The 144,179-nt window shown below is 36.8% G+C and overlaps 1 protein-coding gene across 1 annotated transcript; it reads right to left on the minus strand.

The window, feature by feature from the left end:
* Positions 1 to 14,736: 14,736 nt before the first annotated feature.
* On the minus strand, positions 14,737 to 110,941 carry slc6a15 (solute carrier family 6 member 15). Its single transcript, XM_028817239.2, has 12 exons — positions 110,793 to 110,941; positions 99,373 to 99,844; positions 77,819 to 77,976; positions 74,218 to 74,344; positions 58,811 to 58,992; positions 39,931 to 40,041; positions 32,898 to 33,139; positions 32,307 to 32,499; positions 24,803 to 24,995; positions 22,533 to 22,692; positions 22,255 to 22,417; positions 14,737 to 15,914 (listed from the first exon to the last, which is right to left on the minus strand). Exons 2-12 carry the CDS (start codon positions 99,662 to 99,664, stop codon positions 15,537 to 15,539), a joined length of 2,199 nt encoding a protein of 732 aa, XP_028673072.2. The 5' UTR covers positions 99,665 to 99,844; positions 110,793 to 110,941; the 3' UTR covers positions 14,737 to 15,536.
* Between the last annotated feature and the right edge of the window lie 33,238 nt (positions 110,942 to 144,179).

The following is a 144,179-nucleotide window of genomic DNA, read 5'->3' on the forward strand; positions in this document are numbered from 1 at the left end:
ATATAATAAGCCATCAAGAGATAAAATGCTTTATTTATTATGATCAAAATTTTATTAGTATGCTTTCTGATCAATGAAATAATTTGAGATTGTTTCAACAGATTGTAACAATGATTGTACTGTGGAATAGAAACCTGCTATAGTCCACTGGCAGCACCGTAAACCTGCTAATAGTGCAGTGACAGTGCCACCCCTGCCAGTAACACACATTCTACATTAGCTTGGCAGACGCAAAGGTCAAACTCAATCTTGGTTACATTGTCAAAGAAGGAGAAAGGCAAATTGTACATAAATCTCAATAACACAATTAGAGTGATGGGAATTGAAGTACAGGGAAGAGTAAGTGAGGTGGATGGATAAAATAAAAGAAGATCTGAAGGAAAAGGGTCTGACTGCCAAGTAGGTGCAGGACTGAGCTGTTTGGAGAAGCTTCATCAAGCACATCGACCCCACATAGAAGTGGGAAAAAGATGAAGAGGAAGAAGAAGAAAAAAAGTGTACAGAAATCAACAGCGGCTTTTATAGCAATAGGAGGTCTTGGGATACTGTGAAGGCTTTTATTGTTTATGAAAATGGAGAAAGATGCTACTTGGAAATCCCAGAAAAGAGCAGATCACATTGTTCATGTAGGACTAAACTTTAAAGTCCAAGAATAAAGCTTCTCTTCAATACAATCTTAAAAATACCAACAAAAGACAAAGATGATGGAAAATGTGTAACAATGCAATAAGCAATAATTAAATATCAGTATAATTTTAATCAAGGGAAAAATGTTACAAAAAGTAAATAATTTTAAAAATGGGCAAAGTAATTCTGTATTAGTGGAAATATCATCAGCTCTTTACTGTTTGAGAGTCTGGTAACCTTCAATGACTTCTTAAATGGTGATACTTTATCCAACATCCCTGAGAAATGGTTGTCTTGAAGTTCCAAACTTGCAACAATTAAGGGCATTTGTGGTTTACCTTAATCTTTCCCTGACCATCTATCACAGTTCTAGTTGATGTGCATACTGTATGTTCAAGTGACCATTTTTTATTATCCAAAACAAAAGGTTTTAATTTCTCAGTCTGCACCACAATCTATAATGTGTGATCAAGAGTGCCCCTGTAATTTTATTGACAGTATATGGTACAGTTGTAATAAAGCATGAATGTAATCACCTATATAGTATGTAAAACGTCAGTAAGTGTTAACATTTCCTTTTTGCATTTTACCATGAAGATCAATGGAGCCTGCAATAAATAAACATGGTTTATCCAATACAGCACTTTTAGTATTGTGAACTTCAGTTATACTTTGTCTTCACTTCAACAAGCATAGAAAAACTTACCTGGTAAATGGTCACAGCTCATTGATCATGAGCAAAATCTTTGTAAGTTGGCCATGTTATCCGTATATAGTGCTGAGACTATCATGCATGTAGTGCATTTCTTCTGTCTATCTAGTTGGGAACATCTGCATTAATGATGTGTGGAATGACACATGAAAAGTACAGCAAACAGATTAGTCATTTGCAATACTTTGCTGCCATCTGCTGTTTATATAAAAGAGTTAAAACCAAAGTAAATTGTCCGTACTGTGTGTTGCAATTTTTCTTTATTATTTCTTTCTCCCTTTTTCTGCTTACAGTGCTATTTTTTTCATTCTAGAATACAAATTAAATTAGGTCAGTGCTGCTGTAAAGAAGGATTGATATGTTGTTAAACATTCAGTCTTGAACATACTCAGATTCAATTTTCTGTTCCTATTACAGTTTTTCTCAGGTGCTTTACCACAGTGGTGGAAACAGTAACCATATTCTCATAAACAGTTAGCAAAACCTGTAACCCTAACCCTAATCCAGTCAAAACAAGAATCCATGCTGTGAAAACTGTATAATCCAGTCAGACAGTAACATGTAGCATTACAACAGTAACACATCCAAGCATTCATGGAGGTAGAGCAAAAAACAGGGTAGGCTTTATAGCACAATTTTTATTTCATACATTTATTGTAAATCCACCATAAACATCACTGACTAAAACACATTCATATACACAGATGGCCCAACAAAGTGAAATGGAAAAAAGAGAAGTCGCATATTCACTGAAATGAAATAATACTGCATTGGGCCTTATATAGGTACAGTCAAACACAAACATGATCAGAAGCAAGAAACCAAAACATGTTTAACTGTATATATGATACAGTTTAGGGTGCAATATAAATAAAAAGGTTTGCCCTTTGCTTTAGAATTGGAATCAAAATCATCTCTCGACCCTGTCCTGGATATTGGGCCACATGTTTTCATCAGTGTCACATAAAATATTTTTCTTGGTAGTGCAATGTGGGAAATACCTCTTGGCACTCCAGTTTCAGCCCTGGCAGTCAAATGCTGTCATTGTCCTACAAGCCTTAGTCATACCAATCAACAGCGGCATTATGTTGTAGGGATGGTGGTCATCAACCACCCATCTCCCGAAAGAAAAATACTCCTCAATAGGATTGAGGAACAGCGAATATGAAGGAAGGAATTCAGTTGACATGTATGGGTGAGCCCTAAACCACTCCATCACTGTGGACGAATAATAGAATGGGGTATTGACTACACAATGTGGGCCAATGACCCCAGAACACTATCTCCCTTCAGCAACCAGTAGAAGTCTATAAAGCTCATCAAGGAAAGAACAGAGTTATATGAACCAATTGTTGGGATATGTGCTACAGGACCTTTGTGTGATATTACTGAACAAGCAGTAATAGTACCGTTTTTCTCAGGTGCTTAACTCCCATTGGTCAAAATTATAACCACATGATTTAACCAACCAATACAGCCTGTGTAACATTAAAAAATCTGGTGAAACTCCTCATTTTCTCTGCAAAACTCTCTACGTCAATCAAACAATAAATATATGCTACAAAATGATATAACTCACTCAAACAAAAATATACATCAGTTCAACATTAAATACTTACAAGCAATCCAGGAACAGTGAAAAGCAAAATACTCACTGCAGTAAAAATCATCTGTACACACACAGAGGGACCAACAAAGTGACACATGACTTAGAAAACATATCTTCACTTGTGGGCAGCACGGTGGCGCAGTGGTAGCGCTGCTGCCTCGCAGTAAGGAGACCTGAGTTCGCTTCCCGGGTCCTCCCTGCGTGGAGTTTGCATGTTCTCCCTGTGTCTGCGTGGGTTTCCTCCGGGTGCTCCGGTGTTCTCCCTACAGTCCAAAGACATGCAGGTTAAGTGCATTGGCGATCCTAAATTGTCCCGTGGTTGTGTGTGTGTGTGTGTTTGTGTGTGTGTGTGTGTGTGCGTGTGCGTGCGTATGCCTTGCGGTGGGCTGGCGCCTTGCCCAGGGATTTGTTCCTGCCTTGCGCCCTGTACTGGCTAGGACTGGCTCCAGCAGATCCCCATGACTCTGTGGTAGGATATAACGGGTTGGACAATGAATATCTGACTGACCTTCACTTGTAGGTACAGTAGTTTTATTGGGCTTCATACAGTATAATGAAATACTGTAATACAGCATGTGTATGCAAAAACAAATAACTCATACCAAAAATACTGTAATGTGATACAAAAAAAAGCAAGTATAGCATTTGCTTTTATGAGACTTCTGAAAACTTTAACACCCTCCCCAACAAGACAATACACAGAAACACACAGAAATGCGATTACCTCTTTTAAGACCCTCTGTAACAGGACAACATGCAGATGTGTGACTGCCGCGTTTTTTGAGGGTTACTTGTCTGTTGACGAGATAACCGCAGACTCGCAGCACCACAGAAACAACTACAAGCTGACTGCTGCCATATGCAAAACACCAGTCACCCGATGAGTGATGCAGGGAACATTATAACTTGGCCACTGACCTGGCCCCGACCCTTCCTGTTTGCTGTGTCTGTGTATAGTAGTAGAATGGTAGATAATGGTACGCTACAATAAATAATAAAATAATAAATAAATTCATCACATTTATATAGCACTAATCTTGCTGTTCCCATTTTAAGTTGAATAAAGCTGGTTTTGCTAAAGTAATGAGACTCAGCATCGTCTTTACGGGGGGGGGGGGGGGGGGGGGCCCCAAACTCACGCATCACAATACAGTATGATGAAATACTGTAATACAGATGTGTATGCAAGCACAAATATTGAGAGACCAAAATACTGTAATGTGAAACCAATAAAACACATGTGTTCTTCAACATAGCAAAACAATACTTTACCTGGCAATGCAATGTGGAGAAAATCTCCGAGCATGTCAGATCCAGCCCTGGCAGTGTGATGCTGTGATTGCCCTACATGCCTCTGTCATGGCGTCTAAAAGTGGAATTTCCTTATAGGGATGGTGATCATACACTTTCCAACTACAGGCAGAAACAAATTCCTCAATAGGACTGAGGAATATGGAGGTTGAAATTCCATTGACATATTTGGATGAGCCCTAAACCATTCCCTCATTGTGGCGTTGTGATGGAATGGAACATTGTTCCATATGATTGCATAATATTGGACAGTGACTCTAGCATCCACTCTCCCACCAGTAGCACTCTGTGAAGCTCATCAAGGAAAACAATAAGTCTTGAAGAGTTTTATGGCCCTACTGCTGGGATGTATACTACAGGACCAGTTTCTGATACAGCTGCACACATAGTTATTTTTGCACCTCTCTGCTCAAGTATCTGTACTGTTGCTCTGTTTCCAATGGCATTCCTCCCATGCCTATTACTTTTGGCCAGATTGAAGTCAGCTTCATCCACATAATGGACTGTAGGTGGTTCAGCACTAGACTTCAACTCCAGGTTTCTCTGAAATCACAACCATCCCAAAAGGAAACACATGAAAGCACATGAAGCAAAACAGGTCCTGTATAGAGTTACAGTAAACATATATTGGATGTACAACTCTGGCTCATTACTTGTACATACTGATATCTCAGCTCCTTTACCCGATCACTGTTCCTTTCAAATGGCACTCTGTAGATTTGTTTCATGCTTAGGTTGTGACATTTCAAGACCCTATCAATAGTTGCTATACTGACCGAATGAATGTTGTGGAATGTTGAGTGGTCTGCAATTACAGTAGCCTGTATTTCCTGTAAACAAACTGCATTGTTCCTCCGCACCATCTGAACAATTTCTGCTTCTTCCTCTGCAGTGAACATCTTGCCTCGCCTACCAGCTGTAGGTCTTCTTTGTGAATGCAAATATGCAATTTAGGAAACAAAAGACAATGTTCATTTTTACTTTAGTAAATATAAACCTGAATGTACTGCAGCCTATGTATTCAAATGCAGCAAGTGAATGTTTTTGCGCATACTGATTTTCAGATATGTTCAAATGTTCAAATAATCTAAACCACACATGACCGTGAAATGTTTGGCTGCACCCTTAGGCCAGCCTCATGCATACAGAAACCATGTTTAATGGCATGGTCTACAATACTGCTTGTAATTTTATAGCTGACCTCTGTTCTTTGTCATCTTTGTCCTCGTCTGCCTCTTCCTCTTTGTCTGGCACATCCTCTCTGGCCTTGTTCCTGTCTGTGTCTTGTTCCGTTTTGTGTTTAAAATTAAACAACCTAACAACCACAGCCTTTTACATTGTGTTAGCATCTTTTGAGTAATTTAGTGTTAGATCTGCAGGAGGTGGTTACCCAATTGCAAGTCTGGCCCAAATTCAGGAAGTGTTTTGTGATTGGGACTTAGCAGCCGCTGCCATTTTGCAGTGAATAGCTTGACCAGAGTTTTGCAAAAAGTCCTTAAGCAATGAAAAGTGACGTGCAAGCATTGTTAAGGCCTTTGCTGTTGTGCAAGAATGTTTGCTGTTTTGCTCATATATATTTGGATTTGACAACATGCACTATTATTGGCTTAGTCACTCTAGTTAAGCACCTAAGAAAAACTGCAATAATAATTCTTTACATTTATATAGTGTTTTTCTCACTACTCAAAGCACTTTTCATAGTGAGTGGGGAGCCACTTCAACCACCACTAATGTGTAGCATCCACCTGGATCAGGGGTAGACAAAGTCGGTCCTGGAGGGCCACAGTGGCTTCAGGTTTTTGTTCCAACCCAGTTTCTTAACGAGAGGTCAATTATTGCTGATGAAACCCTTATTGCCCTAGTGACAGACTTAAACAGCTTCATTAATTATTTTTAATGTCTCGTTATTAACAAAAAGCTGCAAATGACAAATTAGCCAGCAGTTCTCCCTCTATGTTGGAATGAAAACCAGCAGCCACTGTGACCCTCCAGGACTGACACTGGTGGTCTAAAATCCTTGCAAATCTCAGACTTATTGATTTTTATGGTTTGTTAGTCTACAATGTTAGGTTCTTATTTTGTAGATTTGTTTCCTTTCCAAGGATATCATCCAAATGATTTGTCACATTTTTCTTTTAAGTGTTTTATTAAATCAAATAGTGCATGATGAACACACATAGATGCAAATGGAAATAAGCTAGATGGAGAACTGCCGGCTGCTTTGTCATTTACATCTTATTGCTAATAAGGAGCCATTAGAACAGTGAATGCAAATGTTTAAGATTGAAATAAGCAATTAAGTGTGGGGAACCCTAACAAGTGAGACCACTAAAGTGAAGCATCAAAAAATCATTTCAGCAATAAGTGTTTCATCAGCAATAATTGACTTCTCATTAAGAAACCGGGTTGGAACAAAAACCTGCAGTCACTGAGGCTCTCCAGGACCAACATTGCCCACCTCTGACCTAGATGATACAACGGCAGTGATTGCACCAGTACGCTCCCCACACACGAGCTATTAGGTGGTGAAGTGGTGAGGGAGAGACAGAGGATGATTAGGGGGCCAGAATGACTAGGCCATGGAGGGCAATTTAGCCTAAACATCGGAATACACCCTGCTGTTTATGAAGGCTGTCCAGGGATCTTCTATGACCACAGAGTTAGGACCTCAGTATAACATTTCATCCAAAGAATGGCATCATTTTTACATTACATTATCCCTCTCACTGTAAAGTGAATGCATAACAATGCTACATTATCTGCACATGCTGTTGTCTTCACTGTTCACTGGGATCCACATTCAGACCACAGGATAAGCATCCCTTGCTGGCCTCACCAACACCTCTTCAGGCAGCAACCCAATCTTTTCCTAGATGGTCTCCTATCCAAGTACTAGGCGGGCCCAAACATGCTTAGCTTCAGGTGGGGAGGTGACATCTTCTGAAGGGCATGTAGTATGTGAACTTCTTTGCCCTGGTATCTGTACTGTTGCTCTGTGGTTTATTACATTCCTCCCATGAGTCCTGGGGCCTCATGTATAACGCCGTGCGTAGAACTCACACTATAACATGGCGTAAGCACAAAAGCGGGATTGTGCGTACGCACAGAAAAATCCGGATGCAGGAATCTGTGCGTACGCATACTTTCACGTTCTTCCACTACATAAATCCCGATTTGCGTGAAAAGTAACGCACGTGCACGTGCCTTCTGTCCCGCCCCAACTCCTCCCAGAATTACGCCTCTTTGAATATGCAAATCAATATAAATAGCCTTCTGTGAAAAGACAATGGGAAAAGCACGGGAGAAAATATAAGAATTTCAGCGAATACCAAGTGGAGGCAAAGGAAAAACGTACTATTTGTTGGTTTAAACAGTGGTGTAATCAACAAAAGGAAGCTGATCGAGTGACAGAGTGTCGGAGAAACTCGAAGGCTCAACTTCACAAAGTCGCACAGTGCCCGAAATAAAAAAGAAATCACATATCAAAGTCGCCGTGAAAAAGCGAGTCGTAGCCCACCGTCTGAGTGTCATATGAAAGCTTATTAGGGTACAGACAAAAAAAAGGCACACAGTGGGGAAAAAAGCACGAAATGTCAACTTTAATCTCGAAATTTCCACTTTAATCACGTAGTTTATTTTACCATTAAAGTAGAACATCATGAACTTCATCTTAAAATCGTTTAATTTACTAGTTTCTCAAATCCCATTGTAACTAAAGTGGCATGTTAAATGCTTTGTTCTGTATTTGATCTTCTATGTGCTCTATGTGTATGAATCACTACCTGCTTTTTAAACGGGCTTTCTCTTTCACCGACAGGACACATAATCCATTACATTCGTGATATTACAGCTCTCTGAATAATTAAAATACTGAGATGTATACGTGATATCTTTTTCATGATGATAGGAATGAAAGCATGTTATTAAACATGGGAACACGGTGGCGCAGTGCTTGTTCATGTCTCACGCAAGAGGCTTGCTGCGCCATGCGCAACCTTCAATAAAATAATTTATCACAGCAGTACTGTCTCTTTCAAACATACTAACCTCCAATTCCTGTCCTTACTTTTCTTTCTCCAAAAACTCAATCGCCACACAATAAGCTATGTAATAGACGTGAAGCCATCTGTAAGCTTAGAACTTCGATTCTTCAAAACTTTTAAGGAACATTGAAATATCTTAGTAGTACGTGTTTAATTATTATATCCGTCTATCTTTCCAGTGTCGCGTCAGCACCAGCAATAATACAGCGCAAGGCAGGAACAATTACTGAACTAGCTAGCGCTGCGGCACCGTGTCCTCACATGTTTAATTATTAACAATACAGATTATTTAAATGAAGTTAAAGTTTTATCTGTATAATATAATCAACATGTTTTGCTGCATTTCGTCTTAGAAATGAATACCGTCATCACATGTAAATACGCGCTTTATAAAGTGGCGCAGGTTGTGCAATATTATAACTGTAGTGCAAGTTTACAGTGGGGTAATTGTACTTATAAGTCCAAACATTTCTACAGGGACCACTTGATGGACTGATTTAGTGCGTTTAGAGTTCTTGGGATTAAACTGTTTCTAAACCGCGAAGTCCGTACAGGGACTAAAGCGTTTGCTGTGGCTCAGGCAGCATCTGCTTCATGCTGTGTACCGATAATTCTCTTTCCAATCAGCTGCTGCTGTGATTTCCCACTCAGATACAGTGATATAAATACTCCGAGTGGTGCAGTGAGAGTAATGTGGAAAAAGATGATCTGCTGTGGCAACCCTTAACGGGATCAGCTGAAAGAAGATGCAGTGAGAGTTACAACGCTAAAGCAGTTATGGTATTTGGAATACTATGGCTATTTCCTGGACCATTATATTGGTACAGGTTAATTACAATCAGATGCATTACACTAATAAACAATATGCAGTTAATTTCAGTGTATTTATAAAGCCGCGCCAGGAATGTGGGTCTAAGAAAGAAAGGGTGATCACACAGGAACAGTAGCACTGCTTTGACACTGGGTGCCGCCAGTCTGCAAAACCGGGCGGATAAATTGCGTACGCCAAGGAATGAGTTACCGTGTAAATGTGCGTGGCTTTACGCCAAGTTTAGGTTTTATACATCGCGATTTGAGCGTGGAAAGGTTCGTACGCAACATTTCTGTGCGTACGCACCGTTTATACATGAGGCCCCTGGTGTTGGCCAGAATGAAACCAGCTTCATTCACATAAAGCAATTTCTATGGTAGAGCGCTTCACTCCTGTTCCATGATCCTTTGTAATCATAACAGACGGGATTAAGTGAAACACATGAGAGAACCAATGAAATGGTGCACCAGACTTCTATTTGGAGTGCAACATGCTGTGAATGTATAACTGCCACATAATCTGCACATGCTGATGTCTTCACCTGATCACTGTTCCTGTTAAAGGGCTGTCAGTAGACTTGTTTCATGCTGATTTTCATGCGGTTTGAAGTCCCAATCAATGGTGGATATACTGACAGTACCAATGTTGCTGAAAGTTGTATGCTTTGCAGTTATAGCCATCTGTATTTCCCTTAAATGTGTGTCATTGTTCCTCAGCACCATCTGAACAATTTCTGCCACTTGTGCAACAGTAAAGATTTAGCCTCGTCCACCAGAAGCAGGTCTCCTTTCATTTCTGTGAAGGCAGTATATTTCCACTCAGATCTACTTACAGTATCGAACTCAGTTACTCTAGGCATTGTGGAGATAGTGTAACATGCATGTGCACATGTGCAAATACAGTACATGTATGTTTGGGTGCCTTACTGATTCTCTCTCACCAGAACACCCCAACAATTTCTGCCAAGCATGAGCGCGGACATTTGGCAGCACCCTCAAATAAGTCTCATGCAAAGAAAGGCCAATCTTTAATACATGGACTACAATAGTTGTTCTGATTTAATCAGAGACAACTGTTCTGTGTTGCACTCTTAGGCCATCCCTTTCAGCAGGTACTCCTCTTCCTCTTTGTCCTCCCCATTCTATTTATCATATTGGTCGTGGTTTTCCATCTTGTTCCATTTTACATTAACAAACAAACTACACTGTCTACCCCTTTTATGTGCTGTAGCTTATGTTGATTGGTTTAGAAGACAGATTGGCGAGAATTGTATCATCAATTGCAAGAATAGGCCAATTTAAGTCAGTTTGTTGGGAAAGAGCCTTAGCTTCTGAAGCCATTTAATTTAATTTGCTTAACCTTAGCCTTTCCGGTGATTTTGGTAATATCAAATGATCACAGTGTGTAGTGTTTTGCAAAAAGGCCATTAGCACTGGGGGTGAAAATACATACATTGAGAAACAGTTCACTGTTGGGCAAAAACATTTGTTCTGTCGCTCAAATGCCTTATAATTGACAACATAACTGGTGGCTTGAAAAAAGCTTATAAGCAACTGAGAAAAACCGTAAGCTTATGGTAGGTACAGTAGCAGTGATATCCTCTGCACCACCACGCCACAAAAGAGATTTTACATAGGTTAATAGGGTCATTTTTGTCACGTGTGTGGCATACAGTAAAATTCCTACAAGCCTGTGTTAACCAACACACAGGAGGTTGCCACTCTGTGTCACTCTATGTCATTAGTGAGTGTAACTATCTCACTTCAAAACTCTGTCATTCTTGCTTGAAATAGATACTGCATGTCTTGATCATGAGACATTTTATGTGCACCTTTTGTGCTTACATTTTATGTTTTTCTAGGCCAAATGTTCATCCATCCATCCATTTTCCAACCCGCTGAATCCGAACACAGGGTCACGGGGGTCTGCTGGAGCCAATCCCAGCCAACACAGGGCACGAGGCAGAAACCAATCCCGGGCAGGGTGCCAACCCACCGCAGGCCAAATGTTTATGCTATATGGATTTCTATATTTTACAGTTACAGCACAGAAAGTCAAAAAAGGAGATAAGGGAGCTAATCTAGGCCTCTACCGTACACCTCCCGGAACACTTTCATCAAATGATCCTGTCAAAAACTTAATTGAACAACCTAGACAAAAATGACTCAATAAGACTGATACAGATGTAGAAACAGCTTTATTTTAATTCTTTTTATTTACATTTGGTAAAAGAAACAGCCCCTTAAAGCAACCAAAAGAAAAATAAAAGTGTACAAGAATTCTGAGCCTCTTAACAATTTTACATTGACACCACATCAGTTAATATTAAAAGGACAAAGGGACCTATATCAAAACAATATGCACCAGTGTAGAAAAAAAGGATAACTACATTATCCAGTACATTAAATTAGTAACAGTTTTGTAAAGTTACACATATAGTGTTAGCTGACAAAATTAGATGATATATGCACTTACTGTACATATTATATACATACAGTTCTACAGCAAGAGATTTACAGAATTTTGTAATTGTTGCATTGTTAATATCTATGGAATTAGTAAACATTTTACAGTTTAGTGTGGGATTAAACAAGTTGTGCACATAAAGTACTGACGCATGATGTTTATAAAAAGTTTAAACTGGTGTTATTTATGGTTATTTATTTTTACAATCATTTATATCATTACTATTACTATCAAAGAAACAGGTGTCAAGAAGTTTATACACTCATTTATCAACTAACAGCCGTAACAGTAACAGATTCTATACATTCAGCACAATATGAGAATTTGTGTTATGTTTTGATGGCTTACTTAATTTTAATAGCACCTGACAGAAGAGAGTTTGTGTAAGAGTTGCTGAAATTAAATTGTGAGATAGCTTTCTCAAAGAATGAATTTTTTTTTTATTAGTTTTTTTGCCATACAGCATAACAAGCTATGCATTTTTCTTGGCTTTCATTCCTTTATTAGAAAAATAACTGGCTTAGCTTTGTTTTGTTTTTTAATTTTATGAAGGTATTGCTAAAATACAAAGGATAAGAGGGTACGAACACAGCCAAGCTGAGGATACGGTTTGAATAGCCTAATAAGCCAAATGAAGCTTTCAGAACGTGTAATAGCGTCTGAGCTTCCGTGAAGACCAACGTGCAATGCACGCACATTTTGTCTCACTCTGTCATACACATAAAAATCGAATAAATGATAAAAGTATTAGTTGATACAGCAGTACATATCCAAACAGCAGCTTTGAATATACAGACTTTATATCGTGCAGTTTTTTCTTTTTTTGCTTATGTAGTACTTTCTATATGTGCAACACCGTCTTGAATACACTTCTTAACACTTAAAGTGTATCTGCATTATAAATACGAAGTAATAAAAGTATACAGTGTGTAATATGCACATTATATGTCATAGATCACATTACATAACAATAATGATCATGTTTTTATAACTCTGACTGGACTTATGAAGTACACCCTGGCCAAGTATCCTCCTGCGCTTGAAAGTACGATTTTAGTGATTCCAGTTGACAAAAGTGATGACATGAAAGTTATGATAAAATATCCAACACTCGGCAATCTGATAAATAGGACTCTTGTCTATAATAGAACTCCTAGGCTGCAAAACTCTAAAATGGAATACTGCAGATTACCTTTGTTTTTGTTTATACCACAAAAACATGATTTCACCACTAAAGGGGAGTTTTCTGTTCAATGGTGTCAACAGAACAGGTCTTCAGGGTCAACATTTAATTCTATACTGAAAATCAGATTTCCCTATAATATTCAGAAATATCTGTTATTTTCACTTTTTAATCTGTGATATTTAATTTTCTGGCTCAAGCTTTTCTTCACCAGATTTATGTCTGTGGCATATATGAGCGACAACCAAAAATGATTTGATACCGAATCTGGTGGTGTATTCTACAGTGATGATTTTGTCTTTGGCCAAAGATTAGCACCAGTGTACTAAAACATGTGAATTACAAGTTTCTAGCTTTGTGCCTTTAAATGTGTGTTTCTTGTATAAAAACCAAATCACTTTCGATGTTGAAAAATGCAAAAAATCAGCAATGCTCCCATTGGCTTTCTAACTCTAGATAACATTAGGCCTTTAGAGTTTTATTCTCACTTAGACAATGTGTACCAAGACCAGTCCTTTTCATATGCCATAATCAAGAAATGGGCTGCTGTAGAATTATGTCATGGAAAGATGTATTTTGAAGTAACCCAAAGTCTGGCAGGGACAAGAGTATGAAATTGTTGTTAGTAATGAGCAAATCATGATGGAGAATCAGAGAGTGAGAGTACATGAGAGACTATGGAAAAATAAGAGCTGTTCGCATTGCGTGTCCAGAATATTCATTCCTGATATCTTGCATTAAGTGTTGCAAGCAGAATCTCTAATTAGTGGATTTATAATAATAGAAATTAAGAAGCATTTCTTGACCGCAGATAAAACCTGGATATGTCACTATAACCAAGCGGCCAAACAAAAATCTAAATAATGGAAGCATGGTGATCCTCCAACACCAAAGATATTAGAGGCCCAGTGAGATCATGACGGTGTAGCCTTTGACATAACCTGTCGAGTTATGCTGACTTGCTTAGCTATTTGCAGCATTCAAGCAGGGAAAACTGATGACGGAAGCTGTCCACCTTCTAGCTAATTCTTTGCTACAAAGCCTCTGTTCACATTGTATGAGTTGTAAAGAATGATCTGAGAAACTGTGGATTCGAAAAGACGCCACAGCCACTCGATTGATTAAACTTGGCTCCATGTGATAACCTCCATGAAATGCGCTATGCCAATGAAGAGTCAAGTCAGCTACAGAAGAGCGACAAAACGTTCGATCTGAGTGGCATTCAAGGGGGATTATGTGTAAAGTAACCTTGTTTAGTTTCACTGTTTTTTTCTCTTTATAGGTCATGTTGCAACCTTTTTGATTACCCCTCATGTGGTATAATAAATTATTTTATTTGTTTTGCAGCAACCTTTTCAATTAGTTAAGCAGTATTTGTTAGCCACTAGGAAAGGCACTATATTAAATTACAACAGACATTCATATTTTTAGCCACTGGGCTCACATTAAATTAACTCACTGTAGCCGATTTCTAATGGATTTTATTGTTTTCCAAAAACAACTTTTTAGTGATACTGAATAAGTGGCTTAGTCATTGGATGGTTGACTCTGTGGTGTTTATCAGTGATTGCAATGTAGTGTCCACCATTATGTATCCACCTTTAGACTGTTGTGCAGCACCAAGCTGCATGTTTTCTTTAATATTACTCTCTGCCTATTTTATAAATTGTTTAGATTGCACATAACCTGTAATGGTCTGTGTGTCTGCAGTGGTTAAACCTATACATCCATTTACTGAAACTGCTTACTCAAAATATAGGGTCATGGAGGACCAAAGCTTATACGAGTAGTACTGGTGCAAAGCAGGGACTACTCCTGAACAGGGCACCACTTCGTCATAGGCCACTTTCATACACACATTCACACTCATTCCATACCAGGCTAATCCAGAGTCACCAATTTGCAGACAGTGACTGGGCCTTAATGTAAATTCAGACTTCATCAACTGTGAGGCATTGGAACACACCAATGCAGCATCATGTCACAATATTAAAATAACCATTTATTTTCTAAGCCTGTTTATCTCAGATAAAAATGCAGCTTTAACTTTACTTACTAGTAACAGATGTAAGGCAGGGGTAGCTTAGACAACAGATAGCTTATATAACAGACCATCACCTTCTGTGTTCTGTCACATACATTTAAACACATTTTTGTACACTGGAGCATACTTTTGAGTATGAAGCCCCAAAAGCTTAAAGTCTGAGCATCTAAGCAAAAAAAGTCATTTTTGATTTAAACAATTCAGATAAATATATATGTATATATTATATATATTTACAGAACAAAGTATAAATGATCAAACCCCGTTTAACATTCTATACGCAAGAAACATCAGAAGTTGTTAGGCACATAATTTGTTGGGTTGAAAGATGAATCAGCTTCCTTCACATATTTGTATTGCAAATTCACAAGAACTGGCTAAACTTGAGACAACTCTCAAGCATGAGCAGAAAAAATTTTGAAAGGAAAAAAAAAAAACAAAAACAAACTGCGTACAGTCTAAAGTGGCTCATGTTTTTCTGGCTTCCAGATTAACTGCTGGCAAAACAGCTACTTTTTATACAGCCATTCTTTAGCAAACTGGTTGCTGCTTTTTGCCTCTCACTTTTTCTCTGTGAGCAAGATACAGTGTACAGTACATGTCAAGTGCTAACATTTATCTACAAGATATACAGTTAATATTGTTTACAGATTTCATTTTCTTGATGAACTAAGTGCACGTATATATACATAAAATGTATTAGGGACAGTATACTAGACAGTTCAATTAATTATAAGTCAGATTCGGGCATGTCTGGCATATCTGCCATGAGATATCCAATTCCATATCGACCATTGGGTGCAGTTACCATATCCATTGTCGGAGAGCCACTGTGCTTTCGGTAAATACTTTTTCCGGGCATTGGTGATGGTACTTCACTTGGTGACTTGCCATGGATCAGACTTGTATCATCATCTTCTGGACTTAAATTATCTTTTATAATTCTCCCCTTCTTGTAGGTTACAGCTGAAAGGCTGCTGGAGCTTTCATCAACCAGATTGAAGTAGCGTGCAATGAAGACAACAGGTACCGGTAAAATTGCCACTGCCACTAAGGACACGCAGACCACTAGACCCCATACAGGGTAACCTAGAGTTTTTTCTGTAGCCTAGAAATATAAAACACAGTTTAATTTTAACAACACTGAAATATTTTCAGCTATTCTTACACATACAGTATTAAAGCAGATTATTCCTAAACATAATTGTTAGTTTAACACTATAAAAAAACTGCAAATAATGGTGGAATAATCAAATACATGTACGTATATACAAAGCTGTAAGAAAGTAAGCAATCACCATTGAAATTTGTAAAATACAGCCAGGTCTTAATTTCGGAGCTACCAGTACATTGAGCAAAAACACAGAAATGCAATGCCCTGAATTAGAAAAAGGGTAGGAGCACTGCAGGGATGGGCTGTGGTCCCTGCAACCCTGAACTGGATTAAGTAAATTCAGAAATGGAAGGATGAAAAACTACTGCCCCCTTTATCTTCACTTTCACATTGATGCTATATACGTGCATAAGTATAAGCTGAGACATGAACCACTGTAACAAATGATCGACTGCGCTGGCTGCATTTTCATGACTCTGCTCAACCAACAGTCAGCTCTTCCTCCCAGTCAGCTTTATTTATTAATTGCTCCCGCTAAGTACTTCAAATTGAAATGTACCTCATGCCATCTGAAGGTAGTTACCCAATACTAAAAAAGGACCAGTTAAAAAAAGGGCTCACTAATTTATTATTAATATTTTTAGATAAAAAGTTTTAATAGCCTATGTTTTAAGTTCAGCTACCATACAAATGGTTGTGGTTTACTATTATCACATTATAGACATAAATTAGTGTAAAAGTTTTAAACCAGTACTTGATGAATAGCAATACAAAGTAACAATAAATGAAACTATAATAAATAACTTCTTAAATATAATACACAATCCTTCTGTTTGTAACAGGAAGACAGACTTGAATATACGTATATAGATACAGTATAGCCCACCTGAGGTTTGCACTAGAGCTATAACAACTAATCAACATTATCAATAAAAATAGATTATTAAAAACGTTGTGTGGACAAAGCTGAGGTGGGAGATGTGAAGTTTGTAAACTCTTTTGGAACTCCCCCCAATGGGACGACACGGCGAAGAGTGTTCCAAAGAATAATCGCCACGTCTGTGGAAGGAAATCCGAGACGATCGTGATCGCACTATACACGCCTGTCACCGATGGGTGATGCAAGGAACATTAGAAATGCAGGGAACAGTATTACTTGGCCACTAACCTGGCAGATTGCTGTGTCTGTGTATAGGAGAGTGGTAGATCTCGCTACAATAAATAACTTTGCTGTTCCTGTATCAAGCTGAATAAAGCTGGTTTTGCTAAAGTACTAAGACTCAGCCTTGTGTTTTGGGGTGCAAGACAGGGACTCACGCATCACAATAGATAGATAGATAGATAGAAACATTTGATGCGGAATATACTTCAGTCAAAGTTAACAGGAAATGTCTGCAAATTATTCTGTGGTTAATTTGACAGATGCTACTTGCTATTGCAATGATGTACAACAATCTGCTTCCTAGCTTGGTCCTAATTAGCCATCAAAGTACTATTGCTGTTATTGCGGGTTTTAATCAAATTTCTTGTGGTGGAGAAGGAATCAGTAACGAACATTCATAGGAAGTTAAAAAAAGTGTATTTCTATTTCTTTGGAGCACACAAAGGTCCTGTTTTGGAAGTGATAAAACAGGAGCTTGCTCTTTTTTATGAAGGGAAGGCTGCAGAAGTTGACATAGATGTAAAAAAATGAGGCATGTACCAAATAAATCTAGTTATCCTAGGAATATATTCAAGCAATTCTTGGGCAAATTGCAAGCTGTAAAATATTGTGTTGCATCACTTTTTATATATTACAATACCATGAAAAGTCTCCAAATAAGATAGAATAGCACATTGGCAGGGACAGAACACCTTGGCAATTTAGAGGAGGTAGTGGCTTCTATGGAACGATATGCACCATCATGCAATGTGACATGGAAGAGAAATCTTTAGGCCAGTTTTTTTTTGCTTGCTTTCTTTTATATCCATCTTTGTTTCTATTGCCTTTCATTATTACTTTATTTATATCATGATCAGGAACACATTAGCGTTTCACTACTATGTTTTCTAACATCTTTATTTTGTAGTGATGTATTATTGATTTTTATTTCTTTTGTATATTTTATATCGTTTGTGAAGGGCCAATACCTTTTTCTGACCACAGAACCTGTAAGCTGCTGGGAGATGTGGTTCAGAACTATGCCGGCATGACATCACTATAAGACAGCACACACAATGAAGAGTCTGAACTTTGACTAAACAAAAGATTTTGTCAGAGACAATCTGGTTTTGGTTTGTGTTTCTTTTCATTACTTTGACTTCAGTTTATTCCTAATAAGGTGAAGAAAAACATATAATGAACTGTATGTATGGAATGTGCTCATGTCTCCGACTGTTCTCCTGTTTGTTTTTATAATAAGAGTAAGTTTGATCCCAGGGCTTTCCAACTTATTCGACTAAATTTGTTACCATCAGAGTAAGAGAAAGGAGATGGTAACATTAAGAGTTGGTGAAAGATTGAGGTAATGAAGGTTGCCAGGAGGCATCCAATCATCCTCAACAAAAGGTGTTCACTCAGGTTCTTCAGCAATGAAAGTTTGGAACAGTTTTGCCATTTCATGCATGTTGACACTATGGGGGAACTCCATGTCTGAAGCAACATTATTTGCAAAAGACGAGAACTATGTTTTGATGGCACTGTTATTCATAATAAATAACTGGTACACTACAGAGGAAACAAAATCCCCAGTGTGCTATGTGAGAGAGATAGAGACAGAGAGAAAGATTGGTTACTATTAGGTAAAGAATCCAAGATGGGAAGGAGTAAAAAGTTGTAAACACTGAAACATTGTAGATTTTCTTTTTTTGTAATACATAAATGTGCATAATACTTTTGAGTTTGTGCAGTGGGAACACCACCCACAGATCCCACACTAGGTGTAAGGCAGATGTCTTCCATGCACAGAAAGTCTACAATTAACATCTAATACATATTATAGGGATGCTCGAGTGAACTGGAACATGATGCACAAAGCCCAAAGCTCATGTGAGGAGAGATACTCTGCAAAGACAGAGAATGGGTAGGAAATCAAAGAACATTTCTGGAAGGGTGAAGAAGCTATACTAACCACTATTTCACTGTGCGGCATGAGAACACACTTTCTTGTTATTCACATAGACTAGGGGGCTTTAACTGCTTGCCAACCCCCATGCCTGCGCTATGCACTAGCCTCTTTGCGGTTCTGTTGCTCGCATATGGGGATGCGGTTGTACAATTTAAACAAACTGGACGGTGTTAATGGTTGTAGTTATTCTTCGGGATATTGTAAGTTGATGTTTTCATCTTCAGCGCGATCACCACCAACTGTTTCAGCATAGTCTACTGATACGCATTTAACCAATTTGCCATGTAACCGATCTACATTTTTGGTGTTAATTTGTTTGACTTCATCATTTCTTGCTGCCAGGATTGCCTGTGTACTCATTTTTTCTGTTGATAACCCCTCGTGATTAAATTCTTCAATAGGATTTGGACATAATATGTCTTCTCTAATTGGGAACTTAAAGTGAGGAAAACATTAAAATTTATAACAGCTGAGAGAGCAGAAATTGTGTCTGTCAAAAGCATTCACATGAATGAGAGGTGAGATTACCGTGTGTGTGGTTGAAAATGATTGAGAGGAGGGTGTGACTTGAAAAAATCTCATGGCCAAGGTTTCAACTCGCGGGACTTGAAAAAATCTTCCAAAAAGTCTCGTCTTGTCGCAGAATTATTTTATTACAGTGGAACCTTGGATTGCGAGCATAATTCGTTCCGGAAATGTGCTTGTAATCCAAAGCACTGGTATATCAAAGCGAATTTCCCCATAAGAAATAATAGAAACTCAGATGATTCATTCCACAATCCAAAACTATTCATATAAAAATGATTAATACAAAATATAAAGTAAAAATACATAAAACAAATTAACCTGCACTACACCTTTGAAAAGAATCATGGCTGGTGTGAGTGAGTTTCTAAACTCTTTTGGGATTCCACCCAATGGAACGACATGCAGAAGAGCGTCCTAAAGCAATCGCAGTCTCCCAGAGCTGTAGCAGTTCGCTGTAAAAGTTCGCGGACATGCTATAAGCGTCTGCCGTTGATGGGTGATACAAGGAAAATTATAAATGTAGGGCACAGTATTACTTGGCCACTAACCTGGCCCCGACCCTGCCTGACTGCTGTGTCTGTGTATAGGTGAGTGGCAGATCCCGCTACAATAAATAACCTTGCTGTTCCTGTTTCAAGCTGAATAAAGCTGTTGTTGCTAAAGTACTGAGACTCAGCTTCGTGTTTTGGGGTGCAAGACAGGGACTCACACATTACAACACACACACGGTCACAATGCTGTAGTAAACAGTATACGCTCGTATGGATGTTGACTATATGAGTGAGGCACGCTGACTAAGAATAGGAGACGATTACCCACAATCCTGCAGCTCAGTTGTGATTATGTGACGCTCGGCAGACAAAGCGTATATGGACTACTCGTATTGAGAGACCTCGCTCGTTTATCAAGTGAAAATTTATTAAAAATTTTAGCTCATCTTGCAAAACACGCAGACCAAGTTACTCGCAACCCAAGGTTCCACTGTATAATAGAGAGACTTGCTTCCATTTATTTGTGTCTTATGTAACATGGTCTCATATTAGCAGTGGGGAAAGCAATGTTAGTCCAAATCTGAGATGATACTTCATACTTGTCAGGTCTGAGTAGGTACTGATTGTTAGTTTTAAGACCAAATAACATCACAATAAATTTGTTCACATCCTCAAATCAGATAATGACGTTACAAGACAAATACTGTAAGTGCCTTCATTGGTCAGCTAGTTAAACTTCAAGGACTCAGTTCATATATAAAATCTTTTATCAAAATGAAATGTATATTAATCAAAATTGTATTCGTATTTCCATCCATCCATCCATTTTCCAACCCGCTGAATCCGAACACAGGGTCACGGGGTCTGCTGGAGCCAATCCCAGCCAACACAGGGCACAAGGCAGGGAACCAATCCTGGGCAGGGTGCCAACCCACCGCAGGACACACACAAACACACCCACACACCAAGCACACACTAGGGCCAATTTAGAATCGCCAATCCACCTAACCTGCATGTCTTTGGACTGTGGGAGGAAACCGGAGCGCCCGGAGGAAACCCACGCAGACACGGGGAGAACATGCAAACTCCACGCAGGGCAGACCCGGGAAGCGAACCCAGGTCCCCAGATCTCCCAACTGCGAGGCAGTAGCGCTACCCACTGCGCCACCGTGCCGCCATTCGTATTTCCTTCAAGCATAATTTTTTTTCTCTTAAACAGAAATGACACAAAACAGTTTTAATATACACTTTCACTGAAAAGCTTTGTTATGCATATGCTTAACCTTTTGTTACTAGCTGTCACCAGATGGCCACAGCATATACAGTATGTGTATGATGTTACTGAAGCCAGCAGCCATTGTCTTTGCAATAAAAGACATCCTCTGTGTGAGAAAGAAACTCACTTAAGAAAAGTTTAATTTCTTTCTGCTGGGAAGTAAAGGTTTCCCTTGGTGTCCACCTGAATATAATTTATATGTGAATTGCAAGTTTTCTACTTTCAAAATAAAGATCAATGAAATGGAACGCATCTGAATTTTCTCAGGTGCACATGAAAGGGTGCAGCATAATGTCTGCAGCTGTGTGCTGTAGAATTCTTGAAGAGGGTGGACAGCATTGAGGCCGTCTCTCCTCAAAGGGTCCTTGAGAAGATATGTGTCATCCGTCACCTGTCCACTTCCTGTCCACTGCCGCTAGATTAAAAGCGGCAAGAAGGGCTTTATAGAAGTGCTCCAGCTCAGGATTACAAAGGGAAAATTGACAGGAGAGGGGAGGGAAGTTACAGGAGTCAGAAGATTTTCCTGGGAGCACACTGCCAAAGTCTTGTGAGCATGTGAGCACACGCAGATGAGAGTTTAGTTCACTTCTATAAAGAAATGTGTGCATGTGTGACAGAGGAATGGGTGATTAGGTCTCTTATCATCTGACTGTGGGGCAAGGATATACAACCATTGTGAGAGTTTAGTAAAGGATCAGTCATAGGTAAGAAAAGAAAAGCAGATGCAGTTCAGGTAGTCAGTGATGTAATTATGGATGTGAGAATGCTTTGTTGGACAAGGTGGGCTGGAATTCTTTTGTAGCCGTTATTAAAATTAATGCATTTAGTTGTGTTGAAAATTTTAATCACAGAAATTTTTAACAAGCTAATTGCACTAATTAATAGTAATTAATCATTAATTATGAACATTTCATACAATTGTAAATGCTTACCAACTCTCCAATCCAGGCACTGTAGCTAGGGGGATTTAATGACATCTGTATTGCACTTGCCACAAGTAAAGCAAGTAGTACAAGGGGAGAGATGTACTTCCACATATAATAGTAGTATCTGAATGGTGAAAACCCGAGCATGTCTTTGAGATCATCGAAAAATCTAAAAAGGAAAACCAAAATATCATATAATTACATTCACTGGTTACAAACAGTTTTCTTTAGTATTCATTACAAATTAAACAAGACAGACTGAGTGAAAGACAGAGAAAGCATACTTGTCAGTTCCATATATCCAAGCAACTGCAATGTTTTCCAGAATAACCACTATTAACAGTGGTAGTGTGGCAGAGTAATCGTCAAACATGGCCACAAAATAATTTCCTGAACGTTGCACAAAGATAAGGCCAAGTGAGAAAGCCAGCAGACAGCACCCAACTGTAAAAAAGACATAAAATAAATAATGGTAATGTAAATAAGATCATGAGTGAATCATTATTATATTAACCATAAATCTTCTGGAAATCAAGGCAATAGTCCTCAAAGCTAAATGAAAATAATTTCTAACACAGTGAATCCTACACAGACATGGGGAGAATGTGTACACTTCACACAGACCAGTGCCTGTATTTATCAAGCATTTCTGAACAGGAAACCAGTCCTAATTGGATCAAAATTTCAGAGTTATGCAAATTTGTCCCTACTCTTAGGAGTAGGAATAAAAGAATTTTATCAGTTTCCCTAAGTGAGGAAATTACTCCTAAATTCACCGGATCGAGGAGAACTTATGAGCTGTCCTAACTCTGTAGAAGCTGCCACAAGATTTTAAACTGGCAGAGATCAGCACACACATCATGGGAAAGGTGGAATGTTTCAGAAACACTGGACAACAATGGAATTGTAAAAATATATCGATGTGACAGTAATTGAATAATATTCTTAAGTTTATAATATTCTTGAATGCTACATGATCGATCCACCTTTGCGAAGAAGCCATGTGCTATCAGATGAAATTAAAATTTTGGTAACATTACATTTTTTGGCCACAGGAAAAAGGCACATTTGCAGTAGCAATGATTTTGGTATGTCACAACCAAGAATGTCTCAAATTTTCAACCAAACTTTGAACTTCCTTACAATGCATGAGGTAGCACACAGATTTGTACATTTCCCCACAATTTCATGTAAGTTAATGGCAGAGCAAGCTGCATTCATGTTAATTGGAATTAACCTAAAGATCATTGCTCCAAGTGTGGATGAGCATGCATATGTAGATTACAAGCAATATCACAGTACCATCATACAGGTGAACATGAATGGAAACCATCTTGTAGTAGCCAGCATATTACCCTGACGATAAGTGGAACTGGAGAAGTGATTGACAGTGAAATATCAAAATTGTACACTGAACTCCACATTCCACAGAGCCCTGGAACATTTGCTTTACACCTTACAAGCCAGGAATGTTCAAGAAGGCAGGTGCAGACTCCCATGGCAACAGATAAATAGAGCCTTGCAGACGTTTAGGGGAGTCACAGAGAGAGACACAGCACATGACACAGGAAGACAATCAGGAACAATGTTGAAATAGCTGTGGCTAGTTTCATTATAACTGCTACTTTCGAGACATTTCCCTTAGCCATAACAGAGGAAAGGTGATTTTTCTGAATGTAGTTGTGGTTCATTCATTCTAAAATAAATGTGTCTGTGTTTAGGCTTAACTCTAATTCGGTGTATGTGTCTCAATCTTTCCAACTTAGTGCTCATTACAGTAAATTGGCAACAATTACATGCAGCTTAGTGCAATATCGTACCTAATTATGTTTTCCTTCATCTTCTTCTTCTAATAATTTAAATATTATTATCTTTGTGGTGAAGCCTCAGTGTTAGTATCAGAAAACTACAAAACGTCAACCTTTGTGTAAATTTGCAGCAAGTGGTGCATTAAATCGTGATGTCTTTCATTCTCAGACGTGGCCTCTACTCCTAACTGGGACTGGGAACTAGAATACTTTGTAACTTCTTCCCAGGTCCTTCTCTGAGGTAAGACAAATTCATATCCTAGCCAGACTTTCAGTGCAATTCTGACTATAGGTGTAAGTCTGAGACACATGACAAAAGTGGGCCAGAAAGTAGAATTCAAACTTCACATATTGTTGAGTCACTATGCTGCTAACAAAACACAGTTTTTCTTAATATAAGAAATATATCCAGAAACTGTACTTGAAGACCAAACTCAAATACTTCAAAATCAAAGTATAATTGTGATTATTACATAATATATTAGTACATGTCTTTGTAATTGTTTATTCTGCTTTTACACTCCAGAAGCTACAAAGTAACCATTGATAAGATAAATATTTGTGGAGCAAATTTAAGGGTTCACAGATTACATCTAAATATTACAATACAAGCTTACTAAAAATAATACAATGTAACTGATGCAAGAATCTGAACATACTGTGATTTTATTGATACATCACCTTTCCACAACAATGCACCACATAAAGAATAGTTTGTAGTATCTTATTATCATCTATAAACTTACGAGTCAAAAATTCTTTCCGCACTTTGAAGGTATCCACGATTGGTGTGATAATCCCTTCAATTGTCCCAAACATGCTTCCAAGACCAAGGTTCACCAGCATGAGGAAGAACATTACAGACCAAAAGGGAGATGCAGGAAAATGAGTCATGGCTTCTGTAAATGCTATGAAGGCCAAACCAGTGCCTTGGACTGCCTGTACGAAAATAAGTATTCAAGGCTTAAAAACCATATTGAAGACATAACTGTGCAAAAAAATCCACCAACTTTTAAAAACAAACTTTTAAAAAGATATTACTTCCTAATGTACATGTACAATGCATGTTTCTAGTAATGTTTATAACTTAAGAAATGATAAACATACAGTAAGTGAAAATTTGTATGTGGAATATGTAAGTACATCCCTACATTTTTCATACCTGAAATACTTAAAAGTAGAATCATGTGCAAATGATTAGAACATCATTAGAAATGGTTTTGGAGGAGACTGTCTTATTTAAAGCTCATATATAACTATGTCTGCATCGAAAGAGGTATCTGAGGTCTTCAGAATGAAGGTCAAAAATGCCTATCTGTGAAGGGATTTAAAAAGATCTCAAAACAATTCAAAATCAGTTATTCCATTGTCAGAAAGATTTCAAACAACTGCTAACTTGTACAGACCATGCTGTACCAACAAATTCAGCATGAGGCAGAACACAAGGTTCTGAAAAAAATTCTGAGAACCCCGAAATTTAATCACAGGACCTACAAGTAGCACCTACCACTGTTGATATCAAAGTGCATGAGAATACCTTTAGAACAAGGCTGCACAGATTAGATCTGAATGAGCGGAGTGCTAGGAGGAAACCTTTCTTATCCACAAAGAAAATAAGGGCAAGACTAAAGTTTACCATTGGACACCAAAGCAAAAACTTGGACTTTTGGAACAATGTGCTCTGAATATATGAAGCAACAATACCTGAAGACATGTTTGGTGAAAACCAAAAAATAGTATTTTGAGTAGAAGAAATGTATACCAACTACAAAGATCAGTAGGGTTTTGCCAAATTGTGAATGGCCTGACTCACAGTCATAACCACACTTTAGATCTGTTTATTACTTACAGAGTTAAGGTTCAAAATTTAAATGTTATTCCATTAAATTATTTCTGATAACTAGATAATTATGTTTGATTTATTTTTCCCTTACCAATACACTCACAGATTAAAACAAGAACAGTTTGAAATCTAGAATGTAACTCTTCATTTTGGAAAAACTCAAGTATAATTGTGGAAAACAATGTATATAAGCTAATATCAAAGTAAATGTGACTCAGAAAGAGTCTCTGGGTAGTAGTTTCCCTTAAAACAAAGGTGAACAAAGCACATACAAACTCACCCTGGTTTAATGAGAGCACTCAAACTCTTAAATTAGAGTGTCAAAAACTGGGACATAGATAGAGAGCAACAAAGCTGCAGGAATTTCGGATTGCATGGACAGACAGCAATTAAAAGTATAAAAAGCTCTCTTTATAATTGGCTCGGACTACAATTTAATATTAATAGATAACAACAACAATAATCCTCACAGACTGTATAGAACAGTGGTGATCATTTAAAGAGCTGGACTAAAAGGCTAGGAAATCACCGTGGTTTGGCTGAGCCTGTGGATGGGAGATGCATGGAGAAGGAACTTTATGGAGTGGCGGCATTGTGAGATGGGCAAGAGGCCCTAGGAGCAATGAAGAAGCCACTGGCAGCAGTAGTTTGGACCCAAGGGATAGATCCAAGATGTGAATGGCTTGGAATGTGAATGTGAATGGATTGAAACCCAGGGCAGTGGCACTGGACGGCAGATCAGGAATGCAATGGGCTGTAACTTTAAAGTCTCCCTAATGTCCTGACAAGGATAAGAAGGGATTATGAAGGAAGTTATCTCTCTACTTTTAGAATTTAAATTTATTTATTTATGGAATTATTTATTGAACACTCAGTGACACTAACCATGGTGTTATAGCACAAATTTTAACGGATTCTTTATTTATGGACAGAAAAGTCTTGGTTAGCCTGACTTGCCATTGATTTGTCTTGGTCATGAATACTAAGGTGCTTGGATACAGGAAGGTGACATTTCCTGTGGATCCAGGGCATCACAAACATATCTTTTTATTAATACAGCATGTACTGTGTTATTAGAAATGTGATTACTGAGATGGGCAAAAGCATACTTTATTGTGGAATATGCAAATACTAAATGTTTGTTATTCGTTTGTTTTTGAAGACAAACTAATGTTCATGGGTATAATCAGTAAAGCGTGATGAACATATTAACAGCATATACTGTACGAGGGAGCACTCAGAAATAACCAGAATCTGTACCTGGCATGCAATCTAGACTAAGCTGCGTATTATGCCGCTAGGTGTAGCATACTTACAGTATTCTGTGGCAGTCTGCCAAGTGGTGTTGCTCTGTATTGTTTGTACAGCATTCTGTGTTGGTTCTTCTTAATGCTTATTAAACATGTTCTGTGATTTTTGTGATGGGTGATCATAAAGAACAGCGAGTCTGCATTAAATTTTGTTTTCTCTTAGGGAAAACAGCTGTTGAAACTGTGGTGGTGCTTGTAACTGCTTTTAAAGATGGAGCTTTAAGTAAAACACAGGTCTACAAGTGGTTTTCGCATTTCAAACGTGGGGAAATGTCACTTGAAGACCAACCAAGATCTGGCTGACCTTCCACAATTAGGAATGATGTAAATCTTGAAAAAGTTTGCAATGCAATTTACGAAGATCATCATTAGACTACTGAAGAGATTTCTGAATTGACTTGTGTGTCTTGGAGTACTTGCCGCCTCCCCTACTCGCCTGATCTTGGTCCGTGCAACTTTTTCTTGTTCCCACATATGAAAAAAGACCTCAAAGGAAAGCGTTTTTGTGCCATGGAGGAAGTCAAAGAAAAATCGTTGCATCCATTGTACAATGTTCCTCTTCAGCAATTCCAAAAATGTTTCCACCGGTGGGAAAACCGTTAGAACAAGAGCATTCATTGACATGGAGAGTACTTTGAAGGAGACTAAAGTTTCAGTAAAAATTATTAAAACTTTTTTTTTCAATTCCAGTTATTTTTGGGTACCTCCTCATATGTCATATATTTGAATTGAATTAACTGGCTACAGGTAACATCAGTCTAGATAATTTTGTAATTCCGGGGCAATAACACAGTCTCATCTCTCTTGTAATATAATCTGAAAACACCACAGCAAAACTTGTTTTACAAGAGTTCTAAAATAATGGATTCATGCAAATCTCAGTCATCAGTCATTTTCCAACCCGCTATATCCTAACACAGGGTCACGGGGGTCTGCTGGAGCCAATCCCAGCCAGCACAGGGCGCAAGGCAGGAACAAAACCCTGGACAGGGGAAGGTTAAAACTAATAAGGTTAATTTTACAAAGAATGCCTTACATTTTGTACAAATTTAAAAACAGAGTTATATATTTGGACAATTAAAGCAACAGGAGTTTGTGTCATTCAGAATTTTATAACACTTTAGATTAGGTACTGCAAAAATACACCTATTTACTATTATGTAACAAGACCTTAACAAACACTTCTTTATGTCTTCATAACACAAAGCATCAGTAAAGTACTGATGTTTTATAAGTGTTGGGAAGACCCAAAGACACTTTTGTTAAGGTCTTGTCGCATTAGTGTAAATGAGTAATTGATATATTTTTGTGGTACTTAAAGTGTTAATGAAATTTTGATTAATTTGACTCATCCATTAAATATGATTTTTAGTAAGTTTTTTAACCAGCTAACGATGCAAATTTAAATCTTACAATTGCAAATGTTACAAACCTAACACAGCAACCCTCAGACAAACCAGATTTTTAAAGCATGTTATTAGAAGAACAGCTTAAAAAAAGTTTGTTTAAATGAAAATATTCTTAATTATCTGTAATTCACTAATTCAACAGTATAGATATTGTTTGAATTTTAATTTTTAGCATTGATTTTAAGCAGTATTTTCAGGTACTGCAGAGAAAATGTCAAAGAATGAATTTACAATGTGCACATCAGGTAGTTCATAATGATATTTTTCTTTATACCCCTGCCCTCATGTCTATCACAAATTAAATTCAAGCCCTGCATTGTATTTGGATATTTATTTATTTTATGAATGTCAATACTAGGTATTCCACTATTTTAAAGCTGTTGCTAATGTTAGTATATATATATTTTATATTCAATTACTGAAAAAAGGTACAATATTATTCATTTGAATATTGGCAGTATTCTAAATAAAAAGCAGTAAATGGGATTTCTGTTTTTGCTGTGGTATTGAGTTTCATAAAATTTTATTGGTATTGGTATTGAATACAAAATCCCTGTTATTGTGACATCCCTACTTATAGCATGACATTGGCACTAAACCAAGGGGTCTAGGATTGATAAGTCAAAGCCCAGATCTGAATCTTACTGAAATGCTGTGGGGGGCATTTGGAACAAGCTGTGCATGCAAGACACCTATCACACATGGCACAGCTAAAATAAAACTACATGAAGGAGTGGGAAAAACTTTCTACCAGTTAATATCAAAGACTTCTAGACAGAATGCCTACTTGAGGTTGTTTCTGACAAAGACAACAATAAAAGCTGTTATAGCCTAGCAGTATATTTACAATTTCCAAAGATGAAAATGGAATATGTGTTCATTTATCATGGAATAAATTATTGCCAAGTCAGATTTTCATTGTTTTTTTTTTCTAATTACATATTTAAATGAAGATCAAATCTTAATATGTCCACATAATGCATATTAAAAAGAATTTGGGGTGTACTTACTTTAACACATGACTGTATATATGCTTAATAAAAATATTTTAGTGGCATAATAATAAAATGCATGGAATTAATTTAGTGTAGCTGAAACAAATAAAAACTGAAAGCAAGTTATTCAATGGAAGGACAAGTGTAATTATTGTTCCTAACCAATTTGCTGAACACAAACTCACTTAAACATACTCATGAGCTCATATAGAACACTCTTCTGTACAAGATGTTAACGACATCTTACAGCATGGGCCTACATACAGTTATGAAATTTGGTCATCATGGTCTTGACAGACCTAAGCTGAGGAAGATGGGCAGGAAATTAATATGATTTTAATTGCTTTATGTTTCCTTCTGCAAAAGTAGAGTGAATCTTTAGTGACAACTATTGATTTTGGAAGCAGTGCACACTACTCTTCCCCAACTCTCTCTCAGTACTTCCAAACCAAGTTAGGATGGAGAAACTCAAAACTTTCACTAACTGACCTAGAAAAAATGGTCTTTATTTCTGTGACACTTCAAACTTCCTTAACTGACTCACAACAATCTATGTGCATTGTGGAAAAAGTGGTGACCTGAAACTTGAAATTCTTCACTCTACAGCCTGACTGACTATTGATACATAAACCTAAGAATGATACTTTATCTGGCATAAAGTACACCATCAGTGCTTTTGTGTTCTTGCTATACAGTATACAGTATGCAAGTCTGGATTATGACCTCCACAGGCCCCTGGGTAACTTATTCAATAACAGAGGGTTGATCATACTTTTAATAGCACAGTGCATGGACACCTTATTGTTTCATGCAGTGTGGAAATTCCCACTCTTAATTTTAGTATGGGGCGTTGGGGGTAAAATGAAAATGTATCTTGCTTTTTAGGTCCCCTGGGTGCACACTCAGAAAGTCCTGATGGTATATCCGCTACTGACAGCATGTGTTTAAGGATCTCCATTGAAGATTTCTGATAAGAACACATTTTTAAGCTTATTTTCAATCACGTGATGTTTTAATAAATAGTCATCTTTAGCACAGAGAAACATTTTTATTTCCTGCAAGTGGTTAAAAATTAAAAGAATTATGAAACTACATAAGATTCATTGTGAGACAGTTTAAAGCCAGACATGTTTACAGAGTTTTGTGTGGGTGTCCACACCTGCTGGACTAAAATATACTTTCCTCTGTAGAATGAATCATAGCTCTCAGTTCTAAATGAGACAAGGAATGAGTAAGCATGTTGGTCTGGAAAAGAGAGACCTCTGTTCAGATCATTTTTATGGGACAGACTTCTGCTTCTAGCTGTATAGCTTATGTGTGTGGTATGGAGTACTGCTGGACCGGTATTGCATAGTGCTGAATCTGTCATTGGCAATTAAAGCAAAGAGAAATAAGACAGTTAATGCTCAAATCTTGAACCTGGTAATATATTTAATTCAGTGGTGTGGGCAGGAGGAATATAATGATAAGTTTTGTGTAAATATTTTCTTGCTTTATAGTTATTCTGGTGTGTGTTCAGACCAACATGTGCATGTATATTTATTTATTTAATTAGTTATTTATTTATGTATTTTTTTGTTTTTGTTTAAAGAGCTTCTGTAAAAAGCCAAATTTTCCTTTGACGACAAATGAAGATCTATCTATCTATCTATCTATCTATCTATCTATCTATCTATCTATCTATCTATCTATCTATCTATCTATCTATCTATCTATCTATCTATCTATCTATCTATCTATCTATCTATCTATCTATCTATCTATCTAATAAACAAATTGGAAGACTGATGCTTGAGACCACATAAAGAAATGTGTTAGGAACTCCATAACCAAATTTATTCCCATGAAAATCTATAGATGTACAGTAGATTATCTTTTAAAAGCACATAACTGAATTATTGACATTGATTTCAATGGTTAAATGGGTTGGTTCAGTTAAATTTAAAAGTTTAGCAGTTAAATGCACAATGTATTTTGAAAAATGCAAAGTACAGATAAATCACAAATTCTCCTACATATTTATTTCCTTAACCACCATTTCTGATTCAATAGTTTTAGAGGATCTAAACCCTATGCTAGCAAGTTTAGGCACAATACAGCACTATATATTAATTGAACACCGGTGTGCAATGGAGCACACCATTACACACTGCAACACTCATTCACCATTATACTGTAACATGTGTGTTTTTGAGATGTGGGAGCAAATTGGAGATTCTAAACATAATTTACATTATCATGGAAAATGGTTGCTGATCACATGTTTAGAAACATTTTAAAGCACACCAGGCATCTGTTTCTAAAGCCATGCTACACTCAAAATGTCTATAATTTAATGCAAATGAAAAACAGTTTTGATCCACCACTGTTAGAAAACAATCATTCAGGTGGACAGCATTCGTTCTCTAAATTCATCTTACGAGATCCAACTTTAAATCTCAGATTTACTATTTTTTCATAGCACATTCTGAATTGCTACTTTGATTTCTTTATAAACAACATTCAGATACACGTCACAATAAAAGTTACAACAGAAATATATACATATTCCTATTTTCCAGAAGAAATGAGGTGAGAATAGCAGATTATGTCATCTGAGTAAATGATTGAGAACATGTTTCTGAAACTTATCTACAAAAATTTCACGTTACATGAAATAATATTGTAAAATATGTAATTAAATATTATCTCACCTTATTTAATTCATCTTCAATATTGCATAAATCTAAGCCAAGAGAAGAGAATTCAGTTTCTTTAACTCCTTTGATAATGTCAATCATCTGCTGATAGTCTGTTGCAGTAACACTGGAGAAGTTGATGTGGTGGGGAATAAGATCATGACTGATTACACCAGTGTTCAGGAATTCAACAATTTTTGCACTATTTCTGAAATGATTCAAAGAAGAAGAAAATGTCTGAGCTTCATCCAATGTAAGTGGCACATTTATTGCGTAATAATGTGAAAATATTCAAAAGTAAATACAGATCAAGATTATAATTGAACATTTTTTTTGTGAATTTTGCACTCAGTCTAGGATACTTTTTTATGCTATAGAGTTTTGAGGTAGTAGATCAGACAGCCAAGGAGAGCTTGAACTATTTTCTCTCTGAAATAGAAGGGTTCTATCATAAATTTTATACATATCATTATAATTAGGACAATATGTGGTTAAAAAAAAACTTTTCATTCTGCTTCAGTGCATAATACTGCATTTAACCACATGCCTGGAAAAATACATCATATCTTATGTAAATGAAAAGAAGAGTACACATAAGCAACTTACAAATTTACACATTTTTCATTCATGATGTTTGCTTTGAATCCAAGGACTGCAAATACCACCAGTGTTGCCAGGACTGACGTGAAAAAGTTGATGAAGGAAACTAGTACAGCATCAAAGTGACAGTTGTTATCCCGCTTATTGTAGCTAGAGAAAGCAATAACACCTCCAAATCCAAGTCCAAGAGCAAAGAATACTTGAGTTGCTGCTTCCCTCCAAACTTTGGGCTCTAACATTATCTCAATCTGTATTGAAAGAACACAACATAATAATATGAGCAAAATGCCCATAGCTTTTTCATTGAAGATAAATAAGAATTAAACTTTTATTTGTGTAAGTAAGAATTAATGCCAAATGTTAAAGTAAATATTATCAAAAACTGGAATATGTAAAATTAGCTTCCCACCACATTTTTCTTTACTGCGGTTATTATTTAAAATCAATATACTAAAATGCTGAGAGCTTTGCCTGCTTATACTCAATAACAGTTTGTGATACTATGTTATTTCCTTATTGTCTGCAGAAATGTATCATAATTTCAATTGCATTCAAATTAAGTTAATTAATAAAACAAAAATATGAACAAATAGGACTCTTTAGACAGCCATGCTCCATCTGCTGGTGTTTCTGAAAATTTAAATATGAACCATGAAGCAAGTATTACACCAGGACAAATTTAGCAGGAGGGCAATGGATTTCATGGGTGGAGTGGGGGTTTGACGATGTTTAATTGCAATACTAATAAAGCACACATTCATTTAGTTTCATAATAAATTAGACTAAGAGTCTATAAGCAACAGGTCATGACAAAAAATACCTTCATCCTGGACATTGCAATATCACAGAATTGCACTTTAATAAGTCAAATGAATGGCAAATGTATGGTGGCACCCATAGGTTTTGCTTTTCATTTTCTTTCATTTTCTTTTTCAATGTATGAGTTACTTTGGAATTGTATAACTGCTGTTGAATAAATTCCTAACTGGCACAACTAGTACCAATTACTTTCCTGGTATACTTTGAGATACCTTCTCTGGCCATATTTTTGACATTGTTGGGTAAAATTCACCTGCAGATATTGTTATACTGACAAAATTGTTCCAGTGAGAAATGCCTGCTGGTACAGTAAATTCAAATACTGTAAATTGTATGTTTATACACCATACTGAAGATGACTAATACTTTTTCATGGCAGAATAAAGACCCATGTACAGTATAATTCCTAAGATAGGCTGAAGTCAAAACTCTCTGGAGTGCAAAAGAACCCACCCCTTATTCACTGGTCAAGAATCCTGCCTTCATTTCAAAAGCTAGTTCCCAGGTGAACACACTTTACCTTCATATAGGTACCTGATTTTCCAGAGGTACTAATTTCACTTTATTTGAGCAAAAACTGTATGTATTTTTTCTATTGTGAGCATATGACTTGATGTGTCAAAATGTTTATGGATGTTTTTGATATTGTTTGTTGTCTTTTACTGTTTCATCCATTCAATCAAAAAGGTGGTTATCACCATTCTCAATGAATACATAAGATTATAACTTTTTTCAGACATCATTACAAGCTACATAAGGCAAGTAACTATATAAAAATAACATTTCTGATGGAGTATCCCTTTAACAAATTCCTTTTATGGATATCTATTTACCATTTAATAGAGCATTAAGATATGTGTGCCTGGTCCTTTTTAAGCAACCTGATAGGTCAGTTTAGCTTTGGTGTGATTGGTCAGTTTGGCTTTGGTGACATGACAAATGGGGAAGTACGAGTAAGAGGTGCATGAGGAGGAGTATGAGGCATGCTGACAGTTACTTTAAAAGACAGCAACTATAGAACCAGACAGGGGGTGACAAAGGTGCCTTGAAAATAATGAGTCTGAGAAATAGGCTTTACGGAAACGTTCTCGAGATAGGCAGCGCTGTCATTCACACATGCATACAGATGAAAGGTGCTGAAGACACATGTAAAGCAAGAGCTAGATTTTTTTTTAAATATTCTATTACCTGTCTTCGACATGTACTGTGGCTAAAAAACAAAAAAATTTAGATTTCCCTATATTTTGCCATCTTATAAATATCCAAATCTATAGACTACTGGATTTTTGAAAGTATGTCACACCAAAGACACAAATATGTATGCAAAGATCAGAGTAAATGGTCATGATCTATAAAACATAACATTATTTATTCTTTATAACCAGTTTATGAATTTAAGAAGATCTTTATAATTATACAGATTAATTAAAAAAATTATTACAAATGTAAAAGGTATTCATCAGTAATCAGAACAAGTTTAAATATAATCATACCCTTTACTACACTATTTCAATTATGTCATTGTTTCTAATACAGCAAAAATTTACTGAATTTGATTAACACATATAAAAGAGCTAAATCGTATCATGCCGTTTTTACTGTCCCATTAAAAAGTCTAATAAAATGGGATAACACACTATAAAAAAAAAAAAAAACTTTGATAGTACAGGTTGCATCACAATGACTGAGTTAATCAGACACATGATGCTATTTCAAATTAAGAGACCCCCTTCACTACCTATGAGGTGGTGTGGTGGCTCTGAGGCTAGGGATCTGCACTGGCAATCGGAAGGTTGCTGGTTCAAATCCCATAAATGTCAGAAGTGATTCCTTAAACAAGGCCCCTAACCTACAATTTGCATCCAGCCCTGCAAGTAGGCCCTCCAACCTGCAGGAAAAATATGGGGATTGGTGGCAAGATTGGCACTCCAGCCACTATAAAAAACTTCACACTGTTCTATTCCTTCTGAACTAGTATAATGCTGAGGTGTCACCCGTTGCATGGCTGCAATTGGGTCCTAATTTGGGATTCTGAGGTGGGTTGTCATGTGGTGGGTGCAGCAACACGTTGTATCAGTGCAAACTCCCAACCTCAAACCCCACCCCCCCTCTCTCTCTTCACTACCTGTCTAGGGAGAAAAGAAAGACAATTTAATACACGTATAAGGTAATCACTTGCATATACATATTTTATTGATTTTTATTCAATGAATATATGAAAAAATCAGTAAGACATGTTACACTAACTCTTACTCATATCAGATTATTACCCCCTTTCAAACCTATTAGAAGAGCAGGGAAATTGAAAAGATTTAATATGAAGTTGATGTTCAAAGATACTGAATTATTTTAAAGATAAACTGTGGCTCAGCATACTGAATTATTTGTGAACAATGTTGATAAATTCTGTTTTGAACCATTATTTGTAACATAATTTCATTTTTTTTTAACTAAGTAGTAAATTTAACTAACTATTGTGTTAAAGTAGAGAGGTTAGGAGTTCAACTGTTGATCAAGAAATAGCTACCACTGTAGCATATGAGTCAGTCTGTAGCCTCTTAATAGTTTCATTTTTCAGAAATCATTAATATTGTGAAAAAATCAGCAAATTTTCTTCACTAATTGGCAGTGGCTACAGCGTTTCGATATCTATCATGTTGGATCAACCAATTTACTTTAAAAAAAGTTCAGAAAATGTATGAGTTGATGGATATTAAAGAAAAAATCAAGAAAGTATACAGTATAATGATTCAGAATGATATCATTATAATACATTACCTATATACTTTATAAATTGTCAGGTGGCCTCAGATTGTCACAATACCACATTGCCTTTATTGAGACTCATCTTGGAAGAATGCTGATCCACCTCTTATAGGTCAATGGGAAAATTATGTCTTATATTACCGTAAATTGAAAAAAATGAAATTCTCTGTCAGAGGAATGGATGACCTTTGCTGATGTTGTTAATATATACATATATGAAACAATATTGAGTTTTGTCACTTTGCTGTCTGATGTGGTACAGAAAGAAAGTTGTGTGAATGCCTTTTTTTAGCCTGGGTAATGTTATTTTGTTCTCTAAACTAATAAAAAAAATTGCCAGGGATTATGGTCTACAATTTTGCTGTCTTTTCCTTCATATGTGCATGTGGGAACTCTGTGAGTGCATGAAAGGAAATCATTTATTTTTCATAGATAGATAGATAGATAGATAGATACTTTATTAATCCCAATGGGAAATTCACAATTTCACCCATTATGTATTATTCCTCCTTCTTTATGTAAGATCACTGAAGAAATGGTATGGACAGAAAAAAACAGCATTGTGAAGGAGACTATTAACTGTTAAACACTTTCTAGTTAGCACTAATAAGTATTAAGTAATATAGAATAATTTCTGTTCAACTATCTATCCATTACTGAACCCATGCAACCTAGTTTAGAGACACAAGGGCTTGTGCAGAACATGAAACATCTGGATTCAAGTATATGCTATGAATTGTTTAAGGTTCTCACTATTAGTTATTTATATTGATAATAATAACCATAACTGTTTTAAATGCAGCTTATAATTTTTGAAAAGGGTCTTTATAAGACAAAATGAAATACATCACTTTCTTTATCCTTTGTCACACATGTGTGTTTAGGAGACAACTAAAGGGCTTAAATACATGTGATTCCACACCAGACCAGGGGGTGGCGAAGTGCACTAATTTTCCCTCTCGATCTTTTGCAGACCATTTTAGGGAAATCCCGCTTGGCTCTGGGGCAGCCAATGACATCACTTCGGGTTACGGTATTGATGACATCACTTCCTTTACTGGCCTTTAAAGCCGTCATCTTGTAGCCAGAGAATCAGTTCTGTTTTGGACTCAGTTGAATGAACATGTCTCTGTTTTTGAATCAGTTTTGCAGCCTTCTCAATGTCTTATGGTCGTTTTTCTGATACCTTGTTCATATGAATTTCTTCAAAGACATTCAGTAAGCCTTTATTAGCAATCCCAAACTGTCCCTTATTAGTGTGAGTGTGGATGTGTGTGTGAGTGGTCCTTAGGAAATACTGGTGAAATGTCCAGAGTGGTTTCTAGTTCCTGCAGCTCTGAACTGGATTAATCAGGTTTGTGAATGCTATATAGATATTATATTAATTATTATATTAATAATGAAGTTCTAATTTGGCAAAATTATTTAAGCATTTTACATTATATTAGAAAATAATATTACTCCAATCAATGCCCATCAGTTCTTGCAGATATACGTACAGTATATTTATTAAATCTGGGCCATTCATAGAAATGCACACAGAATTATTTGTATATATTATGCAGTACATTTAAAGACTGAACATGCATGCAGTTATAAAACATGGAAAAGAGAATAGCTAAAAAATAAATATACTATACACTGCCATCATTAAGGCAGCATGTTCAAAATGTTTAAAAGTAAAAATTTCTCAGAAAAGAATGAGCAGTTTGCTTCCAAGATTAACTTCTAATCCCTTTAGACAGCAGCCTTCTTCCCAAACATCCAAGGCACATTAAATAAAAAAGACAAAAATAAATAAAATATGCTTTCAAAATTGAATAAAGGAATTAAAAAATAAAATTTCTTTCAATAGTGAACATCAACCTATGATACTTTAAAGTACACATGTATAGCTAGTTTCACATGCATGTTTCACTTCCTTGAAGCACAAGTAATAAAATGACTTGCTTAGAGTCACAGGGTGATCCTGCAGATACTGAAACTGCAAGCTTGTGGTTTCCTGTCTAGCACCTTAGCTATTAGGTCACACTGGCCTTAATACATGGCTACTGGAAAAAAAATGGAACATAGGGTAGAGAGGTATTTTAAACTAACACTAACAACAACATTTCAAAGTCTGTTAAACTTTACTGGAAATTAGTAGTAATGTGATGACTAGGCCTGCTACTTGTCAAAATGTGTATGTTAGTGTTCTGGTAAGAAAAGCAGTGTGCTTCTGTGATGGTGTGGGTCGGCCCTTCTGGGGAGCCTCTTGAACCTGCCACTATCTGTAATGTAATCAGAATGAGCTAGGCAGATGAGCACAACACACACACACACATTGCAAGGGGTAGGCACAAAGTGCCTTGGTGCATGTATTAAAACAATCCATCAAAAAAAAAAAAATCAAGTGTTCAAAAGCAGTGCTCCATCAGTCAATAAATAAATAAATAATCCTTAAAACAAAGTAAAAGTGGAGGTTAAAAACAAACAAATAATCCATTAAAATGAGGTTAAAATCTCACAGGCAGGAGTCTTTCCTTAAAAATCAAGTCCCCAGGGTTTCCCTTTTAAAAAGGACGTTTCTCTGGCTTACCCAGCTTGGGTCTTGCAGCCCGAGGAGATGTCAAACCAACAGGAGCAGCTGACCTTCTTCCATGGGTCCTGGTCCCTGCTCTTCCATGGCTCCCAGCAGGGCTCCCCGATCCAAACCCATGTTAAGGTCCCTACTGTCCATGGCTCTAGTAAGATTCCCCATGTGAGCCTTGCCAACTCCTTCTGCCTTCCCAAACTTATGCGGCGAGTCACACCATCCAACACTGCATCACTCTGGCTCACCAACAGCTCACTCAGAGTGATTCAACAGCATCTACCACATGCTCCCCTGAGAGATCTCCTCCTGGCTGCCTGCCTTCTCCCTCTTGCACCAGCGCTCTCCCGTCTTCCTGCCTGCTCTGTTCTTCTTTCTTTAACCTCCTTTCTTTCCTGTCTTTTTCTGTTCTTCCCTTTCCTTGTCCCAGCTCCTCTTTATATGCCTCCGTGATTGTACAGAAATTTGTAAAATGTTAAAACACGTTTCAGAAAATGATTGCTGCATTTTCCATGTGTATCTATTTGCACGGCTTTGTATAAAGCAATCTCCAGCTAGCTAAAGTATATATATTATGAAATGATATACTGCAATTTAATAATACTCTAAAACAGAAGCTGAGAGTCTCTCTCAGGAAATATGACTTCTATTTCCTTGACTTTCCTTTAAGAGTCAGAAGCAAATTTTTGCTGTTTACTGTTATCAGCTGAGTAGACCTTTTTACTGTCGTAGGACTGCATCCCTCTGCAACAGTTAATAAAATTCAAACATATTTATAGTGCATATATTTACTTTCTCTACAGTTTGTATGCATTTTTATATGCAAATTCACAATTTTGGTCTGTTTGGGGCTTAATAAAAATTCAGACCTGGATACTGTACCTTGGGTGTGAACATGTGCTGGATACCATCCACAGATCCTCGAAGAAGGAGGGCTCTGACCAGGAAACAGAGTAGCACCACATACGGAAACAGAGAACTGAAGTACATCACCTATTTAGACAAATAATCAAAGAAACAAATCATTAAAGCTAAATGTAAGAATTCAGTAAATGTTTAAAACTATCTTCTAACAGTATAGTAACATTAATATTTATATTGTAGAATTCTATGGTAGCATTAAGGTGTTAAATGCCTGTCATGGTCTAAAATGTGGGATCCTGTGGCAAACCCTTAGACTCAGAATAAATGCTAAACAATGCAAACATGTTGGGTTTATTGCTAAAAACACAAAGAGAGATGAAAAAAGGAAAACAACAATCCTAAAGTGTCTTTTGGCTTACCTTTACAGTGCTTAAATTCCTGCCTACTTGCTGGTGTGGCTAGCCAACTTGCTCACAACCAACAAAGCACTCTCTCCACTTTCAGTCCCTTTCTCCTCAACACTCTTTTTCCCTATTCTAGACTCTCTTCTTTCTACTCTTTCTCCAGCTTTCCTTTCAACACTAGACTCAATGGGCTCATTTTAGTGACGGTACTTTAAACCCCATTCCAAGCCTGGAATCACTTCTAGGTTTGGGCGAATGTTTATAAAGTATTAGAGAATTGGTGTTCCCCTGAGTCAAACTGCAGTCCTAAGCCTTATACTGCCCTTAAAGAGCCAGTTTTTAGACTGATGTATGTTAAAGTCACGTTTGGCCCCACTCTTTCCACTCATGGCAGCATGTACTGTATATTCATATGCTATATGGTAATGACTGTCCTCCTGACAGTATACCTGGTCCTCTCTTTTTAAATAGACGGAGTGGTGGCTCTGAGGCTAGAGCTCTGCACTGGCAATCGAAAGGTTGCCAGTTCGAATCCCATAAATGCCAAAAGGGACTCTGCTCTGTTGGGCCCTTGAGCAAGGCCCTTAACCAGCAATTGCTGACCGCTTTAAGTAGTGAGAAAAGCACTATATAAATGCAAAGAATTATTATTATTATAGGCATTATGGTCTCATTTCTGAGTTGGAGAAATATTCTACATTCTATTGCCCAGCAGGTATGCCAAGACTTTGTGGTTTCATCCCCTCTCTACTTTACAAGTGAGGCATTCTTAGCACATGCCAGGATTTGTGGTCTTCACCATCCTAGGGAAATTAACATTTTAGCCAGCCACCATACTAAAACCCAATATTACTCTCTCTCACGCTCCTTCAGTGATGACATCCAATACATCCACAAGGCTTTTCAGTGTCAGTAGTACCGTTCATTCTGCCCTGTCATAATAATGTACATAGCCACAAGCAGTGCAGCTGTGTGTTTCAATCTTAAGCTGAGTAATACATCTCTTCTAAAATAGTTGGAAAATGCTTTGTACATGTGCTGGATGACCCTTGTAACTTGTAAAACCCCAGCACAAATTCCTTCATTCATTGGTCAAAAGTCCTGTCTTCATTATCAAAACCTTGTTCCCATTTGAAAGTGTTTCCTCTGCATGCACTGCTCTGATTTTCTAGAAGTATTTATTGAACATTATTTTAAGAAACAATGCATGCATTTTGCCCATTGTGAGCCCGAATCACATGACACAAGTAACATGAACTTTCTTTTCACTGACATTTTTATATTGTTTCCTATGGGTCCCAAATAGGTTTCCTTACATTTACATTCTATCAGAATGTTGTTATCTCTGTTCTCCATGAAAACCTTGAATTAATTTTTATCTCAGCCATAACTACAAAAACAACATAGGGTAAATAACATATACAAATACTTTTGGGTTGAGTATTTCTTTAGGGTCTGGAATGTATCACCAATCAGAACATTAATGCTGAACATGTTCTAGGTTTACTCTCAATATACCTGGGTGTGCCATTTTCTTAGTGCTTTTCCATTTTGTTCTAAAACTGATGTATAACTGATGATGTGTTTTCCTACTTCCAAAGTTTCTCAAGACTATTATACTGTAACTTCAAAATACTGACTAATATAAATTATGAAATATAGTTCAAGATTAAAAACTGCAGCTAACAGGTAGTAAGTAGTGTTAACTACAGTGCCATTTTGTTACACATTTAATGAAAATTTAACATCTATTCATTTTCTATGCCTGCTTTTCCATTATAAAATTCTAGATGACTGGAATCTATTTTGTCAGCAATAGATGCAATGTGGGAACTAATGCTGTAGGGCACGGTACACTAAGACACTGACCCTGCCAAGCACTTAGTCGTTAATTATAGCTGGTATTCCACCGTGCCATCTGTATTTTTAACAACATTATTGAATTTATTTCAACAACTGCAATAATTGTCAATTTATAATGCACAAGCACAATGTGCTGTAATTCTCATTAGTGGGGAGATACAGTACTTCTCTAATAATCAGGCAAAATCAGCATTTCTTTAAATGTAAAAAAAAAAACCAAAACAATTAAATTACAAAAGTGAACCAAAGTGGCAATCTCCAAGGGGAAACCCAAACTGAAATGATGAACACAGGCTGAGAAATATAATGATTTCTGTACTTCAGGATACTGTGTATGTTTTACTGGGAATGAAGTTTATGGTATTTGAGACATATAATTAAGTTACTTGCTCGCAGAAAGGAAGCACAAGAGTTGTGTAATACTTTGTCTACTTTTTTATTGCCAATCACATCTGGCTGCAAGTCTTTCCACAGCATGATAGTTACTTTAAGATTCTATCATTTTGTGGGAAAATCGTTTCAGGCAAGTCCTTCACTTTATTTAATGTGGTACCATACAATGTCTAACACTCAAAACTCAAACTCAAACATCTCCAAATGGCATTACAAATATTTTTAACATCTATAAAAAAGCTGTAAATTACAGTTCACATTATTTGAAGGGAAATCCGGAGAGCAGCTTTATGTAATGGTAAGCCATTACGTATGTGAGGAAAGAGTCCCTGAGGTTTACATGTGCGGTAGTGTTTGATAAAACAGTGGAATGGATAAAGTAGACGTAATGAAAGTGTTTAGTGTTGCTCAGGAATTTCAGTGAGATGGCTAAAACGTTTTCCCAATTGGGAATCATTTTATTTATATATGCACACCATGTCACATAAAATACCCTAAACAAGAACAGATGAGTGTGTTAAACTAAAATATTAGGCAGTTAATTTCAGATCTGAAATATACAGTATATACTGTATGTTCACAGCAAAAATCTATTCTCCTCTGTTCAGGGCTTCCAGCACTTTGCCTAATTTTCTGTCAAAATTTCAAAAATTCCAGATGACAATCTTTGAAACCTCCCTCCTTCATGCCTCTTACTCATTGTCTTTTCTATGTAATCATTGCCTTATCATATATCAGTATCTAGCTGCCTATATTTCTCTGTCACGCTAACCTCCTTTAGTTATCTTTTACAACATGCAAGACGCGATTAGGTGTTGTACATAGGAGAAACAGACTAAGGTTGTTTGAGCATTTGGGATGAAAGAGAAATGATGAAGATGAAGAGAAAAACTGGTTGAAGAGGTGTGCCAAGATGGAATGGGATAAGGCCCAGAGGAAGACAGAAGAATACATGGTTAGGATGTGGTGTCACCTTTTTAAGCAGTTAGCCTGGAGAAAGTTGTATTTCAAACCAAGAGAACATGTTGCTGCCAAGAGGCTCCCATGTCAGGGAAGTTATCACTAAAGTAAGTGGACTAATGTCTGTGGACTTTGTGATGAGAGAGGGGACACAAGGAAACAGGCAAAAGACTGTGAGAGTTCTCCTAAGGATCTGGGTGGTAGCAGAGTGCTCCATTATGAAACAGGAGCCATTTGTCCACATTTTAGAAGGCTGACAGTACAAGATTCATAAAGATTAACTGGTCTTTTAACTGTGTCAACGCGCTCAGGAATGAAGAAATACTTAGGGCAGTGGCTTTAAGACTCATTGAAACTCAACTAGCAGACAGTTGTGCATATTGGACTGATGGTCAGTTCTAAACTGGCTCAGTTAACTGTAGACATATGCATGAATGGTTCTTGTGTAACAGGAGATGGTGCTATTATACTGAACCTCGTCACTCAGAATAACATCAAAGCCCCAAGATAAAGACAAATGGCACCTTTGCTAACAAAATACTCAACAGAAGGATGACTATAGGGACAACTCAAAATATTAATTAAAACAGAACTGAAACAAAGTGTGTCTGCCACTATTATCTTGATTACAATGGTTTTGATGCCTTTTCTAGTATGATGGTTGACATGACTACTTGCTCACTTGAAAGAACAACGTTAAGCACTTCTTCCTTCACCTCCTGTCTTGCTCTCTTCTTCTTATTTAGTTTTTGACTCTTTTTCTTTTCTTTTACTTTCAGTTTCAATCCTGGTATTATGTCCCCACGTTAAGCTCAGTTATACCCGAGTCTCATCAGGCTAAAACCAATGTTAGGGTCAGTGGGGGCCATATTTTTGTTCCAGGAGCACCTAGCTTGAAACATTCTCTAGCACTACCAATGTCAACAGCACCCATTAAAGGTACAGTTTGATACATTTCTTAATGGGACTGTGTACCCTCTAGCAGCTAGGAAGTCATGCATCATCTCACCTTCCCTAATTGGCTTCACCTACTCTCCAAGATTGGTTGCCTCACGTCTAATATGTTGCAGGAGCACTGCACAACTTTACCCAACAGCTTCCTTCACTTGTGCTAGTACCCTTACATCACCCCCAAGTAGCCCGTGTATGTGGAAATGCCAATGCCAGCAAATTTTGCCAGTTCTAATAGACCAGTGTTTGATGCACGGTTAGTTCTTTATACTTAAATAGTGTGTTCAGAAAATGGATGAATGAATACATCATTGTACCCATGTGGGAAATTGTAAGGGAAAACAAAACAATGCTTGAAAGTTCCTGCCTGTTAAACTAGGACAACTTGACATCATTTGTACCAGCACATTTAAATTAGAAAATTAATTTACATATAACATTTAATTTTTTATTTTGTTCTCTGTTTTTTTTTTGTTCTCTGACAGTTTACATATAAGATGTCTATTTTCTTTTAACCAGGACTTTTAATGATTAACTATTTTGGGACTTTACATAATACTTAGTGGCATAAGGGACATTTAAGGAATGTACCATTTATCTGTATGCTGATTAGTGAAACTGAAATGCTTCATTGACATTATATTTAAATTAACCTAGTTGATTAAAGAAGGTTCCTTTTTGATTTCTTCAGTCTGCCATGCTTTATTAACTAGAGATTTCAACTGGTGTAAATAAAAGACGTCCATGTTTAAAGTCCGTTCATAATGATGGCTAAAGTCTCTTTTTTATTTACTGAGTGTTTCCTCAACAGTTCCTGATATGTAAATAGTATGTTCAGGAAATGGGTGAATAGATGTATCATTGTATCAGTGAACCATAGCCACGTGTCTTTGTAGAATGTTCTGTTCTCACAATATACATATAGAGTTTTCTCAAGGCATTTGTTTTTCCTCCAACAACCCAAAGAAGTGCATATATGGTTGACTGGCAAAGCTAAGTTAATACATATGAGGCACTATGGCTGTATGCCTATAAATGCTTATGACTGACTGAGATCACATAAAGGATTAGTTCCTGCCTTGTGCCCTGTGTTAACAGGGTAGACTTTAGTATCCCACAACCTTGTAAGAGAATGTACAGGTTTAGAAAATTAATGAGTGGACAGATGTTAGGTATGCACCATGTGTGCACTGGTCTCTAAGTAAATTAACATAAAAGATAAAACATTTGTTTAACTTTTAAGCTTCCTTTTCTGTTGTCATAAATTCCTATTATTATTATAATGTCTAGCACTTATTGCTGGTGAGTATATTTACCACAAAAAGATGCTTTGAAGTTTAAAACAGGATGTCTACATTCATGCCTGACTGCAAATGTGCAAATTTAATGAACCCTTCTTTGGAAATTACCATCATGCAAGCTGGTATCACTATTACATGAACTTAATTTCAAATATCAAATATGGAAGAATGTGCCTGTTTTAAGCAGATACTATACAATAACCTAGTATTTTTATGATTATGAAAATATTAATATACTAGCATGTATAATAGTGTTAGTTATTGCATTTTATTCACTGTTCAAGAGTTTTACAAAGATATTTGCACTAACTTTTGCTTTGAGGTTTATATGATAATTTCATTGTAAGGACATTTCAGCAAGCTACTGTGAAGTGGCTAAAAAAAGAGATTAAAATAATGCCATAATACATGGTTTTTCTATAATCCTGTTACAGCAGAAAAATGTCTAGTTAACTATATATACTTTTTATATAGCATCTTTGTGCCTGATGCTACCAGGACCCTGAATTTGATTACATGTTATCACTGATATAGTATATTCATTTATACATATTTTTATTCAATTTAAAGTTAAACAAACTGCTCAAGATCGCTCACCATCCCAAACCCCTTTCAGAAAAATCCAGCAAACCCTTCCTTTCTAGCTGTCAGCTACAAACTTAATTGCAATTAAAACAATAAATCATTGTTTTCATATAAACTGCTCAAAAAAATTAAAGGAACACTTTGAAAACACATCAGATCTCAATGACAAAAAAATATCATGCTGGATAACTATACTGATATGGACTGGGTAATGTTAGGAACGAAAGGATGCCACATCGTTTGATGGAAATTAAAATTATCAACCTACAGAGGGCTGAATTCAAAGATACCCCGAAAATCAAAGTGAAAAAATGATGCGGCTGGCTATTCTATTTTGCCGAAATTTCATTGCAGCAACTCAAAATCATACTCAGGAGTTTGTATGGCCCCCATGTGCTTGTAAGCATGCCTGACAATGTGGGGGGGGGGGGGCATGCTCCTAATAAGATGACAGATGGTGTCCTGGGGGGTCTCCTCCCAGATCTGGACCAGGGCATCACTGAGCTCCTGGACAATCTGAGGTGCAACCTGGCAGCGTTGGATAGACCGAAACATAATGTCCCAGAGATGTTCTATTGGACTTAGGCGAGCGTAGGGGGCAGTCAATGGTATCAATTCCTTCATCCTTCAGGAACTGCCTGCATACTCTCACCACATGAGGCCGGGCATTGTCGTGCACCAGGTGGAACCCAGGACCCACTGCGCCAGCATAGGGTCTGACAATGGATCCAAAGATTTTATCCCGATACCTAATGGCAGTCAAGGTGCTGTTGTCTAGCCTGTAGAGGTCTGTGTGTCCCTCCATGGATATGCCTCCCTAGACTATCACTGATCCACCACCAAACCGGTCATGCTGAGCGATTGAATGATGTTACAAGCAGCATAACGTTCTTCACAGCTCCTCCAGACCCTTTGACGTCTATCAGTGCTCAGGGTGAACCTGCTCTCATCTGTGAAAAGCACAGGGCACCACTGGTGGACCTGCCAATTCTGGTATTCTATGGCAAAAGCCAATTGAGCTCTACGGTGCCGGGCAGTGAGCACAGGTCCCAGTAGAGGACGTCAGGCCCTCAGACCACACTCATGAAGTCTGCTTCTGATTGTTTAGTTAGAGACATTCACACCAGTGGCCTGCTGGAGGTCATTTTGTAGGGCTCTGGCAGTGCTCATCTTGTTCCTCCTTGCCCAAAGAAGCAGATACCGGTCCTGCTGATGGATTTAGGACCTTCTACGGCCCTGTCCATCTCCCCTTAGAGTAACTGCCTGTCTCCTGGAATCTCCTCTATGCCCTTCAGACTGTGCTGGGAGACGCAGCAAACCTTCAGACAATGGCACGTATTGATGTGCCATCCTGGAGAAATTGGCCAGGTATCGTCTCATGCTACCAGTAATGACACTGACTATAGCCAAATGCAAAACTGATAAGGAGGGAAAAATGTCAGTGGTCTCCATCTGTTAAACCATTCCTGTTTGGGGGTTGTCTCATTGTGGCCCCTCTAGTGCACCTGTTGTTAATTTCATTAACACCAAAGCAGCTGAAACCGATTAACTATCCCCTCTGCTACTTAACTGACCAGATCAATATCCCAGAAGTTTCATTGACTTGATGTTATACTTTTTTTGAACAGTATATACAATATATCCATATTACTAACCGAGAATGCTAAACCGGATGGACGCAGGGACATCCGGCCATGGGCCGTAGCCGCAAAAAGACGTACTGCGCAGGCGCCCCAAGAAATGAGGGGCCGCGAGAAGCGGATGAGGGGCCGCGAGAGGCGGACAAGACCACAGAAAAAAGGAGTGAGCACAGAAAAAAGGAGTCAAAGAAATGAGGCGGCGCGAGCACAGAAAAAAGGAAAAGGCACAGAAAAAAGTAGTCAAACGCAGGCAAAGCACAAAACCCATTGCACACGAAACTAGCACACAAAAAAAAAGAAGACGCTCGCGCACAACAGCAAGGCACCCCCCCCCCCCCCCCTACAGGCACCGGACGGGACACACACCAAGAGGGGGATTTAACAAGCCCATGGAACACAAAAAAAAAAGAACACAAAACCACCCCACACACCCTACAAGCAACGGACGGGACACACAAAGAGGGGGATCGGGAAGCCCGTGGACTCATTTGTGCCCTATAACCTGGAAGTACGTCCTGGTCACGTGAGCAGGAGAGATGACGTGCTTCCAGGTTGAAGATAAGGACTGTTTACCCTGACCCGGAAGGAATAAGGAACTGTGGACTGTTGGGCAGGAACACCTCCGGGTCAGGGTGTATAAAAGGACTCCGGGAAAGCCCAGACACTGAGCTGAGCTGGGAGGTAGGGTGGCTAAGTGTCTGGGAGAAGGAGGAGAGAGAGTATTGTGATTAGTTTATTATATGAGTAGTGTGGAGTGGAGGGTGCTTTGTGCGCGTAATTATAGTACAATAAAAGAGTCTTGTACTTTCACCTGGTGTTTGGAGTGGTACCTGAGGGTTCAAGAGGTGGACACACGCCTCTACTGCTACAATATATATATATATATATATATCCCCGAGAGGGGGTGCAGTGAGTGTGTACGCCTGATGAGCCGAGAATTAGGACGAAACACGTGTCACGTACTCTTTGCATTATTTGACACTAAAACTATGCAACATTCTGTGATCTGCTTCTTGCAACTGAAGAGGGCACTGTGGCGAATGTTTGCTGACTTGCAGACCAACCACAAGCGTTACCTGGTAGGTAACCACCCATACAATCAGACTGTGATTCAGACTATGAATGTCATGAATATATAGAGCTAGAGATCCACAAACGGAAAAAAAACAAGTCACGTATCTTAAAATCATTTTTTTATTCCCAAGCTTTCGACAACCTGCCAGGTGTCACATCATAGGAAAATCAGAGGAAAATAATTATATATACAGGAATCAAAGGCACTATATAGCAGGTGAAGGGTGGGGATGGAGGGGGAGTTGTAAGGGGTGGATTAATAAGGTGGGGTTCGGAAGGTGTTGGTCATAAAGTCTTTCTAATATTTGGATGTTCTTCTTTTTAAGCCTGCATATGCTGGGTTCCAGTCCAAGTGTCTGTTAATGGTGTTTTCATTAGAGAGACAAGATTCAGCCAGTTTTCTTGCACTCTTAGTGTTGGCCCTGAATTTTACTTTCACAGACCTTCGTTTACATATATGCATGTAAATTTTTATATATATATATATATATATATATATATATATATATATATATATATATATATTTTTTTTTTTTTTTTTCTCTGATTTGATAAAGAATTTTCAAATGTAAGCTTTAAAGGGAAAACAACAATAATGACTTCACACAAGGCATGCTCACAAGGGAACTAGGCAGGAAGAACAACCCTACTTGAGGTGCTTTAGGCTAAAATACAGTAAACAAAAGCACTAACACACCTGTGGCCACTCTATAATGCAGTAGAGTGTGGACTTTATTGTAGACTGTGAATAGTACATATTAATTTCAGAATGTTCATGAACGGGCGGCATGGTGGTGCAGTGGGTAGCGCTGCAGCCTCGCTTCCTGGGTCCTCCCTGCGTGGAGTTTCCATGTTCTCCCCGTGTCTGCATGGGTTTCCTCTGGATACTCCGGTTTCCTCCCACAGTCCAAAGACATGCAGGTTTGGTGCATTGGCGATTCTATATTGTCCCTAGTGTGTGGGTGTGTGTGTGTGCGGGCACCCTGCCCGGGGTTTGTTTCCTGCCTTGCACCCTGTATTGGCTGGGATTGGCTCCAGCAGACCCCCATGACCCTGTAGTTAGGATATAACAGGTTGGATAATGGATGGATGGACAGCCAGCCCTTTATTGCAACCAAAGTGCTACCTGTTGCATGCCAAGCACTGGGTAGTTCTTATCACAGGAAGCTCACATTTGACCCTACCCTCTCTAACCTAACTATAGCTCTTCAGTGAAATAAAATTAATGAAAGTGTACAGTACATTTTCTTTGCTAAAGGTAATATGAACAAAGAGTTGAAGAGAAGGTTCATCCTCAAACTAACCTGATAAAAAGACTGAGTTAGGAAAGACTCATTCATAATTTAACCTTATAATTTAAAAGTTGGAATCAAAAAGAAGAGAAAGCCTCTTTATTATATACAATGGTCTCTTCATAGTAAGTATACTAGTGAAGCCCCTAAAACACATAATACATATATTGCGAATGTTTCAGCTAAATGTAAATAATTACCCAGAGCAAGGGATCCGGACCCAAAGTAGTGTAGGTGTTATTTTGAAAAAAACTATTGTGTTTTCCAAAATGTATTACTGTGGTGTGGTTACTATTGACTACTGACTGAATCTTGTGAACTATGTTGATTTAATGTAAATTAATTATCCATGCGTATGTTTACTTCAGCTTGCGCACATGTTTAATACTTTTGCTCAGAAAGATCTAACTCTACATGAATGCATATTTTGAGATATGATACAACATGCAATGAGAATAACGCACACAAAGCAGTAGTGAGCTAGCAAGTAGAAAGTAGAAAATATCTAGTATTTGATAGATACAAATGTACCAGACATATCTGACAACCCAGTAAAGCTCTTGTGTAAAAGAATACACAGTTTTCTATCTGTTTATTTTTACCTCACAGGGAACATTTCAGTTTGGTTAAATATCAACCTCTAAAGACCACAATTGATGTAGATAGTATGCGATTGATACTATAGAGTTGCTGAACATACTTACATACTGTATCTACCTAGTACAACTTTCATGTAAAGGAATAAATACTTTTTAAAAAATTACATTAGTATGTACTCTAAGACTTGGAAGTTGACCAGAAGTTGTTGACTTTGGATTACAGTATTCTGTAAGAAACAGAAAGAACTTCCAGTCAATCTGTTACTTTAACACACAAATACAATATAGTTCACACAGGCAATAGCAAAAATTTGGATAGACTTGTGTAGAGGAGGGCAGTAAAGCATATGGATGCTTCCAGAAAGATGTGATTCATCAGCTAATGAAGCCACTATGATCCTAATTTACTTTGCTTAAAAATACTATACAGGCTTGGTTGCCTTTATTTTAAGGCCATATATCTATAAGTAAAACCTCAGCGAGGGGTATTTGTTGTTGCATATCTGGCAGAAACATCACAGATAAAGAAAGTTAAAAAAACAATGTTATATAAGGAAGATAGTCTAAGGTGACATGAATAACTAAGTGCATAAAAGTCCTCCCTTCAACAGTCAGTGCCAGGGACCTTTCCTCAACAGACTATTATGGGTTTTGGCCTACAAGAGCTCAGTTACTCACTCATTTGAGTCATATGAATATCAACGAAAAGGACATCACCTGCAGCTGATAATTATGCCAAAAAGTTTATCTTTTGAAATGCAAGACTAATCATAACAGTAATTGACATTAAATTTGTGATAGTTTCAATAAGAGTGGTCTATTGACAGTACCATATTCAAACTGCAGTATTGAGACCATCCGTGTGAAGTACAGGTTTGCATTCTTGCATATGCTGACATTATGACAAAAACAGAGGCTGGGACTGTATGCAGTTTCAGCTACCACAGGAGAGATAAGTCAGACTAAAAGAATCCTTGGTGGAGGGTTTATTGGCACTGGCTACTCCAGGGAATTAACAGGAACCAGATCAACATCAACAGGGGTTGTTATGCCTGATAATAATGTAGGCTTCTATGTAAAAGTTCTTATTAGGTAAGAATAGATAGGGAGTACGTCCTGTAAAGAAAAGTGATGCATTCCTTCAGAAACCCAGAAACTATGGATCTTGCATTTGCCAGAGTGGGCTCACCTTCTGATAAGCCACAAGGTGCCTCCAGATAGTGGTAGTTGAAGTCCCACAGTCAGATACTTCCAAGGCATAGACACAAAGAATGATGGGAAATGACTTGTATAAGAAGTTCAACAATATTATGTCACAATGAACTAAGCAATGCTACTAATATACTAGAAGTTCCTCCACCACACAGAAGGGAAGTCTCTTAGGTCATAAATGACCAAAAAGAGCACATTATTGTGTATAGACAACTGGGGGGGATCTAATTCTGAAACAGTGATTGTACATTAAAGCAACAAGGTATAAAAACTGATTTTACTTTCGCAGTATAGTGCTATATGCCTCCAACAAGCATTAAGAAATTATATAAAACAGTGTAAATGACTTGTTTCAATGTTATATAATGGTCCACAGATGTCATATGGGCATGTCCACTTTTTGGTCATTTCTGGTTACACGTCATTTTGTTTGACACAACAGGAATACATTTGGACATTATTCTCACATTTTGGCTTCTAATTAAAAAGCAGATTTTTATTGTCATTTTGCCTTTCTTTGTTTAAATGATGGTTTGGAGCTGAACATGTATGTCATGCTGGTATTGCCATCAGATGTAATAGTATACTGTAAATACAGCGACAATTGCAAACAGTCTTTATCCCTCTTTGGATGCAAAAGCAATAGTTAGCTTTCTTTAAAGTAGACCCTAGTGGTAGGAATTTGCATTCTGTTTATGACCTTTTTTTCTAATTCTGACTTTCTATTTAGTTTTGCCCTTTGATTTCAGGTAATCATTCTTATTTATCTCCTCTGATGTTCTGATCCTTGCTTATCTTTTAACTAAGACCTGTCATTTCTCATTAATTTCCTGTTTTTTGGTGCTCAAAATAATTTTTTGGCACTATGTGTGTCCACAAAAGCAAGATATTACCGTATTTCTGAAAAATCCAGTTGTTTCTAAACATCCAGGAGATAAAATAATATGCCAATCTTTCAAATAATATGTTTCCTTCACTCTAATCTACCATTGGTGGACAGAAAATACTGTCATTTTGAGCTGTCTTATGTGTAAACAAATGGTTTCTCCTCCTTTCAGAAAAAGGAACCCCGAGAAAGAGAGAGTGATAGTTAAAGGGGGTTAAGTAAATATACTGACTGGGTTCAGGTTAAAGTGCATACCAGTCTTTAGTATTATAAAACTGTTTTCAAAAGACAATTACAATTTTTGCAATGTGTGTTAACAGATAGGCAGTCACTTTAAATGTGAAATTTAAACATGGTATTTGGTGGATTGTCAATGCTAAATTGACCCTTGTGTGTCGATTTGAGTGAGTGTTCACCCTACAATGGACTGACACCCTGTCTAGGGATTGTTCCAGGCCTTGCAAACTGTGCTTGCTGGGATAGGCTCCATCCCATCGCGAACCTGCTCAGGAATAAACAGACTTAAAAAAATGGCATGGTATGGAATGTTAAAACTTCACACAATAATAATAATAATAATAATAATAATAATATCTTTCTTTTCATTTATATTTATTCTAGGAAAACTTACAGTTAAGCACACCAGCAATATCATTAAAACATGCATTAGCAATCTGTCATTTTTGCTGCCCATATATCAGTATTGTTATTGGTCTAAAAATCCATAATGGATGGGAACTACTGAAGATATGATAGTTATACTAAATGAGTCAGAATTCTGTTACTCTTTGCAGCTGATTTCTTTTAAAGTTGATTCAAAATTAAATACACATAAATAAAATGAACATAACATTCCCCAACTCTTTTAATCCAGTCCAGTTTACAATGGTTGCATGGCCTCATTTCTGTATGTGTCACTAATGTTTCGCATTGCACAGTCGTGTATACATTCACTAGCACACAGAGCCAATGTAGAAATACTAAAAAAAACCAAGCATACAGATGGAAGGAAAACCAACAAAGACAAATGTAGGATATACAAACTCCAAACAACAGCTGCACACACAATTCAAACCCAGGACACTGGATCCATGTGGCAGCAGTGCTGATTAAAACACTACTATGCCAAGTGATAATCGCAAATTTAATAAGGCAAAATACAAAATGGAAGTGTGCCTTCTCTCTCCACTCTCTCTGTAGCACACCTACACACACATAAACACAAACATTTTAGTACCACTTAGTAGTTTGCATTCCTGTTGTGGTTTTCTTGTTTTTTATAACCTAGCAGAAGCCTTGATACAAAAGGAAGCAGACATTTTTACTTGGATTAAGATTAAGGCTGAATTTGGAACATTAAAAAAATGCAAGGCAGCACAGCACTGCTGAGATTTATTTTTGCAGTCACTGTTTGCTATGGATGCACTGCTAATGAGCATTTAATTAAACATGGGTAACATACTGTGAATACTGCAAGCAGCCGTCAACAGGAAACTGAATATGGCTTTATATCTAGAATGAAAAGAAATAATATCAAAGCAAATGAATGAAAATTCTTTAAAAATAGAAAGCCATTATAATTAATTCATATTAGTCTGAATCAGAAAAAGAATATAAAACACTTTATACTATAGGTGTTTTTTTTAAATATTGTCTTCATATGTTTATATTATGTTTCACTCTTTCACTTGTTTTTACTAGGTATACTTTAACAATATATTCTCAAATATCTTCATGTTTATCTTTGAAATATTTAGTATAAACTAATATAATTGGGACCATTTAAATGTCATCAGTGGTACATGGAATGTTACCTTTCCAGTTTAAATCCTTTCTTCAAATTAAATGTACTGTTAATAAATATCTATGCCTGCATGTTTGAAAAAATAATTCAGATTCATCCATATTTGCATTTATTTTACTGGAAGGCCCATTTGTAGACGTATATGTACAGTATGTACGTGCTGCTGGCCTGGTGGAAAAGCATAGTGCCCACAATCCATTTTATAAAAAAAGTATGCCATCAGTTGTAGAAAATAAAAGACAGATAAGCAGGGCGTACTGTGCAGTATTTCGAACTGACTTAATTACTACACCGTATTGCACATGATAATTAATATCACAGCAGTAACTCCTTCTTAGACTACAGAACTCATTCAGGTAGATAATGTGATGAAGGATTCAGGCATTAGGGTTGATTGAAAGCAAAAGAGGAAAACACAAAAAAAAAAAGAAAATGAAATAATACATGACTATGGCAGGATAAAGTAATATTCAGAAACGTTGTTGACACCTAAGCCCAAAGCAAACATCTAAATAAGGCATATTTTTTATTATAAGAACAATATCTAAAACAGTTACCCCAAGGGGAAATATGTTTCAAACACCCATTGGGACCAAGTAACTGGCATTTTTAGTAATGTCTATAATAAACTGTGCCAAAGAAAAAGATGGTAGAATGTCTCATTAACTAAAAATCAGTGGCACTCACTCCCTTTATGACAAAATGCACTGGGAAACTGGTGCTAGGAAAACATCAGATGGACTATTTCACATAGTCTGGACCACTTCTAGCTTGTATACATCACAGCCAGGCCACAGAAGATGTACACATATATTGTGTAATTAAAATTGGTATGCTATAGAACTTTTTATAGACCACAACTCACCATTTAATGCTGTTGTATTATCAAAAGTGGTCTCCAAACTCTTGCACTAGGAACATAACGTCACACCATACAACTGGAGTTTTGAACTTCCTAATTGAGGCATGTCAGCACTGGCAGCATCACAACAGTCTTCTGAGCTCTTTTGTGTACTGCTTGTTCACCTATGATAATGTGTCCAAAATCATACAACTCCACCATTATATCTTCTACTTACATTTAGCGGCAACAATGAAGAGTTGACTCATAGAGAGGAAATTTGTCTTTTGATATGCCATGTCAAAAATCTCTCACATACTGTTGGCAAAATCAAGGACCTGATCATAGACTTTAAAAATGGAGGTAGACTACATTTCCAATTACAATGGACTAGATTCTTTGGAGGAAGTCAGCAGCTTTAAATTTATCGTAGTTACCATCACTAATGACCTAAAGTGGACTCAACACATCTCAACTAAAGTGAAGAAGGCTCACCAATCCCTTTATTTCATTAGATGTCTGAGGAGTTATTGAATGCTTTTATTTATATTTACCAACTTTTACAGGTGTACAGTGACAATCATCTTCATTAGTCACTTAACATCCTGGTTTGGCACCTGATCAATCCACATCAACTCAAAGCACTGCAAATCATGATGAAGTTGACAGACAACATTACTTGCATGCTATTGGACATACTGTATATAACACATGCTACCTTAGAAAGGCTAACAGTATGGTTAAAGTGCCCAGCCCTTCAGTACAGCCATGTTTCAATGCCTCTATTCTGTCAAATGGCACAGGACCATTCATACACCAATAGATTCAGGAAGGGTTTCTATTCAAAAGTCATAGGCCTACTGAAAGGCTACTCAAACGAAAAATAAATGATTGTTTCTTCAGTGTGTGGGTGTGCGTATGCATATATACTGTGTATATATATATATATATATATATATATTTGAGAGAGTGGCCACAACACACATCAATGTCGTTTCTTTCTCTCTCTCTCGCTCACTCAATTCACCTCTACTCCTCCTGGCAAGCTTTGTCTTCCACCTCCTGACTCTGCAGCTCCCTCTGGCGGCACCCACAGAACCCAACAGGGATATCCCAAACTCCAAGTCCCATGTTGCCCTGTGGGAATCCTGGGCACTGCTGCCATGCAGGAGGACTGACATCTAGCGGTCAGAGGAAAGAACTGTCCTGTGTTTGTCCTCTGCCCCGGTCCTTACAGTTCATTGGTGTCCCAGCTGGGTAAGGGCCCTGGCTGTCCACCACAATATATAAAAACTCTACTAAAACAGGTAGGAGTTGGTAGTCTGCTGCAGGGTCAATTATATATATATATATATATATATATATATATATATATATATATATATACACAACCTGTGTAAGCCCGTGCTTGTTCCCAAAAACTATTGAAATCATTAGAAAAAAAATTTAAATGCAGAGTCGGCGGTTTCGTTTTGTGGACGTACTCGCCCCTCTTGTCTAACGGCGGCTAAGAGAGTTTCTGTCTCCTTAGAGGTTTCATTTTGCCAAAGTGCCCACCTCGTTTGTGTATTAGCAGCTAAGGAAGTTTGACTTTCATCAGTGGTTTCACTTTGAAGACGGAGTCGCTTTCTTTCAACTTCATGCTATAGCCTTGCACTTCCGGGCCGCCTCACACTTCCAGGCCGGACAGACAGGCACATACACTTCCATGCATAGACGTTTATATATAAAAGATATACAGTATATACATATATATATACAGTATATATATATATATATATATTTTGCATTCATTGTATAATGTTGTATTCATTGACTTTTTGCCTGTTTGTTGGTATTGTATTACAGCCATTAGTGTGGGGCAAATACAGTATGCAAGTAAGAAATTTATTGTACACATGACAAGAAATTTAGATATGCATTTTTTGTACTATTTTAAAGTAGTAAAAAAGTGGTATAGCTATAAAATATTTTAAAGCAGTATGTGCTCAATTTCTTAACTTGCATTTCCTTTGTAAGGTCACAAAGGAACTTAGAATGCACATATACTGTCAGACACCAGGCAAGAACAAACCTTTAATGGTATATCAGCCAATGAAAGTGCACTCACTGCCATTCTGTAAAAGGTGGAGTTATTGCTGGTAATTAAGAAAACAAGCCACATTTTGGAAAATGAAAGGAAATTGTAGTACCACAAGAATACCCACACAAACATAGGAAAATGATGCAAATCCTCTGATTAGATCAGGAATCGGACATAAATCTCTGGAGCTAAGAAGCAACAGCACTGGTTATCTTACTATTCTGCTACCCAAAATACTTTAAAGGGTGCTTTATAAAATTCCTTTATTGTATTTTGAGATGCAATTTATATTTCTCTTTTTAAATAATTATTTAGAAAATATGTAAAATACAGTAAGATGCATCATTAGACAAGATAACATTGCTTCTTCTCTATTTAAAATATTTGTTATAGATGGAGCTGTAAAGTCCTTAAAACACACTATTATTGGATGCATCGACCATTCAATAAGCCAGGTTTTGTAATTTAAATGCTGCTGAAACAAGTATAGTTTGTGCTGCCCCTAAGATATGATACTACTGTGATAAGCACTGGGTTTTCTATAACCTTTGTTGGCAAGGTGCAGGTTTATACAATTGTTACATGGCTGCATAGTGTAGTATCTGTTTAGACTGTGGTATATGCCACAACACACTTGCACCGTTCAGACCAACACTATTTTCATCATATATTTAATATATTGGTGATACATGCCAACTGTTTTGATTGTCCTTTATTATATTTAGTATACTGATGCTCTCCTGCACATACAGTCACAGTCCTGGATTTCCAAAAAAATATCTTTTATTATTCTAATAAAACAGAAAATAAAGTCTTCTAAACAAAGGTCCTTCAGTTTTGAATACAAAACCACAACTGAAGATAAAAGTGAAACCACCTTTAAGTAATTTATAAGTCAATGATAGGGTCCTGTGCTGACATACAAAAATAGGTGACAGACATTAAATATTAAAATATTTTTGTTTCAGCAATATCAGTAAAAATAACACTACAACAAAGGAAATACCTACTTTGCCAGAAGACTGAATGCCCTTGATCATTGCTAGGCAGACCATCGCCCAGGCAGACAGCAAACAGACTGTCATCTTCCAATTGAGCCCACCACTCTCAGAAATGGAACTAGATATGTCCAGCGCTACCCTATACCAGTAGTAGGTGGTGGCAGAGCTTTTTTCACATTCTGGCTCCACGACTACAAAAGAAGTAGAATAGAAAAAAAATTAGTTCACAAAATGAAGCCTGGAAAGGGTGTAACATAACATAACAACCATAGAATGTATATTCTTGTGAAATATTTTCATGTACATATGAGAGATGTACGAGATGTTTTCAAAACATACAGAATACATAAAGAGAACGTTTGTAATTATTTTAATCTCAAATGTACAGGATACCCAAAGAGAACATTTGTAATTTTTTAAATCTAACTTTATCTCGTATGTACATGAAAGTATCCCATACATATGTGGAAACGTCTCACACATATGTAAAAGTATCCTGCACCTGCGTAAAAACATCTTGTACGTACGTGAAAGACATTTTCACGTATGTACATGATAAGGCCTATCCCATAATTTTTTTCATTGTGCAGTTCAGAGCTTCCATATTTGTGTGCATATCCTTATACTGTTAAACTCCGTGGTCTACACTACTGTCTTAATGATTATCTTCTTGATTTGCCTTTAAAGGTTTAGTTAACAACTCTGCATGGCTGAACACATTATTTCCCATTGAGTTTATGCTGTTAAAATAATCATCCCAATTTTATTATCTGAAATGAACAAATATAAGTAACGATACTGCTTAATCTATATGCCTCCATCTATACTTGCAGCTGACATAGATGGTTATGACAGAAGAAGGAGAATCAGATCCTAGAAAACTCCAATTCATTATAAAGATACAGTACCTGGTGTTGACATGCTAATTCTTAACATACACACAAGAATGTTGGAAACAGAGTTCATGAAGAATATGAAAGTAACAAATAATAAAAAGCATAATAATACTAATGGGTGACTGTAGATGAGCAAGGTATGGTGGTGTACTCTGAGGAAGGCTGAATGATAAAGTAGGCATTGTCTTTAGTGGTGCAGATTTCTAAAAAACACTCTCAAAAGAGATGCAAAAAGCCAACTGCCACTTACTATCTCTCCACTTGAATTCCTGAAGGACACTTATTTCAATAGCCAAGCTGAACTAATACCCTTCTCTAACTCTAGCATTAGCCAACGTAAGTTACACTAGTCTCCTGAATTTTATGTAAATTACCAGGGATGTTAGGCAAAGGTGAGCTGACAACTCTGCAGACTTGACAGACAAAAAGTTTGATTAAAGAACAGCAATTTTAAGCTTGTAGGCCCCAAGCTGAAATTTTGTCTCCTGTGATGGGGACACTCAGGCACTTATGAGAAGGCACTGACATGTACCTGTAGGTATAACAGCCAAAGCTACACTTTCTCGCAAGGTGCATACATCTCGTTCTGGGGTCTAGAAGATCACCCTCTATTACGGTTTGGAAGCACTCCCTCCTTAGAGATGTTTAGGCAAAACACTATCTGAAATCTCTCTGAACTCCCTAGCTCTATGATCAGCTCTTCCAAAATCTGTATTTGTGCCAGTGACCAAATCCAGTCTTAGGGGAAAAGCTTTACTTCAGGATGAGAATGTCAGTAGTGAAACTACTGTGCCAGAAAAAGTAACTCTTTTTCCCTACAAACCTACCAAGGACACAGTGAAGCAACCAAAGTAAGATCACGACAGAAAAAAAAAACAACAGTCTTCATACCATAAGTAGCTTCTGGAAGGCTTGGTATTGTCAAAATGGCTTTATTTGTGCAAGATAAATTATAATCTTAATTAGGGAGTAATCAACCAGCCATGCAGTTGCATTCTGAAGTGTAAATGCTATTGTACAACAAGCTTGTAGAATAACTATGTTAGGCAAATATCTGGCATTTACTAGTTATGGTCTAAAATTAAAACAAGACAGATGAGTTTCACACCATAACACTTTATCGTTTTCTCACCCAATGCTACATACATGAGCAAGAAAGGACAAGCTAAAAATGATGTCATGCTAAAGTTTAAAGAGAAAAATACTAAACAAAAAGTCTGTAAATCATGAAACTCTGCAGAATTCTAAATGAACTTAAACAGCATCTTCTGTGTTATAATTTGTAAGTCTTGTCTGAGGTATTGTGTTCCTCATTAATTTCACTATATAGTTAAGGAAATAACTGAAACAAGTGTAGGTTAGTTACCTTGATTATAAGTCTAACAACTAAGAACCTAGAGTTAAAGCTGAGTAAATTAGCTTAACTTATAAGCCTTCAACAAAATATCTAATTATTGGCATTGTGAAAAACAAAGGATTAAATTTATTGATTCACTAAAAAAAAAAAATCTACATCTCTTTTCTACAAGACACCCAAATACTTGTAAAATCATTAAATGTTGCAAGCAGGGATATTTCTTTCTTACCAATTTTGCTAAATCTAAATTAAAAGTCCTAACTGATATCCTCTGATCAGTAGGCACATTTTATTTCATTCGCAGTTAATACTTTTCAAACTGAGGTCTAAAGTAGATACTCATGTAAAAGTTATTAACTGTTTCCTTTTTCCCCAGATCCATATCCCAGATTTGAATAACCTCACTGTAGGTATAAATACTGCTACAGCTATATCTGTGAAAATTTAACAAAGAAGAATGAAAAAACGCCAAAAATTAGTCACATGTCTATGGTAAACACTATCTCAAGACACTTTGTAGGCATAATACAACTTTCTACATTTGTATAGTTTTCTACAGCTTATCTGATGTGCCCAGGGGCCCTCAGTGTGACCAACCAACAATTTAGCACACTATAAAGGAACAAGGTATACCTGGTGTGATTTTAGTGATGAAGGTCAAATTTACCCAACATCCATCCATCCATCATCCAACCCGCTATCTCCTAACTACAGGGTCACGGGGGTCTGCTGGAGCTAATTCCAGCCAACACAGGGTGCAAGACAGGAAACAAACCCCAGGCAGGGCGCCAGCCCACCGCAGATTTACCCAACATTCTATTTGATTATACATCCTTTGAAGTCTAACATTATTATTAAATTATACTACTAATTGATAATGCGCATTCTTACTTGATTTTACCAGCTTTCTAGTTGAGCTACATTATGCTATGACACTTCAAACTTAATGAAAGATAATGGAATCATCAGTGACAAACACCAGGAATCAGATCATTATGTAATTTCACATCTATCATGTACTCTAGCCTGTACTTGTGTATACTCAGAAAATGTCCAGGGATGGATTAGCAGCTAGACTTGGACTTTAGAAGTTTATTTTTTCCAGGATATGTATCATTTAGCACTTTTCAGATTGGCAGATGCTCATATCTTACTGTATGTATCTTTCATTCAATTAGTTTCCTTGAGCAAGAATGACTTTAGAATATGTAAATGTACTAAATGTACATTTGTATACATGGTGCATGGTGTTTTGTATTTTACAATAATGATCTTTCAATTATAAACCCGTGCTGCACTGTGACATTGTCCATTGGGAAAAACACTATACAGGAAAGGGACTCAGAGTTGAGTACAAGTAAACAGTTGACGTTAAAATGATGCAGGTGGCAGCCATCTAAAATAAGAATCTGTACTGCATTCTCATTTTCTAACTGGATGTAATGTAAACTAACATTTTCAACCCTACTTAATCCAACTCTGGGTCATGAGAGCACTCGATGCAAAGCAGGAAATTGCCTTGGAAAAGGTGCCAGTCCATTGCAGGGCCAACTCACACATGCTATCATGCTCACACTTTTACAAGGTCATTTGGAATTTCCAAATAATCTAACCTGTGTGTATGAGGGAGAAAAACTCATGCAGACCTATAGATGAATGGATAGCTGGGCATTGGATTCAAACCTAGGAAGCTAAAAATGGATGATTCTTTTCAAACGAGTGGAACAAATACATATTTTCAAACCTGCTTAATCCAAGTCAGGGTCGTACAGTAAGTGGACATAACCTATCCAGACAGCATAGGGTGTAAGGCAGATAGCATCATGGTCAGGGTGTCAGTCTTTTGTAAGTCATACACATGCACAAACAAACTAATTTTTTACTGGGTCAAATTAATATACAGTACAATGAAGAGACTTTGGGAAATAGTAGGAAAAATGAGAGAAATCGCTTCAAGCAACTTTACAAAGTGTGTTATAGCAGATAGAGCACTGGAATACATACAGCATAAGGTTGCTGATACAAACCTACTACCTCACTCCCTTTGTGACCCTGAAAAACTCACTTAACCTACTTGTGATTTGCCTGCACATTTAAAATTATATTAGTTTTCAGAACTGAAAGGACCAGCATTTACAGCGTACAGAAACAAACTAACAATTACAAGCTGGTTACAATTACATGAAACAAGTAGACTAATCAAATGAGTTGTGCTATGAAAACCATCAAAAGTTACAAAAATAGATACCAGATACATTAATTATAGATGTATAATGAATAGAAACATGGAAGCCATCGGTGTGCAGTCCTGCTAATTTTATATAAGCACTGCAAAACAGAATGACTGTACATCATGATTTCACTGAGATTCTCAAATCCATAATTAACAGACCATTAAAATTCTTGCAATACAACTCTCATGAAAGGGTGTCACATGTTTGTTCTTAATGCATTTCCTGCACTGCTTCTCCTGGAGCACTTTTCCTGATATAAAACAAGACAAACAGAAGCATTGTTTTTGAAAAAAATGCAGTCAGAAATATACTGCAGTATAAAATCATCATATTTCTAGAACATGTTCTTATGTTCATGAATGTGTATAAATAGCGAAGATCTTTGTGGAATTACAGTATGTGACCTTTTCTATATCCTCATATGCAAGTCATATGTACAAGATCTAGAGCTACCAAAAAATGTCAGATTCCCCTGTACTTCTATTACTGCATTCATGACCTAATACAAAAAACATGAAAGACAGGTGTTTACCCATGCTGTATGTCTCAGTTGTTTGTGGTACTGATCCTCAGAAACTGACATCCTGATTTTCCTTTATTGGCGTGAATGATTAGTGTTTACCAGCATAAGAACAATAACCTTTAAGTGCTAGAATAATTTATTACAAAGAGACACTGAAACCATTAGGCCCATTTTACTTCTCATCATGTGATTTTAAGGCACTAAGATTTCCATTTTTTTATGTGTAGTAATTACTGTATGTCTGGGATGTGTACTGTCTTTATCTCAGTTATACTCTTGGGAATATTAATTTCCTTTAACCTGCCTTTAGAGAAAAGAATCTTCTTTTCACAATATACAGATAGTAACAATGCATGTGCAGTGCTGCTCAGCTGAAAAACTTGAGGTCAGTTTGTGCATAGCAAAACGTTCTATTTTCTTCACAGCTGATTGAAAGACCCTCATTACTTTTGTAATAGATTTATCAGTAATTTCATAACAATGATTTGTGTATGGCACTTCTGCCTTGCATTGCCCAGGAACAGGATTTGATTTACAGATTGGTTACTGTCCATTTGGTGTTTTAAGATTCTTCCGGTTGGTCTTGTACTTTGCATGAGATGGATGGTTAGAGCTAAGCTCTGTTACCGGCAGTGTTGTTTTACCATTTTTTTGCTATCATCCAGCGGTATCCTGTATTTGCATTATACATGAGTATGAATAAGCATGAGCAGCAAACAAAAGATTTAGAAAGAAAAGGAAAAGGATAAGGATACGGCAGTTAAACTTCCATTAACGTGAAAACCAGCCTCAAGGTCATGATACTGCTTACCAGAGACTGACTTGGAACAGAAGGGCGAAGAAATTGATCTGCTAGGACCTGATGCTGCAGCATTGGCTCCAGCCAAAGTGAAAGTGGGAGTGAAACTGCTAGCGAGGCAGGCAAGGAGGATCCATCAATTTCAGGAGGATTATTTTAACTGAGTGTGGCCCTTTCATCCTGCTGTCAACTGCAGAGTATGCCACATTAACCCCAACCAGACTCACAACTCTGCCTACAGAGCATGGAGAAGGCCGAAATGCACTTTATAAGCTGAATAAAATGATTGTCGCACTTGGGTAGGGACAATAAGAGCATTATAATGAAGGATATAAAGAAAGAAATAATGAACCTAAGCAAGAAGAATGGGAAACAGCATCACGACATAAAAGACCTGGAGAAATGTTAGTACTAAGTTTATTACAGCCTTTATAGAAATTCTAGGAAAAAGAAATGAAAAAATGAATGAAAATACCAGCTAAGTTAGAGAATAAAATTAAAGTACTTGCTGTTCAGCTTGAAGATGTTAAGCAAATGTTTATGACTCGTACTGAAATAGATGAACAATTGGCATCCGCCACTGACAAAAAGGCAACTGCTACAAAATCAGAATGCAAAGTGTTTGCTGAGAAACTGGCTGCGCTGGAAGATAGATACAGAAGGAACAACATTCAAATGTCTTCCTGAAAAATGTCCAAATCCAGTGAAATTCATAGATGAACTATCCTCTAAAATAACTGGAAAGGACTTCAAATCGACTCAGCAGCCTACAATATATGTGGATCGAATACCTCAAAACTGAGAAGCCTTATTGTTTGTTTCGACAAACTTCAAGCCAAACAAAACTTCATGTCCCTTATCACAGAAATAGGAGATTATATTTGAAAATAACCGCATTCAAATTTTTCCCAGATTTCTCCCATGCAACAGCTGCTGAATATGCGGCATACTGGAGTATTAAAAAGCATCTATGCAGTGCTAATATCAGATATAGCCTCTTGTACCCTGCCAAAATAAAAGTGAATATTGAAAGTCAGTTGTACATTTTTAACTCTCCGAATGAGGCAGAAAAAGAGCTAAGCAGACTGAACTCGACATCCTTTTCAAACATGATCATGAGCCATACCATGTTCTGATAAGGCAAAGATTCTGCTTGCAACTTGCCATAACTATTCATTCTACTTCCTTTACAGCTTTTTTTTATTATTTTAAAACTTCAGCTTATTTTATTAAAGTAACTTGCCATTTACAGGGTGTTTTTTTTCACTTCAAACCCTAGATTTATTGTATTGGGAATATACTATCTTATGTTCTCTCAATCTCCATGGGATTTGTTTAACATTATTCTCTAGGTTTATTGTATTGGGACTGTACCTTCAATAACTGTTAATGCCAAAACAACAATAGGCTTCATAGCCATAACACTTGGCAATAATATAAAATTTAGGTCAAAGCTATCATATGTAAAAATGTACTACCTTAACTTAAGACTACAAAATGTCAAGAAAAGTTCAGAAGCAATGTATTTATGACTAAACAGTGAACTTTGTGAGCAGAAATGTCAAAGGTCTCAATCACGAATTAAAGAGAAAGAAAGTATTCACTCACTTAACAGGTTTAAATGCCAAGATAGTATTTTTATAGGAGACTCACATAATAAGTAAGGATTAGTTTTGGTTGTAAAGGGATTGGATCAAATAAATTTTTCAATACGGCTATACAAAGAAAACTGGGGGTGTGAGAATCTTAATGCACAGAACTATACCATTTATAGTGGCAGACGTAATATGTGATCCTGAAGGATGATATGTCATGGTGATGGGGAATTTACTTTACTTTATTTTCTGATAAATATTTATTCAGCTAACATGGATGATAGAGACTTACTCCAAAATGTATTTGTATCTATTCCTAATGTGAACACTCATAAAATTATAAATGCAGGAGACTTTAATTGTGTTTTAATTCCAGACCTGAACAGGTCTTCACCTACAGCGGTAATAATATGTAAAACTTGCCAAAAAACTTATGGAGTTTGTAATGGATCTGAACCTAACAGACTCATGGAGGTTTTTAAATCCTAACATTACAGCATATTCCTTCTTCTCACAAGTTCATCAATGTTACTCAAGAACTGGTTATTTCTTCATTGTCAATAATTTTTTGCCCATTATCAAATTGTGATAGTACGACACTATTGTGATCTCCAACTCTCCATTCCCCTCTGCTCTTAGTTTACTATGTCCTACATACTCATCTCGTAGCTGGCATCTTAACCCCCTGTCATTAACTGAAGAGCACTGTACAGAATTAATTTCCAACCAAACTGATTATTTTCTGAAGACAAATGCATCCCCAGAGCTCTCTGCATGAATACTTTGGGAAACTCTGAAGGCATATTTAAGAAGACATATTATTTCATATCTTTCTCACAAAAATAAATTAGATACCAAGAAGGCATCTGAGTTAATCAGCACAATTACAAGAATATATCTAGAATATAACAGGTCTCCAAATGAGGCACTTTATAAAAAAAGAAAGGTTTTGCAATCAGAATTTAACCTCTTGACTACTAAAGAAACAGAACAGCTTGTCTTTAAATCGCGACGTCATTATTATGAACACAGAAAGAAAGCCAATAAAATTTTAGCTCAACAAATCCACAAGCAAGAAGTCTGCAATTCAATAATAGCAATTACCAACTCAAACAGAGATAAAATCATAGACCACAAAACCCCCCACATTTAGTATAAGTCCTTATATTCCACTATTATTAAATAAGATAAGACACAATCTAATGAGTTATTTGACTCATTACAGATACCACAGCTAGATACTCTTACTGCTGTGGAACTGGATAAACCTCTGACACTCTCAGAATTACTAGACGGCATAAACTCACTTCAAAGTGTGAAAGCAGTAGACCCTAATGGCTACCCAGTGGAATTTTATAAAAAAAATTAAAATAAGTTATTTACAGAAAGCTAAAGACAACAAAATTCTACCTCTAACTTTTCGCCAAGCATTAATTTTCATCTTTCCTAAGAAAAATATAAACTTCAATATGCATTATACAGACCAATATCACTCCTGAATAATGGTGTTAAGATACCCTAAAGTTCTAGCTAGAAGGACTGAGAAAGTTCTTCCTTCTGTAAGACCAAACTGGATTTATTAAAGGCAGACATTTAGCTTCTAATCTTTGATGTTTGTTTAAAATAATATATTCACACATTAAGTCTAACACCCCAGAAATCTTATTACTATCGATGCAAAAAAAGCATTTGACATGGTTGAATAGGACTACCTATTCACCACATTGCACAAATTTGGGTTCGACCTAAACATATGTGTGTGGATCAAACTACTCTATACAAGTCCAGAAGCCTAAGCTCATATTAACAACATTATTTCAAACTACTTCAAACTAGAAAGCAGTATTCAACAAGGAAGACCTCATCACCATTGCTCTTTGCAATCAGCATTGAGCCATTGGCTTTTAACTTTCAAAATGCATCAGAGATAAAGGGGATTTTCAGAGAAGGACTTGAACAAAATATATCATTATATGCAGATGACCCACAAAATTCTGTGCCAGCAGTCCTAAAAGCACTAGCAGGTTTTCAAAAGATACCTGGACTCAAAATGAATTTGAATAAAAGTGTGCTTTTTCCAGTGAACTTTCTAGCATACAATACTAGACTGCACACCTTCCTATTGATCTTAGCAGATCAGTTTTAATACCTACGGGCAATCATCAGAAGTAAATAAAGTTCTTTTTCAACAAAATTTTGATGCCTGCATTGAGAAAAATTAAAGAAGTTGTGAATAGATCGTCTACCCTGCATCTCACAAAAACAGGTAGAATCAACACTGTTAAGATGAACATCCTTCCCAAGCATCATTTTCTATTTCAAACCATCCTCATATACATTAACAAATCTTTTTTTTAAGAAATTAGGTCCAATCATAACCATATTTATTTTTAAACATCCATGCATCCAAAGAGTGACCCAAAGCAGAAAGGGATATGGCACTACCTTTCAATTTTATTACTGGGCAGCAATATACAGGCCATAAAGACCAGGGGCCTCATGTATAAATGGTGTGTATGCACAAAAATGTTGTGTAAGCCCATTTCCACGTTCAAATCGTGATGTATATAACCTAAACTTGGCGTAAAGCCACGCACATTTTCACGGTAGCTCCAACCCTGGCATACACAAGTTCTCTGCTCAGTTTTCCAAACTGGTGGTACCCAGTGTCAAAGAAGTACTGCTGTTCCCATGTAGTTTCCCTTTCTTTTTTAGATCCACATCCCTGACACGGCTTTATAAATACACTGAAATTAACAGCATATTGTTCATTAGTTTAAGGCATCTGATTGTAATTAACCTGTAACAATATAATGGTCCACGGAACGGACAAACTATTCTAAATACCATAGCTGCTTTAGCGTTGTTATTCTCACTGCACCTTCTTCTTCTACTTTCAGCTGCTCCCGTTAGGGGTTGCCACAGTGGATCATCTTTTTCCATATTACTCTCACTGCATCACTCGGAGCAGCTGATCAGAAACAGAATTACTGGTATACAGAATCAAGCACACGCTGCCTCAGCCATTCGCTATTTGAACTGCTCCCATCCAACAAATGCTTCAGAGCCTTTCCTGTACAGACCTCGCGGTTCAGAAACAGTTTTATCCCAAGAACTATAAACACACTCAATCAGTCCATCAAGTGCTCCTTATAGAACTGTTTGTACTTACAAGTACAATTACCTCACTGTAAACTTGCGATACAGTTACAATATTGCACAACCTGCGCCACTTTATAAAGCGCATATTTACATATGATGACGATATCATTTTTAAGATGAAATGCAGCAAAATATGTTTATTACATTACACAGATAAAATGGTAATGTCATTTAAATAATCTATATTGTTAATAATTAAACATGTGAGGACACAGTAGTGCAGCGCTAGCTAGTACAGGGATTGTTCCTGCCTCGTGCTGTATTCTTGCTGGGGCTGGCGTGACACTGGATGGACAGATGGATAGAATAATTAAACATGTACTACGAACATATTTCAATGTTCCTTAAAAGTTTTGAAGAATCAGAGTTCTAAGCTTACAGATGGCTTAACATCTATTACAGAGCTGATTGTGTGGTGATTGGTTACTTGGAGAAAGAAAAGGAAGTACAGGAATTGGGGGTTAGTACATTTGAAAGAGGCAGTACTGCTGCAATAAATTATTTCATCAAAGGTCACACACGGCGGAGCAAACATCTTGCGGGAGGCAGGAACAATCTGTGGACGAGGTGCCTGCTCATCACTATCACTGTGCCACTGTGTTCCCATGTTTAATAACATGCTTTAATTCCCATCATCATGAAAATGATATCAAGTATACATCTCAGTATCTTAATTATTTAGAGAGCTGTAATATTACGAATGTAATGGATTCTGTGTCCTGTCGGAGGAAGAGAAAGTCTGTTTAAGAAGCACATAGTGATTCACACACATAGAGCATATAGAACAAATACAAAACAAAGCATTTAATGTGCTACTTTAGTTACGATGGTATTTGAGAAACTAGTAAATTAAACACTTTAAAGATGAAGATTATGATGTTCTACTTTAATGACAAAATAAACTACGTGATTGAAGTGGAAATTTTGAGACTGAAGTTGGCATTTCGAGCTTTTTCCTCACTGTGTCCCTATTTTTTTTTCTTTTCTCTTTACCCAAATAAGCTTTCATATGATACTCAGACGGTGGGCTACGATTCGCCTTTGACTTTGATATCTGACTGCTTCTTTTTTATTTTGGGCACTGTGCATCTTTGTGAACTTCAGCTTTCGAGTTTCTCCAACACTCTGTCACTCGATCAACTTCTTTTTGTTGATTATATCACTGTTTAAACCAACAAATAGTAAGTTTTTCCTTGCCTCTACTTGATATTCGCTGAAATTCTTCTATTTTCACCCATGCTTTTGCCATTGTCTTTTTACAGAAGGCTGAGCTTAAGGGCTATTTATATTGATTTGCATATTCAAAGAGGCGTAATTCATAATTTCCGCTTTTGTCCGTACGCCATGTTATAGTGTGAATTTTACGTGCAGCGTTATACATGAGGCCCCTGGACAATGACACACATTGATGAATATACACAAGCCCGGTCTTCAATAGAATTAAAATCTTGCAGTAGTTCTTTATATTCCCTACTCTGTGTCCCAGTAAATGCAAATTATCATCAATTCACTATTAATCCAATTGCCATTCATTCACTCGGAAATATGGAACCAATGTAGGAAGCACTTTAAGACAGAGAAGCCATTGTCTGTTGCACCTCTACATGACAACCACTCTTTTCCACCCTCTCAAACATACACAGTATTTAATACTTGGAGACTGTCTGGGATTAAAACATTTACAGACTTGTACATCAATAATGTTTTTGCATCTTACGAGCAATTAAGCTTTAAATTTAACTTCTCATCAACACAAATCTTCCACTACTTTCAAGCTAGTAACTTTGCTAAACTGAGCCTGACTAAGTTTCCTCACTTTCCACCTATTTCTGTTCCAGAAGAAATATCGATCCATCTTGATGACTCAAATAGCATCTCCACAATGTATAAAAACATTTTAAAGTCCCATCCTTTCAAAGATCCCAGGGCACAATGGGTAAAGGATCTTTCACTTAACATTTTAAAAAAGGAGTGGAAGGCAGTCACGCACAGAATACAATTTAGCTGCATATGAGCAAAATTATTCAACTTAAAATCTTCTATCAAGCACATTTATCCCAATTAAAACTATCCAAAATGTTTCCAGGGCAAGATTCAACCTGTGAACGTTGCAATCTACCCATTACTACGTGATAGACTAGTCTTCCATCCAGGGTTAGTTTCTGCTGTTTACTCTGTGATGATTTCACAGATTCCTTCTCCTATAAACCTATTAAATAGAAAGTGTATATAGAACATAAATAGGTGGGCCTATATATTTACTGACAAACCCAACAATTATCTTATACAGTATTAATTCAATCACAATATACTAACAAATACCTGTCAAAACTGGACAAAACTTCTAGTGTCTGATTTGCAGAATGTGACTGATGGAATTGACTTTGGCAAGCTTCTTCTTGTGCACAAGCCACTTTAACTTTTTCAGGCACCTGATTGACCTTCTGTGATTGGCAAAGCTCTCTCATTCTTTTAGCATTTTGAAAATGACGCTCTTCTGTTTTTTTCTACATTTTCATTTGCTCATCTTAGCTGACATACTGCTCTCATTATATGAGATCTGAACTTCTGAGATACTGGGTCAAAACCTGGACTGCACTCATCCATGTATAAAAAATGATTTACATTTATACTGTACAGACAGAACAACTGACACCCACTGTTCTTGTGAACTATTATTTATTCACCTTTGTCATATTAATGGTAAGCCTTTGATGACCCTCCATCTAACCCTCACACCCTGTTAAAGTCGGGTTGCAAATTATTTACAAAATTGCTTCTGTGAAAAGGACAGCAGTAATAACCCCTTTCAATTTGATCTTTCACCAATCTGCAGGTACAGGCAAGTAATTTTTTGATGTTAGTGACACCTCTATGAAAAAATGTTTTTTACAAGGCACAGTAATGCACAGGCAGCTGTAATTAAGAAAATTATACATGTTGATACTGTACAAAATTGAAAAGTTTGTAATACAGGAGAAGACTGAAATGCTGAACTTCATCCTCCGTACATCAATCAATCCATTTTCTGCTGCTTATTTGGGTTGGACTGTGGTGGCAACAGTCTCAGCAAATATGCCCAGACATCCAGTTTTCTTGCCACCTCCTCCAGCTCTTCCAGCAGCATGAGATAAACTCTCCAGCCTGTCCTGGGTAAGCTCCAAGTTCTCCTCCCAGTTGGATATGCCTGAAAAACCTCCCCAGGGAGGCATACAGGATGCATCATAATCAGACGCCCAAACTGGATCCTTTTCATGTGGAGAACAAGTGCTCTGTTTCAGCTCCTCCCCAATGTATTCGCTTCTCACCCTTCCTCTAAAGCTGAGCCAAAACACCCTGTGAAGGAAGCTCATTTCTGCTACCTGTATCTGCAATCTACTTATTTCAGTCAGTACCCAAAGTTCATGGCCAAAGATGATAGAATGCTGAACTCCATACTGTATTTAGAAAATGTATTGATATACAGTACAACACGTATATGGTGATGGTGATATTGAAAAGTGTAAAAGGAACATTATAAATAATCAGTGTAATTCTCTTCTTCATATTTATAGACAATAACGATACATTTCAAATTCTAAGCATATACATATATTCTTTTAATACTAGAATCCCTGAAGCCTACGAAAATATTCGTAATGCCGGGCCACCTTAAATTCCCTTGCACCTCTTCATCAGCGTCTTTGTTTTGCAAATGTGTCAATCAGCACTGGCAGGAGGCAGCCTACTCACTCATCCCCCACCGAGGCAGCTGAAGTCAAGTCAGAGGCAAAATTCTCAAAGCTGAAGTCTCTTTATCTGGGTGTTAGGTGTCTGGAATTGTTTAGGGTAAATAATATATCATTATATGGAATACACACATTTCATGTGTGTTCCGTGTCTACAACGATCTGTGTAAATGTAGGATCACAGGAAATGAGAAACAAGAAAAGTCGAACACATAACTAAAACAGAAACTTTTCATGTTATAGTAATAATGACAAAATGCTGCCTTGGTGGGGGATGAATAAGAAGACTGCCTGCTGCAAGTGAAGATTGATACATTTGCAAAACAAAGACGCTGATGAGGAGTTGCGAGGGAATTTATAATAATAATAATTCATTATATTAATATAGCGCTTTTCTCAGTACTCAAAGCAAGGTGGCCTGGCACAATGAATATTTTGTAGGCTTCAGGGATTCTAGTGTTAAATATAATTTGTTCTATATGCATTTTCACTAACACAAAATGATGTGCAACTATTAAACAAAACATTATGCTGAAACAACAACAGAAAAACACAATGCTTTATACAAAGAAATACAAACACAAATCTGTAACTATATTTTTATCACTAGGAAACTGAGAACTTTTCCTTTCATGCCCAGTGTATATTAAAATATTAAGTTTATAATGTTTTAAGTACAGCATAAATTTTTATATTGTGGTCAGGGTGTAAGATGAAAAAGAGTCAAGTCTGTTCTTGACATGATGTGTCATGGGTAGTGGAATCCTAGCCTCTACATGATGCAAATGAGTAACTGACAACTAGGAAGTAGGCAACATTCCACTTTGCCCACAACATTCCTGGGGTAGGTTTTGCACCTGTGCCATCCAGAACTGGATTATGTGGAAATTCAAAATGAATGGGTGGGCAGATGGTGTAGGAAACCTTTGGACTGACCAGCCTGAATGGCTAATAGAAAATATATTAAAGTTGCAAGTAACAACTGAAAGAGGTGACTGCTCAGGTGAGTGAGGATTTGATTTAAAACAGTCACAAAATCATAGATTCTGAGTGGACTCATAAGCCTGTAAACATATGTTACAATATGTCATTTAAAAATTCAAATATGAAAAGTTAACTTACATGTACTTGTTTTGTTTTTAACAAGTGGGCACTGATCCCATGGTAAAGGTTGCTGAAAAGACTGAGAAAAGTAGAAAAGACTCCATCCAATGATAACATTGTAATATAGTGCAACAAAAAAGCAAACCTGCAAGAAAGAATAAGTTAGAGTTTACTTTTGTCATCTACAAGGTCTGTACTGTCAGTATTTAAGTTTATTACAAATAGCAAACAGTGATGCAACACAAAGGGTAAAAAGAAAGAAATAACTGAATTGTAGTTATGCTGTATACAATTACCTGAATTGTAAGGTAGTAAGAAAAACATTTTGCATATTATGTCATAAGAATATTGTTTTTTGTTGTCATTTTATTATTTAATGAGGAAATCATGCAAAGACTATTACAATTATGTCTCAGATTCCCTTTGGAACTTGCATAGTGCTGTTAGTCTCATTGGCAGTTGCTTGTCAGGATGAAATGAATTAATTCCTCAGACAGTACAGATTCATAGTGAAGTAAATATGACAGGTAAGAATAAATGCTAAATAAATTATTCTTTGAAGGACTGAAATCCAAACTTATTCACAAAGAGAAAAATGTGATCTAAGCTGTCAAAAATTGATATGTGATTATGTTAATATTGTTCCTTAAAAAAATGGAAAACAAAGGAGGAGGAAAGGCAGAAATCATTTGGTTCCTATTTCTGGTTTATCGCCTGCTGACACTGTAGTCTGCATGTGCGAATCATTATTAATATGTAGACTTATGTTTTAGTGAGTAAGGGGGATTGTGTAAAACACATTGCTTTTGACTTGATTTGTGTTTTGTATAAAAGATCATTAAAACACTGTGTAGCAAACAATATGATTTTAAGCTAAAAAGTACATGTTACAACCCATTAATATTGGAGGGTGTTCCATTAAAACCTATACACTAAAATCTCCTATAAAGTTTATTTTTGCAGTAATTTTAAATCTGGACCATGATACAAGAAAATTACATTTTACCGATTTGCAGTATCTGCTGCATTTTCAGTGTAACAGAAAGCAGCTCCTGGTTAACATTGTGATGCATTGTGCAGATGACCATCAAAATTGTTGTTTTAATGCACAGTTTCTCCCTCATCACATCTGAACAACTAGAATCTGTTTACATTTGCTAGGATTCACCTGGATTGTGGCAACTACAGGGGGTTAACACTGTCCTTGTTAGGGTCACCCTCAATAGGATCCATGATCATTTGCTCAACTACCAGCGACTGGAGCAGTCTGGTTTTATGCCTGAGAAGTCTACCATTGAGCACATCCTGGCACTGAGGGTTCTCATGGAGTGCAAACACGAATATCTGCAGAGTTTCTTTGCAGACTTTTATCGATTTTCGTAAAGCATTCGACTCAGTCGTTATGCCCTATGGGACATCCTGAGACTTTGTGGGATCTCCTCAAGGATTCTTTATATCATGGACAGCTTGTGTACTGGTACTGTGAGTGCTGTGCAGAGTTTAATGGAGGCTCTGATCGGGGCTCTCGAGAGACTGAGCGAGGAGTCTGAGTGGCTGAGCTTGTGAGTGTCCTGAAAATAAAATTAAAATCCAGGTCTTTAATGACCTCTTAGGTAGAGCCATCAGCAGTTTGCCTGTCTACAGAGAGAGTGTCGACCTTGTCGAGAGGTTTACTTACCTCGGCAGTGACATTCATGTCTCTGGTGACTCTTCCTATGAAGTCAGTAGATGGATTGGGACAGCACGGGGATCATGAGGTCACTGGAAAGGGGTGTGTGGCACTCCCAATACCAATGCAAAAGGATGAAGGTCCAAGTCTGTAGAGTCCTGGTGCTTCCTGTCTTGCTATATGGTTGTGAGACATGGACTCTGTCCAGTGACCTGAGATGAAGACTGTACTCCTTCGGTACTGTGTCTCTTTGGGAATCCTTGGGTACCACTGGTTTGACTTTGTATCGATTGAGCAGTTGCTCATGGACTCCCAAATGAGGCATCCCTCACCTACATTGTGAGGGAGCATCAGTTATGGCACTATGGCCATGTGGTGCGATACCCCAAGGGTGATCCGGCTTGTAGGATCCTCATTGCTAAAGACCCGAGTTGCTGAACCAGGCCAAGGGGATGCCCATGTCACACCTACCCACAGGTAGGGAATTAAGTTCTTCCTGTAAAATTTATAAATGTGTGTCTGAAAGGAAGTACATTTGACTCATGAAAATTGCCTATGAATGTGAGAGAGACACTGTTTGGAAAGCTGATGTCTTTAATAATCATGTGTGTGATATAGATGTCCTGAGCAAAAGACCACTTGATCCTGTTAATGATCTGTTCTGCCAGTAAGGATGAACTCCGCTGCACACTTGAAAAGTTAGTGAGAACAGACTTCATCAGACAACTATGGAAGTAGCAGCATTGGTGAGCCTTTTTAACAATAGATGAACTTTGTGCTGCCAATCTATACCAGCAAAATGTTTCATTATGAAGATAAGGATACATTGTGTCTCCCTGCTAACTTTATTATTTTAAACTGAGTTTTGCAATCCCCATTAACTATTTTTGCATTTTTTATAGATGTATTAAATGTTTGTGTACCCCTTAATATATTATGCTTTTATGATAGTCATAGAGATACAGTATCTTGTTATTTGTGTTTCTGCTATTTTCTTCTAGCTTAGCAGGGCCATTGCTATGTTGTTAATGATGAATCAGTAGTTCTGCTGATGTAAAGACTTAATGTAAATAATGCTTTACCACTTCATTTTTGAGCTGAAAATTTGGGCTTTTCATTTTTGTCTAAATCATTGCTGCTGCCATATATTTATATATGGTTAGCAGGTGATGGGAGAAGCCAGTGGTGGAGACTAATATTAAATTTGATGTGGTTTATTCTCTTGATTAATATTGTCTGGGCCTTTTTTGTCAACTGTTACATTGTTCAAGGAACTGCTAGTCTTGTCAGGCAAGGGCCCAAAGAGTTTGTTTCCTCCAAGGTTGTTGTCATTCTAAGTTTTGGTGCCCACTTCTCTCTTGCCTACAAGACTCTAGTATATTATGTATATCTGTGAGGTCCAAATTTTTATTTTGATACACACTACTTTGCTTGGTGGTCTGTGTTATGTTCTGAGCTAGCTCTCTGTGAAACGTGATATACAAGAAATAATGATATTGACTTTATTCAATTATTTAAAAGGGAGTGTAATAAAATACAAAATATGTGATTTTTGCTATAGACTGTGTATAGCAATAATACATGCTTTGCTTTACTGAATCAACACTTTTTCAAGACTTTTCAGAAATTAAAAAGCTTATTGTAAAATTTTGGAAATGTAGGCATTGTAGCCAAAGTGCAGCACAAGAACAGTGATTCTTATCCTGGAGAAATTGCAGAATGCTCTCAAAGGAATGAATGTTAAAACAAAATATGTTGCTTTTATGTTATTAACAAATTCAAAATATCAAAGAACATGTAAAGGGAAAAATAAAGAGAGGCAAAAGGAACTCTCATGGTCTATCCCATGATTCCTCAGCAACAAGTCACGACTGTAACTGCATGCGCTTTCTCCTTTACTGTGCATAGTTAAATATCAAGGTAAGACACATCAATTATTCAAATACTAACCACACAGCTTGCAAATCCGATTCCTCCTAGGCGAGGACTGATGTAATTCCACACTCCAATGCTGCCACGGCGGATCCGCTGACCTACTGCAAGCTCCAAAAAAAAAAGTGGGATTCCTATCACCACCAACAGGATGAAATAAGGGACTAGGTATGCACCTAGAAAAAAGTCAGAAAAACAGCATAAGGAAATTATTAGTTTGTACTTTAATTCTATTTTTAGAGACATTTTATTACTTATAAATGGAGCACTAAATCCTAAAATATTTCACTAGGTTTGTTTCCAGAAAGCATTCAGATTTCAGAGGAAAACAGAAGCTACTCTCTCTAACTGTGATTGCTAAACCAAATCCATTTACAGTACATAATTGTTTTGCCCCAAAGAGAAAAACAAATTGAGGTATAATGTAAGGTAATGCATAAAAAAGGAATAACATCTCAGTTCTAAATAAATGCAACAGCATTTCCTTTTAATGGAGTTTATTCAAGTTAATATAGCTATTAAGAACTAAAGAAACTTTATTCAAATTGGGAAATGATATGAGTATGTCTGGACGAATCATACATTCATTTTCTGTAGAGAGCACTTATGCTGTTTTTAAAATATCTTCTGGGGGGCAATCATCTGTCAGTGTCACACCACATGTAGTCTTTCAGCTCTAACAGTTCTGAAATCTAAGGCCAATGAGCCAAGAAAATAAAACCTCAAAATATGGTGCCCATTTATAGTAAGACCTGGTTGTAAAACATAATGACCTTTGTCCCTTTACATTTCACATATTTCTAATGCATAGGGGTGCATTTTTTGGTTATCCTTTCTGGTGGGGTGATATCTTAATTAATTTAATTAAGTAATTAATTTATTTAATCAGGTGGCTCATGTAATGCAATTAATGACATTACCACACAACTCTTTGCAACTTTAATTAATAAAACTACAATATGTAAGTTATACAGTAATGTGGTTTTAATGAGGCAAGACTGTCAGATTTCAAACCAAGTTTTAATTAAAGAAATTATATGATAAATTCATGTGAACATTAACATAAACTCAGTATTCTAAAAGTAAAAACACTTTATAAAGATCCTGCGCCTCAGCTAAAATTATATAATGGCATGTGTTAATCAATATCACTGTTTAATTTATAATGGTCTAAATTCTAGCCAGAATGCAAAGGCTTAGTCTAATCTGGGTAGCATAGCCTGTAGAGTCCAATAGGTAACTGTTTCGGGTCCAATTCCTTAATCCTGACTTGCTTAGGATCACACAGTGAGTTAATTGTGGGGACTGGAGTAGAGTACCTGTGATTTACCATTCAGTTCGTGCCCATACTACCGGTAGACAGTTGAGCTTAGTCTCTCTGTTAAGCAGATGATACTTAAGTACACTTCAAAATTAACCATGACAAATATCCAGATCTGTTAAGTTGTTCCCTGGAGGAGGTAAACACATGGATGAAAGAATGTTCTACCCCTAAACAGCAGTAAAACTGAGGCAATTTTCAAAGGGACACCTCATCAAATTGCCACCTCTGGGCATATTTGTATTACTATAGCAGGTGAGGTCATTCTCGTATTTACTACAGTCTGCAATTGAGATGTGATGTTTGATCTTTCCCTCAAAAGAAGTTGAAAAGCAGTCCTCTTTCAACTCAAAAACATTTCTAGAATAAGATCATTACAAAATTAAGCTATTGCTAAGAAATTGATACTTTCATTTGTCACAAGATGCAAACGACTTAATGTACTCCTTGAAGGTTAACCCTATAAATTATTGTTACATTTTGTGAGGAATTAAACAACATCTTCTCTAAAATACGATTGTCTCCCTTCAAACCACTCCAGCCCTTGCCTTATAATGGATGACAATAAAATAAAAAATGTTAGGGTTTTGGTTATGGCATATGCCAAGATTATGTCAATTATGACATATGCTAAAATTATGTCAAAGATTAAATTTCCCTACAAAACTAACAATCACCATTTGTATGTAAGAATTGACAAAATTATAATGTGCATTATCATTTCTTATCAGTACCATGCAGAACCAGAAGATGCCTACTGCTTTTACCAGTCAGTTCAGTAAATGTATTATCACAATGAGTGTCATAAAACTGATATGTATTAAAAGTCAATGTAATACATTAGTATCATTTGGTAAGATGAAAGAATGTTCAGTGATAACAGAATACTGGAGGCATAAGCTGACAGTATACTTTGTATATGGATTCCTGCTGCTTATTATGGATGAAATACACCATGGGGCCTAGTAGAAATGCCTGGTCCTCTAAATGAGAGTTAGGGCTTGAAGGGTCAGGAATACATGGGGTTGCCAAGGACAGCTCTAAGGAAAAGCCTTTTCCTTGAGAAGATTTTTCCTGACCCCAGATGTACTGTAGATAGGTGGCTTACTCCACAAGTAACCCTTGTGTGGGGTTTAAAACTTTCTCTTGGCCAGTGGCCCAAGCAGGAATAAACGCGTGACTGGCAGAAGAAAGTGAGGCCAAGGTGAGCCAACTGAGTGAGCCAATCCCAGCTCATAAAATTTCATGATCAGGACTTTGTTTTATAGATTTTTTTCAGCCATGTCCTTGGCCTCTAAAAATAATACAGATATTATTCTGGGGGTATTGGAGGTCAACAAATTAAATTGTAAAATTGTTTTTTACTTCCATGTAAATGGATGTACAGTGATAGGGTTAAAAATTTGCTATTGTTATAAATTCAGATTCTGATTTTACTATGTTCAAAACATTGACAAACTTTGATTTTAGCATAGTGTCTGTATGTGAGTGTGTGTATGTGTCTGTGGAAAATTACAATTTAAAATTTAAATTTTAGAATGTTTTTGCATTGTGTAGATCTCCTGGATGACTACATCCTGGCAAAGATGCAAAAATTTACAGTGAGCAGTTTCCACTTTATCTGAGGCCTATGTACAACCATAACTTCTGAAAACATTGACCTATTTTTTTCAAACAAGTTGTGTTATGTTTGCCTTGTGACAGGCTCCTGGCCAGTTTACTTTTGGTCCAGTGCTTATCCCCATATCCTTCAAAAATGGTTTGACCTATGTCCAACAATGACTGTTGCAGGAATTGTTTAATTTAAGGATTTTTGCAGGCTGTTCCATTTAGCCATGAGATCAGGCCTACTGACTTGCAAAATCTTCTCAAAAGTAGTTTTTGAGGTACATAATTTATTTAAACATACACGTACATATACGCAAGTGCACATATGCACATACAGTACATGATTACTTGATTGTATATTATTATACAGTTGTATTGTAATGTAAAATATTTGATTGAGTGGCTTCCTGAAATTTCCATGGATGTACTACTAGTTATGAACCATTCCATACCAATTTTTTGATTTAAAATATTTTTGAAGATGTTATTTTTGAAACAGATCATCCCATGGCACCAATTTTTTATTATGAGTGCTGACATTCTTTGCTGCTTGTGATGAAGAGTTGCCAAGCTGTTGCTAGGCAGGATGACCAAGAGTGTGCAACATGTGACTTCATTACTGTGATTGTATAAAGGTCAGTGTTATACACTTCCTAACTATCACATTTTGCGGATAAATCAAAATAAAACAATAAATCTTTTGTATTGTTATAGTAAAGATAACTTTGGTTACAAATTCCTTTCTGTTGTTGAATTTTGGCTTAGGCTATGTGAAATATTGTGACTATTGACTTTTTCAGTATGCATCTCAATCTACAATTTTGTCTTATGCCTGGATGTTGCTTATTTAATTTTTGCCCTCCCAGTTTACGACCTTGCCTTGTTATTACAATTTTACTTTAAACTGCTGCCATCCTGTGCAGACAGTGCATATAATTGATATGGAAGGCCCAGAGAGGCAGCTAAATTAAGTTACTTAGTTTAATTTATTCTCCCTTTGTTTATCCCTCTCCTGAGCTTATTATTTGTATTATAAATGCATTTTTTATTACTTGGTCTTTTTGGCAATATTCTGGGTGTAAGTACTCTACAAGAGTACCTCAAATCCTTTACGGATTGTTCACAAATGTAACACAGATGCATGTTTACTCTTTTTTCAGTTTGACCTATTAAGATGGTTCACTTATGGTGCATAAACTGCTGGTCAAAAGCTCCTCAAACCTATCATCTCAAACAATACAATTTACTGTATATTATTTATAAGTCAACCTAGGGTTCAGTAGGATTAACTTAGTGTCTCGTACATAAATGGTAATACAATATATCAATTTAAATAAGATAACAACAATTGTGTCAACTGTTTCTTTGAAATACAAGGTTGGTTTCTCAAATGATAATACTTTTAAAAGGTTATTACAATATAGTCATATCACACAGTAATAACTTACAAAGATGACAAGTATACAGTAAATATGGTTTCTTCACAGTGAAATAGATTTGTCCAAAAGAAAAGAATAAAGTTTGTCTCACAATGCTAAATGACGAGCTGAAATACAGTATTCACTTGTGCCTGGATTCAGTAAAAAAATAATTACATTTTTCTTTATTTTTTCTAGTTTATTTATTAATCACTATTTCTTTAGCTATTTGTTTGTGGCTTCATCATATTTGACATGTCAGAAGGCATCTTCCCTTTGCTTTTAATCATCAAAAGACTAAACCAACTTGAATAGTTTCTATTCGATATTTTTTGTTGTTGTAAGTTGACATTACATTGTTCTGACTTTGGGTATTGTCAGTATTTCTCAACCAGTGGTTTGAGTTGCAGGCTAACACAGATAAATCACAAGTTGAGTTGCTATTGTTCATAAAGGTAGAAGGTTTAGGTGGGTCATGAAGTGGGTTGTGGTGGATTGCCGCCCCAAAGATCTCACTCAATCATCTCCCAAGTCTGACAATCTTATGCTCAATTCTCCAAGGGCACCCTCCCCACAGTGGATTGTGAAGACAACTATATACCTATATGGGAAAAAGAGAGTCGCAACACCAAAAAGGTTGAGAAAAGCAGCTTAGCCCTTTTAATTTAGTTACGGAATACAGTCTTTTTACAGTCCTAGCCATACCCATGACAGCTCTCTATGACTAGAAACTACATGTAGTTGTTTACTTGCAACCATGTTCAGTTCTAACTGACCAGTCGTAAGTTGATTGTGATGGTATGTGTATTCAAATCTGACTGTATGTATAGAACTGTATAAGTCCCTTACATCATATTCATTGTCTTATATCCTTTTTCATCATCATTTTTAGCACAATGTGTAGATTTTCTATCATTTTTTTTATAAATTATTTTTTATTTTATTATTTTGTTTCATTATTACTGCTGCTCGCATGGGTGCTGAATCTTTAACAGCTTCACGAATCATTTCTTTGTCTGTGTTATGTTACATTATCAGTATGAGCTTCTCGCACTGTTCATTATGTTAACTGTGAGAGGAAGAATTCTACCAGCAGAGTTCGAGCACTCATGTTTTCTGTTTTAACATTTTAGCCTGTCAATAATAAACAGTAACTGATAAAAGAGTTTAGTGTTTCATTACCTCTTTGTACCATTTCGTATAAAGTGGCACATTGTGAGTAACAATGCAAAAGCTTTGGACGTTAACCGGATTCAAAGCCAGAGTGCAGCAATACAGTGCATGCAGTGAACACCGGTTACAGTGGAATAACTTAAAGTCACATGCGATCTCATTCACTTTTGTTTCCTCCCTCATACTGCTTGATCACCTTCATTTTAGAGTCAAGATCAATTGCCTTTTTTACCTGCAATTGTAAGACAAATGTAACTTAACGTAGTCAAAACCACTGCAGGTAAAAAATTAAGATCAAGAAGATTGAGTCATGACATACGGAGTTGGCGTGGCAAAAACTGTCAATTGCCTGTGAGAGGCGGTAGCGATCGTAAAGTCGAATGGTCGTAATACCCATAGGTTGTAAGTTGACAACTACCTGTACTGATAAGATCCTTGTTTTATGGAAAAAAATAACATTCATGACAAGTTAAAAATTGGTAGTATGTTTATGTACACAATTTGAATCAATATATTTGGATAAAGGCATCGTTCAAATATATAATAATAACATAATGCCAGAGGTAATAAGAATAATGATACACTCCATTTCACATGAATATTGTATTTCCACATCCTTTTTCCTCTGGACAGCATGCAGAATTTGTGAATTGGTACACAGAAGTACTTTTAGACTGCTATAGTATCATATGGGGCTTTATAATGTGCTTTGGGCTTCAATGACCTTGATAAATACACAATGCTGGCCACCACCAGTACATTTTTAGGAGTATTACTGTGGACAAATTACATCTTATGGTGCAAGATAGACACAGTGTCAGCTAAACAACCTGTTATCATCTTTGCTGACTTAAATAGTTTTGTCTTGCATTTTGGCACTTTGTGTTTAATAGCAGTGAGGTCACTGCCAAGCAGTACTCTAGAATGTCTAGCTTTGTCCTCATGACAAAACTACAAATTGCAATCTAAGTTTCTCAAATCAACCTAGCAGACCTAAAAACAGCCCTCCATTTCAACTTATCCATATTTTAATCATGAATGAAATGCTACCTGTATTTCCATTCTCCCAATGTGAAATAATTTCAAACTTTTATCAATATTAAACATTCAGAAAGCAGTTGATAGTCATAAAGGTTCCACATGACAGGCTGGACATCAAATTAAAAGAAGTGGGAGTTCAGAGTGTTGTTTGTAGATAGGTTCAAAATTAGCTCTGACACAGGCATCAGAGGGTTATGGTGCAAGGAACCCTATCACAACTGGCTGATGTTAAGAGTGGTGTTCAAAAGGGGTCAGTGCTAGGGCTTCTGCTATTTTTAATATATATAAATAATTTGGATAGGTATATAAGTAACAATTTGGTTAAGTTTGCAGATGATACCAAGCTAGGTGGATTGGCAGATAATCTAGAATTCATTGAATCATTACAGAGGGAACTGGACAGTGCACAGAGTTATGGAAGATGAAATTTAATTTAGGCAAATATAAAGTATTACACATAGGAAATAAAAACATTAGGTTTGAATACACAATGGGAGGTCTGAAAATAAAAACTACACCTTATGAGAAGGATTTAGGAGTTGTTGTGGACTTGGCACCATCAATTGTCAGACAGTGTTCAGAAGCCACTAAGAAGAATTTCAGAATGTTAAGTTGTATAGCGCCCTAAAGTGTAAAGTACAAGTCCAAGAAGGTTATGCTGAAGCTTTATAATGCACTGGTTAGACCTCATCTGGAGTAATGTGTACATTTTTAGTCTTCAGGCTACAAAAAGGACATAGTAGTGTTAGGAAATGTCTAGTGAAGAGCGACTAGGCTGATCCTAGAGGTACAAGGGATGAATTCTAAGGAAAGATTAAAAGAACTGAGACTTTTCAGTTTAAGCAAAAAGGATATTAAGAGGAGACATGATTAAAGTGTTTAAAATTATGAAGGGAATTACTAACAGTGGATCAAGACTGAAATATTAAAATATGTTCATCAAGAACACGGGGACATAGTTGGAAACTTGTTAAGGGTAAATTTTGCACAAAAATTAGGAAGTTTTTCTTCACACAGAGAACCATAGACATTTGGAATAAGCTACCAAGTAGGCTGGTAGACAGTAGGACTTTAAGGACTTTCAAAACTAGACTTGATGCTATTTTAGAAGAACTAAGTGGATAGGACTGGCAAGCTTTTGAATGACCTGTTCTCATTTAGATTGTTTTAATGTTCTAATGTATTGTTTGAAACACATGTGCCTTGTACTCAGAATTAAAAAGTGAAATTTTGGCCAAATATTCAGATGCTGTATATGATTAATTGAACATTGCAGGGTTAAGCAAAATTTCAGATTTCCTTACAAGATCTAATATGTTTATACTGGAGCTAACTGGTCTGAATCCTTTGTTATATTTTAATGCAACTCTATTATCTGATGCCTGCATCAGCACAGCGCTCAAGTGTAAATGAGCAATGGTTTAAAAGGTGACATTTTTAAGCCCTGCATAAATATTTAACAAATTCAATAGCATGGAAACATTTTTCTTGCCATTAAAACCTGTCTCTTTTTTGTAGCTGGAGATACCACCATTCTTCTAAGAGGTGTAAAGTGATATTTAGTCAAATATTATTTATTTTTCTAACATCTGTCTAGTTCTGCACAGAGCCAACCTCAGTAAGTGAAATGAAACATGATACAGTATCTCGCTGTAGTTCAGCAATCTGTGTTTTCGATCACTTGTCTCTTTTTATCGTTCATTCTTAACTCATAATGATGCTATTATCTCACGTTATGAAAAATTTTTCATGTCAAAATACAATCTGAGTGTCCTCTTACAGGTCACAGCCTGGAAAAATAAGATCTGAGCAAGACACTGCAAAAAAACTGTAAAATATCAGAAGCCATTAATGGGGTAAACATAGTCATGTGATGCTGAAATTGCAACATTTTTGTTCACGTAGCATTTATAGTCTCTGTGTCATTTGATTGGAAGGTGTTCTGCAGCATTAAGCAATAATGCATCAGCAGAGCAACTTTAGAAACAGGACCAACACGTAAGCTACTGGTGTTTATGCTTAAGGCATCAAATATATTACTACCAAACAGGATTCAAAGGGAAAGGAAGTTTAAACAGTTCATAATAAAGATATTGATCAAAATCAAGCACAGACATAAGTGGGAAGGAAACGTCTACTGCGTCTAAGATTCTAGCAGCAGACACAAACAACCTATTGATGAAGACATGCAAAGCCTCACATTGGATGCCAAGAAGCAAAACTATACACATTTTGCAGACTGAAAAACCAACAATACTTCACTCATGTATGATTTGCTCAATATTAAGCTGAGAAATCTCTTGTCTGACATGGAAAGCACAAGAACAAAATGGTGGTTTCTACTGCTTATGTAGTTCCAACTGAAGCCCTACTTAATCTTACAGCAAGGCTAGTTAGAGGGATAAAGAAATACATGTTTTCCAGTAAAGACATACTCCACTTTACTTGTCTTTTAACTGCAGTTCCCAAAAGCTTGACTCTTTAAAAGCAGGACTGGGTTCAAGGTACTAACCAACCTTGAGTGGGATTCCAGTTCTCTACAGGTCACACTCATTTAGAGTTGACAGTTTACCTAACACACATTTTAGGAAATTATTACCCACAAAAAATCCAACAGGACACGGGAAGAAGATGCAAGCTCCACAATGGAAGTGATTGCACCAAGAATCAGGCTCACTCTCGTCTCTGAAGTTGTCAGGTAGCAGTGCTACTCAGAGTGCCACACACTGTTTTGTATATGTGCACAATGTATGAAAACTGAAGTACTGCTGTGTGCTATCCTATCTGATAGTGGGGCATTTCAATTACTTTTAGGTCAGTGTTTCTCAGCCACTGTGTTCTGATTCACTTTTGGGTTGTGAGTTGCTATTATTTACAATGGTAGTGGGTCTCGATCAGATGTTGCTTGAATCCCCCCCGACAATCAAGCTTTAATCACCAAGGGTGACTCCCCCCACCATGTTCAATTCACCAACAGGGACCCTACCGCACCCTCTTATCTAATGATCACATTCTATTCACCAAGAAAAAGAGGGTTGTGACACCTGAAAGGTTAAGAAATACTGTTTTAGGTGGAATTCTTCTATCCTACACTCCTCTTTAAATCTAACAAAAAAATTGAACACTCATTGTTTATGCTCTGAACTCTTTACCTGCCATTCTAACTTATACCATGGAAGTCCTGTGTAAAAGTTATGCTATTTTTTAGTCTTGAGTTTTTTTTTGATCTCCTGCAAGACATTTTGTTTCTCTTGTCTGCAGCTGCAAACAGTTTGCTTTGAATTTTGCTCCTCCGACTGCTCAAAGTTTACAGTGTTTACAGTAATTTAATGTTTCTTTGTAAATCAAACTTTAACTAGCCTTGTGGGTTTTCCTCTTGCTTTGAAATTGTAATCATTTGAACATGCATATCTGTTTTTCATGAGGGTTAGCGCATATATAATCACAGAAAAAGTGTGCCTTAATGAACTGGTGAAGATAAACAATTGTATATATGTAAATCTCAGATGTATTCTGAAGTGGGATTTCCTGTTTTTCAATGGAGGCAGAACTACAACACTTTAGTAGAATTTTTTTTTAATGATAACTACTCCTGCTGCAGTACCTTTATTTAGAGGAATCTAAAGTTTTTAAAACTTTCACCAAACTAGATGTCTCTCTCCAAACAGTAATCTCGGTACTGCTTTTCACAGCAAGCATCACCCCAAATTACTAAACTGTATATGTAAACAGGCAGGCAAAGAAATTTGCTCAGAATCCCACTGAGCCAGGAGTGGAAAACTGAACCTGAGACATCAGGGCTTGAAGTTCAGCTCCTTTGGCATTAAACCACTTGTGATTAATTGTACACATTGTGGGAAAAGAAAAAGAAAATTAGTATCCATCAATTTGACAGTCTCTCCATGTACCTTCATCCTAATAGAAATTTTGCGACAGAACAATCAAAAACCTCTGCAACATATTGTACATTTTTCTCTTACAGCTTGAAATGTGTGACCTCTCCCAATCAGTATTTGTTCACTTTTATAGGGCTGTGATTGAAAGCACCCCCACTTCTTCCATAATGGTCTGGTTTGGTGTGGGCTCATTCAAAACATAAACTGCAGCATGTTGTCCAGACATGCAGAAAGGATTTCAGGCTTGAAACTCAACTCTGTTCCAATTTACATTTCAGGTCACAAGGTGAGCAGGCAATATAATGAAAGTGCAAATCTTCTGCAGGTAGCCATCTCTCTCAATTATTATCATTACTGGTCACTCAGAGCTGAACCACTCTTTGCAAAAATGGCTTCTTCTCTACTGTAGACCCTCTGGTTTATCAAAGGGTTTCCTTTGCCACTATAGCTACAGAATTTCAAACATCTCTGTTATGTTAATTAGTACAGGACATGAATGCAATTCTAAGTATTCTCATAAAGTTTTATCTACTGTATGTATTGTGTTTTGTTCACTATAATAGAATTTACTACTGTTTCATAGAATACTGTGCTGATACTGTATATTGTACTTTCAATTATGCTTTAATATTGTAATGTCTCCCCCTGCAACACCAAGACAAATTGCTAGCAACAATGCTGCCTGGAAAAAAATGCTGAATTCATACAATTTAAACAAAAAATATAAACTGATGCACTTTTCTAAAATAGGACAATGCCTGTATGTACCAGATAACTAGATGTATTGTTATTACAACTTATTCACAAAATGGCAGATCCATCAAATTCAAATTTACATACTCAGTTCAGGGTCATGGGGAAAAAAATGCCTACCCACTAGTACTTGGTGCTAGATGGAAACTAACCCTGGATGAGGTGAAAGCCAGAGCAGAGCACATTCTTACATACCCACAATTACATTGGACTGATACAGAGGTGCCAGTTACTCTAATATATATTTATTTTATGAACATGTCTGGGAAGTGGAAGGAAAAGTGGAATACCTAGAGAAAAAAGCAATAAAAACATTCAAACTCTACACAAACAGTGTCAAGGCCATAATTTAAAGCCAGAACTCTTTAAGTGGGATGCTACAGCAGTAACCATTGCACTTTTACAGTCTAATAAAAAATCTAAATTAATAACTACAGCACATGATTTGATGAACTCCTAGCAATGGTGCAAAATACTCCACTAACTCATTTCCTAACTCAAAAAATGTAGTCTAGGAGGACAATTTGAATTATTAGGTATGTGACTGTATTTAAGTGGTGGCAGACATGGTTTTCAGACAGGGCAGTTTCACGCACAGGTGGGCTACTTTTAATTTCATTTTGCAAGAGAAAAATACTGTAAGTGTGACTCTTCATTTTGGGCTATTTTTTTGAAATTGTGTGAGATTTTGTAAAGGCAAATAATGTCAATTTGCATTTCCACACCCGACTTTACCTATGAAAGTCTTTTTGTCTTTCCGACCTATGACACACATTTTTTTCTATCCTTTATCACATTTATTTAAAGAAATTCATTTAAAGGTTTCACCCTGTAGGTTTTACTGTCTGTTCAGACTTACTCCACCTACACATGCAAATTAAGTACCAATTTGCTAGTCAGAGAAGTAACATTCATGGATGTTTACAGCTTTGGGGTGATGGGATATTTGGGTTGCAATTTGCTGGCTTAAAAGGACTAACCAATATTGGGCTACATTTTGTAGGATAGGGCACAATTTTGATTATGATTGGGCTGTAACCCTGGTTTTATAGCAATAAGCAAATTTCACTTCTTGTTATATTATGTTATGGTTAATGGATTAATACTCACTGTGTCAAGTGATATACTATATACATGTATGTCACACTATGGGTGAGTAGAGTATTGTCATGTTGATTCCAGAATACATTTGGCCAATCTAGTGTTCTAAACCTGCACTTCATGAAGAGCACTGTACAAAAACAAAATGAATTGAATTGCACTGAATTGAAAATTCTTAGGGCATTTAAAATTACCATAGAAAGAAGAGATGAACCTTAATGCCAAAAAAGTTTAGAATGATTTACCTTTTGTGTATTTCATGTTAATGGTCTATGATGTGAGCAAAACAAATGTGGAAGATCCTATGTTAATATACAGTTATTAGAGTTAATTTTAAAATAAAGTAACTCTCAAAGAGTATGAACTACACAGTTCTCTTCCAAGAAACCATGTTAAAGAAGGGTGCTCTGTTTATGACTATCGACCCTGGGAATTTAAAAATATATATATCTGAGATGTGCCCCTTGTGTTCCAAAAATGTAAAGGGGAAGCTGCAGTCACTTGCCTTATTCTGTTTCTAAAGATCTGTCTCTCCTTTATTATTACTGAAAAATGATGTGACAGTGTATTTTGTTACTGACATCAATGTGACATTTTGATGTTTGATTTTTTTTTTACAGAAATCCTTGGAAAACAACAAGACTATGGTGCGAGCCTAGAATCAAAAGCACCATCTCCAAAGTGTCCAATCTACTTAGCTATTAAAACAGTTTTAAAAACAGGTTCTCTAGAACCATTTAATTGATGTGCTTCTTTTTATTTTGCAGATTATTCAGTCACCACCTATTGCACTATAGATAAAGAATGTCTAAAGGTAATATATGAAGATCCAGATATTTCAGTTAGTTGCAGAGAAGCAGAGCATATCCTGGCAGAACTGAGCTGAATGTAGCAACCAAAACTGGGATGCCAGTTTACTGCAGGAAAATCGCAAGGGCAAACTTTGTCTAACTCATCTTCAGGATGTAGAAGAAAACAGGAGTATTGTTAAAGAGAACTCCTACATTTTTTTTTCATTCTGGATATCTCTTTAATTCATACTAACTGTCATATTTTTTCCTAACTCTTCTAGTAAAAGAAAAGAGTCAGACATAAATTGCAGTACAAATACGTTTTTTTTTATTAAATATTATATTTACAAATTAATTATATTACTGAGTTGTATCATAAATATGTTTAAGACTGAGTTTTATATTTAATAGATGTATTATATGTTTAAGAATGAGAAATTTAGGTGAAAACTGTAAGACTGAAGTTTATTTTTAAACATGCTGCAGTGTGAGAAAATATATATTTTCAAAATGCCTGTGTTTTTATGCCTCATCTTTGTATATGGCTAATAATAATTGCTCAGTTTTTATTTTACACATGTACAGTAGGAGCATTACAGGATAGTGAGAATTTTCAAAATGGGTCAACAACCATTCAGATTTACGCAGTTGCATCATCCATCTGTTCAACATTTTTTGCAAATGTTTTCTTAGAATTTGAATGCTGCATTAGATTGTTATAATCAATGATGGATAACATTAAGCATTTATTTAAACACCCGACCTGCTACAACCTTGCATGTGTTTGGCAAGAACTGTTCCTGAGTATTTTACCATTAATCTAAGACATGTTGTTTGTTTAGCAAATCCAACAGAAGAGAGAAACACCTATCCAAAACCTGAATTTTAAAAACAGAGTGAAACTTGAAGCCAAGAATGAAGACCTTAATATGTTTAACATGTTCAGCATTATAAGATAAAGCTCCAGACTTAATTCTTAATGGCACATACAATCTGTACTGAAACATGCACATTATATATCAAAACAAACATACAACACACTGAAATACATACACTATATGGACAAAAGTATTCACATAAACCACTTGATTATTGAATTCAGGTGTTTCAATCAGATCCATCACCACTGGTGTGTAAAATCAAGCACCTAGCCATGCAGCCTACATTTACAAACATTTGTGAAACAAAATGGGTAATTCTGAAGAGCTCAGTGACTTCAAGCGTGGTACTGTGATAGCATGTCACCTCTGCAGTAAGACGGTTTGTGAAATTTCATCCCTGCTGGATATTCCACAGTCAGCTGTAAGTGGTATTATTGGAAAATGGAAGTGTTTAGGAACGACAGCAACTCAGCCACGAATCAGAAGACCACGTCAAGTCACAAAGCAGAGTCAATGACTGCTAAGGTGCATAGTGCATAAAAGTCACCAACGCACTGCTGATTCCATAGCTGGAGTTCCAACCTTCCACTAGCATTAAAATAAGCACAAAAACTGAAAACTGGAGCTTCATAGAATGGGTTTCCATAGCCGAGCAGCTACATGCATGCCTCACATGCCCCAAGTCCAATGGCAAGCATCGGATGGAGTGGTGGAAACGTGTTATATGTGGTGATGAATCATGCTTCTCCATTTGGCAGTCAGATGGGAGAGTCTGGGTTTGGCAGATGCTGGGAGAACATTACCTGCCTGACTGCACTGTGCCAATTGTGAAGTTGGATGGAGGCGGGATAATTGTGTGGTGCTGTATTTTCAGATTTTGGGCTATGTCCCTTACTTCCAATGAAGGGCAATCTTAATGATTCAGCATACCAAGACATTTTGGACAATGCTATGCTTCCAACTTTGTAGAAACTGTTTGGGAAAGGCCCTTTTCAATTCCAGCATGACTGTCCCCCAGTGCACAAAGCAAGGTCCATAAAGACATGAATGGATGAGTTCAGTATTGAAGAATTTGACTGGCCCACACAGTAGCCTTGACCTTAACCTCATCAAACACCTTTGGGATGAATTAGAACGGAGATTGTGAGCCAGGCCTTCTTGTCCAACATCAGTGCCTACAGAATGAATGGGCACATATTCCCACAGAAACACTTCACAATCTTGTGGAAACCATTCCAAGAAGAGTGGAAGCTGTTATAGTTCCAAAGGGGGGACCAAATCCATATTAGAGTCTATGCAATTCAATGCAATGTCATTAAAGTTCCCGTTGGTGTAATGGTCAGGCATCCCAATACTTTTTGTCTATATAGTGTACCTCTCATGTAGAGATTTTGTCTCATACACTGTATACTTAAAACACACACAATATATATTGAAACACAAACATCATATACTGGGATTTTGTCTCCCAATATAATGAAATATACAGTATATACATCAGGGAGATTTTATAACATACACCATATATACTGAAACCCATAAAGTGCTTGCTGAAATTTCATCTAATATACTGTACATTGAAACATATTCAGTTTATACTAAAATGCTTACAGTGTATACTGATATTTGTGTCATACTTTATATAAAGAAATATATGCACTGCGTTCTGAGATTTTGTGTCATACATTATACACTGAAGAGGATACCCATGCACTGAAATTTATATTTAATAAACTATACAGTGAAATGCATATGATTTATGCTGAAATTAACACAGTGCATGCTGAGATATTTCTCTCACACTGCATAAGCATATATTTAATAGTGAACTTTAATTAGGTTTACTGAAACTTATGATTTATATAAAATTACTTAACATGTGAGCTATTGGCAATTAAATTACAGCTGAACAATTGAGAAGGTTGTGAATTTGTGCATGTGGAGCAGCTTCTAGGAACACTAAAGTTTAAGCAATGATGTAATCCTTACTATCACTGTGTCATGATGTCTGGATAACTTAGCAAATGTATTATCTAGGCCTCATACAACAGAAAAATATGTTTATCTTTATTTTATAGATAGAGTATGAGAAATAAGCAGACTAACACTCCATTGTTTTTCATCAACCCAGCAGTATTGACTTACAGGTTAAGAACCATCTTACAAATTGCTCAGAATTACATTTATGGAATTTAATTACATGTTCAATTGACGTCTCTCATTATAGTGTACTGTATATGCGTTTCACTATACATTCAGTGTGTGGATTTCAGATTAGAGTGTTCTCATCTCAATATATAGTACAGTATATGCATTTCAGTATACAGTGTATTCATTTTAATATGTGGTAGGTGTTTCAGTATATAAGGTGTGTACTGTTAAGTATAATTTACATGCTAAATGGTTTCTTTTCCATGTTAAATGAAACATATATTGTTATAATTATCAAGGAGAGAAAGATATATAAATGTCTGTGAAAAGTCAGTACTGTACTGTACATTTTATTAGAAATTTTAGATAATTTGCTTACCACCATTTTGTGTTTTTAACAATCATTTTTTAACAAAAATGTTTCTGTACAAACTGAATTTAGTAAGGGTTGCACATTCCCGGGGAATATGTTTTTAAGAAACCATAAATCTGCTAAAACTACTAAATTTAATTTACTAAATTCCATACACAAATATCAAGACAAAGAAATATAACAATAAATAAAGAATACAATAACTTTAATTCTAGCTTACACACTTAAATAAAAACAGCAAAAATATCCCTGTGGAACAGCACAAATTCTTAGTTTAATCTCTATCTATATTTCTTTCAGGGATGAAGATATTTACCCTGTAAATCTTCCAATAACCCCTAAATGTGCTTCATGGGACTTGAAAGTTACAGTATTTTATATTCTTAATCCTAAAAAAATAGTTAATATGGTAAACTAACGAAAGCACCCTGTGATTTTGAATTTGATTACAGATGAATGGATGGAAGAACTACATTAAGTGAAAGAAGACAAGCAAAAAGCTAAACACAATAACTTTTGCAAATGTTTGGTTTGCCTATAACAAAATTCTTTATACAATAAAGAAATGGGCAAACCTGTTCAAATTCATTCAACTTTTGGTATATGAAGTAAAAAAACAAATCATGTACCTAGCGTGTTAAGCCTGAATCGTATCCAATTAAGCAATTGCTCTTACTCTACTTCAGTGGTAATGAATCTCTCATTCCAAAATTTCATGGGGATGGACATACATTTTAAAATATTATCAATCTGTGGCTGGGACATCAATTAATTTTCTTCAAGCCACTTAAACAAATCCAGGGTTGATGAAGGCCACAACCTGCTCTGGCAATATCTACTGGCTCTGGACAGAGTGCCAGGGCATTAAACGGCAAACTTAAAGGCAACTGCCACAAGCCATTAGGGTTAAAAATAAATTTAACCGGCACATCTTTGGGATGTCAGAGACAACCCTTAGTGCTACATACACATAGGTAGAAACTCCGTGCAGACACTCACCCAGCTGGATTTTGAATTCTGTGTGACAGCAGCACTAAACAATGAGCTACTGTATCTCTGATGATTATATGTTGATGTTATTAATCAACATTTTAATGTTCTTCAGTCAAAGAAATATACAGTATTACAACAACTGCAGAAGCCCAGTGACTACAATCTTTCACCAATAGTTCTCCTTTGAAAATTGTATTATTCTCCAGCCAATATTAAAAGAAGCTAAGTGTATCCTTTCTTAGTGTTATTTTTTCATTCTTCATATTAGAATCACCACAGTACCACTAGGGAAGGATATAATATTATATATGAGGTCTGTCTATTAAATAACGAGACTGACGTAATAACTCACTTTTTTTTATATAACAATTCCAATGCTTGTCCCATTCAATATACTCCCCATTTGCAATTACGCACTGAAGCAGTCTTGGTTTCCACTGGTCGAAGGCATGGAGCAGATCAGTTTCTGTCAGCTGTTTCAAGAAATCTGACGTTTTCTTCTTTACTTCTTTACTACATCCATTGAGTCAAAATGTGTTCCTTTAAACACCAATTTCAATTTAGGAAAAACACAAACGCACGAGACATGCAATCTTCCCCGTAAGCCTCAGTAAGCATTTGAAAAGATTCCATTTGTGTTTTATTCAATGTTACTAAAAATTTCAAACTGACACATTGCTCAACTTTTAAACAGTGACTGACAATCAACTAAATGGCAGAGAGTCTTGTTGTTTGTCCTGCAGGTTTGAACAGGTTTAAATCTGCATGCTCACTACTTTGTTTACGAGATAGAAACGCAGTCTCATTAATTAATAAACAGACCTATATATATATATATATATATATATATATATATATATATATATATATATATATATATATAGATTTTTTCATGAATGTTGAGATCTCTAACAAACATATTCCCGGGGAGTTTATGGCCCCTGCTGGATGCAGCTGCCTTAAAACTATGCTGTAATATAACTTTATATTGGAAAAGAAAGCTAGTGTAATTCAGTCACTTGATGGGGTGGTGTGGGGAACACAGGTAAATATCCTAGGAAGACACTGAAAATACTGAAATTCTAATGATTTCCTTCAAATAAGGTAAAATACATCAAAATGTACGACCATTTCCAACAGAAAAGAACGCAAAGTGGCTCATACTAGATCTTTTTTATCACATTTCTTTACTGGTTGCTGATCCGTGACCTAACTATCCATGGTTTTCCAGGTCTAGGCCAGAAAGAAATATAGTAAGGCAATGTAGCTTGCACTTACCTCAGTCAAACTAAAACCTCCGCATAATACAATTTCATGTTCTGCATTTACAGAAACATGCCAGCTACATGAAAGGTAAAATGTGATGGCCAGTGCAAGATCCAATTATAGTATGTATCATTACAATCTATAAAGAGAATGATGAGCTTAATTAGCTGGAGAATGCATTGTTGCTGAAACAAGTATTCAATTAGTTTGTGTCTTAAATAAACATTTATTAACAACATTTTTCATACATTTAATCATTGTGAGAATGTTAATATAGCCTCTTTAAAAAATGCATTTTAGTATTAGGCATTTTAATTGCCCAGAGTATTTTTGCCCTGGCGGTAATTATAGCAAACTAGGATCAGCATGGGATTTGATAAATATATAAACTGTCCAGAAATGACCAGGGAAAACAACAGAAAAGAGAATAGCAAATGCTAAAGGCAGGCTAAGTCTAGCACACATGCACCTAGATGTATCAGCAGCCACCTATAAACCAAGGTGAAAAGCAGATGCAGGAACATCTGAATTTTATTGTTTCTTTACTGAAATATAGGGAGAAACAGATTGGAATTACATGACCAATATTTGGAGCAAATCTGCCAAAAATAAATATTATGCATTACTTTACAGTAGGTGCGTATGTAAATTTGACTGGGGGTTTGAAATGATTCCTTCTCTACAGGCACACCACACAACATATTACACATTTCACATTGGATCTTATCATGTAGTAGATGTGTGATGGCTATGCTAAAATTAGGCAGTGTGGTGTAGTGATTAAGGCTTTGGACTTCAAACCCTGAGGCTGTGGGTTCAAATTCCACTGCGTGACCATGAGCAAGTCACGTCACCTGTCTGTGCTTCATTGGAAAAAAATGTAACAAATTGTATTTCAAAAGATGCAAGGTGCCTTGAATAAAGGTGTCAGCCAAATACTAAAAGTAAGATGCAAAACATTACAGGAGTTTCTTCACCTCTCTCTCTTTTTCCCTTTGTTTCTGATTTTTTCTCTCTTATTATGAAGAAATCATTTTTCTTTTCAGAACAATCTTCATAAATACCTATTATTTTTGCTGCTTACTGGTAGTTTAGGCTTTTAGGTTTATGGGCAGAGAAGTGGATCCAGGACCCTGAGTTCAAAACCCAAGCTCCAGAGGGTTATCTGTGTGGAATTGTGTATTTTTCTACCATAATACCAAAGACCTCCAAGGATGTGTCCTGCCTTCCCTAATGCTGCCGAGCTCTACCCTGCCATGATCATGAAATGGATTAAAAGGCTTTGTGAAATTTGTGTTATGCTAATGTTTTTTGTTAATTACAGCCTAGTTGTTTACTTTCTGAAATCCAAGGCTGTGACAGATGACCTGTATTGTATTACATTTCCACAAAGCAAGACAAAGCACACAATAAGAGCATCAGACTCTGCATGTACAATAATATCTAATTCACAATTATACACTGCTGGTTTATTTTATAAAATGCAAAAGCATTCTTAAACAGCAGCCCTTATGAAAAGACAGACACTGAATGCATGCACAGAATTATAAATATAAAACAATGCCATGTAGCAGCTAACTCTTTGTACAGCCACCATCTATTATTTCAACTTGTATCATATTAGAGTTGAAGGAGGGCCCAAAGAGAGACTAACTCATCACAAGGGACTGTTAAAGACATGCTGTACACATTAATTATATATTTGTTAGTCGGTCCACGTAGCTTATCTTTGTACTGTGTGAAGTAATACATATCAAGAGAGTATAAGGAGACAACATGAAATACCCTTAAAAGACCATCAGCTCTAAATGATGCGAATACTTTGCCACCAGCTTCAGACATAAAACCGAGTGAAAATAACTTAAGACATTCAAGGTATTTCCAATTCAGAAGGTATTATGTGCTACCAATTGTAAATTGCTTTTATAGAGAAAGAGAAGTCTCAGCTTTTGTTATTATACAGAGAGAGATTTCTATACTCAAGTGTAACTTTGGTTTTTAATGTATTACAACACATTTTTCTCTGCTATAATTTTGCCGATCAAATATCAACCTCACAATAAATGCCTGTAGGTTTCTTCAATAAGCAGCTCAACTGGCAATATGTGACATCTGACTTGTGATATTGGCTTATTCATACAGTAATTTTCTAAGCCTACTTATTCTACTGGGACATAGAGCCTACCCAGGCCTCATCAAGTTCAAGGCAAGAAGAAATTCTGGATGGGGAGGCATTCTATTACAAGGCTCTCTCCCCTGAAATTTGCATATTTGGAACTGGAGAGAAAACCAGTTTACCCTCCGAGAAAACAACCCAAGTGAATTTAGGTAGAATGGGTAAATTCTGCTCAATGACCATTATGGAACTAAAGCTTAATTTATGGAGCTGTGAGGCAGCAACACAAAGCAAAGGAACACAAAGCAGGATGACATTGTGCCATTTAACAATGTTTATTTAAACTGTTATATTTTATATTTACACTACTGTTTTTGGATTAAAAGGTTAATATACAGTCTATGTGATTCACTACAGAATGTAGTCCATGTGTTTCATCATATAATGTATGTGCACTTGAAAATGAGTTTGTCAATTGAATCTGTAAATGAACTTTGTTCAAGTCTTAAGATGCAAGCGGGCCATGTAACAATGTAAAAAAGATATAATGCATACTCAAAGTATCAATTATGTCTTGTTTCACCCCTTTACATTGATATGTCTTAATGTGAAAACATACTTCAGCAACATACCATTAGTTTTCTATGTACTACACAAAGTTAGCAGAGAAAAGTCTATAAAAGTACTTACCTCCCCCATTTTTCTGGCAAAGATAGGGAAACCTCCAGACATTGCCAAGGCCAACAGAAAATCCCACTTGGGCCAAAATATACTGTAGCTTACTGTTCCAAGCTGGCCTTTCCTCTTCAGTATCAGAACCCTCTTCGATATCTCTGTCCTTGTCCCCTTGGACATCATCTACAGTTAGTGAGCTTTTCTTGAATGAATCATCAACAGAGTCCTCATTGGAAAGAAGATCTTTAACAGATTCAGTAACATCATCGTCAAGCTCTCTCTTGACGACCTTGCTGTTTTTGGGCATTTGATTTGCAAAAATGTCAAACCGTCTGTTAAGTGAGTAAACTGCTCCCGACAGTACTTGTTGCCGTTGAGATGTATCAAACACAACTTCTTTAACAGCTTCAAATTTAAAACCTTATCATAAGAACTGAAAAGATTCTTCAAAATTTGGATTCTAATTCGCCTTCATCTTCATTAATGTCTGTAAAAAGACAAAAAGAGCCAAAACCTAAATAATTACAAATTTGGGCAATTCTGTAACAATATATAACCAGAACAGAAAGTCTTTAACTGACTTGAAATAATATAATATGCAATATTTGCTAGTCATTTTGAGATAGACTAATATGATAAAATATTATGGTATAGTACTGTCCACCACCTTTTCAGCATGGCTCAGCTATAGACAGTGCTCTGCTCTCCCCTTCAGCACTACAGGTTCAAACCGATTTGACAAATCTTGCATATTTTAACTAATATAATTCTGAAACCAAGGTTTCAATGTCTGAACAAAACACAGAGCATTCACACGGTAAAGTTGTAGTTACAGGTGTTGTCTGCAAGCTCTGGATGCCTGCTCTAATCCAGTCCACATCCTTCCTAAGTCTTGATGGATTTCTTCAAGTACACTTGCTTCCCTTCATGTATGAAATATATGCAGAGCGGATTGTTTGGCAACTCTAAATATACAAACTGCCACATCTACAACAGATTCCTTCCATTTGCCAAGTACTGTTGCAATAGATTCTCACTCCATGATTTTGAAATGGATCAATTTATGTACAGTGCACATATCTTCAATTTCATCTTCATGTTTGAACAAAAATATCAGAATTTGTAGATGTAATTATAATAGTCTGTGGTGAGCTGACACCCTGCCCGGGGTTTGTTCCTGCCTTACGCCCTTTGTTGGCTGGGACTGGCTCCAGCAGACCCCTGTGACCCTGTGTTAGGATATAGAGGGTTGGATAATGACTGACTGATTAAAATGGTGGTATGGAGAAAGGAATGGAGAGTATATCAGGTAAGCTGATTCATGTTTTCTCTTTAAAAAAAATATTTTAATGCATTCTTGTTTGTCATGGTGCAAGACAAACTCTCTACACATGACAATAATAAGGCTGCTGCTACAAATACATTGGACAGATAGGATATTACAGGGGCAGAATTATCTGAGAGCAGTGTCCGTCCAGAACTCATGAATGGAACTCTCTACTGAAGTCACCAAATGACCAAAAGAGTGTGCGTGAATGAGCTCACATCATTGTGTCAGCTGTTTGATAACTACAGCTCCCCACATAAGTATGCGGTCAAAAATAACTTACTCTCCTAAAGCTAAATGATGTAATAAACAGAGATCTGTGTCTCTTCAGTCCTTTTTTCATTTGTAGGTGTTTTCCTTTGATGATACATACATGTACACACGCACAATAAGTACAAAAAAACTATTCATCTCCCCATCGCTGTTTTATTTTCACATTGTCTTTTTCCTCAATATAGAATTTTATGGTACAGTATACATTTTTTTAATCGATCAACTCAAAAAACTATAAACTATAAAAGAAATAATTAAAGTAATAACATCAGCTGTGGACCAGCCAGGTCTAGATATTTCCTGCAATCTGGTTTCATTCTCGGAATTTAAACAATATGACAGACATAGGAAAATTTAGCACTCTGGACAGATGACCACAGCTTCTTAGCTAGTAGTGACAAGAAAACTACATGCTTTTGGTGGTTCTCTAACTTTTCACTTTTGTGAAAAAGATAGTGACCTCATCTACTCATTATTTTCTACTACAAAATTATGATTACATCTTGCCTGAAGAAGGGGCCTGAGTTGCCTCGAAAGCTTGCATATTGTAATCTTTTTAGTTAGCCAATAAAAGGTGTCATTTTCCTTGACTTCTCACTACTACAAGATTCTAATTTTATTTTTTTGGGTTGTCTAGTGCTATGAACAACCCTTACAAATATTTGACAACAGAGCTATGAAATTTCCCATACCATGTGCATGCAGATTAATTACATTTCCAACTTGTAAGCATTGCTTGAACTACTGATGGTTCAAAACCTGCTTGATCAAGTTTCTCACAGTGTTACATAAGGGTGGGAAGACGTTGGTAAAGCAGAGATTGTTCCTAGATATGTATTTGTAAATAAAAATATTTATTTTTTTCCACTACAGGTGTATGTAAATGTGGAATGGACCTGCTTAGTAATTTTATATAAATAAAAGTCCTTTGGCAAATGCATCTACTGACACCTCAGATTACAGATTACTGAGAAAGCTACTTCTTCGCAGAGCACATTTTTTTGGGTCATTTTAGAAGTTTATGGGCTGAAGTTGTTTTTGAGATATTTGATTGGAGAATGATCACTGTCACTTTGACATAAATAATTAAATGCACTGTGAATTGAGACAATAAATAATACAAAATATATATAAGCATAAATCTACTCTCTATATATAAAATCCTAAGCCTAAAAGTGCAAGAATTTTGTGCAACGATTTTATGTGACGCTTTTATGTCACTTTTTTGTCACACTTTAAATCTGGCTTATTTTAAAACCTACATACAGTATATATGTTTGGCATCATTCTTTTCAGAATTTATTGAACTTTAATGTGATGTTGTTATATTTTCAGATTTGTATTCCATTTTTAAATTATAAACTGAAAAATATGAAGAGTTCACATCCTGCGAGACAAGACTTTGTGCCGAGAGATTTAACCACGTCCGGGGCCGGAAATAAAAGACAAAGAGTAGGACAGCTGCTGTGCTACTTTTAAATGTTCGAAGCGTCGTGTGAGATGCAGATCACGTGGCATGGCAGCAGCAGAAATCCAGCAGCTGATCGAGCAAAGAGGAGGTAAAAAAAAAACTATTTGTTTCAAATTTTATCACCGTTTAAAAGGGGGTTTCGGAGGAGCAACCGTGTCTCCTTGGGGTGCGTTCAACCCCCCTCTTCACAATGCAAGCGGCAGAGACGCAAAGTGGCTGGCACGTAGCACAGGCTGGGTGGGTTGGCGAGCGAAGCGAGTGGGGGGGAACCCTCTAGTACATTATAATTAAATTAGTTATTAAACATATTTTTTGTGGCTTATTCATTTTTGTGATTGTTTCTTCATTTATTTATTTCAATGGCACTTCAGGCAACATGATGTACAGTTTGAAATGAAAACTAATTTTCACCCATGAGTACTGTGTTTTGACTGGTGAATTGTTAGTAGAGGGGGCATAAATCGAAAGACGTCAAGTGTCACATTTACATAAGATTCTTAAGATGCAGGCTCTTGGTGATAAATTTAAGCCTTCTTGAATTAAAATAGCCATTTCACACAGTAATTCTGGGAAACTTTTTTCTTGCAAGTGTATCTGTTACAGATGTACACAATTTTGACTTTAGGCATGAGCTTTACCCACAATTCACCATTCAAAAAACATGGTATTTGCCAGAGCCCAACCTCTCAACTTTGGTGGGTGAAAATGACAGTTTCTATTTCACAGCACATTTAATAATGTATGTGGTGGCCCTAAAATAAATAAATTGATATTTAGCATTATATAAAACAATATCTTCAATTATTTCAGTTCACCCTTAGTGATCCTGTGGAACAACGGGAGAGGAATCTTTCAAGTAGCACTCTAGGAAAAGCATGAAACTCAGTCAAACATATATGTAGACTCTAGCTCTATATTAGCAAGAATTCCATACTTCAGCTAAAAATATTTAATTAATTACATTTGTCTCAATTAAAATTGTCTAAAATATACCTAAAAGTTTAATCCAACCTGCAAGTATCAGTAGGAAATGTTTTTGAAATGCACAAAATTAACCTTTAATTTGAACAAAGCTGTCGAATGCTTCTCAGGTAGCCTTGGTTTTACAGTCACTCCTAATCCATTAACGGTGATATCTGATGTACTCCTAGATGGAATTAAAGTGCTTAGAGAGACACTGATTGTTAATACCACATTACTAACACGCTGACTTATCTTGTTTAAATGGAAGTATCCCAACTCACCTTCTATAACTCAGTGGGTAAGCAATATTCTATATTATCTTTAATTAGAAAAAATAATATTCTCTTTAAGAGGAAATATCCTTTAGAATGAAAATGCTGGGTCTGTGTTTGGCTCACTTATGCTATTATTTGTTCTATGAGCGTATTATAATTAAAAAGGTAGATTTTTTTTTCTGCCTGTGTTGTATTACTCTTGGGTTAGGAACGAATCTTGTTTTTTTTTTTCTTTTAGTCTTTTTTTTTCTTTTATTTTCCCTGGGTTTACTTTGAAGTTCATTGTTCTATCTGTTATATTATTATTACGTTTGATTGAATAGTATGCCATTTTAATGTCTGCTTTCCAAAAATAAAAAAAAATTTTAAAAAGAAATTAAGAATTAACTAAATACATAAATTAATAAGCAATAGAAAAACATATTTCATGACACTTTTAATTATTTATGCTCATGTATCATTTGATATTATTTATTTACTAGCATAGCAAAATGCCTGTTTAATTAAATGCACACAATGCTATTGTGGTAAGTTTGTTTCGATCACATCATGCATTTAGGAACCTCTGTTTACCACATATGCTAGCCCTTACATCCCTCTTTCTTTGTGTATCTTGTTACCTTTGTTCACCGGACACTGCAGCCCTCTTGTGGATGCTGGATGATACTATGCCCACGCACAGACACCAGACACTGGATGTTTTGTTGTTTTATACTGTTTTGACACATTGCCAAAAATACGTATTTATTTGCATACTTACTTAATTTTTTTACATTTTTTTGAAAACTTCCTCCATATTTGTCTAGAGAACCACAGAAAGTGTCTTATGCATTTTTTAAATGGCTTATACAGTAACTTGCATGCAACAATATGGCAAGGTAGCAGAGTTGTAAGGGTACTATATTTATTTAAAGAGCTTAAAAACAGTGTTTTATTGTTATTACACTAGAGTTGTAAATATTACTTTAACTTGTACTCAGTGAAGTACTCAATACAAAAAAAAATCTAATGTTTAAGTAAATGAACAAGCTAATAGATGTTTGTATAAAGTTTAGGACTTAACAGTATTTTACTTTTTCTAATAAAAAAGTGCTAAAAAACCTCACTTTCTGCATTGTATTTTAACTTAATAATTCATTACATTTATATAGCGCTTTTCTCAGTACTCAAAGCACTATCCACACAGGGAGGAACCAGGAAGCAAACCCACAATCTTCCACAGTCTCCTTACTGCAAAGCAGCAGCACTACCACTGCACCACCCTGATTACCTTGCCAGACACAAAGCACCAAGCAAGAACCACTTACAGTGTCATAATCCTTTCTCTTATGACCCACAAGGAGCAAACAGGCTTTTCAGCCTTGAGGTACATAAGTGTAACAGATGGGATTTTAAAACTCAATCTGCAAGAGACTAGCACAAAGCTAGTGAATGACACACTGCAGAATCCCCATTTACATCAGCTTGATAATCTGACTGGTCATCTTTCCGATATCCTGTGTAAATAAAGCGTTCATTAATCACATAAATCCTATTTTTTTCACCACGGTAAATTTCTCTTTACTAGGAGTAGGAACTGAAGCTGTATATTATTCTCAAAAAGACAAAGAAAACTATTTATGCCTTTGTCATCTACACTCATCCTGTGCAGTGATATAAGTATTTTGGGCAATATGCACAAGCTGAATGGTTGTGTAATTGATCTGTACATGAGGTATATTGAAATTCAACAATTATTTATATCATCTGCCTTAAGCACTAACAGAAGATGAAGCTTGAAATGTATTCAGATTCAGGACTAGCATGAGATCCTAGATATTGCAATTGGTTTTAATTTCAGTCAAGCTTTACACAAATATCCAATAGTGGATACTAGAAATTATAGACACTGAAATATATTAATATTCGTTCTTGTTACTCTGAAAACAAAAGAATAATTGCTACATGACACTGCTGCTGTCCATTCATGTGTCTATTTTCTTATTCTGCATTTCCAGTTCAGACTCATGAAGAGCTACAGCTTACTGGAAAGCAACCTTGGGCAAGTCCATCATCAAGTCTACTCACTCAATTACTCATACCAATCCATCTTATCTGCTAGGTAAAAGGAACATTTCAGAGATATACCAAGAAACTGGAGAATACAATGCTTGGTCAAAGAGATAGAAAAGTGTAATACAAAAATGTAAAAAGTTTAAATTAATAATGGCCTTTGTTGTACAATAAACCCATGTCCATGAATCTGTGAAATTATGTTTTGAATAGTTGGTTGTGTATATATCTGGTAAACGATTAAAAATAAAATCATGATGGGAAAAAAAATCTGTCCCACCATGTGAAGATTGCTTTACCATAATGTATCAATAATCTTAAATTCACATTATAACATTCTATCAAAACATTTGCTCTGATAAAAATAAAAAGCAACCAAAGGAAACATAAACACCTACCTACACATTCATTCCATTAAACTTACTAATGCTTTTCAAAATGGGTATGCATACTTCGGAACAGCTTGTCAATTTGCTGCTTGTTGTGAACATAAGCTAAACAGTTTCTAAAAGCTAGTCTTGAACTCATCGCTGTGTTCCACTGCAAACATACACATACTATAAAATGAGAATAAAAGTAGGAAAGCACAAAACACTAAAATAATCCCTACTGCTTTAATGAACCTGATTTTACCAATCTTGAAGTTCCTTTGGACTGAATCCAGACATGTGCAATGCACAAGCACCACTTAAGCCCTTTCCAGCTGCACACTTATCAGCAATGTCCAGACCAAAGCATAAGGTTTCTTAAGTGTACAGAACATGGGGCATATGCATCAGCACAGAAAACTACTCACATCCACCAAGTTAAAACACTTCAAAGACGATGACAAAAGCATGAAAAGAATAAAAACTGAAGCTCCAAGCATCTGCACTTGGTTAGAAATGCTGGGAAGCCTCTATACCACTGGGCCATGCTAATGATTTATTTCTGCTGTTCTTTGATGTACAAATTACAGATGAATTAGAATTATCAATAAATTGATAATCAAGCAATGGAATCTGTTTCAAATGCTATAAATATAATATTGAAGAAACAGGCTAAACTTCATTTTTCAAAAAACATGTTACTAACACAAAGAGGTGAAGTTGATCTACAAATGTACATAATAACATCTTTAAAACAACAGCCAAAGGGGAGCACATGTTGCTACACACATGACCACTACAAAAATTGACTTTAAAAGAAGCACACATGAGTGATATTGTTCTTGACTGCTCAAAAAGTATTAGAAAGGTCGACCAAAAAACTAATATACAAAAAAACTAATATACAGCTTTCTATTGACAAAATAGAAGCTGACCACTTGTTATTTGCCTTCACCCACACAAGGAGAAGTGCACTTCAATGAGAAGTATAAATCCAATAGTCTTAGTTCTTTTAAAAGACAAATTTTGAATTTCCATTTGTTTTTCTGCTTTTTTGCCACAAAAGGGTGACCAAACCCTACACCTCATTTACAGCTAACCAGGAACAGCATACAGTATACTCGAATTATTGAGTTATTACTTATTGATGGTGTCAGCAAATCAATTTCTATAAATTAATGATGATCTCACTGAACATTTCTGATTATGACACTTTATAACTAATATAATCTGATTTTCATTACATAAGATATAAAAAATCAAGAAAAAAAAACTGTATTTTGAAATGTTGAACCATACACCCTTATATTGCAAGGACTCACTAAAAAAATTCAACCTTAAAATAAATTCAGGTCCTCAAAGGTCAAATGTAGGCAGTCAATGGAAACAACATCTGGAGAAAGTTCAACTAGACTTTTCATCTGATGTCAATTTCGGAGCTTCTTACCTCAGACAAATATTGAAAAAATACTTTTTTCCATCAAGATACTGTCCCCAATGCACAAGGGTGTTTAAGTCATCCCAGCCTGGATTTACATAGGGGAATTGAGGCACTGCCAATATTTAAATGAAAAGTTAATTCAGGCACAGGTTTAGATTCCACCATTAACGGCCCATGTGTCAGATGTTCATTAACCAATAAAAAGCTCTCCCTTCTCATGTGCACATAACATTTTTTCCTAAGATATGGTTGTCATTTCTTCTCCCTTCTGCTTTAACTCAAATGTTACTGTGGAACCATTACGCAAGAGCAGGTGATAGCCTTTTTCATATCACAAACTGAAACGACTCATGTCTAGAATTATTAAAACTTCTGTAGATTCATCATACAGTGCTGCTTTCTGTTTGACTCATTCACCAGTGTAACAACATTCAAATCACTTTCCATTTAACACAGAAATATTAATTTTAGAGTGGGTGTGTAAATGCATGTTCATGTTCTACAGTTCATATTTCTCGGAAATCAAGCCCTGAAAGACTCTATGGCAGCTTCTGCGGTAAAAAAAAAAAAGAAAAAAGATAAACTTTCAGTTTCATTGCCTGTATATTTTACTATCTTTAACGCTGTGGTTTTGCTTCTGCTACAACAGTCCTCATTAAACTTGTTAATATTAAAAAAATTTGAAACATTTCAACCTAATGCTACAAATTTTAACATACAGTATTACAATTCCATTCAAAATATTGTGGTCGCTGATGTGGGACTTCTGTACAATTACAAAATTTGTTTTGGAATATAAGTATTTACCTTACATTAACTTGTACTGTTTTGCTGGAGTAATGTTTTATCACTTTATATCCTGCTGATTTTTAATGAAGACATAATTTTAGACCTCCACAAAAATGTCAGCAGCCACTGTGTCACCATTAAAGACAGTACTAACAATTTACTGCACCCCCAAAAGAGATCCTGATTTGAAATAAAAGAGATCCTGATTTGAAATAAAAGATCACTACTATGATACTTGTTCAATTCCATTCAGCTCATTTTTGGAAAGCGCTCTTCACGTACTATATACAACACTATGTTTAAAACTGCCGCTTTTGACGTTTTTTATTCTCCAGTAAAGTTCAATTACATGACAGTATTGATCCAAATTGTTAATGCCTAGGTAAACCAGCTAGCCAAATATTTTCAGAAAAACTAGACCTTGCGCTGGTACAGCCAGTCAGTGCTTGCGAGGGACATTTAGGACTAGAGATGTTTTAATGATCTTACCCAGACAATGTGCTTATTTCTTGTCAGTTTTTTTTTTTTGTCATTTTAACAAGGACTGACACAAGTCAGCATTTTTAAACACGTCCCGCATAGCAACTTGTTATTGACTTTTTATCTAAAACTTACATAAAGAATAACTATACTCTTATCGAATTGCAGTAGCACCACAATACAATGAGGATCAACTGAGAATAACATGCTCAATTTTGCCAAATAACGTAAATGATATAACTATAAGTAACGAAATAACACGATTCAGTATTGAAAGATAAAGTTTCGATCTTCCAACAAAAAGTTTCTCTAAATTTAATATAATGTAACATCTTAGCCGGGAATTTACAAACAAAAAACATTACAAGTAATTTTTTTGAATAATTTTGAATAGTTGCCGACCCATCGAGTCAACCTAACGAATGGTTTACTCAGAACTGTAGCACGGTACATTCCATCCACTTGAACTCTAATGTCGGTGTAGTGAAAAATTCTAATGCATCAGTTAGTTGAAGAATCGCATTCACCTAGGGTCAGTCCTGAATTGAATAATTGTCCACAAATCAAAAATTATGCAGTTTTTACTTATCATATATATATATATATATATATATATATATATATATATATATATATATATATATAGTTCTAACTACTAACCGCAAAGCTGTGGACTATTAACCGCAGCCTTGCAGGTTCGATCCCCACCAATATGCCTCACTGAATGACCTTGAGCTGTTGTTAAATTTCACTTCTGTTCAACTGCAGGACAAAATGCGAATTTGTCAAAAATGTTTTCTTCTGCACTTTACCTCGACGCGCTCCAATGACTGGTGGTATATCTCTAAAGCAAGGACTGAGTAGAGGCGCTCGTCGAATCACGTGCCAAAAATGCTTTCAAGACCTGCATTGAGCTCGTCAAATGAAGCAGCCCAAAAATAACGGTCAGCCCTCCTCCATTCAAAGGGCGCTTAGGCACTTCTTACCAATTTCTAATTAACACCTGTCGCCTAACGATGCCCGTCCTCGTCACAGCGTCATGATACCTAAAAAGGTCAGTGCTGCTGACTCCGTTCTTCATTTTTGGTGCCTGGCTATATGATTACCATTAATATCGATAACATTGCTTGGGCGCTCAAATGAGCAAATGCTCTTTTATATTTCTGCGCGTTGAGTTAAGCAGCATGCGTATGCGCGCGCAGCCTTTAGCTTTGAACAGATACAGAATCCCACATCCCTGGTGCAGATTTTATTCTGATTCGGTGAATAAAAAAGAGAGAGAAATGCAGACAAATGTGCACACCCACAGCTTTTGTGCTGTCTAAATTCAGCCGCCGTAACCTCAAAAACGTCAAGAGAGATTAAATACTAATCGAAAAGAACCATTTATCTGTTATCACTTAAACGCACGGTGAATACTGCAGGTTTGTTTGTGGACCCTGTTCAGCACATCTCTTCGGCTTAAATGATTATAGTAGGTTTGCTTTATGCCACCAGATTAGCCTCGTTTGTAATACCCTGCCCTGAAACCATCGCTCTCTCTCTCTTTCTCGCGCGCGCGCTCACAAGACCATTCACAATTAAAATAGCATCAACACACCCCACCAAAAAAGGATCTAAAAACAAAATGTGAAAAGCCTATTTTTTAACGGAACAGATTTTAGGGCAGAAGCGGGTGAAAAAGAATAAATGCTTGAACTAATGAATATCCATAGAGAAACACGATAAAGATGTGCACATCAGGATACATTGCATCATTCATGCGTTTGAAGCTGTTTCTTTCAAATACGGTAGGCTTCTGGTTATCGCTAGACATTTCAGTCTGCAAAATTAACAATCCTTATTTGTGAACACACCCACCACATTTAATTTACTGGGTACACCTTGTCCCACATATAAATGCAAGCGCCGACTGTATAGTATTAGAGGATACACATACATACATACATACAAGCATACGCAAAAATATTTCACCAAATAAACAAAAGGTATATACCTGTACTGTTTCCACACAGAAATCCGGTGTCCAAGAAGCACGCCTTAGTCCAGATGTCGTCTGTTCGGTTCTGTCAGCATGCAGCAGCGAACATACGTTGGATTAAAAGAAACAGGGTAGACGCGCTGCTGTGGCGGTGGAGGGGGGGAGCGTTCATTCGTTTTTAAAGCGCAAACTCACCCACAGGCGAGGCAGCACGTGACCTAATAACCGTGCATTTGAGTTAAAGACCTTTGTGAGAAAGAAGGATTTTAGGGGGAAAAGCTTTTACCCAAGTACTTAGAGCCGCGTGTATTATTCGCCTATACATAATGAATGATTTGGACTAGGCAGTCAAGTATACCGAATATCCCTGCTTCTGTTTAATACGGTAGTGAACATTTGTGTAATTTCAGAGCTTAATTAACATATACGTGCAACAGGAGCGTTATTTTAATGTCTCTTAATTATTATTATTTTGTTGACTTACTTAATCTTGTGTTTAAAACGTTAAAGTCGTATATATTATGATTGAACAAAACTTTGGCACTTTGTTTACTTTTGTCGATGCTGTATTTTCGACTGACACCTTAATGCAAGGTGACTGACAAATGGAGTTATCTACTGTAATTATTTACATATGTCTATATTACAGTTTAAGCATCGTGGTGAAGAGTGAGAGGACAGTCAGACTGCCGTTTTAAAGTCCCACTCGCAGTTTATTGATTTTAAAACATGTCAAGACAATGTGTATATTACGCTAAAGCATGTCACATAATAGATATGTGTTAGTCTAACAATTATGGAAATTAAAAGGTCATTTTATTCTTGTATTAGCATAAGTAGATATGAAAACTTATAAGCATTAAACTTAGTGTAAGCATTAACACAAATCAGGTATACTAAGCAAATAGTTAAATAAAGGCACATGCCATATTTCTTTTTAAATTAAAGCTTAGCGTGAAACCACCAATATCTTATCAACCTGAAGGACAGAGAAGGGGGAGAATGATAGATAGAGACAGCCCGAGATCGGAGAGGGGGGAACACCTGCAAGTTGAAGGCTGGCTAGGAAATAAACGGAGCAAAAGGTGAAGATGAATAGTAAAACACGAGAAATATTGGTGGTTTCCATAAGAACATGAAAGGGGCCAGTTGGAGAAAGTCAAAATAAGCGGTGAATGAGCTGTCATAAGCGAGGTCAGGATGATAACAAATGACTATATTAACTGTAACTTTTGGCTTGTTCGGGGATCAACTCGGTTTGGCTTAATTGGGTTGAGTCTGCGTTATTGATTATTTCAATAAAGCTAATTACTCTGTTTGCCTATCCTCTGACTCCTAGAGCCTTCTTTTGAGGTGAGAACCTCTGGTGCATTTTCTTCCCGGACACAATAATATTCAGATTCTCTGTATAATATTAGAAAGTAAGAGCTGTTGGTGTGGCTAGTACAGGTGTGTAAAGGGCTCACAGTACATGACGTTGTTCATTGATTGCTATCAATTGAGCTTTTTGAAGGCAGTATTAATGAGAGACTACCAAACACCTTTTTGAATGGTTTTATTTGGTGGAGGCGTAGTTTTCTCTTATTTTATGTAGCACCGGGCATTATTTTCCCCTTGCTGGTGGAAGTGTGTTTTTACAGTCAGTCAGTCATGTTGTAACCCACTTAGTCCTGAACAGGGTAGTGGGGGTCTGCTGTACAGTTGAAGAGAATAACAGCTAAAAAGTAAATAAGTGTACATAGAGACCCTTAAGATGTGGTGTTCCACCTAAAAGGGTTAGTCCTGAGGCTGTCTGATATGCGATGAAAACTGTAGTCCTGTAAGGTTTAGCATTATCAAAAGATGGCTGAGGAGGAAATATGCTTAAAAGCATCTCCAACAAGGAGGGTGTAGTCTGGGACATATTTTTGAGAGTCTAAGTCAATGAAGATGTATGTCACAAACACATGAACATTTTTTCATGTGAAAATAGAGGAGTTGATGAGTTCTGTTAAGGACTGATGTTAATTCATTGTGTAAGCAATTGATTGCATGGTCCAGTTCTAGTCACCGTTTTAGATTATCAGGATAGGTCTGAGCCTTTAAATAAAAGTTGAAGATGCATTATTTTAATATAGCATACTCTTAACTTGGGAGGCACGGTGGAATGGTGGATAATGATGCTACAGTACTTTATTCTTCTAGCATCCTGGGTTGTGTTCAGATTTTCCCCATGTCTATGGGGACTTTCTTCCTGTTACTCTGGATTTGCTCCCACATCTACAAAGATATGCTGGTTAGGTTTAATGATGATCCAAAGTTGCCCCAGTGTGGATTTATGTGTAAGAGGTTTATGTGTATTTACATCATACCTAGGGAAGTTTCTTTTCTTTTGCTATGATAGGCTCTAGCCCCCTGAGAATTTAACTTGGTTTATGAATGTTATGATAGTGCTGCTTCTGAGTATTTTTTATACTGCTGTGTTTTATTGCTTTTTCAGATTCTAGCAATTATTGATGTTTCAGTATTACTAAGTCATTTTCTATTCTTTATTTTCTCAGTATCTGTGGAAGCCCCTGGACTGCGTTTTGAGTGTATAGATTTAGATGCTATGATGATATAAAGATAGTAATGCATTTATATTATCCATAAAAAGTAGCATGAAGGCAGAATATTCTTATGACTTCAGTTTTTTTTATACTATAGATCATTCTACTGATTTCTCCAAAATAATATGGTCTGTTTTGAAGGTCTGTAAACTATGATGTGCCACACTACTTGATGATTTTTTCCACATCTAGAATCATGTATGTGAAGAAAATATTTTAATATTAATGTGAAATTTTTTTGGTTCCCCTACCTCTTGCAATATACTAATTCCTTTCACATCTTTACACATTTCAGTCATGTCGCGTCTTACTCTCTTTTTGCTAAAAAGTTGAAAATACTTCAGTATCTCTTCATAGCTCATACCTCTCAGTCCTGGTAGCAGCTTAGTCTGACTTTCTGTAGTGCTGTTATTTCTTTTTTGTAATATGGAAACCAAAACTGAACACAGTACTCTATTTGAGGCCTCAGGGGCATGATACTGTATGATCTAAACAGAACTACTCTTGACTTGTACTTCACACATGGTACTATAAAACCTAACATTCCATTAGGCTTTTTCATCACTTCTTTACACTGTGTGGAAGTAGAAAGTGAAAAGTCCACTATAAGCCATTTCTCCTTCTCCCCTGACTAACTATTCATTTTGAATTTTCTCTGGATAACGCTTTACATTCACTTATTTTAAGTAAACTAGCCACCAATCTGCCCAAACTTTATTCTGTCCATGTCCCTTTGTAATGATTTGGCTGATTCTATTATCCATTGTTTCACTTTTCACTTTTGTATCATCTACAAACTGAATCAGCTTGTTGATTATATTTTTATCATTATGGTTTAATGATGCAGAACCTCCTGGTATTACATACACTCAATACGAGATATAGCATTTGAACTATAGTAAACCAACTTACTGCAAGGTAAAAAAGGATAAAGTTTATTCTTACACTGAAAAAATGGAAAAGAAGGTGAGAGACACAATGTTTTGGCTCTGTAGCCTTCATCAGCACTCACCTGATGAAAGTTGCACAATTGAAACATTTTGTCTCTGACACCCTTTTCTATTTTTTCAGCATGTAAATAAGCTAACTTATTTTCCTTTTGAAGGTGCATGCTGACACAGCCCTTCATTATCTCTAACTTAAATGTATCCTCTCCTGACAGTTGTCATACTTTCTTATTTTAGATTGTTCATGTCTACTTACTGTATCTGTACGTCCTGTTTTATGGCTGGTTAGTTCAGCATTGCATTATCTTTTAGTGTAATTAATAGAAGTATATTTAACAGTTAATTATAAAGAAAATGTGGTCAAGATGCCAGTCCATCAAAACATATTTATACATAATCAGTTGCCCTGGGTCACTTTAATATGGCCAGTCACCCCAACAACATGTTTTTGTACTGTGAGTAGAAACTCAGGATTGTTAGGAATATGCAGGGTCCAGCCAAAATGCATTAAAGTCCTAGCAAGCAAACCTATATCAGCAGTACAGTAATTAACTGTAGTTATTTGCTCTACAGATGATATGGCTTCACAATGCTCAGCACTTCTCCCTCACAGTCTTTCTATATGTGAATGTTGCAGCTGGCCTTTGTTTATGATATATGCATGTTCTCATCTTTTCAGTGTGTGGTTTTTCTTCATGAACCATGGTTTTCCTTCATCTTCTCAAAGATGTGTATGTTAAGTTACATGGTGATGATTCACAATTGACCCAGGGTAACTGTTGATGTGTGGCTGAATTAATGTATCATTCAGGGCTGCTTAGCATCAGCAGCATTTCATGTTAGGTTCAATTCCCTCCAGCCTGGTATTGGATTTAAGCAGGTTTGAGAAAACTATGTTATATAATTGATATATGGTATCTTAGCAACTAAGTTTGCTACTTACATCTAACAATTATTGATATGTATTCCAGTAAGGATACTAGTCAAATAGATGAGTTAAGAATATACAGTATGTATACAGTATGTGTCTACCGTATATATGTCACCATGTCATTTTGAATAGCAAATTCCATACATATTACAACAAAAACACATATTTGCTTTCTGTCTATCAACAACCATGCAGTCAAAAACTGTGTATAGCAAGAAGCTACCAAAAGAATGTTTTGAATAATTTTTAAATAAAGTATTTTACATATGAATTTGTACAGTTTATTTGCTTTGTATGTGGTACTGTTTCTGCCTCACAGCTGTAGGAACTCCCTGCTCAGTTGTTGTTTTTGTCAAGTGTCCCAATTTCCTTAGTGTCTTGAATTTTATATATATATCTACTCTATATATTTATAAATTCTAAGCCTAAAAGTGCAAAGATTTTGTGCAACAAATTTATGTGACATTTTTATGTCACTTTTTTGTCACGCTTTAAATCTGGCTTATTTTAAAACCTACATATATGTGTTTGGTATAATTCTTTTCAGAATTTATAGAACTTAAATGTGATGTTGTTAGACTTTCTGATTCTTATTCCATTTTTAAATTCTAAACTAAAAAATATCAAGAAGTCACGTCCCGTGAGACGAAGCTTTGTGCCAAGAGATTTAACCACGCCCAGGGCCGGAAATAAAAGACAAAGAATAGGACAGCTGCTGTACAGGCTTTTAAATGTTCGAAGCACCTTGCAAGATGCAGATCACAAGGCATGGCAGCAGCAGAAAGCCAGCCGCTGATCGAGCAAAGTGGAGGTAAAAAAAAAAACTGTATTTATTTCCCATTGTATCACCGTTTAAGAGGGGGTTTTGTAGGAGCGACCATGTCTCCTTGGAGTGCGTTCAGTCCCCCTCTTCACAACATGAGCGGCAGAGACGTGAAATGGTTGGCGTGCTAAGTAAGCGTGGGGCGAACCCTCTTATATATATATATATATATATATATATATATATATATATATATATATATATATATATACTGTATATACTGTATGTGTGTGTATTTGCAAAATTAGCTCAGACACAGGAGGCAGAGGGTTATGGTATGAGGAACCCTGTCAAAACTGGCTGATGTTCAGAGTGGTGTTCCACAAGGATCAGTGCTAGGACTGCTGTTAATTTTAATGTATACTGTATACGTGATTTGGATAAGAATATAAATAGCAAGCTGGTTAAGTTTACATATGATGCCAAGCTAGGTGGATTGGCAGATAATCTAGAATCCATTGAATCATTACAGCGGGAATTGGAGGCCATAGAGGTTTGCGCAGATTTGTAGATAGATAGATAGATAGATAGATAGATAGATAGATAGATAGATAGATAGATAGATAGATAGATAGATAGATAGATAGATAGATAGATAGATTATAATGGCTATATTGTAGAAATTAACCTATTAATCAACTTTATGCTGTAATATAACATGTTTTAAATTGTTTTTCTACATCAATGTACATTCAATGTACATTTAGACATATTGATCAGTGATACCATTTGCTTTGTTTACCTGAGGTGACATATCAATGCTAAAACACTTTTCAATTCACCAGGAATTCTTCACCTTTCCACAAATTATGGCTCAAGTCACATGTCGTTGTTGCTACATCAAACATCAGTCCTCAGTACTGCTTTAGTAAAACTTCATGCAGCACCTTTCACTAATCTGCATCTAAAGCATTGATCAGGCTGCATCAGGTTTAACCTTCATTCCTCCACATGTGATTGGGCAATCATCACCAGCTGTCAGGTGACACACAACATCACTGATTGGATATCACCCCCTTATAAGAAAGAAAGAAAGAAAGAAAGAAAGAAAGAAAGAAAGAAAGAAAGAAACTTGTACTTGTACTTGTTTATTTCTTAACCTTTAATATTATGTATAGGTAAAAATGAGAATATTTTCAAAAAAGAAAATCAAAATTATTAAAATAAATTCCAAATACTATTTTAAATAAATTTGCATTCTTTAAATTATTATGCGTTCTTCAGAGGCCAATACTAATGGCATGGGTGTAGAACATTTATTACAATTTTTATTTCTTTCAAGAAAAAAATGAAAACTTTATAAATATGTGCAGTTTTGCAAAAATAAATCAAGTTTATTTTTGAGCAATGATTTTATTCATTTTTTCTTTTCTCTTTGTTTAGAAACAATGTTGCATCTGTTTCCCTTTTCTACCTCACATTTTTCTCACTTGGTATACTTGTTATTTTTAATTTCTTAATAATAAATTGTCAATTTAATGAAAAATGTAGTTTTATTTGTATGATGTTATCGAGCATTTTAATCTTCCCCACACAGAGCATTCCAAGTTGCTTGTTGTGCTCAAGTCCAGTTAATCTGAACGTGCAACAAATTTTGTTTTTCTTTTTCCAGTTCTATGCTATTTTCAATTGTTTAAGGTGGGTGTTTAATTAAATAGTTCTAATATGTAAAACAGAAATTATAAAGTAACATGTTTTGTTCCTAACTGAATTCTAAAGTGACAATTGCTTATTGGAGTTGGTCATATGCTAAAGATCGTAATCCTATTAAAGTTTGATTTGAAAATAGTAAAAATTATATATAAATTTACTTGTTTTGAAAGGTATTAGACTGTGCTTCTTGTTCATGCTTTGCAGGTATACAAAAATAATACTATTACAGTTTCTGGATTCTATTTCCTTTTTGTTTAACTAAATTTACCTTAAATATACACAAAGGTTAAGCATAAAAAACAAGTTCTTTGAATGTAAAATATATTAATGGAAATCTACTTTTTAAGTAGTGAATTGCAAATCTTCCTATGTCAAGCATTAGCAACAGAGGTTCTTCAGTGCATGTGCAAGAATATCAATGTCAGTCAAACACAACACATTAATTCATTCATTCATTCACATCTACATATTCCAAAAAATAAATAACCATATTCCATGTCTTATAATTAAAATTAGTATGTACAATATATTGTTGTGTACCTATCCTCAGATTTTCACTGAGCTAACATTTATATTTTATATTGAAAAGCATAATTAAAATAAAAATCTTTGCTCATTGGTTTCTTTACAGTCCTTTTTGGCATCTAACTTTAAGTCACTTTGAACAGGGGAAAATTCTTTATAAACCAAATGATTATTATTATTATTATTGGTGCATTCATCTAAATGCTAATCCAGTTATCTGATTCAGAGTCTATCCTGGAAGAACTGAACTAAGACATAAACTAATGCTGAACTGGGCTCCAATACTAATGCACACACACCTGTACTGGAGTTACCAGTTAACTTAACATTCACATTAAAATTCATTTGCATTTTACAAACATAAATACCCTATTTGTTATGATATCCAAATAAATTATGTCAGTTGTATTAGAAACAGATATGTAAAGCCTATAAACTTTTGGTTGTATCAACATAAAGTACTTTAGTAATAACAGATTTTCCCAAAACTAGTGTTTTAAAGTTTAGCATTTTGTGTAAAGTCAAAGGTAATTTGATAATGGCAATATACCCTAGAAATGATTTCTGTGCATAGTGCTGTTAAAAAGCAATGAACTTTTTTCAAACTTTTGTGAAAAGGAGTAATACTGAACCATTGTATCCCATTAGGGTGTGAATAACTGGGATCAGCCAATGTGGAATGCACAACTTCAAGTCCTTCTGTTCATTTTTGCTGAAGACGCCTATTAGTTTAATCGTTATCATAAGGGTGTAACTTTCTGCAAACAATATGGTCCAAAAATGGCCTAAAATGTGGTGTTTTTTTTAGCCAAAAATAGGAGGATCTCCAAAAAGCTTGACATCTTGCATAACTACTGTAGATATCAAGCAAATTGAATGGTATATAATTTGTGGGGGTATTCTCGTACTGGTAAGTCAGGAGGCAAAATAATACTGAAATGATTTCAAAGCATTCAGAAATAATTCTTATGAACACAACATACATTTTTCAGAAAGCTCTACATCTCAGGGATTTTTTTAAAGAATGCATTACGTAATATAAAAAAAGCTGATCTGTCTAACCACTGTAAGTATAGGCTAATTAGCAAATGTGCCTCATGGGCACATTACTGGACTACTACAAGATAGACTAAGAAGAAGACCAGTATAGGTTTGCTAGAGAGCAACTGTTGCAGGTTTAGACAGGGGAAAGTATGATTTGCAGAGAAGTGATGAAGAATACAAGATTATTTACCTTGACTTTAAAAAGTCATGGATTTAGAAAGTAATGCAGAAATGGGTGTACAGTTTGCTTAGGAACAAAACACAAAATGTTTCATCTCAAGGAACTCCTCAAAAATGTGGTCCCTCTCTAAAGTGCTGCTCTTTTTTACGTGTATTAATCATTTTGATAATAATGCAACTAAACTGTTAGTCAGATTTGCAGATAACAATACAATATTTGAGAGATTTTGAAGGCATTTTAGTTGATGTTAGTGTTCTTTTGTGATGGTTTAACGTTGGATGAATTAGCATGTTTAAACTGGCCTGTTTCAGTGCTGTTCTTGCAATAAACTTAGTATTTAAAGTCTTAACACCTGACCGGTTGCATACATTTTTATAGCATTTGTACTGTAACTATAAGATATATTCATAATTTTTCTGAACCCTTTTGATTTTTTACCTAATAGTTAACAATCAGAGCTTAACCTGACAGCTTTAGGTGCAAAACCTAAACCTACATTACACAAGGTGCCAACCCATTTCAGGGCATATTGTGCATTCATCCACACTCACTCATACTAGGCATATTTATAGGCTGTTATACATGTAATTTAGACATCTTTGGAATGTGGGAAGAAACCAGGAAACCTGAAGTACACATATACCGACAGTAAAGAACTTCCAAAGTTCACACAGTAAGTTATTGGCAAGCAATTAGTTTTGGTGTGCTGGAACTGTAAGTCTGCCGTGCTTACCACTATGTTAGTTTCTGGTCAGTGCCACCGTCTCCAACCCATATAACATAGCTGGTCTCATTACCGTCCTGTAGACCTTCCCTTTCACTCTTGCTAATACCCATCTGTCACAAATTACTCCTGACACTCTTTGCCACCCATTCTACCCTGCTGGCACTCTCTTTTTCACCTCTCTTCCACAATCCCCATTACTCTGTACTGTACTGTTGAGTATTTAAACTCATCCACCATCGCCAACTCTACTCCCTGCATCCTCACCATTCCACTGACCTCCCTCTCATTTACACACATGTATTCTGTCTTGTTCCTACTGACCTTCATTCCTCTCCTCTCTAGAGCTTATCTCCACCTCTCCAGGGTCTCCTCAACCTGCTCTCTACTTTCGTAACAGATCACAATGTCATCAGCAAACATCATAGTCCACGGGGATTCCTGTCTAATCTCGTCTGTCAACCTGTCCATCAACATTGCAAATAAGAAAGGACTCAGAGCCGATCCCTGATGTAATCCCACCTCCAACTTGAATGCATCTGTCACTCCTACTTCAGACCACAACACTGTTACACTTCCCTCATACATATCCTGTACAACTCTTACGTACTTCCCTGCCACTCCTGACTTCCTCATACAATACCACAGCTCCTCTCGAGGCACCCTGTCATATGCTTTCTTCAGGTCCACAAAGACGCAATGCAACTCCTTCTGGCCTTCTCTAAACTTCTCCATCAACATCCTCAGAGCAAACATTGCATCTGTGGTGCTCTTTCTTGGCATGAAACCATACTGCTGCTCACTAATAGTACAGATGCAAAGACTAAAATTGTTAAGTTGAACCTTGGTAGGGATAATTTTGAGCAGATGCGACAATGTCTAAGTAGGATACACTAGGATAAGCTTTTAAGTGTGGAGACAGTCGAGGAGCAGTGCAACAGGTTTAAAAATGTTTTACATGTAATGCAGGACAGATACATACCTAAATTTGGAATTAATAGGAAACTAAAAAAACTCCACGGTGGATTAATAAAGATTTAAAAAAGAAGCTGCAAAGGAAAAAAACTGCTTTATAAGGCATATAAGACTAATGATTGCAAAGTGAATCACAGAGCGTATGAGAACATGAGGGCAACCATTAAGAAGTATATCAGGGAGTTTAAAAGACAGTTGGAGAGGAATATAGCAGATAAGGTGAAAGACGACCCTAAGAGATTCTTTCAGTATTTTAGTAGTAAAAGAACAGTCAAGGAGGAGGCCAAGTGTATCAGAAATAGTAAAGGGGAATTAAAAGATACAGACAGTGAAATAGCAGATGCCCTAAACTTACATTTTTCTGAGGTGTTTACAAGTGAGCAAGTGGATAACCTCCCAGAGGTAAACAGGACTACTAAGGAGGTACTGAGGGATTTGGAAATTGTAGAGGGAGAAGTGCTGCTCAGATTAAATAAGCTGAAATCAAACAAATCACCAGGACCAGATAATATTTACAATCGAGTTCTTGAGGAGGCTAGCGAGTACATATATAAACCCTTGACACATATTTTTAGGAAATCACTGCGCACTGGAGAGATTCCGAAGGACTGGAAAATGGCAAATATCATCCCATTATATAAAAAGGGTGACAGGGCAGATCCAAGCAACTATAGGCCAGTAAGCTTAACATGCATCACAGGAAATTTAATGGAAGGAATTATTAAGGATAAGATTGAGCAACACCTGGCAAGGACAGGAGTTATTCTGTACAGTCAGCATGGGTTCAGAAGAGGGAGGTTGTGTTTTACTAACATGCTGGAATTCTATGAGGAGGCAACAAAAGGATATGATCAAAGTGGAGCATATGATATTATTTATCTTGCCTTTCAGAAAACATTTGATAAGGTGCCACATGGGAGATTGGGCATTAAATTAAAAGAAGTGGGAGTTCAGGGGGATTGTTTTTAGGTCGGTGGCAGAATTGGCCCAGACACAGGAAGCAGAGGGTGATGGTGCGAGGAAACTCATCAGAACTGGCCGATGTTAAGAGTGGTGTTCCACAGGGGTCAGTGCTAGGGCCACTGCTATTTTTAATATATATAAATGATTTAGATAGGAATATAAGTAACAAGCTGGTTAAGTTTGCAGATGATACCAAGATAGGTGGATTAGCAGATAATTTGGAATCCGTTATATCATTACAGAAGGACTTGGATAGCATACAGGCTTGGGCAGATTTGTGGCAGATGAAATTTAATGTCAGTAAATATAAAGTATTACACATAGGAAGTAAAAATGTTAGGTTTGAATACACAATGGGCGGTCGGAAAATCGAGAGTACACCTTATGAGAAGGATTTAGGAGTCATAGTAGACTCTAAGCTATCGACTTCCCGACAGTGTTCAGAAGCCATTAAGAAGGCTAACAGAATGTTAGGTTATATAGCACGATGTGTGGAGTACAAGTCCAAGGAGGTTATGCTGAAGCTTTATAATGCACCGGTGAGGCCTCATCTGGAGTACTGTGTGCAGTTTTGGTCTCCAGGCTACAAAAAGGACATAGCAGCACTAGAAAATGTCCAGAGAAGAGCAACTAGGCTGATTCCAGGGCTACAGGGCTGTGAATTATGAGGAAAGATTAAAAGAGCTGAGCCTATACAGTTTAAGCAAAAGAAGATTAAGAGGTGACATGATTGAAGTGTTTAAAATTATGAAGGGAACTAGTATGGTGGATCGAGACTGTTATTTTAAAATGAGTTCATCAAGAACACGGAGACACAGGTGGAATTTCGCAAAAACATTAGGAAGTTTTTCTTTACACAAAGAACAATAGACACTTGGAATAAGCTACCAAGTAGTGTGGTAAGATGTTGGGGACTTTCAAAAGTCAACTTGATGTTTCTTTGGAAGAAATAGGTGGATAGGACTGGTGAGCTTTGTTGGGCTGAATGGCTTGTTCTAATGTTCTAATCATCATCTCACTTCTTAACCTAGCTTCCACTACTCTTTCCCATAACTTCATGCTGTGGCTCATCAATTTTATTCCCCTGTAGTTACTGCAGTCCTGTACATCCCCCTTATTCTTAAATATCGGCACCAGTACACTCTTCTCCACTCCTCAGGTATCAGATAGATAGATAGATAGATAGATAGATAGATAGATAGATAGATAGATAGATAGATAGATAGATAGATAGATAGATAGATAGATAGATAGATAGATAGATAGATAGATAGATAGATAGATAGATACTTTATTAATCCCAAGGGGAAATTCACAAGTTGTAAAAATTGTCCAGGGAACGAATCCACATAAAAGAAAGTGGTAGGAGTGATCAGTGAAATAGAGAAAAATAGAGAAAAAGGTACAAAGATAAAGTCATACACAGAGCTGCTGGAAGGGCTGCCACTCGCGGCGGTGTCTGAGTCATTATGAGTCATCTCACTTTCCAAGATTCCATTAAACAATCTGGTTAAAAACTCCACTACCATCTCTCCTAAACACCTCCATGCTTCCATAGGTATGTCATCTGGACCAATGACCTTTCCATTTTTCATCCTCTTCATAGCTGTCCTTACTTCCTCCTTGCTAATCCAATGCACTTCCAGATTCACTATCTCCACCTCATCCAACCTCTTCTCTCTCTCTCATTCTCTTCATTCATCAGCCTCTCAAAGTACTCTTTCCATCCGCTCTACACACTCTCCTCGCTTGTGAGTACGTTTCCATCTTTATCCTTTATTACCCTAACCTGCTGCACATCTTTCCCAGCTCGGTCCCTCTGTCTAGCCAATCGGTACAGGTCCTTTTCTCATCATACGCCTTTTCTTTAGCCTTCATCACCTCTCTCTTCACCTTGCGCCTTATCTCCTTGTACTTTTGTCTACTTTCTGCATCTCTCTGACTATCCCACTTCTTCTTTGCCATCCTCTTCCTCTGTATACTCTCCTGTATTTCCTCATTCCACCAACAGGTTTCCTTTTCCTCCTTCCTCTTTCCAGATGTCACGCCAAGCACCTTTCTTGCAGTCACCCTTACTACATCTGTTGTAGTTTCCCAGCTGTCTGGTAACTCTTCACTGCCACCTAGTGCCTGTCTCACCTCCTCCCTAAGCTCAACTTTGCAGTCTTCCTTTTTCAACTTCCACCATTTCATCCTTGGCTCTGCCCTCACTCTCTTCCTCTTCTTGGTCTCTAACGTCATCCTACAGACCACCATCCTATGCTGCCTAACTACACTTTCCCCTGCCACCACTTTGCAGTCTTCAATCTCCTTCAGATCAACTCTTCTGCATAGGATGTAATCTACCTGTGTGCATCTTCCTCCACTCTTGTATGTAACCCTATGTTCCTCCCTCTTCTTAAAATATGTATTCACTACAGCCATGTCCACCCTTTTGGAAAAATCCACTATTCTTTGACCTTCTTCATTCCTCTCCTTGACACCATACCTACCCATCACCTCCTCGTCTGCTCTGTTCTCTTCACCAACATGCCCATTGAAATCCGCTCAAATCAACACTTTCTGTCCCTTGGGTACACTGTTCATCACTTCATCCAACTCACTCCAAAAATCTTCTTTCTCACCCATTGCACACCCAACTTGCGGTGCATATGCACTAACAACATTCATCATCACACCTCCAATTTCCAGCTTCATAATCATTACTCTGCCTGACACTCTTTTCACCTCCAGAACAGTCTTGACGTACTGTTCCTTCAGAATAACTCCTACCCCATTTCTCCTCCCATCCACACCATGATAGAACAATCTAAATCCACCTCCAATCCACCTGGCGTTACTCCCCTTCCATTTAGTCTCTTGCACGCACAATATATACAATACAATACAATACAATACAGTTTATTTTTGTATAGCCCAAAATCACACAGGAAGTGCCTCAATGTGCTTTAACAGGCCCTGCCTCTTGACATCCCCCCAGCCTTGACTCTCTAAGAAGACAAGGAAAACTCCCAAAAAAAAAACCTAGTAGGGAAAAATGGAAGAAACCTTGGGAAAGGCAGTTTAAAGAGAGACCCCTTTCCAGGTAGGTTGGGGGTGCAGTGGGTGTCAAAAGAAGGGGGTCAATACAATACACAGGACAGAACAAATCCTCAATAAAAAATTAAAATTTTTTTAGAAGTACAGAGCAGAATTTAACAGTAGATGATATCACATAATAAGATTTGGATAATTTTAGACTCCTGGAGACCTCATCCATCAAGCTGCCTCCCCCATTTGGCCATTCCATGGCTGAAACAGTGTTGAGCCAGCCAATCCGATGAAAGGACCCCTCTTTCTCACGATTCCTCCGATCCTCCATCAGGGATGACTTTACCTTAGGCAGGAAAAACAACTTGGCAGGTGGGCCGTGGCACCAAGTGCCACATTTGAGTACCGAGAAGAGAAACAGAATAGGTGAGGGTTAGTATTCAATTATAACTATCATGTTACTTATGTTTTAGTGCTAATGACTAACAACAGAGATGCAGTATGTACAGTTAATCAGCAGCTCTAGTCAGGATATGCTAAACTGAAGTAGTGAGTCTTCAGCCGGGATTTAAATGCTGAGACTGAAGGGGCATCTCTTATAGTAGCAGGCAGACCATTCCACAATTTAGGGGCCCTGTAACTAAAAGCTCGACCTCCCATTGTTATATTTTAATCCTTGGAACCATAAGCAGACCAGCATCTTGAGATCTTAATGTGCGCTCTGGTTTGTAAGTCATGATAAGTTCAGACAAGTAAGCCGGACCTCGGCCATTTAATGCTTTATATGTTAAAAGAAGGATTTTGAAATCTGCCCTAAACTTAACCGGGAGCCAGTGTAAGGATTTAAGAACTGGAGTTATGTGTTCGTATTTTCTTGTTCTTGTAATAATTCTTGCAGCCGCATTTTGTATTAACTGGAGGCTGTATAAAGAACAGTTTGAACATCTAGTGAACACTGCATTGCAGTAGTCAATCCTACTAGAGATAAATGCATGAATTAATTTCTCAGAATCCTGTTTATTTAGAAAGCATCTTAATTTCCTAACATTTTTAAGATGGAAGAAACATGTTTTGGACAACTTTGTAATATGCGCTTTAAATGACATGCTAGAGTCAAAGATAACTCCTAGATATATCAACCTTCCTTCTCTCCATCATATCTACTAACTCTCTCCCCTGACCAGTCATACTGCCAACATTCAAAGTTCCTACCCTCAGTTCCACTCTCTTTACTTTCCTCCTCTTCTCCTGCCTCCTTCTTCTTCTCCTTCTTCTTCTTCTTCTTCGGCCAACTGTAGCCCAATTTCCGCCAGCACCCTGTTAGCTAACAGTACTGGTGGCGATCGTTGTTAACCTGGGGCTCAACCGATCCGGTATGGAAACTTGTATTGTTGTCCACATATTGTTTTGGCAAAATGTTAACCCTCCCCATTTATCCAGGCTTGGGACTGGCACGAAGAAAAACACTGGTTTGTGCATCCCCTGTGGCTGGGTTATTAAAGAGTGTTTATCTGTTCATCCAAAATTCCAAAAAAAACAAATCCACTGTGATTCAATGTTATATAATAATAAAATGTGAAAAATTCCAAGGATTGAATACTTACTATATGCACTGTACTTACCGGATATGGATGTATTATCTTGCTGTTTTAAAATCAATACACTGACATTGAAACAAAATATTTGAGTCAGTGTGGTTTACTTCTTATGAAAGAGGCTGTGGTTTCTGAAAATAAGGTTGTGGGTTACTTTTAATTTGCAGTTACAATTTATATGAAATCACACATTTCAGGTTCAGTGATTATGTTGTACACAAAAGTTCAAAATCTCAGGATTAAAATATCAGAGCTTGGCAGCAATATTTAATGAACTTCGACATGCAAACCACCTGAAGATTCCCTCCAAAACTGTTCATCTGAACAGTTCAAGTTTGACCTTGCATACAGGATAAATGAGACTTTTATCTTTTGTTCAGGCACTTTAAATAAAATAATTTAGAACTTTGTCACAGTTTGCTCATTTCATAGACGTGCTGGTTTAGCAGTGCAATTAAATCTATTATACAGCACTGTACCATATAATCAAGCATTCTGGTAGAATGATCAGGGAGCTAGGTGTAATTTATGTGAAGATGAGTCATTCTAGATATAGTTTGTCTCATGGTTCATACAGTATATAAAGTAGATAATATGTTACAGAAACAAATATGTGAGAGCACAGATTATATTAAGTCAGATGTGTCACAGCAGCTTGAAGTTTCAATTACAACCAATCTTTTTTTGAAAAATTAACAAAACTGACGTAGTGCAATAACTGCAATAGCAGCTTTACTGTCAAAGGAAACTTGGAAAGCAGACACTTGGACCAGGCAGCTATATGGGTATTTTTGTTGTATTTCCTCTTCCATGTTTCTCTTATTACATATGCATGCATGAAAGGCCAAAGTACAACTGAACATAAGTATAATGAATTAGGTCTCCTGCATACGCGTCTCCATAAACTTCAGCTTGTTCAGCCCTCAGCTTCCCATATTATAACTCAGACCCCTTCCATCTCCATCTCTTCATTGTCTACCTGTAAAATTCCACATTGATTTTAAAATTCTTTTACTTACCTTTAAAACACTCCATAGCCTTGCTCCTTTATACCTCTCTGACCTCATATATGTCTATACACCCTGCAGTACTTTTAGGTCCCCCACATCTGGTCTTTTCATCATCCCCCCTTTACGCCTTAGATCACCATGGATCACCATGGATTCCAGGGTATTTAGTCGTGCTGCTCCTCGTCTTTGGAACTCACTACCACTAAACATTCAGAACATAGATTCCCAACTCATTTTCAAATCCCTTCTTAAGACACACTTATTTAGATTGGCTTACACTATATGACCTTAGGCTGTATTTTTATTTGCTTTGTTTATTTTCAATTTCATAGATATATGTGCATGTGTATGTTTACATACATGTTTGCTTATTGTTGGTTTTATGATTTTATTGTTCTGTTTGTCCTTTCATAGGGCTTCAAAGACACTTTTCCATGTTTCTCTAGGTTTTATTGACCTACTAATTTTTTCATCTTTCCTTTTATCTTCTGTAATTGTAGCATTTTCACACTTAATCTCATCTTTTCTGCTTTCATTTGCATGACTCCATTCAATCCTTTCCCTCCTATATAAGTTACCTTCTCGTACATTTTCAGTTGCACATGTGATGAAGGCAATACAACAGAAACGTTGTGTCTTTAACCTTCTTTCCTTTTCAGTGTGGACACAAGCTTTAGCTTAATTCTTCTTTGAATATGCATGCTGATGTAGTCTTACACTAACTCCATGGGACACCACTGCCCGTTCCCCAATTCCCCTCAAACTACTTTGAGCAGGTCTAGTACTTGATGCCCAGACCATTTCGAAAGCTTCTGTTCAATTTGAAGAAACAGGAGCTTAACCAGTGGTAACCTTGTCAAGACCACATTAATTCCTACAGCTTAGCTCTAAGCTTCGTTAAAGCATGCATGCACATCCATTTTGGTAAAAACACAATACTGGGGAAGGCCTTTAATGTCACAACCAAGATAAATAATACTAGGCCCAACTCTTTGAAGATCTTCAACTATGTGCCTCACATCTTACTGTCAAATGAATATTGTTGTGAGAAGCAGGATTGCTAGGGACATGTGGACAACAATGGCCATCTGTGATATTGTTTATAGTAGATATAAAATAGTAGAGAAGCAGCTGGAGACTGCAGAGATGTAGCCAGACAGGGCAAGGACATCATAGAGAATTGCCTGAACAAACAAGATTAACATAAGACAAAATCATACTCTGAGTAAACAAACATGAAGCCTGGACAATAGGAGGTTAAGATGACGGAAATAGGAGGAGGAAACGCTCAAGAAAGAAGAAATATTATGTAAAACTAAGAATAAAATCAGTGTCAGGTTGTAATTCTAAATGCAAAAAGAAAGTGACATGGGATGCAGTGAAGGAGGGGGCATAGCCTAGAGAAAATGAGTATCCTCACAATATAACAAGTTGTTTGATTATTAATTTTGGAATTGTTCATTTTTACATCCATTTTAATTTTATTTGTATTATTTATGCACTTTTCATTTTGTGTAGCTTTATTTTAGTTAATAAATTTCTTATTTTACTCTAAAAGTACATATAATGCAGTAAGTAAATTAAAATTTGTTGTGCTTCCTAGAAAACATTGCAGATTGTTTATACCAAAAATAAATGGATTTCAGATTATGAACAACTCTCATAACTTGGCAAAGGGACAATATAAAGTGCATCACTTTATTTGATTATGGGGCTAGCCAGGCAGTAGTCTATTATTCGAGAAATAATCTATTATAACAGCACAATTTATTCATTATGCAAGCATTCCAAAAGGCAGCTACTGTATATATATATGTGTATGTAGATGAAGGACAATAAACAAGCACAACAAAATATAAATCTAAACTTGTTTGGTTTTCTTTCTCTCTTTTGCTTATAAAGAGGGCACACTAATAACTTCTGTTACACTGTTTTAATTCTTGTTCAAAGTATTGCCAAAGTAAACATTATTCATTCAGAAATTACTATTAAATTTTAGTTTTTAAGTTTAACTCGGTGGGGGCAGATGCCAAATTAAGAAGTTTAAAGATGGTTAAAACACATTGTTAGGGGCAACAAGACAAAGAACAAAACATGGAGTACCAGCGGCAATTTTGTTCCAATTCAATCACTGATTAAGATATGTTTTAAAGTTAAATCAGAGTTGAGAGGAGGATGTCCCTAGACACCCATAAATGGGGCTAACACCCTGATACCATCAAATCCTTGAAATGCCCTTCTTTTAAACTTTGTAAGAATTCTGGTATATTAGCCAGATCAATTTGTTAAACCTTTCTATTATTTACAAGTTTCTCAGTATCGCTGCATCTGGGCAGAGCTTACATTATTGTTTTTTAGGGTGTATGTATGTGTGTGTACAAGTGTTTAGTATACAAGTTTGGCACCAAGGGGTTTAGGGTCTCAAAAACTTAGCCTTTTTACTATATTGGGAGTGAGAATCTTATAAAAGTTAAAGATTGCACAGTTCAACTAATTACAATCACTGGATTTACCCTGGTTACAATGTTACAAAGTGTATTGGCCTCAGAATCTAAACTACAAATGATAACCATGCTTGGTTTTAACTTGTTGTATGACAAATAGCAGTAACAGCAGCAGCTGCAACAAGTACCATAGCAGGATATACCGGGAAGACATATTGAAAGAAGTAGGGCAAGTAACAGATTGTCATGATAATTTCTACAGTTTTAATTTAGACAAATAAACAGACAGCATTTTCAGCAGTTCTAATTTTTGTATTAAAAAGATGTTCATTCTGCCTGGATTTAAATATTTTCACCAATTAGGCATGCTGAACAGTAACAGGTAAATTATTCATAAGGTCAGATCTTTTAATAATATTATTCATTATCCTGTATTTAAATGTAATAATGTTCTAGGCCTGTATATGAAAAGTTAAGACCATAATCACCCATGGGCAAAACACTCATTTGATGTTTAGAATACTTTGCTTGTCTCTACTGTAATAAATTATTTATGCATGTTCTTTCTCCTGCCAGAGCCTGGATATTACATGTCTCTTCTCCAAATATCAGATTGCATGAGGGATATTTTCACGTGCGTTAATCATGGCTCTAGCTAAAATCTTAATATACAATCCCCTATACATTTGGAAATTGAGTGTAATAGATGTCACTAGTTGCAAACTATTGACGCATGTTATCATCACTGGGCTCGCATACAAGTAGTATTGTAAAATGAAGGCTTAATCTCCTCTTTGTTCACAAGTGATTTGCAGTCCTGCACAATACCCATTTAAATAAACTCATGGGAGTACTTTTTGTACATTCTTTTTAAGTTCCAAGTTGAAGCCAATAATAGTACAGTACCTAATGATAATAATAATAATTCATTACGTTTATACAGTATAGTGCTTTTCAAGGTACTCAAAGAACTTTACACAGTGAGTGGGGAGCCACTTCAACCACCAAAAATGTGCAGCATCCACCTGGATGAGATGATGGCATTTTGCACCAGTACGCACACCACACATTAACTGGTGAGAGATAGTTAACTAATCAAAGATTATGATACATGCATGCATACTGTATTTTAATCAACCACTCTGTTAAAGCCACAGACAGGTGAAGTGAATAGCATTGATTATCTTATTATATTGGCAGCTGTCAAGGTTGGGATATATTTTGCAGCAAGTGAACAGTCAGTTCTTCAATGTGATGTATTGTAAGCAGGAAAAATAGACAAGCATAAAAATCCGAACAATTTTGACAAGGGCCAAATTGTGATGGCTAGACAACTGGATCTTCAAAATGCCAGGTCTTATGGTGTATTCCCTATATGCAGTGGTTGATACCTACCAAATGTGGTCCATGGAAGGACAACTGGTGAATCGGTGACAGGATCATAGGTGCCCAAGGCTCATCAATGCATGTCAAGAGCAAAGGCTAGTCTGTAGCACAAATTGCTGAAAAACTTTATGCTGGCCATGACAGAAAGGTATCAGAACACACAGGGCATTGCAGCTTACTGTGAATGTAACTGCATGGCCTCAGACAGGTCAGTGTGCCCATGCTGACCCTTGTCCATTGCCAAAAGAGCCTATGATGGGCACATGAACATCAGAACTGGACCATGGAGTAATGGAAGAAGGTGACCTGGTCAGTTGAATCAAATTTTCTTTTAGATTGTGTGGACAGTCAGGTGTGTGTACATCATTTACCTGGGGAAGAGATGGCAGCAGAATGCACTATGGGAAAAAGGCAAGCTGGTGGAGGGAGTCTGATGCTCTGGGCAATATTCTGCTTGAAAGTCTTGGGTCGTGGCTTTCATGTGGATGTTACGTTGACACATACCACCTGCTTAAAGATTGTTGTGGACCATGTACACCCCTTCATGGCAAGTGAGTTCTCTGATGGCCATAGAAGGATAATGCACCCTGCAACCTTGCAGAAAGTGTTCAGATATGGTTTGAAGAATGTGAAAAAGAGTTCAAGGTGTTAACTTGGCCTCCTAATTCACTAGATCTTAGTCTAATCGAGCATCTGTGGGATGGGTTGAAAAAACAAGTCTGATCCATGCAGTCCCCATCTCACAACTTACTGGACAATAAAAAAAGATCTGCTGGTAATGCCTTGATGCCAGATACCACAGGACATTTTCAGAGGTCTTGTTGAGTTAATGCCTTGATGGTGGCTCAAGGGGAACCCACACAATATTAGGCAGGTGGTTTTAATGTTGTGGCTGATCAATGTACATACATACATACTGTACATTCATTCTCACACATCCTTATTTTAATTCAGGACTGCAGTGATTTACCTTTAGTTTATCCCGGCATCCCTAGGCAGAAAGGAGGAAATAGCACTGGATATTCCACCATGTCAATCACAATGCATGCACTATGCAGAGACTTACACTGAGGCCAATTTAGAGCCACTAATCCACCTATTGTGGACTTTGGGACTGTGGAAGAAATTGCCACACAGACATAAGGAGGATGTACAAATTATACAGTGACCAGGTGCAAGATTCAGTCCCAGAATATTGGATTTGTGATGCAGCAGGACTAACCACTGTGTCCACTTTGTAACCAAAGATTTATTAAAAGTAAAGTGTAAAAATTATGCATCAGCATAAGCTGTCCTAATTCAGGGTGTTCATAAAAAATGTAATAATTTATTTCATGAAGTAGAAGTACATAATAGACAAGAATACTTGCAATGTGTACTAAAATGTATGTTGCAATGTAAATGTTTAAATTCTAAATATTCTTGATTGTAAGAAAAAAAAAAGAAAAATATCATATTCATAGTTACTGACTTTGAAACAGTCTAAAATGATAGCAGTCATCCCTTACTCATCTACAATTAGTCCTAACTGGCACACCAAAATATTATCACAATCACATCAATTTTAGCTTCTTTTCATTGGCATCTTGCTCACTACAGGAATGATTTTAAATTCTTATTTAGGCCCCTGAATGGTTTAGCCCCCTCTTATCTTACTGGTCTCTTACACTCTTACTCTTCTTCACAATAACTTTTCTAAACAAATGTTGCTTTTTGTGCCAAGGTCTACACTTGAACACAGAAGTCACCATGCCTTTGCAGAGCTGTCCTTAAGCTTTGCAATCTGCACCAACTTTGGTCACTCTTAAATCCAGGCTGAAAACCCATAATTTTTCCTTCATGTTTTACACTATTATGAGAGTATTTGTTTGTTTTATCTTTTTTACTTTATATTATGTAATTTATTGGTCTCTGCATGGAAATTGTACAACACTTTGGTCAACTGCTGCGGTTTTAAATGTGCTATATAAATAAAACTAAGTTGACTTGAATTTAATTAAGTGGGTTCAATAATGGACAATGGAATAGATCTTCAAAACAGTTCAAACAGGCTTATCAGACTTTACTCTAGGAAGCTGTAAATTAAATTACTCCATCAAGCATTATCTCAGAAATGTTTTTTTACCCTTTACTGTTTTAGGTTAATTATTTAGAGTTAAAAATTAAAGTAAATATATGCTATAGAAGGGTGCTATATGGAATAAAGAAACTTTTTTTTCACAAATATACAGCATACAAATAAACAGAGGCTGCATGATTAATTGAAATGTTAGGAGGTAGATAAGACCTGTCCTCTTAGTTCTTCAATTATAACCTTTTCTTTCATGCTGTTGGATGAAGTGATGCAGCCTTCTCAGTGGCATCAGCAATTTTCTTCTAAACCTAAAAAGAACTGGAGGAATGACTCTTATATTATGTTAGCTTACTTATTACTAGCAACATGACTATATACTCCTCTGGTTATTTCATTTATTTATACATCTATGTACAAATTTTAGTTTCTAGAGTTCAGAATTTTTTTATTTTTTGGTTACAACCTTTGTGCTTGCTTTTGACTAATGTCGAAATACATCCAATGGATGCACCGGTACGCATCTTCAGTGATGTATGCTGGGGTCATTGGATGTTTCAGTTCTCGCAACATCAGACATCCTCACCCAGGCAACCCAGCTGGGGATGCTCAGTCCTTGACTTGCATTCCAGCAGCTATAGTTTACAGATCACTCCTCTAATCCAGCAGTTTCTGTGATGGCTCTGATTGCTCTTCTCTTTTCAACCCCTGTCATGTCTAGCCTTGTGAAGGCTCTCCAGAGTGAGCAGCTGGCAAACCCCCTACAAACGATTTCCACTGATAGGCAACAAACTTGTCATCCATGTCTCCTGGCACTGCTCCTGAAGATCCTTGTACTTGGCACACTTCATCTTGTATGACTCCTGTACGTGATCCTCCCAGGGAACATTTCTTCTTTTGGAACCTAAATTTGTTGCCCTTATGCCCTGCCATATTCTTCATTTCTTGGCAGTACAGAAGTGTGCTTTAGTTTAATGATGTCTTTGTACAGAACAAGTGCTCTGCTGCAAATTCTTGGTAATATGTCCAACCAGTATATATGTGTTTTATGGACATGGAAAAGGCATACACCCAGGTTCCTTGGGGTGTCCTCTGGATGATGCTTCAAGAGTATGCGATACTGGGACAGCTGTTGTGGGTTATTCAGTCCCTGTACCACCAAAGTGAGAGTTGCACTGCTGGAAGTAAGTCAGATTCATTCCTAGTAGGTGTGGGACACCACAAGAGTTGCACTCTGCGACCTACTCTGTTCATAATTTTTATGGACAGAATTTCTAGGTATAGCCAAAGAGTGGAGGGTGTCCAGCCTTAGTGACCTTAGGATCACATTTTTACATATAATGTGGTTCTGCTGGCTTCATTAAGGCTCTGACCTTAGACATGCACTGGAGCAGTTTGCAGCTGAGTGTAAGGTGGCCTGGATGAGGGTCAGCACCTCCAAGTCTGAGGTCATGATTCTCAGCTGGAAAAGGGTGAACTTCCCTCTCCAGAATGTGTATGAGATACTGCTTCAAGCGGAAAGAGTTTAAGTATCCTGGGGTTTTGTTCCCAAATGAGGGAAGAAGGGAGCAGGACAACACAGGCGGATAAGAGTGGTTGTACTGGTTAGTTATGTTGAAAAGAGTGCTGAGTCGAAAAGCAAAACTCTCAATTTGCCATTGATTTAAGTTCCTGCCCTCATCTTTTGTCACTAGCTTTAGGTAGTGACCAAAAAAACAATATCACAGACACAAGCAGCAGAAATGAGCTTCCTTCACCAGGTGTCTGGGCGGAGGAGACCAAAGTGGAGCCACTACCTCTCCACATCGAAAGGAACCAGTTGAGTAGGTTCAGCCACCTGATTAGGATGCCCCTATGACACCTCTCCAGCAGGAGAACTCAGGGCAGACTGAGACAGCTCAGGCAACTCACCTGGGAATGCATTGGTATCCCTTGGAGAAGTTAGAAGAAGTGGCAGGAAAAAAGGATTTCCAAGCAGCTTTGCTCAAACTGTTACCCCATGACCTGGACCTGAACAAGTGTCATAAAACTGATGGATGAATGAGTGAAAAGTGTGTGAATACTTTTTAGAAACACTGTAATTGTCATGTACGCTAGGAAAAGCATCAAAATGATCTTAATGGTATCACGGGATATGAGTTTCACTACATACAGTCACAAAACCTGAGAACAATATGTGAAAAATACTCTTAATATTTAAATGTGTTAGTTTAGGTTGTAGGAAGAGCTTCCCTCCTGAAGAAAGTGTAATTGAAAAAAGTAAGTTAAAGTTCACCCTTCTATCAAGTCTTTTCATAACTGGATCTCAAAAAGCATTCTAAGCATACAGAGCATATTCTGTATCAACATAGTCTTTGACAGAAGCAAACCCATGCCAGTCCATCTTTGGGAAAACACATGCAACCAACTACAATCATACATACATACTATGGAATCTGAGAGTCAAGCAAACTGGAACAGCTAGTGAAAGCCCATGTACACATAGGAAAAAAGTGAACTCTACAAAAAGTCCTAGGAGTTGTGAGGCAGCAATGCTAACCACTGCTCCACTGTGCTGCTCTATGAAAAATGGTTACCCCTTCATAGTTGCTGGATTCAAAGTGGAGTCCCTCTCTATATGGAGATTACATGTCCATGTAAGGTTTTTCACCAGGTCCTCTGGTTTTACTTCCGCATGTCTAAGATGAGCACTTTAGGTTATTTGGTGATGCTACAGTGGCCCAGTGTGAGTGTATCACGTAATAAATTACTGCTCCCTTCCTGTCTTGCAATATTTGTATTTAAAGTATATACACTAATATAACAGAGCAGCACAGTGATGCAGTGGTAGTGCTGCTGCCTCACACTAAGGAGACCAGGGTTCGCATCCTGGGTCATCTATGTGTGGAGTTTGCATGTTCTTCCTGTGTCTGCATGGGTTTCCCTGGGTGCTCCATTTTCTTGCCAACGACATCCACATTAGGTGGACTAGCAATACTAACATTGGCCTGTCTCTGTGTTTACCTTGCAATGGCCTGTCACCCTGTCCAGGGTTTGTTCCTGCCTTGCGTCCTATGCTAGCTGGGATAGGCTCTGGCACCCTCCATGAATCTGCTCAGGATTAAGCAGCTTAGAAAATGACTGACAGACTGACACTAATATTACAGAAAAATAAATTAATATAAACATATGACAGCATTTGACTATATTAAGAATGTAATTGTACACACACAAAAACAGGTATAATTAAACTTATTTCAACATTTACACAGAGAGAATTCTTTTAAAGGGCAAATAAGCTTATTTGAAGGTTCAATTAATCAACTTAATGTTTTTTATCCATTAACAGAAAAAATAAAACATAAATCATAAACTTCTTGATTTGTCGCAAAATTATAAAAAATGTCTACATTTTACATATAAGAAGTATTATCAATCATGTTCAAAATCTGTTAGCTTTAACATGGGTTTGCACGAGACCAGGGACCTTGCAAGCAGCATTAAGAACAAGGCAACGACCAACCATGAATGGATTGGCAGAGATTTCAGAGAATGCTCACTCCCATGCCTACCTTCACTTGTATCCGGTCAATGTGAATATGGACTGATACTCCACAAAGACAGTAACCAGTCTGGGGTTGGATCTCAGGACACTAAAACTGAGTAGTATCCATAATGTCACAAATTACCAGTAAACAAGATGAAAAATCTGCAACTTTCTTATTCTTTGTTTTGTATACACTGCCATTCCATACAGTACCTGTTACCTTTTGTGTTTTCGTCAAATGATGTAAGGTAAAATTATTAGATGTCAAAATGGTTCCAACCTCTGTTGTTCTTTGTATATGAAATTATGCCTTGTACCCATTATTCAACTTCCCTAAATTCTGTTTCCATGTTTTATATTAATGGTGATGGGGGTCTCCATCCACAGTGGACTTTCTGGGAACCAGTGCCAGAAACCTTTGAAGCCCATTTCCTAGAAGTACTAAATTAAAACTAAAAGTCCTCCCGTGATGAGAGTGCAGTTCAGTTGCTTAGATATTCGGTTGTGCTTAATTTTTCCCGGTTTATCCTCACAAGAATTTATGCTAAAGAATGTTTGAAATTAATCAGCTTTGTAGTGTGTGCCAAATTATGTGTAGCTGGCTGAAGTTCTAGTGAAATGAAAATAAATAAATAAATAAATACTGTGCAGTAAAATGCACCTTTAGCAATATTTTAAAACTGAGTTGCTTATGGACGGCTGGGTGGTGCAGTGAATAGGGCTGCTGTTTCATAGCTTCATAAGGCAGGGTTCAGTACTTAGCCTGGTCTAGTCTGTGTAGAGCTTACATGTTCCCGCTTTGTCAGTGTGAGTTTTCTCTTTTCTACTTTGGTTTCCTTTCACTTTCTAAAGACATGCAGATCTGGTTGGCTTCTGTAAAGATGACAGAGTATGAGTGTGTTCTGCAATAGATTCATGTTACATCTAAGATTGTTTGCTCCCTTTTGATGCTTTGCCTCAGTGCAACAACATGGCATTTTAAAACAAATGAATAGAAGGGGTAAGCGATACTGCTTTGGCTGGAATCAAGTTTATATCTTGTCAGGGTGGACAACAGTCTCTTCATGCCTGTGTTGGTACTGTATTTTGTCATATCCTAAAGGCATGCATGTTATGTTGATTTGTGACTCTACAAATGGATACCAACAGTTATTGAGCATCAGTGTGGCCCTTTTAACTAAGGCACTGCACTATAAACCACAACACTGAAGCTTAATGTTCCATCCTAGGCAAGCACCTTATCCCTTCAGGGCTCCTATTTATAAAACAAATAGATTGGAATAAATCTCTACACTTGAAAAGCACCTTGGGATGGTGCTCACTGTACAAAGGGGTTGTGGTGTGAGACTATTTTTGGTTTAAATTAAATCTAATCAGGCGGCACGGTGGCGCAGTGGGTAGCGCTGCTGCCTCGCAGTTGGGAGATCTGGGGACCTGGGTTTGCTTCCCGGGTCCTCCCTGCATGGAGTTTGCATGTTCTCCCTGTGTCTGCGTGGGTTTCCTCCGGGCGCTCCGGTTTCCTCCCACAGTCCAAAGACATGCAGGTTAGGTGGATTGGCGATTCTAAATTGGCCCTGGTGTGTGGGTGTGTTTGTGTGTGTCCTGCGGTGGGTTGGCACCCTGCCCGGGATTGGTTCCTGCCTTGTGCCCTGTGTTGGCTGGGATAGGCTCCAGCAGACCCCCGTGACTCTGTAGTTAGGAATATAGCGGGTTGGAAAATGGATGGATGGATGGATTAAATCTAATCAAATTTATTGCTGATTCAGCATGCTTCTGCTTATTTGGAAATATTTCTAAACATCAGACAAAGCATACTGTATGTTGCTGTTTTGCTCATCTGTTTCAAAAATATACAGTTGTCTGCCAGGATGCTTTGCAGTGCAATAGAAACTTGTTCTGAGGAGTATTACAGGTTTTTGTGAAGTTTTCGACCTTGTGTCTGTACATGTTCTGTTGTACAGAGAAGTCTGTGTGGTGCATCATGTGATCATAATATGAGATTAGAGGGGCTCAAGGACAGAGTGCCTTTCACTGGTGTAAAGATATGACACGTGACAAGCAACATTTATGCCTGGGAACAGGCTTGGAGAGGTGGGATGAGACAACGAGATGTGCTGGACTTCTCTTCCTGGCCACAACAAAAAAAACTATTTGGCAGAAATTACATAACACATGGTGCTGCAGCATCTTATCAGTGGAATACATATTAGCCAGCAATAGCAGATTGGAAGAGGTAATTATGTAGAGGATACTGGGATTTCTAAGACATAATCAAGCCATTCATATTGTATACATTTTCATAGCAGTGCCATGGGAAGCTCATTGTATTGTGGTAACCTGAGCTGCCAGTCCGATGCAGTTCCACATACACTATTATCTTAACTTTAGAATGGATATGGAGAGAACATGTACACTTTATACAGACACTAACTGAGCTGGAACCTGAACCAGGTTTCTAAATGGGAGATGCAGTCAATAATAAGCACTGCCCACATATTCACTTTAGATACTGTCATAGAAGACACGGGCTGGCTGGCATACCAGCTGGAATGAATAGCTCCTTACCTGACTGGGATGCCTTGATAATGGAAGGGTGGAAGGAATTTGACTCTTGGAGCCACATGTTCCCCCAGCACAATAGGTGGAAACAACTCTCTGGCATGTCTTCTGTATGCACACTCACAGGGCTGCACGTGACTTGTAGTTCCAATGGATGGCCCTGCTGGAGAAGCTGTCCCTAGTTTAGGGAGGTTCTGCCTGACCCAGAAGTGTTTCCTGGATGCAATATGGTGAATCATAAAATTGTTTTCCTTGATTGATCAAATTGAAAAACATTACATATTTCACAGCTTACAAAAGGAAACATTTTTGGTGAGGTCTATTATTTGCTTATTTCAAGAGGGAGCAGCATAGTAGTAGGACCGACACAGGTACAGAGTTCAGTGAAATATTTCCTTGCAGATACAAGTAATATGCAGACTGTCAGTGCAATCCAGAAACAGTGACACAGTGGAAACAGTGTCCTGGATATGAATCCTGTGCCCACTTGCTGCCTGTATGACATTTTCACATCCTCCCCATGGCTGTGTAGGACTTCCGCCAACATCCCCAAACACATTTTAGGTAAGCAATTCTAAACTGGCAGTGTGCATGAGAAGATCCTGTGATATCCAAGGTTGGGAATGTCATGATAAGCTCTGTCTCCCAAAACCTTGACTTGGATTAAGCTTTTTTGACATTGTTATTGCAGCAATGTGCTGAGCCAGTGCAGGGCGATCTGTTGAAAGAAAGCTAATTTTTTATCGCTCTTTTACTTACTATTTTAAAAAGGACCAATTTCTCAGTCACTTATGCATTTTCTCCTGCTGGGATTCACTCCCTGCTGCCACTGCTCCTAATACTGTTTTCACTGACATTATCCAAAAGGTCAGCCATGACACCCATGTCCAGCTCCTTGCAATGCACTTAAAACTTCTTGAAGCAGCAAAGCTCCTTCTTGAAACTTTTTGAAGCTTCTATCCCACTGGACCAAAATGCTGAAGAGGTGTGGCAGCTGGTGAAATGTTCAGTGCCCTATGTTGTCTTATGACGCAGTGGTGGTTACTGTGTTTACTGATGAAACTATTTTGCCCTTAGAGTGGTAACAGACAAGTCAATTGCTGTGCAGCACTTCCTTAGCTTTACCCTGTGTGCTAACTTGGATATTCAAGGTATGATGGTGTATTGCCCATGACAGCTATTGGTAAATTTAGGGCACAGTCCATTCTTGAGCTGCAGGCTATAGAACCACACCTGTTTACCAGTCTGTAGTGGGTTCCCCTAGCATTGACTATCATTTGCTAGCTTATGTCGATCACTGGTGTTCCTTGGGTGTTCCTGAGCAACAGCATAGGTCACAGAAGTTTCTGCTGGTGATCTTATACCTACTGGGACTCTGGTGTTGTGCTGACAGTGGATTTAGGAGGTGTTCTGAAGGCCAGGGTAATGGGTGTGGGAAGCTAGCAAACAAACACCAGTAGTGTGGGTGTGACTCTGGTTGACTCCTGAATAGTGGATCAAAAAGATCTTAGCACAGCAGAGTGATGCTAGTCCAGCTAATGTTCTGCTTTAGACAAATGTATGGTTGAATCTCTTCACAAGGTCATTCCTTTGTGGGTGTCAATGGATGTTGAAGGAAAATCACACACAGATTTGGGTAGAATAAGCTAAATCCACACAGAAAGTTACTGAGATTTGAATCTGGCATACTGAATCTGTGAGTCACCATGCTACTCACCATACTATTAAAAATGACAGACTAATAATAATTGTTAGCTCCTACTTATTTTAATGCAAAATACATTCAATTAGAATACTAAAAATCCCTGAAATTGACAATAATTACGCAGATATGGCATATTTAGTCATGTTACAAAATGTCTTTCTCTGAAATACAGCTAAATAAGAAGGGAGCTGGGCCCTCTCTTGGCAGTATCTGGAACAAGGCAGGAACTATTCACATTCATTCCCTAACTTACTCACTCATTCAGTTTCACTGATTAGTCTAACCTACTTATTTTTGGTAGAAATGGACTAAATTAAGAGAATCTCACATACACATGGGGAGAACAATTGAGCCTGGATTTGAACCCACTCTTCTAGAGGTGTGCAATGACAATAACAAATTTATTTTTTCATTGGTTTGAGATAGACCTGAGGTAGCAAGTTGAAGCAAGAAGGTTTTAATTTTGCAAACAAGTATTGAAATGTTTTAATTAGACCAGACACATAAAAATAGTTGAAAGTAATAAGAGAGCTACACAACTGTGTGCACCTGCTTTCATTCTGTAATGGCATGTCTCTTGTTTAATTTTAAACACTAATTTTAGCATTTATTATTGGTGAGACATTCTTACACACACTTTTAAAAGTACTAAGTATGTGAGATGAATGCATTTGAATAATAAATCACAAATAAACAACGCCCTGACGCCAAATTAGCGAGTGGCATGTACAGCATTTACATCTTATTAGTTTTCTATAAAGACCCCACTGAAGGAGGGTTTTCAGGCTAAACCACATCTGTAGAAAATGGAATGTTGTAAACATGCATACCACTTTTTCTGTAATGAATTTTGTTACTTTAAAAATGAGTGAGTAAAAGGGTGTGTATTATGCATGTTTATTATAAAATGTGTACTCTATATTCTTCCTGTCCATTCATTTGGTGAACCCATTTTCTCATTATACTCATGCTTGATATTTGACAGCTTTAAAAGCAGCTTGTGCAGTGTCTTGAAACAATTACATTCACCTTTTGAATGCACAATGATGAGACAAAACACTATGATCAGCGCCATATGAAGTGAATGACATCTACTATGTCATAAAAACAGCCATATTATGGTTAGGGATATATTAGGCAGTAAATTGACATTGAGTACTCCTAGTTGATGTGTTGAATGCTAAAGATATGGGTAGATGTAAAGACCTGACTGACTTTGGTAATTGTTATGGCCAGATGACTGACTCAGAGCATCTCTAAACCAGCAAAGCTTGTGTTGTGAGTACCTACCGAGGAGGGAAAAAACATGAACTACTGACAGGGTGTGGGATGGCCAAGACTCATTGATGTGAGGGGTCAACAAAGCCTATTATGTCTGGTATGAACCAACAGAAGGGTTACTGTGTCATAAATAGTAGATAATTTTATTGATAGTTACAAGAGTAATGTGCCACAACATACAGGGCATCATACCTTGTTGTGCAGTCCAGTCAGAGTTCAATGCCAGTTATGCTGCACTGTCAAAAGCATCTATAATGGACAAACAGCCATGGAATTGGACCTCAGATCAAAGGAGGAAGGTTTCTTGGTTTAATGAATACTGTTTTGTGTTGCCTGGTATGAACGGTGAGATATGTATACATTGTTTCTGGAAGAAAAGATGGCACCAGGATGTAGTGTAGTGAGAAGACTAAAGAGTGTTTAGAGTGTCTGATGGTCTGGGCAAAGTTCTACTGAGAAACCCTGGTTCTGGGCATTAATGGGGACATTACTTTGATGTGTACTACCTATCTAAACATCATTGCATACCAGGAACATCCCCTGATGTCCTTGAAAAAGGCTTTTTATCCATAATCCCCAGTCAACGTGAGAAACCTTGAATAGTTTTGCAAAGAAGAATGAGGAGAAATTAGAGGGTCCAGATTTTCAAAGCTGATAGAGACCTGCGTGTACAGACTCAAGGCTGTCTTGGCCTTAAAGGGGGTGAATACTTAGGTATTCAATAATTTTGTGTTTTATATTTCTATTTAATTTAGATCACTTTGAAGATACCTTTTTCATTTTGATATTAAAGAGTTTTTTTTTCAATATTATATAATAATAAAATGTGACAATATCTAAGGGGTGAATACTCTTTATAGTAATAAGGATATCTCCCCCACTTTCTTCAAAACAACTCTGTTGTTGACATCTAATTTAACACTTGCTACATCAACATTCTGCACTCTCACTCTCACACACTTTCTATAACCATAGGTTGTTCTTGCAGCCTGCAGACTACCCATCACACCACTACATCTTTTATGCACCCATTTCCTACAACCTGTGCATCCTGTTGAATTTCTACCAACACTTTTATCATACACAGTCCACAGCCATACACCCATCTCTTCCATACCTTCTGACCCTTCAGTGCAACCATTAACTTGGTCATGCTTACAAGACCTTGAGGTCTTTTAATTCATAATTGCTTTCCATTTCATTATCTTCTCCTTCAAATCCACTTAACAATTTGCCATCAAAAGAAGATCATCATCACAGAAGAGCTCTCATGGTGAACTGTCATACACTTCTATGGTTGCCATCTCCATCATAATCATATAAAGTAATGAACTCAAAACAGATCCTTGGTGCAAGTCCATCTTCAACTGAAAACCTTTACTGTTCCCATATGCTGTAGTGACCGCAATTCAAGCTTCTTCATACATTGACATAACTGCAG

This window comes from Erpetoichthys calabaricus, chromosome 1, assembly GCF_900747795.2.
Source record: "Erpetoichthys calabaricus chromosome 1, fErpCal1.3, whole genome shotgun sequence".
Classification (NCBI taxonomy): domain Eukaryota; kingdom Metazoa; phylum Chordata; class Cladistia; order Polypteriformes; family Polypteridae; genus Erpetoichthys; species Erpetoichthys calabaricus.

Excerpts from the sequence above, each read along its gene's own strand:
- slc6a15 (XM_028817239.2), bottom strand. The coding sequence starts at position 99,664 with ATGCCCAAAAACAGCAAGGTCGTCAAGAGAGAGCTTGACGATGATGTT. Across the intron at positions 58,993-74,217 it reads TAAAAACAAAACAAGTACAT|TCGTGGAGCCAGAATGTGAA; the intron begins GTAAGTTAACTT and ends CTTCTTTTGTAG. Across the intron at positions 24,996-32,306 it reads TTGAAGATGAATTAAATAAG|GCAGTCCAAGGCACTGGTTT; the intron begins GTGAGATAATAT and ends ATTTTCGTACAG.